This window comes from Nilaparvata lugens, chromosome 4 (assembly GCF_014356525.2).
Source record: "Nilaparvata lugens isolate BPH chromosome 4, ASM1435652v1, whole genome shotgun sequence".
Taxonomy (NCBI): Eukaryota; Metazoa; Arthropoda; class Insecta; order Hemiptera; family Delphacidae; genus Nilaparvata; species Nilaparvata lugens.
This window is the reverse complement of record NC_052507.1, coordinates 73,138,056-73,239,560: the sequence shown is the minus strand read 5'-3', so window position 1 is coordinate 73,239,560 and position 101,505 is coordinate 73,138,056. Positions and strand designations below refer to the sequence as shown.

General features: G+C 34.5%; 6 protein-coding genes across 9 annotated transcripts; 4 read left to right on the top strand and 2 right to left on the bottom strand.

The window, feature by feature from the left end:
- Window positions 1-18,634: 18,634 nt before the first annotated feature.
- Window positions 18,635-35,464, bottom strand: LOC120350954. The gene is made up of 7 exons (XM_039426408.1): window positions 35,271-35,464; window positions 31,639-32,026; window positions 30,226-30,344; window positions 29,270-29,468; window positions 24,703-24,862; window positions 21,659-21,815; window positions 18,635-19,050 (listed from the first exon to the last, which is right to left on the bottom strand). The coding sequence occupies exons 2-7, from the start codon at window positions 31,654-31,656 to the stop codon at window positions 18,900-18,902; spliced, it is 804 nt and encodes a 267-aa protein (XP_039282342.1). The 5' UTR covers window positions 31,657-32,026; window positions 35,271-35,464; the 3' UTR covers window positions 18,635-18,899.
- A 5,104-nt stretch (window positions 35,465-40,568) lies between these two features.
- LOC111049162 lies at window positions 40,569-44,254 on the top strand. Its single transcript, XM_039426414.1, has 3 exons — window positions 40,569-41,032; window positions 42,337-42,520; window positions 43,841-44,254. The coding sequence occupies exons 2-3, from the start codon at window positions 42,378-42,380 to the stop codon at window positions 44,001-44,003; spliced, it is 306 nt and encodes a 101-aa protein (XP_039282348.1). The 5' UTR covers window positions 40,569-41,032; window positions 42,337-42,377; the 3' UTR covers window positions 44,004-44,254.
- A 4,421-nt stretch (window positions 44,255-48,675) lies between these two features.
- On the bottom strand, window positions 48,676-65,223 carry LOC111049169 (protein salvador homolog 1). Its single transcript, XM_039426398.1, has 9 exons — window positions 64,989-65,223; window positions 60,706-60,779; window positions 59,098-59,225; window positions 57,644-57,800; window positions 55,626-55,748; window positions 55,038-55,122; window positions 53,253-53,603; window positions 50,580-50,745; window positions 48,676-49,020 (listed from the first exon to the last, which is right to left on the bottom strand). The coding sequence occupies exons 1-9, from the start codon at window positions 65,077-65,079 to the stop codon at window positions 48,828-48,830; spliced, it is 1,368 nt and encodes a 455-aa protein (XP_039282332.1). The 5' UTR covers window positions 65,080-65,223; the 3' UTR covers window positions 48,676-48,827.
- On the top strand, window positions 64,420-78,566 carry LOC111059532 (YTH domain-containing protein 1). Of its 4 annotated transcripts, none has more exons than XM_039426395.1 (5): window positions 64,420-64,579; window positions 67,477-68,269; window positions 70,332-70,442; window positions 75,466-75,609; window positions 77,917-78,566. In XM_039426395.1, the coding sequence occupies exons 1-5, from the start codon at window positions 64,573-64,575 to the stop codon at window positions 78,269-78,271; spliced, it is 1,410 nt and encodes a 469-aa protein (XP_039282329.1). In that variant the 5' UTR covers window positions 64,420-64,572; the 3' UTR covers window positions 78,272-78,566. The 4 variants fall into 4 exon arrangements, with proteins under 4 accessions (XP_039282329.1, XP_022202866.2, XP_039282330.1 ...); XM_022347174.2 differs by lacking the exon at window positions 64,420-64,579 and adding an exon at window positions 65,249-65,848; XM_039426396.1 differs by lacking the exon at window positions 64,420-64,579 and adding an exon at window positions 65,452-65,646.
- A 2,465-nt stretch (window positions 78,567-81,031) lies between these two features.
- LOC111049163 (TRAF3-interacting protein 1) lies at window positions 81,032-93,992 on the top strand. Its single transcript, XM_039427096.1, has 11 exons — window positions 81,032-81,411; window positions 81,975-82,092; window positions 83,795-83,907; window positions 84,252-84,332; window positions 84,458-84,651; window positions 85,563-85,984; window positions 88,694-88,865; window positions 90,512-90,640; window positions 91,954-92,080; window positions 93,242-93,376; window positions 93,705-93,992. Exons 1-11 carry the CDS (start codon window positions 81,277-81,279, stop codon window positions 93,990-93,992), a joined length of 1,914 nt encoding a protein of 637 aa, XP_039283030.1. The 5' UTR covers window positions 81,032-81,276.
- A 1,201-nt stretch (window positions 93,993-95,193) lies between these two features.
- LOC120351102 (TRAF3-interacting protein 1-like) lies at window positions 95,194-99,973 on the top strand. The gene is made up of 3 exons (XM_039427095.1): window positions 95,194-95,343; window positions 95,676-95,887; window positions 99,967-99,973. The coding sequence occupies exons 1-3, from the start codon at window positions 95,194-95,196 to the stop codon at window positions 99,971-99,973; spliced, it is 369 nt and encodes a 122-aa protein (XP_039283029.1).
- Window positions 99,974-101,505: the final 1,532 nt, after the last annotated feature.

Below are 101,505 nucleotides of genomic sequence, written 5' to 3'. Positions count from 1 at the left end.
TCTCTCATTTCTACTACTAAACATCTAGCCTGCCTTGGTCCCTTTTCAGGGCCACCAGCAACAAACTTGGCCCTTTTCAGGGCCACCAAAAGCCATTTTTTCAGACAGTGGTAACAAACTCCTTGCTCGACCCGAGTGACTAGCCCAATTGATGAACGATCCACACCTTCCGCCATATCAATTATTGGCACCTGCCAACGTGGGGCCACTCACTGTATGGAGATACAGTAACCCGTTCCACTGTCAAAACTTTTTTTTCAAACAAAATGTCAACCTAAATTTTCAACTAAATGTATGTCTTAATTTTTCATCTAAATGTATGTCTTGAATTTTCACACAAAAAATTCAAACTTATTTTCTTTCAACAAAATGTGTCTCTGAATCTTTCAATTCAGATACCTGTCTGGGAACAGGCAATTTCCCAGTGGCGCCCATACACCTGAACATGGTAGCACTAGAACCGGAGCCGGAGACAGTGGAGATACGACCACCGAAGATTCGATGCAGTCAACCAGCCAGCACACTGAGTCTACATTCGCCGGCTGGCCTGCACAGACCACCGGTCAAACGACAGCAGCACAACGCAGCCCCTGCCTTCACCAGCAAGCCCACTCGACCAACCACCCTGCAACCCAGCGCGCTGACCGTCAACCTGCCTGCTCCACCGTCACCTCTAGTCACGCCACTACCGCAACCAGCAACATGGCCAACTTACTGGCTCCAGCCATCAGCTACACCGGCAACCTCAGCCAGCTGACCAGCATAGCGACCCTGCTACCGTTCTTCCGCGGCAAGCTCCATGAAGACCCCATCACCTTCATGCGACAGTGCACCGAGCTGCTACAGGTCACCACATTCCCAGCTATACCTGGGTCATGCTTCTAAAAACGCAACTACAAGACGACGCCGCCGCCTGGTGGAGAGACTACGGAGAATTCATCACCACCTGGGAACAGTTCCATGACCGACTTCAGGCCCGTTTCTCGGAGCCCATAAAATCGCAGCCGCTCACACAGATTTTATGGCACCACCCACAAACCGAAACAGCCAGTGGAGCGATTCATCCGTCAGAAGCTCCAACTACAGCAGCGCTTAGGAACCAACCTGGCTGAAGACAAGGTGATCGCCCTGCTCATCGGTCAGCTGAGTTCCGAGCTTCGCACCCTAGTTTGAGCTGCTCATCCCACAAACTATGAAGAGCTGATCATGATCGCCAACGACCTGGAAACGACCTCAACAGTCAACCAAAATATAAGCCGCCTCAACCTACGGCACCCGCAGGGCCACCCCATCGAGAGCCGCCGCCGAGGTTCAACTACAACCAGCTTCCTCAGTGTCATTACTGCCCGGCCAAGCATTTGTCAGGGCAAGCAAATGCAGGGAAACGGCGATACTGGAGAGACTCGGACTCCACCCCTCCAGCACGGAAAGTAGGAGTCCACTACACTAACGATGAGGTGCAAGACCCGCAGCCCAGCCTCGCAGGTCACCACCCCAACTACAAGCGATAACCGTCACCGAACCGGCCAGCCAGTCATTCCTTGGTCATGCCACCGTGGATCCTGCCAGCGTCACCAAGCCTCCTTCCAACGTCACTGAAGACCCCTCGCTCTCTTGGCTGACGGAGACTCTCCACGGTAACTAGCAGCCGCACCTCCACGGGCTATCAAGAATGACCCAGTACCAGTCCTCACCCGGGTCACCGTCTCACAACAGCAACCGCGTTCTGCACACCTTTGCGCGTCAACCACCCAGCCGTCACTCATGACCGTCTCACTCACAACGGATCGATCGCCTACCCGTCACGCCATCGTAGACCCTGCTAGCGTCGCTAAGTCTCCTTCCAATGTCACTGAAGACCCCTTGCTCTTCCCGGCTGACAGAGACTCTCCACAGCACCCAGCAGCCGCGCCTCTACTGGCCCGCGAGAGGACAGCATCACCAGCCGACGATGAGTGCGTCATCGACCACCAGCCTGGGGAGGAACATGCAACTGTGACCCAAACGCACCCACCACCTACCGGGATCGCTGTCATGGACGGAGTCACCAACACTGCCCTCGCCGCAGTCGACGACCAGGTCACCAACGCTGACCCAGCCGCATTCAGCCACCAGGTCACCAACACTGCCCCAGCCGCAGTCAGCCACCAGGTCACCAACACTGACCCAGCCGCCGTCAACCAGCCGGTCACTAATACTGCCCCAGCCGCAGTCAGCCACCAGGTCACCAACACTGCCCTGGCCGCAGTCACCGACAAGGTCACCCACACTGCCGCCCCAGTAGTCAACAACCACATCACCAGCCCTCCGCCCAGCCAAGCACCGAACCTAGCCGTGATCCAGATAGACGAACAGACTCTACTCCGGATCCCTGTCATCCTCGTGGGTAAACAACTACACGCTCTACTCGATTCAGCCACAACGCAAAACTTCGTGAGAGCTGCCCACCTCGACCACGGTACACGGATCCAACCGCTGAAGCTACCTGTACTGCTGGCCAACCGTCCCACTAGCTGCAAAACGGCCATACAAGGACATCTGGAACTCCAGATCCAACAGCACATTCAAAATATTCCCTTCCCAGGTCTACCTGACCTACGCGAAGACATCATCTTGGGACGACCATGGTTTCGGGAGAATAAGGCAGTGCTTGACTTTGAGCAAGACAGGCTAATCTACGGCAAGACACAGCGAGATACGATCTTCTGGATAGCACAACCACCAGTCTCAGTAGAGATGGACACTCACCTGGTTGACAAGTTACTAGAAGACACGCCCAGCGACCAGCACCGAAGTTAACAGTATTACTGCAACAACACGCAAAATTGTTCATGGAGCAGATGCCACCCTCCATCACCACGGCCGCCACCATGACAATTCAACTCAACAGCTCAGAAATACGCAGCCATCGGCCTTACCGATACTCACGGGAGAAACTGCAAATTATCGAGTCCGAAGTTGCCGCCCTCGAGGAACGCAACCTGGTAGAAGCCAGTGATTCGCCTTACAACTCTCCAATCGTCGTTGTCCCCAAAAGGACGGCACATCACGGTTCTGCATCGATTACCGATGGCTGAATTCCATCACCGTTCCAGCCACGGCACCGCAGATGACCCTACAGGACGTCATTCGAAGCCTGAGAACTTCAAAAATATTCAGCTCACTCGACCTACGGATGGGATACTGGCAGGTACCACTCGCACCCCAGTCTCGACCTTACACGGCCTTCACCACTCCCTACGGCGAAAAGCTACAATTTAAGGTCATGCCTTTCGGCCTACAAAATGCACCCAGCTGCTTCCAATCCATGATGAACAAGGTACTGATTGGATACGTCGACAAGTTCTGCTACGCTTATCTCGACGACATCATTGTGTACTCGGATACCTGGGAAGAACACTTACTCCACTTAGCCAAAGTGTTTGAACGGTTAATCTATACAATCTCTCTGTCTCAGCAGCAAAATGCCAGATCGGCCGCAAGCAACTTAAATACCTCGGTCACACAATCACCTCCAGGGCAACCAAGCAAAACTGCAGGCTATCCTAGCTGTGACTTCTGCCCAACCACCCACCACCAGAAAGAAACTGCGAGAATTTCTCGGAGTAGTCGGCTGGCTACGAGAATTTTTACCCAACGCCGCTGACGTTTGTGTGCCTCTGTCTGAGCTACTTAGCACAAAGACGCGATGGAAATGGTCACCAACAGAAGAGACAGCTTTCCGCCGCCTACAAGCATTGACCGCCAACATCCAACCACTCTGTCGACCAGATTTCTCCAAGACCTTCATCCTACAGACAGACGCCAGCAAGGTCGGTATAGGGGCTGTCCTATACCAAGAAATCAACAATGACCGTAAGGTGATCGCATACGCCAGTGCCAAGCTGAACCACATGGAACAACAGTATCACAAGTAACGAACAAGAGTGCCTTGCGGTTGTCTGGGCAATAAAGTGATATCGCCCTTACCTGGAAGGCAGGCCATTCATACTCCGTACCGACAATAAGGTGATTACCTGGTTACAAACTGCAAAGGACAGCCGCACCAAACTCACTCAATGGGCCCTGCTCCTACAAGAATTTGACTTCACCCTAGAACACTGCCCGGGTAAAGAGAATCAGTTCTCTGACGCACTGTCACGGCAACCCGACAACAAGAAAGTGGAGGAGACAAGTCAACAACTAGAACGAACCATGCCTCCCGACATCCTGCCAGTCACCAGGAACCCGCTATGCTAGCAAGTATTGCAACCGAAACTGAACTGTTAGAAGAGATTTGGAAAGCACAGGCCACAGACGACCAGATCAACGCGCAGGTGCAACAATGGATGGAGATTGAACCCCGACCGTTGGAGGATCAACCGGGAACTGATCAAGTTCCTCACCAGTTACCGCCTACACAACCGACTCTGGGAGAAGAAGACACACAACGGTTGGCGAATAGTCATACCGCCCAACTTTCGCACCCAGCTACTGTTCCGCTATCACGACGATGATCTAATGGGACATCCAGGCTACACCGAAACTTACCGAAACATCGCTACATACTACACTTGGCCCCGTATGAAGGCGCAGATAACCGCATACGTACAAAATTGCCTGCTGTGTAGCTGCTCAAAAGCATACAACCGGAATCACGAACCTATGCAACGACCGCGACGGTCTACTAGACCATGGAAAACCATATGTCTCGATCTGATGGGCCCCTACCCACTCTCCAAGCGAAGAAATCGATTCATATTGGTCATCACTGATTCTTTCTCCAGGTGGACAGAAGCCTACCTGTTGCCTCACGGCGACGCCAACACGATTGGCCGCACGATGGATACGCACCTGTTTCCCAGATGGGGATACCCAAAAATCCTACTCTCCGACAATGGCACTCAGTTTACGGGGAAACTATGGAACGAACTCTGCCTCAAATGGGGAGTCTTACACTACACCACGCCAATTTATCACCCCCGAGCCAACCCTACCAAGAGAAGGAACCAGGAACTCAAGAAGGGACTACGGATCCGCCTACAAGAACAACACCAAGAATGGGAGACCAACTACCATCCGTGCTATTCACCCTGTGAAATCGACAGAACACGGCCACAAGATACAGCCCAGTCAAATCCTGTTTGGCCAAACCCTTCCACGGCCAGGGGAATGGAGCCACTGCCCGAAAATCAACTCAAACGCACAAAGACCATATTAACCAGCGTCCGCAATCCACGCGAAGCCGTGTTGAACCAAGAAAATTATCTCAATAGGAAGGGAGACCCGATAGCCGAGACACAGCCTCGTTACCAGATCGGCGACCAGGTGCTCACACGGAATCATCAACTCTCAAACAAGGCTCAGAAATCCACGGGCCTAGCACCCAGATGGAAGGGACCATATACGGTCGCCCACAACCAAGGAGCTGTCTACTGGATCACCCGTGACAACGAGACCATCAAGGTGTACGAGACTAACTACGCCCGGCTCCAACCACCGACCAGCAACATCTCTGGAATAACAACCACCTGTTGGGGGAGACCCTTCTGGTCTTATTTCTGTAATTATTGACCACACCCACCTGTGGGGGAGACCCTTCTGGTCTCACTTCTGTAAAATTATCGCCCAATGGCACTTTTTTATATTTTGTAAACATTGTATCTTGTTTTTTTGCAATCAATAAATTCTCGCCGTGGCTACCTCAAATGGGGGGGGGGGAATTGATACCTCCCTCGCATTCGCTACCTTTCAGCCTGCCGCTCTGCTCTGCTCCCCACGCCACGCATCAACCAAATGAGTGGTTGACCCACCTGCCACCAGGGTGCGCCTCAGTCGCCGCCACCAGTTCCTGCGTTTCTATTGGCCGAGCACCGCCGGCCAATAGCAGCGCAGGTGAACTCGGGGACTGTGAATAAAAGGGGGCTACTCAGCTACCCTCGATAGCACTTGTTCACTAGCAGCCTTCCACTGAAGAGCCAGAAGAGACCACCAGCCGAGACCACTACCAGAGACCACTACCAGCCGAGACCACTACCGAGACCAGGAGCAGAGCAGCGAGCAGGCCAATGAGGGAACCACGGTGAGACTAACCGCAACCTGAGGTGTCTTCCTTGTCTACTACCCAGCCGATGCCTAGGAGGAACCGAGCCGGCCGCCGAATCCAGAAGAGGAGGGCCCTACGTCGGCTTTGCCAGGTGGAGGAGAGGCTGAGGCTGTACACCGCCACGCCAGCTGCGCCCCAAGACTTAGCGCCCCAGCCTAACAACTGGCGCGCGGGTTCTGGATGCGCGGGTTGGGTGCCGAACCGACATCTGAGTGTGTGCAGCGGAAGCCTACGACCCTGCCTGCCCGGGGTTTGACCGAAGGCCCCTTCTAAACGAGGAAGTGGTCGAGGAGGTCCTCCCGGTGGAGATTCGGCACGACCTCTGGCTAGTAGATCACGGTCAGCCCTCTTCATAGCCGGGGTAAACAGAGTGGAGACTGCGAACCATTGACTGAGCCCCTGCCGGCCTGCTCTCGCCACACAGACGGACCTGCCCGGGACCCTCGCGTGACGTGGTATCACGCCAGTCGACGACTACTAAACATCTAGCCTGCCTTGGTCCCTTTTCAGGGCCACTAGCAACAAACTTGGCCCTTTTCAGGGCCACCAAAAGCCATTTTTTCAGACAGTGGTAACAAACCCCTCGCTCGACCCGACTGACTAGCCCAATTGATGAACGAGCCACACCTTCCGCCATATCAAGTTCTTATAAATATATATCCATAAACGCTTCATTAGCGAGCTATACAGGCTGAAAGATTTCGCCCGGAATTCAGTTCCTCTGGTGAAATACACCGATGCTGAATTGTTTGGGGACTAGTTTTTGAAAAACTTATGCTGGATTCATATGGAAAAATTGAATAAAACTAGTCTGGAAGCTGTAGTGTGAGTAGTTTTTGAGAAAAAATTTGTAATATGCAAAAAATTCAAGTAGAAAAACACAGACTTCTACGTTTGATGCCCAATAACTTTCTTTAATGACCAGTAAAAAAATAATTTTTCGCAATAAAAACTGTAGAGAATTTAATTCTGAAAAGAATTATGTAAGCTGTGTAAACTAAATTTAGATAAAAGTTGAATAAAAGGTATTCTTATGTAGTACATTACACCACAAAAATTTGCTGTTTTATGAGGAGAGAACTCATAAGTTGTAGCTGATTGCAAATAAAATATTCGGTTTTTTATGAAAAGTCTTATTCTAATATGAAAGTAACATATTATCTAAATGACATTCAACTTATACCAAATTACTAAAGATGATGTTCAAAGTGACCTCCGTTGTCCTGAATGCATATGTTCAGATGTCTTCTCATCGATTGTCGGACCATTCAAATATTCCAGGAGTCTGCTTTATCATCTCTATTCCGTTCAAAATCCTTAATCGGAGTTCTTCAATGGTATCAATCGGAGTATTGTATACAAAGGTTTTCAAGTGTCCCCAAAGATAAAAATCCAAAGGATTAAGTCTGGTGACCTAGCTGGCCATGTTACTGACCCACCTCGGCCTATCCATTGATTTGGAAAGCTGTGATTCAGGTGTTCACGAACAGCAACACTGAAGTGTGCTGGAGCTCCATCATGCATATAACCAAATGTTCTGGCGCAACTGAAGAGGTACATCTTCAAGTAAGATAAATAGCTCCTCTCTCAAAAAGTTTAAGTAGATTATGCCATTAGCCTGGGAGGAAGCTCGAACAGAAGTAGATGATCTCCTATGATTCCTACCCAAATGTTTACTGAAAATGATGTTGTGGACGATTAGGATTGATGGCATGAGGATTCTCATCTGCCCAAATATGTTGGTTGTGGACGTTAACGATAGCTGTTCTTGTCAAGTGTGCCTCGTCGGTAAATAAAACGGTTGTTAAAAAGTTTGGGTTAACACGTTTTACTAAAAACCATCGGCAAATACCAGCACGGGGAATACAGTCTCGTGTCAATAGAGTATGAACTTTCTGGAGGTAGTATGGATGTAATTGTTGCTCTTTTAGTATCCTCCAAATAATAGATTGATTGACATTAAACTGCACTGACAGTTCTCCGTGCTCTTCTCTGGATGTTCAAAATGTCATTAAGAACTTGTTCTTCTAACTCAACAGTCATAGTAGATAGGGGTCTGCCTGCATAAATGTGCTCTTTGGATATCAAAGAACCTGTTTCAGACAGACGTTGATGAATAGTGGCAAAAAACCTTGAACTTGGACATACTCGGTTAGGAAAGTTCTCTTGATGCAAACGTCTTGCTCAGCAGTACTATTACAGTAGTGTCCCATTCCATACATTAAATGCATGTCAGCTAATTCGGAGTATGAATAATGTCTAAAATTACATGCCATTTTTTAAAAAGTTAAAACTCAACTCAAAATCAAAGTGAAATGGTTACAAAAAATGGTTAATAGATTAAACATAAAACACAGTGCGGTTACAGTAGGCCTAACTTACAGTTTGTTGTTTTGTTCAACAGTGAGCTAAATGAAATATTTCTGAAAATAATTTTCAGCTGATAATTTCTTTTAAATATTTTCTCATTTAAAACAAATAAATCAGCTGTTTTGGAACAGCTGTTATTAAAATACATGTTTTATTGCAATCAGCTACAACCTATGAGTTATTACTTATTCTATCCTCATAAAACAGCAAATTTTTGTTGTGTATGTACTACATAAAGAGATTTATTTACATTTTATTCAACTTTTATTTCAATTTAGTTTACACAGCTTACATGATTATTTTCGGAATTGAATTCTCTACAATTTTTATTGCGAAAAATCATTTAGTTTACTGGTTATTGGGCAACAAACGTAGAAGTCTGTGTTTTTCTACTTAGATTTTTTGCAGATTTCAACTTTTTTCTCAAAAACTACTCACACTACAGCTTCCAGACTAGTTTTATTAAATTTTTCAGATATTTTTCCATATGAATCCAGCATAAGTTTTTCAAAAACCAGTCCCCAACAATTTAGCGTCGGTGTATTTCACAAGAGGAACTGAATCCGGACGAAATCTTCACTCTGTATAGCTCACTAATGAAGCGTCTATTGATATATGTTTATAAGAACTTTTTTCTTATTTTTACCTCTACTATCACGAATAAAATTATTTTACCATAATTATGAATCACTCTGTATATTAAGTAAGCTAAAATTATTCAATAATTTTCTTGATCAATATAAACTAAACCTATTCCGCAGAATGTAATAATTCACTGCTTGTAATACCTTACTAGGTTAGTGATTAGTTTTTCACTGCATTTTATTAATTGTTCTCAGTGACCATTAACCTTGTTAATTTCACTTTTCAGAACTCATTATGATTACAGATGTACCGTGTCATATTAGAATAGAATACAATAACGTATCATTTTCAACTTTGTTATAGTCAAGACGATTCATTTTTGCACACAATAGCCTACGGTATATTATAATATAATGGAATAATAATAATCCTGCAAATCATTTTATTTTCTACTATAATCATAGGTATAGTCTAGGACCTACAGCAGCATTTTTATTTCTGTCAACTTGAGAAAATTGATAATTTTTTATGTAATTATTGTTGTTTTGATAGGAATTAAACTGCTTATCATTGATCCGATTATTCAATAAATATCGGGGCACCGAGCTTCGCTCGTTATTTTTATTCATTGATAAACAGAACACAATTCTCTAAAATGATCGTGTTTATATTTTACAGCTGGCTATACGTCAGCTTATGAATTTTGGGGATGTGATATTTTGATTTTCCACACTTTTTACCATCCACAGACGACGAAAGTCTCAGCTTTTTTAGGCAAGGATGAATTATCCTTTTAATGTCGTTCAGCGAGTTCTCCCAAGGATGAGACCTAGTGCAATCGAATTTTTATATCATAAACCTACGATGATCCAAATTTCGTGAAAATTGTAAGATCCGTTTTCGATATCCGTTGGACATAAATAACCTAATATAAAAATAACCAGATAACTAGGTATTATAATATAAACAGACATATAGAAATTGTTCTGAAATTTTATTCTGTATAAGTATGAAGTATTTGTTTTATTTATTATTGTTATCTTTAAAATTGGCAAATAAATTATTTTGATTTTTTTTTTGCTCGCTTAATATAATAGGATATTGACGAGTCTCTCAATAATATTACTTTTTATACTCTCAATGATTCAATCCAATTATTCACCATATATTTACCATTTCACAAATTCAAACTTTACTATTCTAGGGAATGAATCTTAAATTTATCACAGATGTTCATTGAGAAATAATATTAGTATTTCTGTGTGAATTCTACATACCTTTCTCCTATGCATGACGAAATGATAACAGCAACGAAAATGGGCGGTGAAATCCAATTTACCATTTTTAGCTCATATGGCACAGATCCTATTAATTTGTGTTAGTCCTTGTCTCCTCAAGTCTAATAGATTTCTGAAAAATCAGTTTCAAAGATCAACTGGTATTGAAAATATTTTTGTTGAAATACTATTAAAATTATACCGAATTGTGTGTCCTCTACTCTACAAATATTCATTTTATAATGTAATTTCAGTGCCCTAAATAATTATTTATTTCTCTACAACATAGACATATTCATAGAGGAGGGTCATTTACAACACCAGAAAAGTCCAGAACAAATTCAAACAATTTCGCTTCTCATCTACAAATCAATATAACCTTCTTATAAACCCTTGTATTATTTCAAATCATTATTAAGTTTCTTCAGCCTCTTAAATTTCAGGTCACAATTTAGAAATTGTATTCTTCATTCAACCAAATATTAACTCTTCTTCGGCCCTTGTACTATTGTCTATTTTAATTGAATTTATTTATCCTTGAAGAGCTCCTTAAATTTCAGGAAGTCCAAAAACTGTTCAATCTAATTCATCAGTACAATTTCTCTCGTTCCATTAAACCCTTCTATATTTTGTCTACTGTTATTGCATGAATTTACCTCCAAAATCTCTCAAATTGCAACTGTACTGTAATAGCTGTGTATTATTCAGCTGAAATCGATGTGTCGGCGTATAAAATCTGTCTGTCTAACAGTCTGTGTGACAACTGCCAAATAATAGCATCAGTTTCTTTAAATGAATGGAAAATTACAGACATAGCCTGTTGATAAATGATATATCAAAACAAAATTCTTCTTATGCACTTTCAATGTTATTTTTATATCCTGAAAAAAGGTTTGTATGTTTTTCATGAACAAATAAATTGATTTTTATTATTATATCCTGAAGCAGGACGAAGGAGTGAGCCAATGTAGCTGTCCAACGAACTTTGACCTGTAAAAAGGTTTGAAGAATTTGTGTTCAAAATTTGAAGCTGATTGATCAATTCTCTCTAAAGTTCTTGTCGAACATACAAACAGACAGAAAATGAATTTGGCCTTCAGTAAAGACAAAAGTGAGAAATTCGCTAACGCTCGTTCAATAAATTGATAAGATACAGTTTTATCATAGAGAGGTAGACAGTAATGTTATTTTCCAATATTATTATTGGAACTCACCTAAAAGGCACTGATGTGCATTGAAGCTGTTTCCTTGTAAATCCTTTGGACAGAGCACAGTTACGTCGATAAAGCAGCCAAATGAATGACGGTTTAACGATGTTGGGCAATCTATTTAAGCTACGATTTGTGTCGTTGACTGAAAATACATTGTTCCAGTCACACATGCCTTGTCGAACCGTGTTTCCATTTTTCGGGCAAAGCCAGCCCGTAGCCATTGTTTCTCTCTCAATAGAATCGATTACTATTGCATACGGAGAAAGTATTTTTTCGCCGACTAAGAAAATGACCGTATTCCCGCCGCACCGTGAACCGAATAATAATAGGGTAGGCTCAGAATTTATCCCGTTAACAATAAAGATTCGTCAGTAGAATGATGAGATGCAACGAAGGCGCCGGCATACCCGGAAATTACTTCCAACCTGTAACTGGCTTGAGGATTGCAGAAGAGTATAAACTGCAGATTCATTGGTAGGCCTATTCCCTATACTGTCAAATTGTTAGACTTACATAAAATCTGAAGTGAGCACCTCAATATTGTAATTAGAATTTACATGATATTTCTTGATCTACAGCATTCAGAATCTATAATCTCTTGTCTTGTATAATATGATGATTCATAATATTATAATAACTACTCACATAAAAATTAAAAATCAAAGAAGGTAGCCTACTCTTTTTAATATATACAGTATATATATTTATAATTATTAAACGAAAAGCCAAATTAAATTATGTAAATCACCCCGAGGACTTCTGCTACTGCAAATATTGACAACACAGGGTAAAAAGCTAGATGGAAATTCGATGAGCGCTACCTACTATTCAAAAATTTATTGTCAGCCCGGGAATATATATATTTCCATTTTTCATAACATGTTTCGATAAGAAGTTATTGGTACGGTAGTACCGTATTTGTTTAACATTGTTTATTTTGCCCATTCACTTGAAAATTACTTTAGATGGCTAGAACAGTTTTGAAAAACAGCGAAATTGACTAATATAGCCCAGTCGTGAAGACAAGAAAACAGGGGTCAGCATAACAAATAGAAAATGACTTACTGGTCATTTAATAAGCACAGTGTTCGTTATTTTTCGCGCTATATGTCCATTCAAGTGTTAATAATTAAAATTACTATTTAAATTATTAATTTCGTTTAATATCTCTTCTCTGATGATTCCATTTTCTAATTATTGGTATATCCACAATAATTATAATGAACATTCACAATACAACAGTTCTTGAGTGAGTTTTCTAACCCAGGGGGTCACTAAGAGGGTGATGCCCACATAAGCTCTTAGGCTTGTGCGTGGGTATTGAGTGAGAAGGATGATTATTAGAGATGACTACTTTTAGGAAGTCGGAACCGACGGTTATCCGAAAGACGGGGTGGCCGTATCTATGTGATTGTGCTGTGGTCAAAAAATTTTGCCCCGGTCGAGATTCGAACTCGGGTTCTCTTGATTATTAGACCGGCGCGTTATCACTTACTCCAACGAGTCACCCTAGTGATACTATGATACTATGATACCACCAACACGAGGTTTCGGGAAAACTATTTTTGAATGTGACTTTTTCTGTTCTAAATGCCCTCCATCTCGGAAGCCCTTGATAATAAGGAATTGAATAAGGTCTCAAATCGTGGACCAGTATCCCTCCTTGCACTTGCATTAAATTTAATTGAAAATAAATAGTTTTGGGTTTTGTTATGTAAATTTTGAGAAGGCAAAGATTTCAAAAAATGTATCCTCTCTCCTCTATCTGTATTTTTCAATCAAACAGAGTGGTTGAAAACAACAGGGGTTATGAAGAATGAAATTACCTACAATTCTATACTATTCGGACTATGTGTAACCTTATCTAAACCCTATATGTAACCTTTGGGAGAGGAATAACACAAGGTTACCTACCTTATTTTTTCTCTCCCTGTTATTATTTTGATGATGTACTTATTGTATGAATCAATAAAGAATAAGAAAAGAACTACTCTTTTGCATTAATCTCTAGTTATTGGTTTTATAATTAACAGAAAAATAATTCAAAGAATGAGGAAATGAAAATCTCTTGTTGTTTCTAATTACGTTTAACTTTGTGATGGTAGAATATTGGAGCTTGAAGAGTAAAATTTTTTACAAATGACATGCTATATATACAAAAAATGTCATCCTTCATATATAGGCTATTCAAAATTGAATCCAAAGCTGTGCATAATCAAACATAGCCGCAATTATCCAATATTGGCACTTTTCAATGACGATTGGTATTATGCTTATTGAAATCAATAATCTAGAATAATGATGGTTATTATGATGATTTATCAATTGATTATACCCCAATCTAGATAAACTTCATTCACTAATGATACATATGAACACTGATTAATGTACTCTTAGATTTCATAAAGGAAAAATGCAAATACTTCTCAACTTTTCAAGTAACATAGAAGGTTTAGCAGAAATTTCTTTAATCAATCATTTTAATCAATTTATTTAGTCTGAAAATGTTGATCAAGGGTACAAAACCATCAATTCAAGTTCAAATGAATAATAGTTTTCATATTTCTCCAAATATAATACGACGTAATAATAAGACTTTTTTGTCATGTTTCCCATGAATCTTGGGTTATCTTTATTTATTGTAGCCTTTGATATTGTTCAGGGTTTTGTTACTTTTTCATAGGTAGTATTTTTTTTTATTTGCTTCAAGTTGTGAAGGAAATTAATATTCAATTAGTGTTTAGTAAATATAATATCTACTTATTAAATAAAGGTGAGCAATTCTTATGTTTTTACATGATCAAGTTTGCCCACTGTCATGTACCACCGTAGATCAGGATACCATCAAAAATTACTAATTCAATAAGATATTCATAAATTGCTAGTTTTTCTTTACAGCTGTTGCCTTCTCTTATTATATCCTAATTCCAATATTTATTATTTATTCCTTTCAGAGTAGGCCTACGATAATATATAATTATATTTCAACATACCTTTGGTCTAAATCACCACATATCAATATTATAGGCTACATTCACTTACTAGTAGTTCTGTGAACATTAGACCTCGCGCAGTTATAAACCACAGCCTCCTCGTCTTATACTGTCCATCAGAGTAAATCCAGTCTGTATGTCGTGTCGGCGAGATATCGGTGTGAAAACGGCTAATGGCTGTTGGGGTTGGTGTGTCAAAAATGCTAACATCAAAAGCTAATCTCCTTCAGGACATACTAGCAACAGGACAGCCCGAGTTCAAAGCAGAGAAAGGTTGTCGAGAGACAATACTATTTTATTTTAGTTATTAATTGCATACACGCTATTGCATGCAATCAATAGTTTATCTAATAGTGTATAACAATTGCATTCAATGAGGCATGCAATTAATAGTCCACACAGCAGCTGATTTTTTACCAAGTTACATTGAGATATTAATTGCATGCAATTAATAATCCACTCGACAGCTGATTTGATTTATGATGAATAATTCTATAGTCTGATTTTTACTGTAATATTGGCGTGTTAGAAGGAGACTCCTTTTCCTTTTGTATATTATCCTTAAAATGCAAAATTTCAAAAAAAACTATATATACGTCGACGAAAAATTCAAAAAGGAACATACATGTCAAATTTTATAAAAATCTATTGCTGCGTTTCGCCGTAAATGCGGAACATATAAACATAAACATAAAGAGAAATGCAGAATCGTCGACTTGAATCTAATCAATTATATTTCAGCATACCTTTGGTCTAAATTACCACCTATCAACTATATAGGCTACATTCACTTATAATTGCTGTTAAGTCACCCTCTTTTTCCAATTTATACAGAGTATAATTCTTGCCATCTCTGTCCAGAACATGTTTTGAATAATAAAGCAAAACACATTCAGCCAGAAATCTAGAAAATATGTATTCTTGGCGTAGGCCTAAATTACACCATTATATTATAAAAAGTGCATTCAATAACTATTTTGAATGTTACCTGCTATCGTATCTAAAGCTGCGTACACATATTCGCGCTTCCAATCCGCACCGAGCACGCTCCCTCCCTCGTACCGCCCTCGTACCACCATCGAACCACAGTCGCTCCGCCCACGCACCCATCATGAACGTTACGAAAGATTGATATGGCGGAAGGTGTGGCTCGTTCATCAATTGGGCTAGTCAGTCGGGTCGAGCGAGGGGTTTGTTACCACTGTCTGAAAAAAATGGCTTTTGGTGGCCCTGAAAAAGGCCAAGTTTGTTGCTGGTGGCCCTGAAAAGGGACCAAGATTGTTGCTGGTGGCCCTAAAAGGGACCAAGGCAGGCTAGATGTTTAGTAGTCGTCGACTGGCGCGATACCACGCCGCGCGAGGGTCCCGGGCAGGTCCGTCTGGTGCGAGAGCAGGCCGGCAGGGGCTCAAGTCAATGGTTCGCAGTCTCTCCACTCTGGTTTACCCAGGCTACGGAGAGGGCTGACCGGGTGATCTACTAGCCAGAGGTCGTGCCGAATCTCCGCCGGGAGGACCTCCTCGACCACTTCCTCGTTTAGGAGGGGCCTTCGGTCAAACCCCGGGCAGGCAGGGTCGTAGGCTTCCGCTGTACACACTCCGATGTCGGTTCGGCACCCAACCCGCGCATCCAGAACCGCGCGCCAGTTGTTAGGCTGGGGCGCTAAGTCTTGGGGCGCAGCTGGCGCGGCGGTGTACAGCCTCAGCCTCTCCTCCACCTAGCGAAGCCGACGTAGGGCCCTCCTCTTCTGGATTCGGCGGCCGGCTCGGTTCCTCCTAGGCATCGGCTGGGTAGTAGACAAGGAAGACACCTCAGGTTGCGGTTAGTCTCGCCGTGGTTCCCTCATTGGCCTGCTCGCTGCTCTGCTCCTGGTCTCGGTAGTGGTCTCGGCTGGTAGTGGTCTCTGGTAGTGGTCTCGGCTGGTGGTCTCTTCTGGCTCTTCAGTGGAAGGCTGCTAGTGAGCAAGTGCTATCGAGGGTATACTACTACTACGCTACTGGTGGAACATGTTAGGGTGAGTCATTGCACCCTAACTCGGCAGTGTCTTGAGCTATGGAGCTCTATGACTGCTCAAAGTAATAACAGTGCTGAAGTTGGGGGTTCCTGATATATAAGACCTTCAGTAGAGCTTGGCAATTTTATCTTTATTTATTTATTATTCTCTAATTTTTTTTTTTTTTTTTTTTTCTTTTCCTAATATAAATTTATATCTGTTATTCTAATTCTAGCTCAATTTTCATTTAATTTTCAAAGTTAAAATATGTATAAAATATGTATATATAGGTATATATATATATGTATGATTTTTTTTTTTTTTTTCAGCTATCGAGGGTAGCTGAGTAGCCCCCTTTTATTCACAGTCCCCGAGTTCCCTGCGCTGCTATTGTGTGCGGCGGTGCTCGGCCAATAGAAACGCAGAAGGGTGGCGGCGACTGAGGCGCACCCTGGTGGCGGGTGGGTCAACCACTCATTTGGTTGATGCGTGGCGTGGGGAGCAGAGCAGAGCGGCAGGCTGAAAGGTAGCGAACGCGAGGGAGGTATCAAGATGTTAGATCTTCTCGCGTTCCCCGGTCGAACCACTCTTGCTCGCCGGTCGATCATCAATCGCTCTGCTGGAGTGACGTTCGGTTGCGGAGCAGAGCGAAAGTCTGTACGCACCTTTAGTAAGATCAGTAGCCTATAATAGATATGATTAATATGATCTTCAAGCCAGATATAACTGAAAGAGCTGTTAAAAGCTGATTATAAATAACTGAGTTGGTGAGTGAGAATTCAAAGTTTTGTATTCTCGTTTTAGATTAGAGGGTAATAGAGGAAAGAGTAAATTATTTTAGACCATACCTCATCCCTTGAATCAATGCTCTTAAATTTTCCATAAAAAAGCTGGTAGAAGTCAGCACCGCCAATGGACTACGGCTAGGCCAGTATGTATTATAGGATCGATTGTCAATTTTTGTTCAGAATATCATTCACATTCTAGGTGATAGTCATACACTCATTCTACGATAATGTTACATATAATACATTTAGCATTTTTGTGGTATCCTATTATATATTAAGCGAGTAATTTCTGTATATCTGTTCATATTTTTATATCTGGTTATTTATGTTCAACGGATCTCGAAAACGGCTCCAACGATTTTTACGACATTTTGGAACATAGTAGGTTTATGATATAAAAATTCGATTACACTAGGTCTCATCCCTGGGAAAACTCGCTGAAGGACATGAAAAGGATAACAATTAATCATCCTTGGAGAAACAGATGATAATTTCGTCGTATGTCGAAACAGCTAGATGATGCGTGTGTGGGAGAGAGACATAATTATTTCCAGCTGTGTAATCAATCAGCAAGAAATTTTAATCGACTTGATCAAAATAATCTGATTTGTTGACATGACATGATAATCATTCTAAACTAGAGTATATCATAATTTTCAAAGTTATTCATTATTTGACAATTTTAAGTGATTAGTGAGTGTTATTTTGTTATTCAATTTGGTTTGTAAATAATCTAAATTAGAACTTTTTTGTTTTTAAATGTTATTTGGGAATGAAAATTGAACCTGAATTCAAGTGTATGGATCATAAGCTACTTTCTGGACTATTTATAGTGTATAAATGAAAAATCGAGGAAGAAACAGTTTTGGGCTGTGCCTGTTAGTCCTTATTCCCATTCTTTTTAAAGAATTGTGTTCTTTTTATCAATAGTTTATAAATAAATAACGAGCGAAGCTCGGTGCCCCGATATAATATTTATAATTATATTAAAAGTAGCCCTAAAGAAGAAAGACAATCCTCTCACAGCTATGATTTGTTGACAGACTGGATTGAACTTCAAACAAACGGTGGCTGAGAAGGTCTATATAAAACCAAAGAGTGGAATGCAAATGATGGTAATAAAAATATCCAATTGGTGAGATAATTCAAATAAAATAAAAATTCATTTCAAATTTCAATATTATTGGCAATTTTTCTAAATGTTGGGAAAATGATCTTATAAATGAAAGTAGACTACATTTTCCTTAGCATATCTTTTTATTTGATCACAACAATGAATATATTTGCTATTTGCTAAGATGACTTGATATTAAGATATATAGGCAGATATATGATCATATTGAATACGATTTAATATAAAACTGTATATATTCTACAGTTTTGACTTTTCATCATTTTGATTCCTAATGAACAGATCCCTCCTCAATTATAAAATTGTATTTTCAAATGGTATCAGAATTATTGAATTCTCAATAACCTACAAAATAATATTAATTTTTAATATTACAAATTTATATTTCAAAATTGTTTAGACAAACAAAAATAAATCCCATATACACAGTGAGGTATTATGGTTTTAAGGAATGATATTAACAAGATTTTAGGTAAGAAGGTTCTTTAGACTATTTGCTATTATTCGTTGGTTGAAAGGACATTTTGCTGCAAATTGTGAGCATCCTTCGAAACCTCTGGCAGACTCAACGGCTCCTCCAACCGTTGATCCTTTCACTAAGGATGAAACCAATGAATTCCTGGAAATCATAGAAAATATGGAATCATGAAATCATAATCATAAAAATAACCATCATGATAATATTTATAGTACCGTATTCCGTATTGAATATATTTTATATAGCAAAGTTTTCAACCATGTAAGACCTGCAATCTCCTCATTCCAACATGGTTTTATGCCATCGCGCTCAACTATAACTAATCTGTTGCAGTTCACCCAATCTGTCTCTTCGCAGCTAGACATGCATGGTCGTATGGATGTTATCTATTTAGATTACAAAAAAGCCTTTGATTCGGTGGATTTTGGATTCTGTTTGAAAAAATTGAAATGGTTTTGCCTGTCTGATAGTTTGATTGCATTTTTTGAGAGTTATCTAACCGATAGGATGTCTTATGTGGTTTTTAATAATCACAGATCTCTTTACTTACCAATTCTTCTGGGGTTCCACAGGGGTCAAACCTTGGTCCCTTGTTGTTCGTCTACTCATGAATGATCTGCCTGACCATATTAAAGAATCTAGTATTTTGCTTTTTGCAGACGATGTAAAACTTTTCAGACCTATTTCTAGTCTGGAGGATTGCTGTCTCTTGCAGCGGGATCTGAATGCGATTCATGACTGGTGTTTGAGAAATAGATTGGAAATAAATATATCAAAAACAAAATACATGATATTCACACGTCAGAAAAATCCTTTTCATTACAATTACAATATTAATAATGCAATCCTCGATTGTGTTGTTTAAGGAACACCTAACACATGTTATGAATGGTGCTAATAGGTCGCTAGGGTTTTTATTTCGAAATTGTAGGCCTTTTACAGCATGTGACGTTGTTTTGAAATTGTACTATGCTACAGTGAGGAGTAAACTTGAATATGCTGCTTTAGTTTGGGCTCCATTTCACAGCAGCGCTATTCTTGATTTAGAAAAAATTCAGAATAAATTTTTAAGGTATCTTTATTTTAAAAAGTTCAACTCATTCTGTCCGATAGCTTTTTCAACAGACAATCTGAGGTTGATATTAATGTTCAAAGATTGGAAGAAAGGAGATCTGTCAGTTCCCTCTTGCTATTATATAATATCCTAAACAATCAAGTATTCATGCCAGAATTTATAAGTATGTTGCAACTTCATGTCCCGTTTAATAGACCAAAACAAATATTCTGTTCCACATGCCATTTATCAGAACGACTCATCATTGCAATTCTTATATATACAGAACTTTACGTTTGTACAATAGAATAAGCCACTGCATTGATCCGTTTGCTGACCGTTTCAAACCTTTAAGAAATCCTGTGAACTAGCATATCGCTCTATAGCTACTCATGATTGATAAATAATTATACTAAACTCCCTCATTTTTTTTCTCTCTCTTCTAAAGCCCTATTTTTCCTCTATTCTCTATTTTATTCGTTATTTTATTTTTCTTATCATTTTTATTTAATTCTTCTTCATTTTCTATTATCATTGGTTTATTTTATTTTTTCATTTCGCCTCTTCTTATCTTATTAGTATTCAAAAATTGTGTTTACAATTTTATTTTATTTTTCATTCTTATTTTGCATCAAATATTATGTATCTAAACTAGTTGATGTCAATAAGGCTCTTCATGGATTTATTCTGTGAGCTTTTGTATGTAAATAAATAAATAAATAAATAAATTCCAAACCTTGAGAGTTTTTTAATTCCAGAACTTTTTGGTATTTTTATCTATCAATATTTAATCAAATCTAAGTTACAGTCTTTCCTCTTTAGGATAATAATATTCAAAGTTCTCTATCTTATGAATCAATAACATAATAATTACTAATTATTAGCCTTAGAGCACAAGATTAGTATTGAAGTGCGTTAGCATAGACTGGCTGCATTGAACATCTAAAAACCTGAACTATCATTTTTTTTCTTTCTAAAGTAACAGCAAACACTTCTCACGTCTACTCACGTCTACAATAAAAATTTGAACAGTAAAGTTTGTTCAGTAAAATTGTTAATGTATTTTTAACTCAATTATTTTATTTTTGTATGATCTATTAAAGTGAGGTCCTGTGATGGCAGTGCCTGTAAATGGCACTTAATGGCAGTGCTTGATTAGCAATGGTATTGCTATCCTTGTCTATCATTCAACAAAGCGGATAGCGCTATCTCTTTCTCACTTTGCTCTGTTGCCAGCTCGTCTATTAACAATGTAGAATTGATAATTAATTAACAAAATATTTCATCTTGATTATGAAATTATAATTTCTCGCTTAATAAAAAATAGAATTGGTTATTATAAACGAGAATGAACCGTTAATATTACATTAATAAACCTGTATCTGCTACCCTCTATAGAAGGCATTGACAAGACAGAGGTTCGGCAACGTTTTTCTCCTATATCTTTCTCCACTACCATTATAACGTGGACCTCACTATAGTATATTTGAATGGGAATATCTTATAGAGACGGTTTGAGGTATAGATGTGCGGTTTTCGCCATTAATTTGCTCTTGAAATTCTTCATAGAAATCATAATATATCACATGACCACCTTCACATTCACAAAAATGTCGTAAGAGTCATGTAACATTTATGGTGATTGAGAGGGAAGTTTAATGAGGAAATGAAAGGAAAATTTATAGGCCTACAAACCTAGCCAGTGTGTTGATGAATCCGTCAGAAGGAGAGGCTTTGACAGATTCGCAAATCGCTCTCTGAATGCAAGCTGACGAATCGATGTTCTCACGTTCCAGAGCAGCGTCCACGCGATTCAAAACAGAATTCAAGCCGGTTGTAACTTCTTCTACATCTGAAATCAAACGGGAGGAACAAAGAGCTGTAAATATGCATTTTTATTATTATTTACACTTGACACTACTGTATACGTTAGTAATTATACAGAGTGATTCATAATTCAACCATGCGCACATCAGTTGTTATGAAAACGTGGAGTTAGTCAAATTGGCCACTGAAACAGCTGGTGAAATATTCAGTTGGCATAGCAATTCAGCTCATTCTAGTGGTAAATCTTATAACTATAGAGTTAGTCAATTTGGCAAATGAAAAGTATTCATAAATGCAACACAGCCATGTGATTAACGCAATTTGAAAAAAAAAGTGGAGTTAGTCAGTTTGGCTTCTGAACGCCTCATATGGGAACCCTTTAATAAGTTGGAGACTGTTTTAGATATGACTGTAACTTTCAGGATAAGTTATTGGTCGAATACTCTACCTTTTGACGTACAACTGCTGGATTTCAACCCCTCATAAGGAGGTGACTTAGGGGCTGTAACTCAAATATTTTAAAAGTAAACACCTATTGTGTGGTACATACTCGTAATTTTGAAGGCCTCAAAACAAGAAAGATGACATCAATAGAAATGTTCTATGATCCTTGTATCCAAAAAAGGCGGGTGATTGAAGTTTCAAGTAAAAACTAAACCTTAAATTAGCCACCATTTTGGATTCAAGTATCATAGAACATTTTTATTGATGTCATCTTTCTCTTGTTTTTAAACGGCCTTCAAATGATGTACCACACAATGGGTGTTTACATTTGAAATATTTGAGTTACAACCCCCCATTTCTGTGAAAACTAAAACTTCAATCAGCCGCCATTTTGGATACAAATATAGAGCATTTTTATTGATGCCGTCTTTCTTGTTTTGAAAAGGGCTTTAAAATGATGTACCACATAATAGGTGCATTTGAAATATTCGAGTCATAACCCCTAGTCATCCCCTTACGAGGGGTTGAAGTTCAGTTGTATGTCAAAAGGTAGAGTATTCGACCAAGAACGTATCCTGAAAGTTACAGTATTACATCTACAACAGTCTCCATCTTATTGAAGGGTTCCCATACATATGACTCACTCTGTATATAGGTAGGTATTATCAGAGACAAACAATATAGGATACTTTCCAATGGTAATTTCTGGTTGCAAATTTTGCTAGCGAGATCTGTCAGAGCTTTATGGAAATTGAATTATTACTCAGGCTAGTTATAGTGGCGTTTGTAGCGGAAAAGTTGTGTACTTGGGAAATAGAAACTGGTTTTTAAGCGTAGTGAGGTTGGTCAGGGTACTGCTGAAGCAAGACAAGCAGCGCCATCAAGCTTAGGAAGTCAGGAACTACATGGAGCTTCGGCTTCGAGTAACAGCAAAATTAAGACCTATTATTTAATTCTAAAGGACTGGTTTGCAGCTAATAATCTGTCTCTTAATGATGACAAAACCTCTGATATAATTTTCAATTTCAGAAAGCAGAAGGATGCTACACCACTCAAGTTTCTAGTTGTTATGATTGATTCATGTCAGGGAGGTGCACATTGATTTTTTGTCAGTTAAACTCTCCAAAGGCCTGTATATGCTTCGCAGACTATGTGTAACTGTTGATAGGCCTGTGCTGATGAATATCTATTATGCACACATTCAGAGCCCCCTTACTTACTTTACTTTATCCGGCTCTACAGTCCTGGGTGGACTTTGGCCTCCTCAACATAGCGCCTCCGTTCGTCTGTATCCTGAGCACTCCGTCGCCAGTTTGCCACGCCCAGCACACGGGTCTCCAATCACGTCGTTCAGCCATCTTGTCCGACCTCTCTTTCTCGTCCCAAGCATTCTTTCTTCCAGTCTTGATGGTACCCACCCGTCACTCATTGTGGCTAAATGTCCAAGCCAGTCAATCCTTCTGGCCTTTATGAAACGCACCATTTTCCTGCTCCAATGGCCTGGTCTATCTCAATATTGAATCTGGCTCTCCACACTCCCCCGTCACATATTGGTCCCCAGATTCTCCTGTACATTTTTCTTTCAAATGGCCTTAATGCTTTTTCATCTTTGTTCAAGATAGTCCATGTTTCGGCCCCAAGGTGTGGTTCAGAGCCCCCTATCATATGGAATTATGCTTTGGGCTAATAGTGTTAAAGCCAATTCAATCTTTGTCCTTCAGAAGTAGGCTATTAGAATCATATGTAGTTTGCCTTTCAATGCTCATTGTAGACCACATTTCATAGAACTTGGATTGCTGACATTGCCATCACTGTATGTTTTTAATATTTTATGTTATGTACAAAAAAAATTGGATAATTGATACAAACCAACACCATAATTTAAATACACGATATATACATAAACTTAAAATTCCGCAATATAGCCATTCCAAATCTCAGAGAAACTGGCACTTCATGTCAATAAAATTATATAACTCCACACCACATAAATTAAAGTTACTAGCATTCACTCAATTTAAGAATAAAATTAAATATGTATTAGTTAATGAATGTTTGTACACAGTAAATGATTTCTTTTCTATAAACTGGGTTCCATTTCTCTTATGATATAATAAGTAACTTGTGATCTATGCTTTACATTACTTGTTAATTCTATTTTTGTATTTTTAAGACTGACTAATGAATAATAGCATATACAGGTGTATTATAGGTGGCTATGATAATAGTGATTTAAAAAGATGTATTTTGACGAAGTCGATGTATTTTTTAAATATTGAATGACTAATAAAATTCTATTCTATTCCCCCTATACCATGGGATATCTTCTTACGCTTATCCTTTCTCTATGGTATTATTATCTTTCACAATTTTGTCAAATACCTTTTATAGAAGAATATATTGATATAGCCTAAAAGGGTCCTTGGTAATTTTTGAGAATTTTGCGAAACATTTTGCAGTCAACTTACTTCGCCCATAAGGATGAGGAGAGCTTCCTACTGGAACCGTGAGCAAGTGCAGCAGTTTGGGTAGAATCAAGACAGCTCCAAAACCGACTATGGCTCCAAGCAGCACTCCACCCAGGTCGATTCTGGTTGGCGCATATACTCCTGACATTCCGTATGATCCCTGAAATCAATCTCATTTTTGTTAGTAATTTGATAAAATAATAACTTTGAACAATTAATTACGACATAGCAGTCAGGTATTTATATAAATAAAAGCTATTAGCTTCTACTTACATTAGTGAAGCGCTTTCGGACACTAGGCCCTTCATCAACACTCATGTGTGGTCTAGTGTCCGAAAGCGCTACACTAATGTAAGTAGAAGCTAATAGCTTTTATTTATATAAATACCTGATGATACCTATGTCGTAATTAATTGTTCAAAGTTATTATTTAACAAGCAGTTCGTAATGGAATCAAACATTGAAGAGTTGATAAAATAATAACAATTTTTGTATAATGTTATGTTGCAGATACAGAAAAGAAGTGGGTGTAAAGGATGGAGTGTCTATATAGTGAGGTCCACGTTATAATGGCAGTGTTTGATTAGCAATGGCCTTGTCTATCATTCATTTATTAATTAATCCAATCATTCAGAATTATACAACTTACAGAAAAGTACCACAGGCTAATCAATCAATCAATCAATCAATCATTTATTTCTTTCCAGAACATACATGAAAATGTACATGAAAAAGTCAAAAACTAAAAACTAACTTAAAGCTAAAGAGAAATTAGTGTGTGTACAAAAATTCATTTTTTTACAGTAAACTCGTTTATACTGTAGCATGCTAAATCCATCAAATATGCTCTCAGCAATTTCTTAAATTTTGATCTATCAGGTTCATGTCTTATGCAACCTGGGAGACAACCAATAAATTTTATTACCATGTACGTTGGACTTTGTTTATATTTTTCCTTATTGTGTTTCTTTATTGTAAAATTATTTTTATTTCTTGTGTTGTAATTATGTATATCTACTTGCCGTGGGAATCTAGATTCGTTGGTTTTTATATATAATATTGTCCTATAAATGTACAGGCTGTACACCGTCATAAACTTTAACTTACTGAAGAATGGCTTGCATGATTGCTCTCTATCAAGATTTAGAATTATTCTTATTGCTTCTTTTTGTAATAGGAGTATTTTATTTAAGTTTGAGATGCTTGTTCCTCCATATATTTCAATTCCATATGAAATGTGGGAGTGGATCATTGCAAAGTACACTGCTTTTAACGTTTCTAAGTTGGAAATTTTTGCTAGTCGTCTCAGCGCGAAAATTCCTGAGCTTAATTTTTTACATATTTTTTGAATGTGAACGGACCAACTAAGTGTGTTTTCGAGATATAGACCTAAAAATTTTATTTCTTCCGTATTATTTACGAAATTAAGTTGTTTTACCTCTGAATTTCTACAAGTAAAATGGAGGAACTTTGTTTTGTTATCATTAAGTAGCAGATGTCTATGATTTAGGTACTTTTTAGTAATGATATAGAATTGTTACATTTAATTTCTGTTGTGTTCCAGTCCTTATCAGCAATGCACAGACTTATATCGTCAGCGTATAAGCATAATTTACTATTTTCAACTAAATCGCACATATATTTAGGCAACCCCCCTAAGTAGCACAGAAACAAAAATGGACCTAACACCGATCCTTGTGGTACAGAATAGTTATTACATTTTAAGTTTGATCCAATATTGTACTGATTTTCATTGCTTGTATACTTTATATTACATACTGTTGCCGTCCTTCTAGATATGACTTGATCCAGCTAAGCTCTTTACCTCTAATTCCGTAATTTTGAAGTTTATTTAATAATAATTTATGATTCACACTGTCAAATGCTTTGGTTAAATCTAGGAATGCTCCTACAGTATTTAATCCCTCATCTAAGTTTTCTAAAATGTTTTCTATGAACTCTATCAAAGCAGTAATGGTTGACCTGTTTTTTCTATAGCCATGTTGTTCTTTGTCAAGTATACCATTAGTTTCAAAATAATCAATTAACTGAACTAGTACACACTTTTCAAATATTTTAGATAGGGCAGGTTGGATGGCCAAAGGTATGTAGTTGAGAGGATCAGATGGATCTCCTTTCTTATATGCTGGAATTACTTTTGATATTTTTAATTCGTTTGGGTACACTCCAGTTATAATTGAGGCATTGATTACGTGCAAAAGAGGTTTCATGAGTGATGACTTAGCATCCTTGATTATTTTTATTGGTATGTCATCATAGCCGGCTGACCACTTTGGTTTTATCGAATCTATTATTTTACTTAAGTCCTTCTCTTCAATTGTATTACATCTAAATGATAATTTTGTAACTTTTTCATTTTTCTCATCTGTTACGTCACTTTTGGTTAGATAAGGGATGACATGAGTGTCAACCATCCCTACAAAATCATTGTTTAGCATGTTTGAAATTTTATACGGATCATCTATGTCTATACCATTCTCTTTAAGTACAATATTTTTAATAACTTTCTTGTCCTTTTTGTTTGTTGTTTCATTGTTAACTATTTGCCATATTGTTCTGTTCATATTTGTTGATTTTTTTATTTTTGAGTCAATATAATTCTTTTTTTTGTAGAGGATAATTCTTTTTAGATGCTTTTTATGTGCTTTTATAGTTTTCTTTAAGTTATATTACTTTGGTCTTTCCTGTATCGCTGATGCATTTCAATTAGCCTTTTATGTTCGTCGACAATCTCATTATCAATCCACTTATTACTACATTGTTTCGCTCTTACTATTCTACCAAACGGAAAGTGAAGATCAAAATTATATTTGAGCACGTTGTGAAAATATGAAAACTTGTTTTCTACAGGACACTGATAAAGTTCAGTCCAATCCAATTTATCTAGATCATTTATAAAGCGCTGAATTTGGGACTTCCCAAACTTCCTACCCATTGTATTAGTCTTTAAACCTTCACACTTATTATTTGTGTTTAAAATATGGAAAATTTGTCCATCGTGGTCTGATAGAGCTGTTATCAAACATTCCACTTTACGCCCTAACTACGCCCTAACTATTCCTAACTTACGCCCTAAACGGTTTCAATTCTATAGTGAGGTCCACGTTATAATGACAGTATTTTTTCAACTTTGGTTTTGCTATCCTTGTCTATCATTCGACAAAGCCCGGTGGTACTACCCTTTTCTAGGTCCACAACGATGCCAATTATGTTTTTGACGGTGTGGAAATATAATTAATTAATGAAGAGAATCGGCATCGCTATTCTCCTATCTTTATTCACTGCCATTATAAAGTGGACCTCACTATAATTTTTACAACAGTCCAAATGTAGCTAAAGTTTATGTGTTACTTCAAAATTCTTCAATTACATTCTATTATTCAACAAAGCGGATAGCGCTATCTCTTTCTCGCTTTGCTCTGTTGCCAGATCGTTTTTAACAATGTAGAATTCATAATTAACAAAATATTTTATCTTAATTATGAATATTCATTATGGAATTATTGATAAATATAATATCTTGCTTAATAAAATGTAATTGATTATTTTTTAAACGAGAATGAAACTTTTTTAGGGCCGGTTTCCGAGCTCGGGATTTAGCTAAGTCCTCGACTTTAAACAGCTGGATTCAGAAAATTGGCTTTCCAAAACGGGGCGTAGTCGCAGTTTTTATTTTCTCATTCTATTTTTTCGTTTTTATTTCCTTGACGAAATTAGACATTCCTAAATAATTCAAAATAGCTGAAACTTTACACTATTTTCTCTTTATTTTCTTCTGTGTTCAATTTTCTAGTTTTTCGAAATGTAATTCAAACGTGTCTATGACAATGACTGCGGCTACGCCCCGTTTTGGAAAACCAATTTTATGACTCCAGCTGTTTAAAGTCTAGGACTTAGCTAAATCCCGAGCTCGGAAACCGGCCCTAATATTTTCATTAATAAACCTGTATCAGCTACCGTCTGTAGACAAGAGAGAGGATCGGCAACGTTTTTCTACTATGTTTCTTTCTCCACTGTAATTATAATGTGGACCTCGTCACTATATAGGAACTTCCAGTACTGATTGGCTCACACCTTAATTGAACGTGCGTAGCGAGTTCTCACTGATACTCCAAAATCTCTAGAGTCTAGAGCTAGACTTAGACTAGAGCCTCCAAAATCTCTAGAGTCTAGAGCTAGACTTGGACTATAGCCTCGTTGTCCGTTTCTGCCATGCTTTACAACGTGCTTGCGTTACATGAAGGTCGATATCGACCTACACTGAAAGCTGCATATCGACCTGACTTCTGTTCGTACCGGTACCCCAAGTTGACTTTAGATAGGATTAGACTGATAGCTTATATTATTGTGCTGGTCCGCTCTCTGTCTATAAATACGAGGGCTATCCAGAAAGTAGATTAAGTTTTCGTCTGTGTCTGCTAGGGACGGGGCTAGCGTGGCTATCTTTGGGTCAGAGCTCGTATATATGTAGGCCTGCCCTTGAATATTGAAATACAATATTTTAAAATAATATGGTAATAGAGCAGAAAATGGATTGCATAATTACGTCTCCTGATAATGGATATCCGAATCTCGCTTCCTGAGCCCTGGACGACGTGGAGGTAGCATTCAGGTCGTAGGGCGCATGCGCAGTGTTGCCAACCTCTTGAACATCAACCTGTGACTTCTCGGTGTCGCCCCCACCCCCCTCCTGCTGACCTTGGCTGAAGTATTTCACCGGACTTGGAAGGAATCCGTTCACCGTACTAGTGGAGAAAACAACAAAATCAAACACTGCTGTACCGGTATGTAATCAAAAATTTTTTACTGTATAATGAATGTATACTTTCATTATATTTATATTTAAGTTTAAAAGAATTATATGATGGACGAAGAAGAGGTGGAGGAGGAAGAGGAGGAGGAGGTAGGAAGAAGATGAAGAAGAAAAAAGAAGGAGATGGAGAAGAAGAAGAGGAGTAAGAAGAAGAAGAAGAAGAAGACAAGTATGAGGAGGAGGAAGAAGAAAAAAGAGTAGGAGACGAAGAAGAAGAATACAAAGGAGACAAGATGAAGAAGAGATAGACAAGATGATGATTAGGAAAAAGGAGAAGAATGATAAGAAAAAAGGAAAAGAGAGAAGAAAAGATAGAAGTTGAATTCCTGAAAAACTTTATTTCATGCGATTTGAATCATTTTTTTGAAATCTTGAGAACTTTTCCTCCTATAAAATATTTTAGTCACTCTTTCAATAATTTATTATTGTTATTCATGGGGCTTATGTTGTTGATATAATGGAAAATCATTATTTGTCATGCTTAAATTTTTTTTTGTTTTTCTTTTGTAAATTTTAATTGTTTTCATTTTTCACTTTTATTCTCAAAGGTTATTTGTTGTGATTAGTGTAAAATATGATTATTTTTCATTTTTATCTCTAGGCTACTGTTTTCAATTTTATAGACGAATAATTAAAAAATGAACAATAAGCTAGAATAACTAAAAGCCAAATAATGATTATTGTATTACCTGATCGAGTTTTGCACAGTAGCCGCCTCACCATTTCCAAGTAGCAAATGAACGACTGATATGAAATAAATCAGTGATAGTGCTTCCCATTTCTTTGTCCTTAGACAGCACATACTAATCTAGAATCAATTACAAGACAATTATTCAAAACATGTTTTGCATTATTTGTTGAGAGGTTATTTTTGATGATGATGTATTGATAAGATAAACCTTACTGATAATTATTAGAAACGATTACAATACAAGCCTACTATTAATGGGTGAACTATTGAATGCTATTGTTGTCTTTACTCATTTTTATTATTGATTTTATTATGTATTTTGACCTAATTATGATTTTATTGTGTATCGTAATTTTATGGAATATTTTGTGACGTAGCCTTATGTGCTACTGTATCGCCAGGCTAAATAAATTGATTGATTGATTGAAATATTGGTTTATAATATTAATACTTGAACATTCAAGATCCTTCCTTGAGGACTTTCAAGCTAATAATTGAATCAGAGTAATTGAACAGTTGGATAAATGATTTCTAGTCCATTACATTTCATTGATAGAAAATTATCACCAATACTATTATTCCCTAACAGATAACTCCATTTTAAGGCTATAAGGCTACAGTATATTATTAAGGTATCATATTCCAAGTTTCCAGCTTGTAGCCTACCTATTATATAATAAAACGTCTTGAATATGTTTTTGAAATAATCTGTCTCTCATTCAAATCAATATAATTTTGAAGTAAGAACAAGTAGGCTACGGTACAGTATGATCAATATTTTGCAATAAATTTAAAATTAAAAGTCCTAATTTAGCAAAATTTATTCTTCCATGATAATAATTTTAAAATTTACAAGATTCAATGTGTCATGAGATACGGTAGGTACTTGAAAAATATGTTGTATGTATGCAACAAATTATTATTTTTCAAATATCAAATTTTCAAATAGAAATAAAAAAAAGTCCAAGCAGGTACCATTTTTTAAATTATTCACTCACATGTTTCGGTTATGATATGACATTATTAAAGTGATTGAAAAAATGACATTAAAACAAAAATTAACGAAAAAAGACTATTTCAATTTTCAAATTCTATTCATCGATTTTATTCCATTCTATAATATTTCCATCGCAATTATAAGACTATTCGTCATTCTTCTCATATTACCGTATACATTAATTTTCAATCGGGAAGATTATTGCACTATGGAAAATTCAATTATTTTACAATCATCACCTACGATAATTTTCATCAGTGATATTGTAATGAGTGTCAAATTTATAAGAATCAATCACGGATTATAAATGCTTAATTCTCATTAATCAAATGAATACATAAAACATTGGGGGCTAATACAATAGTGTAATAGAGAAAATGTGGGAATTTTTTTGAAACAGTTTTCATTTCTTACCTGCTTTGAAGTACTCATATTCGCGGTTGATGAATGAACGAAGAATATGAAATGAAGAAGAGCACACACGTCAACATAGTTTTATAATATTGTCTCCAAAAATACTTTCCCTCTCGGGATTGTCTCTGAGCACTCACTGTAACCATCTCAGCCTCAACATTTTCCGGACACATCTCATTATATCATCGTCATCAACCTTCTTATCCAAATAACAACAATCACAACTCTAGCCATTATTCTTAATAATTTCTTATCAAATTCTGTCCGCACTTCCACTCTTTACAAACTTCATGACTGTTTGATCGAAAATTGCCTCAATTTGTGGAGCTACCTAGATTGATGTGTGGTAACGATTTCATAATTTCCATTCAATACCGCACATACAGACCTAGTGAAATATTGGCCAAATTATTGTCAGGAATTTCCATCTCACCTATTCTACATTGTATCTATATGTTTGACTTTTGTATATGATGCATTCTATTTGTCTGAATTGGTGTCAGAATTGCATCAGAATATTTGCATGAGTGATTCTCTGTAGATATATGGTTGTGACATAATATTGAAATTCAAATGGATGGTACTGTACTGATATGACAAAACATTGTTGAGTAATGGATAATTTCATTCGAATCCTCTAGAACGTTATTAGTTTTGTTGTTATTTTTGAATTGGTTAAAATTGTTATTCACAATTTAAATGTCTTTCTTAATTTCTTCATAATATTGTTACTAAGGCATTCTTGCTTAATAAATATGGATGATAATAAGTTTTAGGCTACAATAATTTGACATTGTTAATTATACAGCTTGAGAAAAACTGTGTATTTTAAAACTAGATATCGTAGTGTTCACTTCTCTTGTCTTTGAAGAAACATAAATATTTTTAAATCAAAAACTAGTATAATATTCATCCCATTATAGTGAAATGTATGCTTGGAGTTAAGAATTGTTTTTGTGAGGTTCGAAGTACTACAATAAAATTATTTCATGAGAAAATGGAATTCCAAAAACTTTAAATGTTTGAATTGAGGGATAATTATATTTATTTATAAAATAGAATTAAAGTACCCTTTTTCTGAAATTAATAAAATAATAGATTGAAAATACAAATTATAACAACTAGTTTCAGTAATCCACACCGTCTCCAGGTTTAAAAAATATTTTTTTTAAACTGAAACTAGTTGTTATAATATTTGTATTTCTAACATATTATCTTATTAATTTCAAAAAAGGGTAGGCCTACTATAATTTTATTTTATAAATTCATAAACTTATTATTTTTTATATAGTGTGAAAAAATTTCAAGGCCTAAAACGTGAATCAACTTGTATCAACAATGAACTTGTATGAGTTAAATTTTCAATAAAAATTTAGGAAATCGCCAAAACCTGGGATATCTCGAAATAATCGATATCATTTTTAAACAATTTATATTTCTTTTACATCTTTTATAGTTTATAAGCACTAGCGTCTCATATTAATTCATTGCTATTTTGGGATAAAATACATTTTTTTGCATTCGTCGTTAATATTACTTTCAAGATTTTGTATTAAAGTAGGGTATATAAATACAGTAGGCTTTTTGGAGGTTTGTCAGAAACAAAATAAGAACAAGGATAAGGAAACATTGTTTTTTTAACATTCAATAAATTGATGCACTTGCAGGGTACTCAAATATAGATCATTATCTTTTTTCTTTAGGGCTACTTTTATTATAGATAAAAATATAAATCTCAGTACCGGTACCCTTTTAAATTATTATTTTGTCACAACATTTTTAGAAATTAATGCCATACTGTCCAAAAAGTGCTGAATATGGCATTAATGTCCGAAACATCTTGTGACAAAATAATAATATAAAAGGGTACTGAGATTTATATTTTTATCTATAGATCATTATATACTCAATCTAGTAATGTGGAGAATTTTGAAAAAGCCTATTCGGAGAGCCATTATTGGCACTTCACTATTTCACTATGAAATCATTCGTACTGGTATATAAGTGAGTTCTGTATGATAAAATCACTGTTTCATGTTTCTTATCCAATTCAATAATCAGCAGTTACATTGAGTACAATCATAAGACATGCGGGAAGGAACAATATATCGTAGCCCTAAACTGTTCCTATACCAACTTATACAACACATTCCAAAAATTCTAAAATTTCAATTAAAAATAATATGAGGAATTCATCATTATACCAGCACTGCGATTCTCTCCAAAAATATTTTAATAATATGTCATGTAAATTTGTACAGCATGACAAAAATCTCTCCTACTTTTCTTGAAGCCAAAGCATCTGCATATTTTAATAATATGTCATTTAAATTTCTACAGCATGACGAAAATCTCTCCTACTTTCCTTGAAGCCAATACATCATCTGCTGTAATATTGAGCGTACTATTCTCAACAATAGAAAAATAATAAGTTTTATTAATAATATATAATAATATCTTATATATAATAATAATAATATAATAATAGTATGATATAATATAGATATTATATAATAATATCTGTAATACTAAGCTTACTATTCTCAACAATAGAAAAATAATATAAGTTTTCAAGATAAATCTAAACAGCAACACTACAGTACAGCTAATTGAGCCCAAACTTCTATCACCTAGAAATCTTTGAATTACTTTATTACATAGATACAATTAAATTATATCAAATTATGATAAAATCATGATAAATTGTGGACAGCAAAACGCAAATTTAGACAGCAACACCACCTCTAATTTGGCCAGTAATTGAGCTCAAATTTATCACCAACAAGTGTTTGAAATTAATTAATTACATAGATAAAACAAAATTACATCAAATTATGATAAAATAGCGGAATTAGACAATAGTGAGGAAGCACAGCAAGGAAGCTAGGAAGTGATTGAGGGCTAGGTGTCATCTCGACTACGTCACGCTTATTATTTTGTTGCAGAATGAAATTATCACCGGAAGACATCTCTAAAACAAAGCGCCACATTCTCTGTCTTGTCTCTCATTTCACTGTCACTCTACTCTACATTCTCCATCTCGTTTTGTTGTCATATCTTAACATCCACTTGAGAGGGTGAAACAATGGAAGTGAGCTACAATTAAAAAAATGTCCACCGGGAAAGTGACGATTTGAACCGTTCTCCAGAATTTAGATTGTCCATTTCTGCTCGTGATCGCTCAGCATCCACATACACGGACTTGCGTGCGGAATCTACTAAGTTACAGGTGGGCTAACTCATCATTTTATTCATTCAACTTGTAGATTTTATCTACCTTGCTACCTACCCTCCATCAATTACGGTACAATCACCACATTTAACTTGCGATGTTATCTATCATCCTAATATCCTGATATCATCCTCATTTGAATTATTTTTTATCAAAATTAAGGAGAAACAGTTTTGGGTTTACCCAGTTGATTCTCTCCCAATCATTAATTTGATATTGTGATTATGGAATGAAATAAATAAATAAACATAGACTACCGTACCAAAAAATACTAGGCTATATTTAATAGTGAAATCAGTTCATATTTGTAATATAAAGCCCTACCGGTACTTAGTAGTTTGCATATTATAGTAGCTTGCATATAGATATGTTATGGATAAGTACTATTAATTTTAATTACCGGTACTGAATCTTATTCTCAAACAATAAGCGACTCTTGTAGGACTTAGATACATAAATTCAATATTCTGAATTCACACAAATATTTTTAAAACGTTATTGAAGTGAAGTCCTAAATTTTTTTCGGAGTTGATAATTTTATTCAAGTTCGGGAGAGGAACGAGTTCATGACAATCATTTCCATGTGAAGAATGAAGAAATATAGTGTCCAAGACATAATAACCGTTCCAGCCGCTCTTTTAGGAATGCACCTACCGTATTGACCGTTATATGTGACGATACGAATTGAACTTCTCATAATAACCAAGGTACCTAGAATAATAGGTATTAACTAACTTGATAATAGATATACATGAGGATCTATTAGACTACCTATATGTGATTAAGGTAATTATAAGGCTGTTTGAAGTAATTGCCAAATTTTTCAATAATTAATTAGTCTCATTTTCAGAATGAAACAAGCGTCAAGAAAATCATTTCTTCTGATTGCTATGTTGGCTTGGTTACCGTTACAAGAACACTCATCAATTCAAAGGTGACTTTTCAATTAATTATTTAAAAAAATAGTAATTTCACTTATATTTATAATAACTGTTTCCAGTACAAAACAGAATGTAAGTCAGAGAATTCGAATAAATTTTTCACTAGACCTATAGATTATTAATTCACTTTTTTGTTATTAAAAAGAACGACTAGTAGTCAAATTTATTCGATATAATGAATTTATTTTATGTTGAATTTCTTCAAGTAGAAGAAGTGGATAAATTCATTTATTGCAGAAATTTGACTGCTAATCGTTCTTTCTAATAACAAAAAGTGATTAAAAAGTTAGCAGTTTGTGATGGAAAACAACATTGAAGAGAATAATAATTATCAAATATTTAAACCCTATTAATAAAGCAGATATAGTATAAATGAAAGGGATGCCATTATTTATTTATTAATACTTTTCATCGTTTTGCAGAACCTATACAGAGAAATCACATTGATTGTTGGCCCACACCAAGAATATTATATCATATCTAATAAGCGAACTCTCACCTATCAGTGCAGTACAGTGGAAATATTATTCCCATAATTATCCTATACTATTGAACGAGCAATTTCTGTTTATATGTTTATATATCTGTATGTGACCGGATCTCGAAACGATCTCTAACGATTCTCACGAAATTTGGAACAATGTAGGTTTATGATATGAAGCTTCAATTGCACTATAGGTCTCAACGCTGGGATAACTCGCTGAAGGACATAAAAAGGATAAATACGTCCTTGGAAAAACAGCTGGAAATTTTGTCGTCTGTTGATACCGTAATGGAAGTGAGTGAACGAGTGCAAGTGTGGGATCATTCAGCTGATCTCACTAAAAGAAAAATTCAGCAAGAAAAACTAATTTACGTTTATTTCTCTTTTTTTTTAGAAAACATGTTTACTTCAGAAAGTCCAAAATAGTAACTATAGATGCTGTTATTGTAGAATAGTACATTGTATATTAACAAATATTGTAGCAAACATAGTATATCATTCTAAATCGAATTCGTAGTATATCTATTTGTAATTGATTAAGTGTTTGTTTTTTGAATTGTGAATAAATTGTTATTTCGATGAGTTATAGTAGCGTAACCTAGATTTTGATTTGGACTGTAGTATACATTTGAAAAGGGACAGTTTTGGGCATAAGCCTGTTGAGCCTCCTCATATATATAACTGTAAAAATAATTGAACGACTGAGAAAATTAATAAATAAATATAAACTATAAATTCAATATTCGTTACAAATTTTCTATGCTTTAACACTCCAGAGCAAAGCTCGGTCCCCCGATATTTCTAATATGTGACTATTTACCTACTGCTCTCTCAGCTGGGCTGGGTGGGAAATAGTTTCATTAAAATTTATGGGAATAGTATATATAAAAGCGAAATGGCACTCACTCACTGACTGACTCACTCACTCACTCACTCGCAGAACTAAAAATCTACCGGACAAAAACGTTCAAATTTGGTAGGTATGTTCAGTTGGCCCTTTAGAGGCGCAATAAGAAATCTTTTGGCAATATTTTAACTCTAAGGGTTGTTTTTAAGGGTTTAAAGTTCGTCTTTTAGCATGTATATTCTTCTTCTCCCAATCTCTTAATTATGATTGAAATTTCCATATCATTATGTTACTATAGAACTATAATCTAGAGAGAGTACCTCTTCGAAACAGTTGTTAACTGGCAACTAAATTAATAATTTTGTCAGGTTGGCATTAAGTTGAGTTGACTTTGTTAGGTTGGCATTAAGTTGAGTTGACTTTGTTAGGTTGGCACCAAGTTGAAGATTTAAATGCATTTATCGCGGAAAAATTGATTGGGCACTGCTACTTCAATCCTGGGAATATCATATTACTAGCCGTCAGGCTCGCTTCGCTCGCCATATCCGTTTAGCCAGCCGTTCAGTCTGAACCCCCGACTGGATTGTCCTAACATATGATAAAAATGCTCAAATGAAAAATGCATGCGAGCGAAGCGAGCCTGCTGATCTCATTCTTTGACGATCCAGTCGGGGGTCCAGGGGGCGGAGCCCCCTTGCTAGACGGATATGGTGAGCGAAGCGAGCCTGACGGCTAGTTTCATAGATAAAATCGCGGAGTTAGACAATAGAGAGGAAGCACAGCAAGGAAGCTAGGAAGTGATTGAGGGCTAGGTGTCATCTCGACTACGTCACGCTTATTATTTTGTTGCAGAATATATTATTAGTAATAGTAATATAATTATAGTAATATATTACTGTACGGGACATTTACACTGATATGTGGGGAATCGCCAGCTTAATTTAGTAAGCCGACAGTAAATAGGTTCAATATTACTTAAAATGTATTGAAAGTAACCAACAGAAACAAAAAATAATATTATTATAGACAGAAAAGATTTAAGAGTTATAAAAGCTTTTAAAGAATGAACATGGATTGGGTTTGGATAATAAACAATGCTTATCAAAGTAGTAGGTACCTACTGGTGCCTATAGATAAATATATTGTGGTATACCGTACTGTAATTCACTAGTAATGTAATAATTTATATATTCCTGTACAGTAGGTATCAAGAATTGCTGAAAAATAATGTGGTTATTCATAGACCTGCATCATACTCAAATTGACAATCATTCAAAAAAAGTTCAATTGATATATTTTCAGTGTTTCAGGTATAAGAATCGATGAGTTTACTGATTATGGTGGCCGACAGTCCCCCGTTTACTTTCATTCAATAATGATGAAAGTACTATAAGAGTAAGTAAACAATTCTCATTCTACAACAATTTAGAGATATTTTGAAAGATTATTGATAGTGTACCGTATAGGTCCCTAATAAAGGAAAAATGGCTCATTTCCAAAGAAATATTTAGATTAGAGTAATCATGTGCTTCGCTCCACGGAAATCTTTATAGTAAAAGAGGCAAAAGATTTATTCGGCATTGAAGTGGAACCAGGGGGATTCCGATCTCACTAGGCTCGAGTCAACTCTGTAACAACAGTAGAAATTAATCTGAAAAACAATTGATAGCTTATTTAAGAATTCTACATGTTTGGATTGTCATTAATCTTGGATTTTAGCAAACTCAGGTATCAGATAGTAGGTATCATAAATGGTATAGGTTGCCACTTTATCAGGATACCCTAAGAGATTACTACATTATCTCTGTTGTTAATAATTTCTACAATAATTATTAATAATATAATAATAATAATAATAATAATAAATTTTGACTTTATTTCTGCGTGAAAAAAAAAATACAGAACATGTGAAAATTAAAAGTAATAGAAAACTAAGCATGCAGTATTATCATTCTGCTCCACTATAGAAATACAATGAAAAAAAACAAAACAAAGAAGCAAAAAAAAAACAATACAGTTAATTGCTTAGGTACTCTACTAGAGCTACACTGCGAACGAAAAATACATCAAAAAGACTAGGTACTCTACTAGAGATACAATAAAATAACAGTGGACAGCAATTCAAGATAGAGATTCACAAGTTACAAAGATTATAATACATATACAACATGCAGAAATAAGTCATTACTGTATGCAAATGACCTTAAGAGGAAGGTCACGTCCGCATACAGGAGGATTAATAATGTCCATCGTCAATTTCTCGGAAAATTTTATTATTTATAAAATTTAGGAGACATATTCAGGTTTAGCCTATTGTCCCTATCAATGTATATGGATTGAGACTGTATAATAAATAATTCAAGTAAAACTGGAACCTACTACTGAAATCATAGAAAAACTTTAAATTCCATGTTAAAACACGGATACAACAAACTTCTACCATGTCTGATTTCTGTTGGGTAGCTCAAATTTTTTGATTAAAATATAAAATTATTCTATGAAAATATAAAATAATTCGATGAAAATACGGTACGCAATAATTAATGAAGATTGTTTCATTTCTATTGGATGTTAATGTTAGAACTATAGAATAATTATATTGTGCATTTAACTGTATTTCTGTATTTGTATGGCTAGTCCGTGAGCAAATAGAATGAATATTTATTTATAATTGATGAAGATTGTTACATTTTGATTATTCAAATTTTTACAGATAGAATTGAATTTTGCCGTGCCTTTTCTTCAAATTCCTGTTGGCAGAGAGGCCCTGGATCATGGCAAAACTCATCCAGTTGTAGATGTGAATGCCAAGTCTCTGATAACGGCCAGTGCACTTCTATTCATGCTTTCTTTTCGTTGTGCCAAGATTGGTGCGTGTATTCATTCCTCAAGCCTCATCACGCATTTCTAGAGGTACCGTACCGTACTATTCGAAAATTATCCTTTTTAGTCTAGAAAAAACGAAAGATCTGGAAAATACTTATTTTAGTTTTAATTTAAGTGCTATGCTACTAATGTTGATGATTAATAAAAGCAATATAAAACTTGTAGTACCCTTTTATTAAAAACATTTTTAAATCTTTGAAACATTTCAAGTTTCGACCAACTTTGGCCATTTACAAGTTAAAATGTAAAAATAAACAAGTTGATACTAGATAATAATTATATGTTCAAATGTTTATTTTCATACTGTATGATTTATTTATTTCTTAATCATTATCTTTGTTTGAAGTTATTTAATTTTAATCATATTTACTTTTAATTTTATCAAAAATAGGATTATTCAAGTCAAATTGAATTATATTTATTAGATTATTCCTATTTAATTTTGCAGTTTTATAGTGTAACGATCAATTTTCATTAATATCAGCTTTGATTATGGATACGTTGAAGATATTACGTTATACGATTAAATAGTTTCAGATTGAAGATTTGGTGTTGAAATTGAAGTGAACATAACCTACATAATATTTGGACGATTTGTGACAAAATCAGGAAATTGAAGAAGTTTTGGGCAATAGCCTGTTTTTTCTTTTCCGACTATTGTATTGTTCGCTCTATCTAATAAATAAATATAAAAATATTGTCCAATTTTCTAAAACAAATTCATTCCAACTCTGCTATCTGCCAGCTATCGTAGCAGATAAGGCAGCTCTAGCCAAGCTCCAACACATAATAGCTGAAAAACAAACAACTTAGGCACCTCTATCCTCTTTCCCGTTCCTTACTGGCATGCATTATGATAAGCAGGACAGTGCAAGAAACAAATCGGCAGTGATGAGAAAGTGAACAGTGCGGTTACAAAGTTAGCAGTGAACGGTGCGATCCCAAAAGTTGCCGTGTCAAGCTGTGTCGAACGAGTGCGTGTAGGCAAATCATTATTAACAGCGGTGAGTACAAGAATCACATTCATTATTGTCATTTGCCAGTTTCAAATTATAGTCCCCGACCTAATATTTTTTTTATCCATCACCATCCTGAATACCATCAAGTTTCATAATTAGATTCTCCAATATTTTAAAGATAAACCCTATTCCGCTCACCATAATCTCCTTTTTGAAAAATTTTAAGAGTTATATTTTGATAAAAATAGAATCCGTTACAATAGATATAAAACTGGCAAAAGTAGGTTGAAACTAGTCGTTAAAATGTTTTAAAGTTTTAAAAATGTTTTAATAAAAAGGTAGTACGACAAGTTTTATATTGTTTTTTATTAATTTGAATAAAGTAGCCCATAAAAGTGAAGTGATTTTAATGTTGATGATCACCTGCATATATGATAATGTAGGTTTAATTTTCATGGTATGCTATCTTGCTGTGCCCTGTCCGTAATTATGTAGCCTACTATACATTACTTTTCAATTAAAAATCATTATCCAATAGTTTAGAAAATTATTGAACACTGGAAAAACTTTGAAATACTTCAAGTAGTTTTCATTTGTATATTTCTTTATACTTCTTATCAAGTCTTTCACGTCTATTTTTTCATTATATTTATTTCACAAGGAGAAATCCGTTTGGGTGGCATTTTTAATGGAGTTAGCTAGTATGCAACTTCTAGGGCTTGCTAGAATTGTACCCAGGTACATTCTAAGGTTATACTATGATATTCAAAAATATGAAAATTTCCAAGAATGTGTATATGTTTCCAAAAAATGTTTTGTTACGGTGAGGAATATGACAGAATATTTATTTAAATTGGGCCTATATAATAGAAAAAACAAGTTAGGCTAATCAGGAGAAAAATAATCAATCCAAAACTTTTTCTAGAACAATTTTGTTCCCAAAAAGTTATATTTTGAAATTTCAGGATGTGCTCTTGTGTTCAAATTAATATTCACACCAGAGTACATCAGTACCTTTTGGAAGAATTTTGAATTTGGAATGAAAGCCTAAACAAAAATAAAGAATATTGTACCTTTGCATTATTAATTCTACATTTTCATACATTATTTTTTGTTTATTTATTGATTTTGTTGAAAAATTATTGTAATTTGTTGATGTATACAATAAGATACAACTGGTGTATTGCTGTAACTCTGACAATTATTAATTTGATATTTCAATTTTATTTGAAAAAATCAATTGCAGAACCGCTACTTTCTCGAGCTGAAACCCATTTTTCAAAATTTGATGGAAATAACTTGAATTGATTATTCCACCGATTTTAACCAGTGCTTTTCAATTTTATCAGGATTCGAAGAGAGTGAGGAATTCAATAAAATAGTGAACATTATGGATGATGTCATAAATAAAATGCAAATAGACAGAGCAGCCTGCCTACAACAAGCAATCTGTACAGCGGTACAGTCTGCTTCCAAAAAAGTTACAGAAAGGAAAGCATCAAGCTGGGACAAAATTATTGAGGGCTTAGCCAGGTAAGATTGACTGATAAACTTCAATAATTCATTCCCGTATTTTATGAGGTACAAATATTTTTTAATACTAGATCATAAAAAGTAGGCTACCGGTAAAGATGGAAATATCGAAATAACCGTGTTATTTTTTCAAGCCGTTCTAATTTCATCGGATTATTTTTGTGCAGTTGACTATAATAACAAGACTTGCAAAAAATATCAGTGTTGCCAAATTAATAATAGTGCGAAATTTCAATGCGAGCTCAATATTCAAATTTAAAAATCTGCATCGACTGTGTTGTCAAATTGAATGTATCCAGTCTTAGGGGCTTACAAGAAAATATTGAAATGTCACACAGCTTGGCAACACGGATATGTTCAAGTAGGTATCAACTTGTTTTATTCAGAGTTCTAATTTTTTAAGACCCCCGAGCTCACCAAAGTTGCAAGACGTAGCCAACTAACTAACGGTAAACCGTAAAATTAAATAGGTACCGTACCTATAGGCCTACCGTACCTATCTTACACAAAAATATTTAATTAACTCATTTGTTAATAATTAACACAAAATATTAATTTACAGAACTTGTAGAAAACTTCATGACGAAGAGAAAGATGTATAATAAGTCTATAATCGATAAACGCAACCTTTAAAAAATAAACCTAATTACATACAAAACGCATGAAAAGAGAGCTTTTAAACAGTTATTGTCTTTTTTCATGCGTTTTGTATGTAATTAAGGTTTTTTTTAAATGTTGCGATTGTCTATTAAAGATTTATTTTACATCTTTCTCTTCAAAATTAAATTTTCTACAAGTTCTGTAAATAATAAATATTCTATGTTTATTGTACATTTAACATAGCAAATCTGCTTCAAACCTTAAAGGAACATGTTTTTGGGACCAAGTTTCGCGTATTTTGCCACATATCTTGAAAATTACTGTAGCTACAGGTCTGGAAACTGTTTTATTCAATTTTTCAACTCATTTTACATGAAGCACGCTAAATTTTACATAGTCTTAATTAACTGCCAACAAATACCCGTAGGGCTTCGTTTCAGCAGGGGAACTGAAATTCAGACGAAATCTTTCATCCTGTATAACTTTGTAACTAACCATTTTCGGACCTATGTTAATTAGAACTTTTTTCTTCTTTTAATGTGAGGAATCACTCCCTAACTTATGGGCACCTTTTTTTCAGAACACTCTGTATACTGTACATTTCAATTATAAATTTTGTTTTAAATACCTTTAATAGCCCAAGAGAACTATAAAACAAAGCTTCACCTATCATTTATGACTAATTAAATAAATGAATAAAATGAATTGTTTTATTTGCAGCAATAAATTGTTGCAACAGTACACATATGGATCATCAACGTATGATGCAGCAATGTATGGACTGATGGTGGATAGCAATTGTAGCACCAAATATGAAGGCTGCAATTCTGGCATTCAAAAAATCATCAACATTGCCCACATATTTCTTTCAAGGCTTCAATAGCATAGATAATATTATAAGGCTTGATACCTAATTTTATTGGGATTGTAAGCAGAAATCGCTTGATACTAGTCTGAAATTATTTGATGAATTAAGTGCCTACACCATACAAGATAAGGTTTTTGTAAGGACAATCATAGAAGATAAGGTTAATGTAAGGAAAATGTGGGAGGACCTCTTATTTTTCTATTGATCTAATAGTGAACTTGTATGTTATACTATTGCAATGTGTAGTATTTGTAACTTAATTCTAGTAAATTTTGTCCTGTCCTGTCGTGTCGGCGAGATATCGGTGTATCAACGACTAATGGCTGTTTGGGTTGTTGTATCTACAATGCTAATAATTTGATGTAAACAGCTATACTACTATCATCAAAAGCTTACCGAGTTGAAAGCAGAGAAAAGTCGGGAGAAAATACTATGCTACTTCAAGTTATCAATTGCATGCCTCACTGCATGCAATTAATATTCGATAAAACAGCTGTTTTCTCACGTCGACGCGCAATTTAAAAAGGAGCATACCTGTAAAATTTCATGAAAATCTATTACCTCGTTCCGCCGTAAATGCGCAACATATGAACATTAAGAGAAATACGAAACCGTCGACTTGAATCTTAGACCTCACTTCGCTCGGTAAATAAGTTATAATAACATTGGATTGCAAGAAAAGTGTGTTGAAGCGATTCTATAACTTTAGTTTTAACATTCCATTGTAATTGGCTACAAAAAAATATTGCTTCATTGTAATCGGTCAAATTTAGTAAACGTTATGGTTTCAATTTCGGAGCGTGAGAGGTGAAAAATCCGGGTTGTGATCTTACTAGTGGTTCAACATTGTTGGTTCTCTAGCCAGATAATATAGTGAATGTCCTACTTTAGATAACCAAGGTTTTTAATTATATATCTTATTATATTAAGCGAGCAATTTCTGTATGTATTTTTATATTCATCTGGTTATTTTTATATCTGGTTATTTATGTCCAACGGATCTCTAAAACGGCTCTAACGATTTTCACGAAATTTGAAACATAGTAGGTTTATGATATAAAAATTCGATTGCACTAGGTCTCATCCCTGGGAAAACTCGCTGAAGGACATTAGAAGGATAATAATTATTCATCCTTTAAAAAACATATGATAATTTCGTCCTCTATCAATAACAGAAGATGCGAGTACCTGTGTGGAAGAGAGACAGAATTATGTTCAGCTGTTAAACTATTTGCAATTAATCAGCTTATTTCACGAGAAAAATTATCTAGAAATTTTAATCGAATTGATCAAAATAATCTGATTTGTTGACATGACATGGTATATAATCTAAATTAGAGTATATCATAATTTTCAAAGTTAATCATTATTTTACAGTTTTAAGTGATTGGTGAGTGTTATTTTGTTATTAAATTTGGTTTGTAAACAATCTAAATTAGAACTTTTCTGTTTTCAAATGTTTGGACTGAAAATTGGACCTGAATTCAAGTCTATGGAACATGACCTACTTTTTGAAATATTTATAGTGTATAAATCAAAATTCGGGGAAGAAAGAGTTTTGAGCTGTGCCTGTTAGTCCTTCCCCAATCATTTTAAGGAATTGTGTTCTATTATCAATAAATAAATAACGAGCGAAGCTCGGTGTCCCGATATTTTAATATTATTACCTATAAATCATTTGTTGAAATATAGTATTGTGGAAACTATGAATGTAGAAAGAAATAGATATATAAGAAGAGAAATACAAGGATTAAAAAAACAGGACTGAAGTTTAACAACTACAAAACTTAACCTATTTCGGACTATGTGTAACCTTATCTAAATTTTGAAGAGTAATAGCACAAGGTTACCTTATTTTTTTCTCTCCCTATCATTTTGATGATGTACTTATTGTATGAATCAATAAAAGAATTAATCAATATCCAAGAAGAATTCGTTCAATTCTATAAAAATCATTTGTTTATTGCATAACAACAGTTTTGAAAGCCTAATATCACATAGTTGAATTTATAGTGTTCAGTAAATACAATATTTTCTAAATATAACGCATTAAAATATTTCAAACTAATGAGCTACCTTTATAAACTAATGGGCTACCATTTTCAAGATTATTCTAAATTTGTGATGTAGCACAATTATTTTATATAATAACAGTTGACGGCTTGTAAAGGCACTCAGTATGGATGTAGTCATCAGTAGATCAATATACAATCTGCTACATAATAAAGTAATGTAATTTTTTATTGGTAATAAAGAAACCATCAGCAGTATAAACACTAAAAAACAGTTTTCTAAAAACATTTTTAAGCAAAATAATAAAAAATAGTTCCACTAATGGCACGTGAAAAAATAATAGGTATTTACCTAATAATAATAATAATAATTAGTTTAACTATCATTGCTTGAAAGCACTTTCATAAAAGTCAAAAACTATTTGTTACTTTAAAAGAGTAAATTTTAGAAGAATAAAATAATTTTTAAGTGAAATATTAAATATAATTATATTTGTCATTTTTTTGTTGTTTTTAAGTAATAAAACTAATTTTGTTCCAGGTTATCAAATCTACTTTCTAATTTAAAATTACCTTCGAATACATTAATAAACTTTAAAAATGTTGTGATTTTAATGCACAGAGAGGAACTAATTATCTTTATTTTCAATTTATTACATTTTCAACTAATTTACACTTTTTAACATTTTAATTACGAGAGTTTAATTTACATATTCGAATTAAATAGAAGTTTATCGATAAAGATTTATTAGGCTAGCCAAGATAATAGCTTATTAAATCAAACCTTAAAGAACCTTAAAAATCTTAAAGAATTTTTTCAAAACAGATTTTAATAAGTTTTTAAACTTGAATTTACCCTACTAAAGATCAAAAGTAAAGATTTTAAATAATAGCTTATTAAATTAAACCTTAAAATTCTTAAAGAATTTTTTCAAGACAGATTTTAATAAGTTTTTAACTTGAATTTACCCTACTAAAGATCAAAAGTAAAGATTTTCAAAGTATATTGAAAGTCAACATATTCAACAAACAAATAAAGTACTTTACAAGAAAAATAACACGTAAACGTTAAAATTGGACATAAAAAGGAACATGCATTTTGAAATAAATATAAGAATAAATTATAAAAAAAATAGAAATCCATTGTTGAAATCTTTCTGTTTTCAACTATTACAAGATTGAATAAAACATATAGCTTACCGGTATATTCGTCACTAATTATTATTCAAATAATTATGAAGGAAATATTCTAGTCTACATAAATTAATAAAAACCGACAACGCAATAAACTCAATATTAACAAACCAATTTGTTCAGTCCTAGTTGGAATTCAAAGTTTCTTCAAAAACTAAAATATACTGGCAGCAGAAATGTACATAAATAACGCATCTAGCTTTACAAACTATCCTACTCGTGCTATTCTCCCCAATAGTTGGGACATATTATATAATAAAGTGTGAAGTTTCACTTGATCTACAAGTACGTCTTTTATTTGAAATTATATGTTTGTCAAAACATAATGAATGGAGGCAGTCAACCGACCGAATTTTGAAAATGCAACACAATCATTTGTTATTACACACTGCCTTGAAAATCATTTCACTAAAATAATGTCTTCCTTAGAATCAAATCTATAAACAGAAATAAAGCTTTCGATACAAACGTTAATCAAGGTTTGATCTTTCATCAACCATAATCTGATACAGCACCAATTAAGTTCAGATTGAAGCCAAGTCTAAAGGTAGGCGCACACAGATCGTCATCAGACGGACGGCACGCATCGGACGATTAGATTTGATACATTGTTTTCAATTGGAGTACGCATACCTATACGATGCGGATAGGTATGCGCACTCCAATTGAAAACCGCATCGAATCTAATCATCCGATCAGTGCCGTCCGTCCGATGACGATCTGTGTGCGCCTACCTTTAACCGCCGTAAAAAGATGTAACAATATGAAGAGAACCAATAAACGTAACATACCTCAATGACCTCATGATAATGCAATGACTTCATTTTATGTATAGTTGAATATAATTGACTTGAATGAAACAGACACTAAAACATGATAACATGTAAGTAGAAATGGATACAATTTGTATGAAACCGGTCTCAATAGCATGTTTTTATAAGATATTAATATTTTAAACAAATCTTACGCATAATTTTCTAATGAATGATTGAAACTCAACTATGAAACTAGAGGTTCGCTGGTGGAGAGGACTCAAAGTGCCAGTTGCACAAAAACCGGTAAAATTTGATCGTGATTAATTTCACTAGTACCAATCAGAAAAGTATTTTTTTCGAAAAAGCCTTCTCTGATTGGTTCTCGTGAAATTAATCATGATTAACCGGGTTTTGTTCAACTGTGCCTCAATCTCTAAGGCCCGGTTGCACAACAGCCGGTTGAATTTAACCGTGATTAACTTTAAGAGAACCAATCAGAGAAGGCGTTTTTCAAATGACGGCTTCTCTGATTGGTTCTCGTGGAAATAATCACGGTTAAAATTTAACCGGCTGTTGTGCAACCGGCACCAAGTCTGATAAAAGAAACACTCATTTAATTTCAAACTCATCTATTGTCAGATTCATTTCAAACTGTCAACATTCCTTGTAAATGAAATCAAGGCTTCCCATTGAATAAGGCTGACAGTTTTAAGTGAATCTGACTAACTGTAGCCTCAAACCTGCAGCCTCGAATCTTCTTGTAAATCCCTTTAAACCAATGAAGTGAAAGTTTGTTTTTCTGTAGCCTCGAGTCTGTTTAATCTACTAAAAAATAAATTAAGCTATAGAAATCACAGCCGTCGTATGTTGAGGAAGTGTCAAACCTTCGTCTCGGACTGATGCGACAGGGCGGTCTCCTTGAGGGCTTCCGAACTCAACTCGATCACTTTGATGCCGCCGCCTCCGCTTGCACCGCCCCCATCCAGCTCCGGGGGCGGCGGGGCGGCCATTAGCATCCTCGCGTGTTGTGAGGCCGACAGCCGCTGATCCATTTCACACAGGAGAGCCGATCTGTGAATTCAAATAAATCAATATTTTGTCCTGAAACGTGTTTCAAGCTTTTAACATTCATCAAGAATCATGTACAGTATTTGGACTCAGGGGATCTTGAAACGTATAAAAAACATGAAATTGAGGTACCTTGAATTTTTGGAAAGCAATACTTTCCATTTCTATGGTAGTAGGTAGGGCAAGGAAAGTAAAAACATAAACAGGACTCACAAAAATCTGGTGTGGCGCACTCACACAACTTTCCTTGCCGTTATGAAAATTGATCACCTGACGCTAGTGTTCCTGTGGAGTCATCCGTGGTCTAGTGGATAGAGTGCTTGCGTAGCAGCATAGAGATCCCGGGTTCGAACCCCCCTCATTACCAAAAGTTTTTTAACCAGATCACTCCCGTGTTATCGGATGGGCACGTTAAACTGTCGGTCCCGGCTGAAGTATGACAGTCGTAAGGCCCATTGACGGCTTAAATTATATATTCAGGCGGTGGGACCTTCCCGAAAGGGATTCCCCACCAACAAAAGCCATACGATTTTTTTTTAGTGTTCCCGCGCATCTCAAGTCTACTACTATTCAAAGATCTGAGCCAGCTGGTGACAGGACAATTACGCTGGAAACACACGAGGTCTGCTATCTCTTCATAGTGAATGATTTAATAGAATCAACAGTTGTCAACAGTTTGCAATTGAAATAATCACATTTTCTCGAATTTCGAGCTTATTTTCAATTTCAGGTGAAAATGTTACTGAACATTAATTGTAGAGATTTTCATGCTCAATCTTTTCCACTTGGACGTTTTTTGTTTAATGATTAACGTTAAATTGTTTTGTTTAAATTGTATCTGAAGCCTGATAATTGGGAATATAAAATCAAACTTTGCATAGATGGGGCGGAGCTCCTGAAATTTTTACAGATATGGGACTTATGGCAGTTGATAGAGCTTATCAATGACTAGTTTAGGTATGAATTTGATCAAAATCGTTGGAGCCGTTTTCGAGAAAATCGCGAAAACCCTGTTTTTGACATCATTTTCGCCATTTTAGCCGCCATCTTTAATTGAATTTGATCGAAATTGTTCGTGTCCGATCCTTATATTGTAAGGAACTTAAGTTCGAAATTTCAAGTCATTCCGTTGATTGGGAGATGAGATATCGTGTACACAGACGCGCGCGCGAACATGTGCACACACACACACACATACACACACACAAACACGCACACATACACATACAGACCAATGCCCAAAAACCACTTTTTTGGACTCAGGGGAACTTGAAACGTATAGAAATTTACAAATTGGGGTACCTTAATTTTTTTCGGAAAGCAATAGGCTACCTTAATACCTCTTAATACCTTCAGCTTCATCCATTACCCACAATTGTGGGATCGATGGCGTCAAAGATTTGGAAGACCAAATTAATACAGAGTCGCGCAACAAAAAGAAATCCGATTTTTCAGGGAAGCTGGTCAAGAGCAACGCTAGAAGTAATGTGAACTAAATACCAACAGTTTGAAACAGACGTTGGATATTATCATTAAGATTGTTATAATCTAAGTTGGCTTACCTGTATGCTTCATATCTCATGACAATTTCTTCCAGCTCTTGCTTGTACAGCCTTGTTAGCATAGCATTGAAACAGTCTAATTCTGGTAACCTGAACATTTCCCAACGCAGCTTGTGATCCAAATTTTGGGATGCCTTTGAGTAGACATTCAGCCAATGAGGTATTTCTAAAACATTGCACGAAAATAAATTAGAACAGAATGTTATAAATAATAATTATTATTCAACGAAAATCACAATTAAATTCTGCAATTTCTATTTCTAATTTATTTCCATCTGCAAAATGTTATACAAGAAAATAAAAGTAATACTATATGAAGTGTTATTGTACTAAAATAAAATTAATAAATTAAATACTAAAGAGAAGTTGGGAGCTCTCGCAAAACCAATAGTTATGGGTTATAATAGTTATTAAATCGAACAAATAAAATGTTTAAACTAATTAATTGTTAATAGGCTTATGATGAGGATAGAGGAGTTTCATCTCTAAACACTTGATTCAATGAGACTGTTTGTCTAAAATTTGAAGAAAAGTCCAAAACAGGGTATTTTTTGCTAAGTTAATACTAATGTATTTTGTACTAATGTACAGCCGGGTTTAGACGCTCACGCCATTTGCGCAAACTGGCTTGCGCAAGCCAAATTTGCGCAAACGAGCGAAATAAAATTCTTCTGTTCACACGCTCAGTTCAGTTAAAATAAATAAATAAATATTTTTATTGCATAAAAACTGTACATTACAGATATGGCAAATGTCAATTATTATAAAAACAAATAAAATACATGAAAATGATCAATGTCACAAAGTACAATTTGGCTTGTGAATTTCACTGATACTAACCTAAAAACCAGCTAATAAACTGCTATCAGTAGCAGTTATCTATGGAAGCAGTAGCTATCCAAATCAGTTTTGATCTATATTAGATTGTTATCCAGATCACTCATAGTATCCATATATCACTCCACAGTCTGCCTGTCAGCTTCTTGGTCAACTGATCGCATTTTTTCTATTAGGGCATCATAAGCATGAGATTTAGCCTAGCGATCACTGAATTCTTTGGACTAAATTTGCCATAGACAAGGAAAAGATTTATAAACTTCTATTAAATCACTCAGGAAATCTTTTTAATTTGCCATATTTATTAATTATTATGATATACTAATATTATAGACACTATTAATTATGAAACACTTGAGAACTAAACACTAATATATTTAGCATGAAAACTTGAATAGGTAATAATAAATAAAAATCACGAGACAGTCAAACTAGAGGTTCAGTTGTGGTCAGGATTCGCGTGCGCATGCGCGAAAACGTACTTTTGGCCTGCCAGTTTGCGCAAATGGCTTGAGCAGTGTTTGAACGCTCATTCCAATACTCCAACCGCAAGCCGATTTTCTGTCAGATCAGAATTTGCTCAAGCCAGATTTTTTGGCTTGCGCAAGCCAGTTTGCACAAATGGCTTGAGCGTCTAAACCCGGCTTACTAAGAACGAGTTCATGAATTAAATAAAACAAAAAACAGAACAGCTATATCCAGGAAAATCACACAAATAGAATAATTACTGTACTGTGTACATTCATTGGATGCATTATCACTATAATCTGTAGGTTTGTATATTTTTGGACTCAAAATTTGACTCGAAAAATGAAGGAACATAACCTACTTTTTGGTGGTTATCTAATCATGCATATATGATTATGTTAGTATATCATGGAATGTAAATAAATAAACTATGTAATGAATGAGAATTTAGTCTTGGGAATTTATTTATTTATCACATTGTGTACAAATACTTGAGATGAGGAAAGGCACAACAGGCTCATACCTAAAACTGTCCCATTTCCAATTTATACTATACTGTCCAAATCAAAATGTTGGTTATGTCACTTTCACTTTTCAAAATAAAATTTATGCTCTTCAATACTCAGACTTCAAACGAGCAAATTTTGAACCAAATAGATACTATTAGAGCCTAGAATCAAAAAATCTAGAACAGTAACTTAATAATTATTCAAAAAGTCTAAATTTTGATTGAAACTAAAAATTTTCGAACTAAAAACCTCACACTTTACAGAAATTCACAGATATGGAGAAACAAGGCAAAAAATACTCATTATTACCTATACTGAGGTCAACGTTATAATGGCAGTGGATAAAGATAGGAGAATAGCGTTGCCGATTCTCTGCCTTCTATACAGAATATAGCTGATACCGGTTTATCAGATCTAATATCAACTGTCCATTCTCGTTTTAAATGACCAATTTTATTCGTCAAAAAATGTTTTTTCGATGACTGAATCAATAGATTTTATAATTGAGATTAAAAAATATTGTATTCATTAATTATATTTCTACATGAACCATCTGGCAGCGTTGCGAAGATAGAGAAAGATAGCGCTATCTGCTTTATGATAGACAAGGATAGCAACATCAATGTTAATCAAATACTGTCATTATAACGTTGACACAACATAATAATAACCTAACCTATAGTGAAACCATAACCCTTTCTCGGACTTTTAAAATGTTATCTAAATTTAGGAGAAAAATGGTACAAGGAGTATCCTTAGTTTTTCTCTCCCAATCAGTGCTACTTTGTAAAAATTATAAATAAATAAAATTGAATAAGAATATGAATTGAAAAATAGGTACATTAAAGTGATTGGTTACCTTGGTTGAGATAGGGGTTGGCAGGGACTAGCACGCTGTGGGGATGAAAGTGTGTGTGGCGGGGGATGGGAGGGGGCGCCATCTCCAGCTGAAAGCGCACTTCCGGCTGGTAGATGAAGTGGGGGGCGCAGGGGTGCTCGTACTGCGCCGCCTTTGTGATGTGGTTGACATAGTAGACGCCATACTCGGGTGACTCGATGCGCTCCCAGCCGGTGGGCAGGCCTTCCTTCTCCAGCGGGTGCGACCAGTGTGTCGTCTTGGTGTTGTGGTCGATGTAGTACTTGCGGCCCCGCAGTGTGTAGTCCACTGACCAGCCCGGTGGAAGGGGCAGCTCGTCGCCCGAATCGACACCTGAACAACATTACATACCAAATTCAGTTCAAATTGAATTTAGTATTGGGATAGGGGCAGGGAATTCTTATTACCTGTACAGAACCTACAGAAAATTCAATTCAAAGTTAATTCAACACATGACAGTAAAAAATAAATAATCCAGATTCACGCGTGTGACATTAACATAAAGTTGAGTCACAAATATCGTGAAAAGTACAGCAGTACAAAAAATATCGTAATAGAATATTCGAAATTAATTAATTTCCTAAAAATACACACTGCATAATAAATATATATATAATTTTTATTTTTTTTATTGTCAATACTATAGCTATCTAGTCTGGAGACTAATGAGCTATTTTTTTCCACCCTAACATACTACTTGAAAATTTTAACAGCGAATATCTCATTGGAAATTCTTACTGATATTGTTTATTCAATTAATATGTACACTTGTTGACTGTACTATAGAAGCTAGCTAGATTCACTCAATCACTGCTCTGCTCTTTCACTGGACACTAATTGAACAAGCACTACACTAGTTCATACGGTTTCCTCCTTTTGAGCCTCCGCACCAAACCTCCATTGTCCAGCAGCTGGATCGCCTCAACGTTGTTGATAAATAAATATATTTGTTCAATCAGTTAATAGTTTCAAATTATAAAAGCGGCATTCAATTAAAGCATAATAAAATAGTTTAATATAAAATTGAGTAACAAATATCGTGAAAAGTACAGCAGTACAAAAAATACCGTAATAGATGATTTGAAATTTATTTATTTCCTAAAAATACACACTACATAATAGAGATATTTGTTCAATCAGTTAATAGTTCCAAATTATAAAAGCGGCATTCAATTAAAGCATAATGAAATAGCTTAAACTGTTTTGTTAAAGCAAATGTTGCCTGACTTTTTTACTTTCGATGAAATTTTATTCTACTTGCTCTACCTACACTACCTAATATAAGAAAAGTATTGTTTTTCAAAAAAAAAAACAAAGGTAGCCCAATTTTAGGTTTTCTATATCTTTCAAGGTCCCCTTGAAACGTTTGATGTTCTAGTTTCTAGTCTTACAGTAAAAGGTCTAGAGAATATACTTGATGTAATTCAAGTTGAATCTTCAATTTTTGACCAAATTATTTTTATAATTTTTTTTCAAAACATAAATAAAACTTGCACATAAAGAATCGCGAACTGTTATTTTGGTACAAACAGATTGTGAATTGGTCTGTAAAACGGACAGGAACGTTATCATTAATCAAATTCATTAATGATTGAGTATTGATTTTCTTTCAATATTAGTACGAATGCTATGAAAAAGATTCTAAAGCATAGGTTATTGGAAAATCGTCAAAACACAGAAATTACACCCTTATTAGCATAGAAATGATAAATTAGAAAACTTAATAAGAGTTATCACAAATAATGAAGAAAAACTATTAAATATTACCTGGAGGCTGACCTCGGCTCTGAGACAGAGAGTGTCTCGGATGATTGAAGGAATGTGCTGAGACAATCTGCTGATTGTAAGGAACCTAAAACAAATACAAACAATTTAAATTATACTTACCACTAATATTCCCATTCTTCACAATTTTCTCATATTCTGAGACGTTCATGTTTCAAAATAATTTATCTCCAGTGGCATATATTGAATATATTTTTAGGGGGGCCAAGGTTAATGTTAGGTTTAGTAATTTTAAGTAACACCCCTTGATAATTAATATCAGTTTTGCTGCTCATATTCAGAGGGTGATTTGTACTGAACACCCTTTACCGTCAGGACGTCAAAAAATTCAGATTACTGTACTTTTATCTGTAATTACTGTACTGATTTTTCTTCATATTCATTATTTTGGGGGGGGGTCCCCCCTTATATACGCCTCTGGGTTTCACAAATATATTTCTCTATTCCAACTATAGATCAACAATTTTTATTTTCAACTGAACTTATAAATGAACACAAAACAATAGCCAATAATACCATAATACCAAAATTATAACATTTCATATATTTTTACACATTCGGAGAACTTACCTGTTGATAGGGCTGTAGCCTATAATCGGTGTAGGCGGGTGATTCGTTGTACCTGAGACAAGGATCTGTGATGTCACCGGCGCTGTGCACAGATATATAATTTGGACTCAGCTGTGATCCACCCTACAAATACAAAATGAAGATTTGAAGATTATAAACAGAAACCAGCCAATTTTTAATAAATTTTGCCAGTTATATAAAGCCATCGTAGCAATTCATCACAGAATATCTTGTGAAACAATAATAACAACTTCTATTTATAAAAATGTTTCGTTAATTTTGAAATGTGAAAAGTAGTTTTCAATTAATCTTCTTCAAATGGTTTCACTTTCTTCTTCTACTTGGATTAACTGAGGACTGCAGTTATTGTATAAGTGAGTTACTTTATAGTAAATGTAATGAGCACTAGTATTTAGTATTAAGGCTGTTCGATACACCTTTTTATTTTTATTTAAATTTCATTTCATTTATTCATAGACAATAAATACAATGCAGGCAAAAACAATAGGCATTCGCCAAAAACTGCTTTAAACCTTAATTTGGAATACACAGTCTAGAGGTTATATAAATGATTTATTTTTTGGGTTGTTGAAGTGCTGAACTCCGTTTTCTTCCCAGATCATAAACGGTTTCGAAATTTCCATTAGTTTTTTTTTTAATACATTCAGTATATCATTGGCTTTGTTCTAAGATGCGTTTTTTCGCGATTAATGCCAAAATAAACAAATTATCGAATTTACAAAAAATGTTACTTTTTTATTTATGAACGATATGGGGAATAAAATGTTTTAGTTTGGAAAGATACATTTTTTTGAATTTTCAAGAGAAGTTCTAATAATAATGTCGAAACCGTTTATGATCTGGGAAGAAAACGGAATCTGGAAAGTTGGCACTTCAACAGCCAATAACTCGCTTATTAGACCACTTAAAAATCTAAGTTGCCGCTTTTTCTTACTCTTATAATTACAATGATCTTAACAATTATATAGAAAAAGATTATCCAATTTAAATAATAAAAAGTGTACCGAACAGCTGTCAACCGAAGGGTTTGAAGATGGTAGCGAATGGTGGGGCACTATGTGTGCCAGTATTTAAATGAATTCATTCAATATCCTCAAGCTTGAAGATAAAAAATTATGCTGCTCAATTGATGAATAAATTATAATTTTTGAGCTCCACTAACTCTCCCTTTTTCAACTGTTTCTTCTTTCTTTGTATAATTATACATATCTTTCTTCCTATACCCCTTTACTAACTTCCCGGAATCTAACCCAAATATCGTTCTCTTCTAATCTTATTAGTTAATCGTGAATATTTTTAACAAGTGCAATATAGTTTCTTTTGTTTTCTTTTTTGTATGTTAATTGTAATGTTATACTACCACATGAGGGCTCGTACTAGAGTTTGTCTGTGAGCCTTTCTATGTTTTCATGGAATAAATAAATACCTTAGACTAAAGCAAAGATTGTTGCTGTTTAAGTAGCAGCCGTCAAGCTAAGCCATCTAAATCAAGCTTGGTAGATGTTTCTTAGTCATAAATCATAGTCAGAATATTCCAAACTTTCTAAATTGGTCGGTTGAGTTTTTAGACGGGACATTTTTGCTACAACCATCTCTATGTTTAGCTAGGTTTACCGGATGACTCAAACTCTTACACACTCATATCTACACATCTACGCAGGTATGAATAATTGAATCTCAATTATTCTCCAGTCACCTGTATCAGCCGCTAAGCATGCACAGGCAGACGCACTCGCTTTGGTTCCACCTGACCAGGCAGGTTAGATAGATAATTAGATAGATTTTCAATTTCTCACACTGAAGATGACACCATTGGTGTTGAAACATGTTTGTGATTTTTTTTTAATAAATAAGCGATATTTTGACAACAACCCAGTGTTTTAATTATAGATAGATAAAATATTAGCCACTGAACTCCGTATGAATGGGGTATATGGAAGTGACATAAACCTGTTTGGTAAAACGTAACATGTATGTCTGTGTAATAAGTAACATACCTGTTGCTTGTCTATGTTGTACTCGGATCCAGTATACTGGTTAATGTAGGTATGACCAACCGCTGTTAACAGGCCGCTTGCGTAGACTGAATGTGGAGGGGGAAGCCTCATCGCGTTTTGCTGTTCTGAACCACTTGCTACTGTCATGCCAGCAAACCTGCACAGAATGAATGAATAAATAAATTCAATAACAAAGAAATAAATAAAGAGTAAGCACATTCACACTATGTCGGCCTGGCCACAAAACACTTCAACTGTTTGAACTGCAGGCCTGCACGGTAGTACACCATCGTGTTGTCAGTAGAAAAACTACAGTACTATAGTGAGGTCCACTTTATAATGACAGTATTTGATCAACTTTGGTTTTGCTATCCTTGTCTATCATTCGACAAAGCCCGTGGTACTATCCATTTCTAGGTCCACAACGATGCCAATTATGTTTTTGACAGTGTAGAAATATAATTAATTAATGCAGAGAATCGGCATCGCTATTCTTCTATCTTTATCCACTGCCATTATAACGTGGACCTCACTATAGATACTTCCATATTTATGTGCATATGACAAAGTTGCAAGTAAATTCCCAATCAATTCTGCTAAATTGTTCTTGTTCCATTTATTTTTTTACAACTGGTAAGCGCGACATTTTTTTTAGTTTGTAATGTTATTGTGTATAATGTAATATTGTTAGTATTTTTATAATGTTCAACTGATACTGAAGTTCTCTTTCCTTTTTTCTTGTCTTTTCAGTTTTTTCTCTTTCTCAATTTGCTTTGTGTTAACAGCAACACTTCCTTTCTTCTGCCCAAACAGGTTTTTGTAACCTTTGGGATTATTTTGCATAATAATGATTTTCTGTAATGTTCTTTAGGGTATGATTGTAATTTTTAGTTATCTTGTAATTATTTCCGTAACTATGGTAATTTCATGCTCTGTATATACTGTAAAAAATGGAAATAAATTGATTTGATTTGATTGTCAGATTTTTTTATGTTCAATTTATCTACCTTCCGTAAGTAACTCGATATCTGAAATCCAAAAATAGCTTATACTTCACAACACGGATACTAGAGCACTGTATTCTAGTATTCGTGCTTCACACTGTAAATTCATCTTAATCCATTACACACACACGTAGCATCGATAGTGTAACAAGTATTTGCCGATAAATCAGAGAAGCTAATCAGAATATTGTAACTGCAGTGGTTATTGAGATGTTAAAAATATTCTGATTCATTCATTCATTCATTGATTTCAATATATTCCTTAGTTCGATATTTTCTTTTTTTTTATTTCTCTTTCTTTCTTGGAGGAAAGTTCTTCCTCAATCCTGTTTGTGTAGAATTTTATTGTTTCCGAGTCATTATTATTTTTTGTACGTCAAGTGTAAAATATTATAAATAAAAGTTAATACCTTTTTCCTCCCTCACATTATTTAAATTATATTAATTTACCTATGAGCAAGGTCAGGAACCGATGTGCTGGGAGTATATTTCCCCTCATGGCCAACAAGAGTGGTGGGCGATGGACTCACTCGACTATTGCCAAACTTCTGTGTGATACTTGAAGATTGAGAAGATCCCTGGATGAAATAAATGATTAAGAAAATAATATAAAAATACTACAAATACTACATTACATATAACATTTCTTATAAAGGTAAATCTAAGGAAAGGAGGAAATCTTGATAGAATTTCTTTATATTTTCTTATAAAGAAAATATGTAAAGGAGGTTACGAAAAAATTAGTATGAAATTACAAAAAATCAATTTGATAACTTTTCTTATAAAGGAAAATCTATAATTTTCATAGAATATGAAAAGGAGATCCTAATCTTTTTGTCGTAAGTTGTCCTAATCTTAAGTTTCAGACTGGTCTCCATTGTCCCTATATTTGATAAGGTGATGGATGAGCCAGTAATGAATGAGCAGCAGGTGAACCATTTCGAGAAGGATGACAAATTTGTAAAGAGCCAGCATTTTCGAAGAGGTAGATCTACTTCTACAGCTACCTTGTCTCTGGTTGAGAGAGGGTCTTGGCTGCTTCTGAGACTGGAGATTCCTCGCGATTGGTGATTAGTGATCTGAGTAAAGCCTTTGATTGTGTCTCACGTGAATTTTTGCTGAGGAAGTTGGTGTCGTTTGACATTTCCGGTGAGGCATTCAACACTCTTCAGTCCTACCTCATAATAAAAGCAAGTTATTGAGGTGGAGAGAACTCTATCGGCCGGTTAGATTTTGCTCTCATGCTCTTTTCTCACGCTCTTCTTGTTGTCTTCAAGGGATAACCATTACTTGCTGACAAGAAGAGTTGATAAACACTCTTACAACACGAGAGGTAAAGTGAAATTAGCAATCCATTCTGCAGGCTGAGCAAGAAGAGGGATTGTTTTCCGGTGCTAGCGCTGAGGATGTACAACGCCCTACCGGATGAGGTGAGGAGTCTCGACGTCAGGAGCTTCAGGACACGAATCAAGAATCAGTTAATGGAGTCACCATTTTACCTCTGTGGAGGAATATTTTGAGGCCAACAGAAACACCATCTGAACGTGTGACGCTTTATTGTAAAATTATATTTTCTGAACGTTTTATATATTAATTTGACTGAGTGAAAAACGTAAATAAGATTCTAACATAACGTATAAGGCAATTCTATGACAAGGACCAAGTCAGGTCCACTTCCAAACACGACACAGTCAATCCAGATTTCTGGTCATGACTAATGAGAGAAGTATGAGGTAAGTAAGTAACTGGTCAACGGCATTACAACGGTAATAAGTCATTCCATAAAATTGGAATAGGTAAAGTATCTATGTTTTCTCTATGATACTATTGAGAAACACTATGTGTGATGGAAAATATAAATTTATCAGAATTTTATAGAATAAAAGTTGAAGCAAAAAATTACATCTTTTCTAGTCATCTACAGTATTGTATCTATAGAACAACAATCTATTATTATAATTGAACTAAAATAAGCAGAGCCGAATTAACTTTTTTCTTTATTCAGTTTATATAATCACAATGATTAATAGCGATAAATCATTAAAAAAATGTACTCACACCAATAGGAGATTCTGGTCGTTGTCCTCTTCTATTATTTTTCCAAACAGGCTCAGTACTCCACACATTTATGACTGTAAAAAAATGATTAGTTAATCACCATATTAATATCAATAATCAGAGCCAGCCAGGTCACTCGATATTATCACTATTATATCATACTAATAATATAGTAACTAAGGATTATATAAGGATTAAGCATTATGGGCATTTTAACAGTTACGGTACATAATTATTATAAAAAACTCTCATAAGATTTCTCACTGTATAAGATTTTCAAGCTGGACAATCACAATAAATTACACTTAGGATTGGCCTATTCACTTGAAAGATCTGTTTTACAAAAATGATGACGGTGTAAGTGCACGTCCAGTGCCAACATACCTATTATCAAATTTTTGGTTGGGATCGATTTAGTATGTTATTTTGAGCACGAAATCACAAAAATTAAACGGCGCTCACTATTGTTTTTTAAATAAACTAAGTTCAAAGTAGCACAATTTTACATGCATTTAACCTATGAGTAGCAGCCATTTTGATTATTGAAATCATCAAATTATGATATTCCTAATCTGAGTTTTCCTAACCCAAAGCTTTTCCTAACCTAAGCTTTCCTAACATAAAGCTTTTCCTAACCTACAGCTTTTCGTAACCTTAGCTACTTATGGTTGCTACTTAACACGTGAGTACACGCCCCTACTTTGTGACGTGAGAGCACGCCCCGACGGCAATTTGCTCACGCAAGTTCAAGGTGCTAATAATTACAGTATTCTCACATCAATACAATTGAATTATTTATTAGTGAGAGCCTCAAGACTTCCAATTTCATGTAGATACATTCAATCTTCAGAAAAAGTAAACTTAAATTTGTTTCTATGATATTTGATTTTGTCTGCATTTTCTTCAAATTTTACAGTACTCAAGGGCACGCCATGTTAGCAAGTTGCCGCACTTTCCAGTACTTCAGAGCACGCACCGTTAGCAAACTGCCGCCTCAGCTTTCAAGGTGTTGAAAGAAAAATCATTTAGTTGAAAAACTGAACTGTATATTATTTGAATATTAAAAATATTGTCAAATTATTATGATAATAAGCCTCTAAAAAAATTGTAATGAGAAATGATCTTCATGGAAATAAGATTACTACTTCTACTGATAGAAAAAATACTGTTATTAGAACAAAACAAAAAATCAGCTTAGTCATCTCCATTATTTTCTGCCTGTTCATGGTCTTGATTTGCACAGTTCACACATGATGATCTAGTATGCTCCTTGCAGATCAGAATGTTGCAGTTGATACACTTGATGGTGGTTTTTCTGTTTTTCCGTCGTGGACAGATGCTGCAAACACTATATTTGCCTTGCTGAACATTCGGTTTTGCTTGATCTCCTATATCTGGCTGGAACTTTAAGATTTCAACAAGCCTGTCTTTTATAGTTCTTGCTACTGGATAAGTAGCTGAAACTTTTCTTTGTGCATGGTCCACGATAAGTTGAAAGCCAAGCTTTTCTAAAAAATCTTTCCTTGGAGGCAATTTATCAGCATCTTTCATGTTGTTGGCTTTCCATATAATATAGGAATTTATACCTCCAACGTTCAGCTCGAAGAAGAACATGGTCAATGGCCATCTATTTGACATTCTAGCAACACTATACTCCTTTTGCATGGCGTCACTGATATCAACACCACATTTATTTTTATTGTAAAAGGTGATTATTGATGGTTTGCAAGCTTCGCCAGTGGTTTCATCAATTTCATCACTCTCATGAAGGGTTGAAAGCAACAACACAAACTTCTTATTGGTTGCTTTGTATGAGACAAGCGTTTCATTCCAAGTGAAGGCAAACATTGAGCTATATACCGGACGTTTCTGTTCCTTGTTATCAGCTATGAGTTCAATTGGAATTTCACTCTTATTTTTTCGAATAGTTCCTACCAAAGTCAAGTTTTTCTTCAGAAGATCTTGGGCTACAGGAATTGAAGTGAAATAATTATCTCATGTAATGTTTCGGCCAGTGTTTTCAATGTGAGACACCATTCTGTTCACCAAGTCTCTTGTAGTGGTACTAACATGGTATGGTCCAATCCTTTGGTTGGGTATGAAAACTTCCAGTTTGGAAGTGTAGAATGTTTTTGAGTCTGTTAGTGCCCAAACCTTAATGCCAAACTTTCCTGGTTTTTTTTTGGCATGTAGACACGAAAGCTACATTTCCCTCGAAAGTTTGGTAGCATTTCATCGATGGTCACATAGGCACTGTGACTGTAGTTTTCTTCACAACGCCGAGCAAAGTCTTCAAAGAACTCCCTAAAACAGTACAGCCTGTCCTCTTCTTTTCTCTGCTGCCTATCTGCACTGGTAACATCATCAAATCTCAAATTCTGCATTAAAAATCTAAAACGATTCACTCCCATAGTCAGTCTAAAAATCTCCACTCCAAGGCCGTTTTGTTTCCACAAGTCGAGTGCATTTTGCTTAGAAGAAATACATACCCCTGCTAAATAAAGCAATCCAATGAGAGCTTTCATCTCACAGACATCAGTTTCTCTAGCATCCCGTACACGAACATAATTCCCTTGCATTTGCCTTATTTTTATATTAGTATAGTAAACAAGTTTTTCAATGACAGTGTCTGGAAAAAATAAACTCCAGCATTCAGCTTCACTCTTTGCTTGTTTGGCTTGTCCTATTGGTCCAGGGAGCTGCGTGATGAGGTTCTTCTTTCTTGGCTTTCCAGCTGTAGATTGAGGAGTATTTGACCAAATGGTTGGATTAGGCTTATTCCTTCCTTTGTAGGTGGGGTTGGTTAGTGCCTTGGGCTGTTTGGGTTGACTCTTCTTTTTCCTCTTTCTGCTGTGTTGTTCAACAACATCTGGTTGATTCATTGAGAGATCCATGGGTTCTGGACTAGCATGGTGGCTGGGGCCAGGAATATTGGGTGAAAGTTCTTCATTTGCATTGATTTCTGGTGGATCGACTTCTACAGGTGAGTTATCCTCAAATATTTCTTCAGAAACACGAATTTCAGCAGCATTTATAATCAATTGATCATCTTCTATGTCACTGAAATCTGACAATGGATCACCAAGTTCGCTTGAAGGTGTATCAAACATCACTCTAATTCTTTCTTCTTCCACTTCATAAGGATCGATTGTAACACTGTAATGAAACGCACAATGTAAGGTAACTGCATAATCATATTATTTTCCATGAGTTATCACAACCATCAACATTTTTCCCTATATTTATTACAGTCGTTTTAAACAAAGCAACAGTGTGCTGCCAATAAGCAATTTTCCCGTGAAAGCACAGTGATTTATAACTTGAAATTCAATTGATGAACATGCTTTCTCTGATAATCGTAAATTGACACAAAACATCAGTGGCTCTGTATAATAGGCTACAACTTGTAGGAGTAAATAATAATACGAGTAGAATACAATTATGCATTTACCTTACAAAACAAAACACTAGAACACGCCCGTTAGCAGGCTGCTCACTGTTGCACAAACCAAACAGTACGAGATTACACGCCTGTTAGCAAACAGCTCACAGCCTCTATAAAACGTGCATCTATGCATAAACAACTCGGGTGACTGACTCGAAACCAGTTGTCCTTTGTTTTGCATGATGGGATAGAGGCAAACTCATCCCCTCCCCGCTTATTTCCATAGATAGGAAAAGCACAGCTGATTTAGTAAAGATGCGGCAATTTGCCGCGGGGGCGTGTACTCACGTGTATAGGTTTAATGCATGTAAAGTTCTGCTACTTTGAACTTAGTTTATTTTTAAAAAAATAGTGAGCGCCGTTAAATTTTTATGATTTTGTGCTCAAAATAACATACTAAATCGATCCCAACCAAAAATTTGATGACAGGTATGTTGGCACTGGACGTGCACTTTAGCCATGATGGTGACAATGAAATTACAACCGGTCTCTAATTGACGACGCTAATAAATCAGTTCTTATGGTAAATTTGATGTAAAAATATAAGACTAATATTTAAAGCTTGTGAATCTTTAGGCTATCATTGATAGTATTAAAGTGAATGTCAATCAAAAATGTCAATACAGCAAAACAATGATAAGGTAGTACCTAAAGCTAGTCTAACCTAAGCCAAACCATTAATAAGCTATCTACTTAATTCTATAAAAACAGAAACTAAAAAAAATGTTATTATGATGATTTAATGCAACTAAGTACGAGCATGTATATTACTGACATCAAAAATGTACTTGGAATAACTAGCTATTAATGTAAAATACCAATTATGTTTGCTACCTACTTGGCATTTCAGGAGGCGTCTCTTTCTTGACATATTTACCAACAACTCCTTCTTTGATTGTTCTCAAATCTTTATTTTTCCTAGACAACATTTTTTTTAGTTAATTAGATCTATATTTATTTGAAACATTGAATGGTGAAGGCAAAAAATAATTAAATACACAATATTATTACTGAAATCTGACATACAAATTAACCTAAAACAAAGTTCACTTTACAGTTCACACGTCACTATTTCAAGTTCAACCCAGCCATCAGTTCAGATTACCACGAATACCAACCAAAACTTCAATTCGACTTCCTTTCAAATAAACGCTTTTATGGCTATTTTTAATGAACTTTTGTAACTTTGAATAATTATTTAATATGAATGAAATTATATTCCATGCTATCATCATTGTGAACAAGGTAATATCATTGAAAAATATTTATTTTATCATCGTTGACATGAAAATTCTTGTTCAAAATCGAATATTCCAGTGGTCAAATCATAAATTTTAATGTCACCTGAAATTAATCCAGTTTGAAGAATTATTTTCAAAGTTTTAATGATAATTTGAAATTTAACCTCTAAAAATATAATTAACCTTTCCCGCCAAGAAGCGTCTGTAGGAGGGAAAACATCCCAGAAAAAACGAGTGGACGAGTGGATGGAGTAGGTTTGTGTTGTAAACTTGTGAATTGTTGTACTCCATTGTTTAGTTAGAAGAGTGAAAGAACCAATAAACCAAGATAAAAACTATTTCAAGTACATGTTTCCTTCAATTATTTTGTTTGGTTCATATTTTGTTCTTTGATAAGTTTTAACTATTATGACTACTGCAAGTTCTCAATACTAATAGAAATTGAACGATTTTAATGGTAAGTTTCTTTTGCCTATCATAGCTTATTTACAATTTGTTTAAACTTAATTATTTTTATTTTCTCCCTTTACAATAGATATCTCAATCATCGTTGCATTTTTTTGAGTAGATTAATGTCACAACGTTTTCAAGCAATCTTGGTTCTGTTGAAAAATTTAGGTTATTGGTATTGTAATTTTTTGGCCGTAATAGAATTAAAACATAAATTTGCGTTATTTTCTTTTAATAGTTCGTATATTTGATTTCGTTGCTTAGTTGCAAATGAGGATTTAAATTATTCTGGGCTTCTCTATGAAATTCATTAAATTGACAGGCTATGTGACTATAAGCTGCACAGGCCTACTACTTCATTTTTATGTTGATATTCTTCGTTTATTTTTATTTTCTTTCTAGACATGTATACGTTATTATATTACAGTTTTACTCTATGTTTGCTAATATGTAGCCTGAAATACTTTGTCACTATAATAGAATAAAAAGTTAGTTCAATAGCCTAGATTAAACATAGGCCTAGCTCAAACTTGAACATAGTTATTGCAAATCATAACTTGGCACTGGTATCAGACGTTTGTCTATTGTAATGCCATTATCTTTTTAGAAGTATTTATGCAAATTAGAACCTGCATCAATAAGATATGATTATCCTATCATTTTGCTTGTTGAAAAGTGTATCAGATACAGTATCCAATAGTGAGTTATCCAACTAAAATAATAAGAAGTAAGTTATCCAACTAAATAATCTTGTGTACTTTATTTTTTAATTTTAGCAATTTATCAATGAAAAATTATATCTAGGATACCGTACTAATAATTTGGGATATTGTACTGATATAGCCTAGGCCTATATTATGTTGGAAAACTAAATTAAATGATCTAGTAGGTAATGTATTTAAATAGATACTGCTACTTATATCAGTTGTATAAGTTCCTTTTACTTTAGCTAAAAATCAATTCAAAATTTTTCTTGTTTTTGTTCCTGATATTTATTTTTATTTTCAGACACATTGACAGTTGAAATCAAGATGTTATCCCTCTGGAATGCTTTGATATTGATCTATGATAATTTGAGCTACCTACTAAATTACTGGTTACCCTGTCACACTGGTTACTGGTTATCCTGTTCCTTGTTCCTTTTCTTTCTATGTATGAAAACAATATTAGATTACATTAGCCTTCTATCATGTTTGCCAATATGTAGATTGGTTGAAAACCAAATAAAATTTTAAAATTTGCTGGCTTAGGTACTCATAATTGATTAAAATGATATATATTAGAGCATAACCAACTGTTGAACTGCTTTTCGCTGACTTAAGTGTAACTTATATCCTTAATATTGTTTTATCATAGTAGTGTAAAAGTCAACTACAGACAATTTATATGATACTTACTGTACAGCATACGTAGATAAATTGGACTATCTAATCCTAATCTAAGTTAGTAAAAGTTTATGTTATTTCAGTGGAAAATCAATTTATTGCTTATAGAAGCCTATTGCTTACATTTTTGTAATGTTGTTTTATGTACAGTAAAATTCTTGATTGATCTTGATCTTTATCAATTCAAACTGGTAGTTTTGTTGCGTAATATTTTCTTGGCTTTTTCCTAACTTGAATTTTTCTTTTTCAGACAAATTGACAATCCGAATCAAGATGGAAACTTTAAACGATAGAAGTTGGGTGGATGAAATGGAAGATGAAGAAAGTCATTATCGTATAGTTACCCTCAAAACGCCCGAAAAAGAGAAGGAACCAGTAGAAACACAGAGCAGCAGTTCAAGAAGAAAGATATTTATTGTGAAAGATGAGAATGCGTGTGACAATAGTTTGCAAAGCACTGATCGTGGTACAGATTCAATCTCTCCGAAAACTAACACTTCCTACGCCAAAATTCTCAAATCGTCGTCGCCAGAGGCAAACAGCTGTAAACTTCCCGTGAGTGACGCCACTCCCAAAAAAGATTTCCTCCAAGAGGACATCAGTTTGTCCAGTCATTTGGATGTTTTCCACGTTGCAAGTCCTTGCAAAGGAAAGGAGAAGAAGGCATCGACAGAAGGTTCAGTAGTTGATAAAGACGAATTCCCAGAGTTGAGTCCGTGGTCGCGGAAGATGAAGAATCCGACTAAAAAATCGCATGCTGAAAGTAATGATATTAAGGATGTAACTCTGAAACAAACTGTGAAAAGCGAGAGTAATGTTGATGATCAGAACTCTGATCCGGCTGCTAGACGACGTATGCTCGATGACTCGAAAGCCAGGCGTCTTCCTCCCGATGACGTCCTCATGCCTAGTCCGAGTAAAATCACGCGGCAGAGCACCCGTAACACGGAGAACTCGCCGGCCGCCAGTCGGACTCCCAGAACGCCGCGAAACGAGCACCGCAAACGACAGAGAGACTATTCGTCCCCATCTAGTACAGGAGGGTGAGTTATCATCAATAACTGTATTCAATAGATTTTCTTTTAAAAGATATTCATCTTCCAATATGAACTTTCAAATAAACTATTCCTGATGAGGGTGGGTTATCCTCAATATCTGTATTCAAAAAATTTTCTTTTAAAAGATGAACTTCCAATATGAACTTTCAAATAAACTCTTCCAGATGAGCTATTTTGATGAGAAGCTCTAAGAAACTTTCACTGAACACTTCTGTACTGAGTCTGACAGGAATATATTACGATTTTAATTGCATATTGAACAACATTCATTAGAATTCTGGTAGAAGTCAAAGAAGAAGAAAATATTATAAGTTCAAAATTAAAATTAGGCTTTGGTAATTTAGTACTGGCATACATTGTAATGAGGAACTCACTGTAAATAGAATGTACCTGGAACCTAGATGAAATTCAGTCTCAAACATATCTTGAAGCTGTATTCCGACACAACAGTGCCAGTGAACAATAACAATATAATTCCCATAAGTTTTAATTGTATTATTCAGACTGGGTCGACTGGGAATAGTGCAATTAGAACTTATGGGAATTATATTTTTATTGTCGCTGTTGTTTGGGAATCCAGCTTGAAGCGACTTAACCATTACTGAAGGTGGTGCATTGCACACCAAAACTTGAGTTAAATATTAATTTAGCTCAATTTTTTGAGTTACCAGTGACACGGTCAACTGAAGGTTTAGCTCAGTCTAGATAATAATAATTAATATTCACGTTTTAATGTTAATTGAAGTGATAGGCAGGCGTTGTTGACGCTTTTCCATTTTTATCACTTTCTAAAATAAATAGATAGCTGTGAATTAATCTATCCCAATATATCTTATCTAGTATTACATCACTGTTTCGCCACTCAATTTAGTCTTGATATTTAATTTTTTAATTAATATTTAATTTTTTAATTAATTTTATCCTAAAATTAATATTTATAGGATTATTGTTATTATTTATTCTATTAAATAAATAGATAGCTGTGAATTAATTTATCCTAATATATCTTATCTAATATTAATTATTGGTTATTGTTAATAATGATGATAGATTGCATCACAAATATATTTTATTTGTCAAGAAAATATATTTTCCATTATTCCTTTTCTATGATTGGGATTGCATATTTAGGTAGTTTATTATATGTCTACATATTCTTCAAACAAATTGGAGATGGTGTAGAGTTGTAAAAGAATAGAGCTGCTTGCTTTGTCCAATCTTTGACAAGTATAGCAAACCAATGTTGATCAGATGCTGACTGAGTCTCTATAGATACCTATGAACAACCATTGATATCTATTTACATTGTTCAAGATTAAAATTAATATGCCTAAATTATTTTCAATGAGTATTGTCTTATCTCTTAGTGTTGTGTCAACATTTTAGTTTGATGTTATTTCACAGTTAGACATTAGTGTTCACTATTAATAATTGGAATAGATTATTTTGGACTTTGCTGCGAATGATTTGTGGAACGAAAATGTAATCATAACCTTAATTTTGAGTAATTTGTTTATATCTTATTTGGGAGACAGATTTCATATCATTAATGTTATTGTATTGGTAATTTGTGAAATATTTCTTCTATGTTTGGTTTTGGTGAAAATAGTTGAGTACTAGAAATTTTGTGAAGTGAACAACCACAAGACTTAACCTATTTCAGACGATGTGTAACCTTATCTAGATTTGTGAGAGGAATAGCACATGGTTACCTTATTTTTTCTCTCCCTATCATTTTGATGATGTACTTATTGTATCAATCAATAAAGAATAAAAACGAATAATGCAGTATTAATGAATAAATATATTAATATAATTGGTAAACAGTATAGCCTATATTAATGTTGGTAATTAATATGAATAACCCAACCACACCTTCGATTTTCTGAGTGTTGTTTTCGTCTCTCATCCCTCTCAACTTTGTGTTTTTTGCAAATATTTATCTGCCCTCTGCAATAAGCTACGTACTTGAATGTTACTGAACTTAATATACTTTCACTAATACTTCATGTATTTACACTCATACTTTATTTTAATGAATTTACAGGAGCAGCCGCAAGTATGAGACTGATCCTCTAGTATTGTCTAGAAGGCAAAAGCAAATTGATTATGGAAAAAATACAGTTGGCTACGATAGATACATTGCATCAGTACCAAAGTAAGTATCTCCCATTGAATATCAATTTTAATTATAGATTTTCAAGCAGAGAAAAATTCCTAAACAAATGAATAGATATCGGGGGACCGAGCTTCGCTCTAGATGTGTAAAAGCATAGAAAATTTTTAAGAAAAGATTGAATTTATAGTTTTTTTTTCAGTCGTACAATTATTTTTAGGCACAAAATGCTTATGCCCAAAACTGTCCCTTTTCAATTTATACTACAGTCCAAATAAAAATCTAGATTAAGCTACTATCACTCATCAAAATAACAATTTATTTACACTTCAAAAAACAAACACATCATCAATTACAAATAGATATAACCTACTATGAATTCGATTTATAATGATTTACCATGTTACAATATTTGTTAATAGATGTACTATTCTAACAGCATCTATTTACCAGCATGTATTCACTAACAACATCTACTTTTTTGGACTTTCTGAAGTAGACATGTTTTCTAAAAAAGAACGAAAATAAGTTTTTCTTGCTGATTTTTCTTCTCGTGAGATCAGCTGAATGCACTCGTTCACTCACTTCCATTACAGTATCGACTGATGACAAAATTTCCAGCTGTTTTCCAAGGACGTGTTTACCCTTTTAATGTCCTTCAGCGAGTTATCCCAGGGTTGAGACCTAGTTCAATCGAATTTTCATATCATAAACCTACTTTGTTCCAAATTTCGTGAGAATCTTTAGAGCCGTTTTCTAGATTCGGTCAAATACTGATATACTAGTAGTTCTGTGAACATTAGACCTCACGCAGTATTCTCATCTACAAGTACCTGATTGAAACTGTAGACCTTATGGAAATACTGCAATAGACTGGCTTCTCCACACATCTGTGTAATCACTTGTCAGCTGATTTATGATGAATAATTCTATAGTCTGATTTTTACTTTAATATTGGCGTATGGAGGAGGCTCATTTTTCCTTTTATATTATCCTTGAAATGCAAAATTTCCAAAAACCTTGTATATACCTCGACGCGCAATTAAAAAAGGAACATACCTGTCAAATTTCATGAAAATATATTACCGCGTTTCGCCGTAAATGCGCAACATTTAAACATTAGAGAAATGCCAAACCGTCGACTAGAATCTTAGACCTCACTTCCCTCGGTCAATGGCAATCTCTTCATTATTTCTAATACGCCACACGTCTTCCGTTCTGACAGATCTCATGATACGCCTTATGATTTTTGATTTTGTATTGAAATTTTTCAAATAAGTGCACTATTTCTTGAGTTTTTAATTTATAATGATACATTCTGTGATTCATTTAGAGTATAAAATCAACATTGAAAATTCAAAATTTCCAAATCATTATTCCTGGACAGAAAATCAAGTGACGAAGCAGTGTATGATTACATAACCTTGACTTTTGGACAACATGAACATCTTATCTAAATTTTTGAGAGAAATAGTACAGGCTCAGCCTAGTTTTTCCTCCAATGTCATAATTGTATTATGATTATAGTGTTTCATACAATAAATAAATGAATGAATTCTCTTACAAACATGCAAGGTTTGCTCTTCTCTACTGCAGTGAGATCCAAGTTATAATCGCAGTGTTTGTTTAGCAATTGTATTGCTATCCTTGTCTATCATTCAACAAAGCTGATAGCCATATCTCTTTCTCGCTTTGCTCGGTTGCCAGATCATCTTTTAAGAATGTAGAATTAATAACTAATTTGCTATCATTCAACAAAGCGGATAGCACTATCTCTTTCTTGCTTTGCTCTGTTGCCAGATCGTCTTTTAACTATGTAGAATCAATAATTAGTTAACAAAGTATGTAATCTTAATTTTAAAAATTCATTATAAAACTATTGAAAAATATAATTTCTTGTTTAATGAAATATAATTGATTATTTTAAACGAGAATGAACAATTCAATTCAATTTATTTTTTCCTTCTGAATACAATTCAAAGCAGTTACATAGAATCTTGAGCAATAAAGTTTATACAATTCAAGAAATGATATAATATACTTACTAAAAACAAACAACAAAATATAGAACTATACTAAACAATAGAACTCTTGAGCTATCACAATTTTATTCTTGTATAAAATTCTTGTATCAGATAGGAAAGAGCTTACATAGGCAACAAAGGTCTGTGCGTAAGCTAAATATTACATGAATAAACCTGTATCAGCTACCGTCTATAGAAGACATTGACAAGACAGAGGATCGGCAACGTTTTTCTCCTATCTTTCTTCACTGCCATTATAACGTGGACCTCGTCTAGTCAGCGTCCACGTCTCAACACCATAATTGGCCACTGGTCTGATTAGTGTTCTGTATAACCATAGCTTAGACATGCGTGACCAGAGTTTTAACTTCATCAAACTCATATTGCCAAAGTATTCCTTATTTGAAGCTAAAATCGTGCTTTCCACGTTCTCTCGTATCCTGTTCTCACTATTTAGCAGCGAACCCAAGTACTTGGAATCCCTCACATTTTGAAGCTGAACTCCTTCCCCACATTCCAGATCACCAGTATGACTTCTTCTCTCGTTCGCTGACATCATGAGATACTTTGATTTATCTACTTTTTTTACATATGCATAATAAAGTCTATTAAAAATAAAGTTTTTAAAAATACAAATGAAGCATATTAATAATTACAGTCTATTGGATTTATACCTTGTCCTGTTGACCTGTTTAATTTTGAAATATTAACTGTTTACTTTGAAACCTAATGTTCAATGTAGGCTACTTGAACAAAAATTGAGCCCCTTCTGGGTACATAGAATGTGAAAAGTTCCGCGTCCCATGGGAAGAATTTGACAGATTCTGTACCAGAAACCAGTTCCAAGTTCCTGCCCCACAGTCGAAGCCTGGTAAATTGTTACAGTTCAAACTATCAGAGTTCTCATTGGTCGATTGAATTGTAGTCTAGATGCTTCTCTGCGGCTTCGCATGCGCTGATAGTTTGTTTACCATAACATAGCCATAGAATACAAAACCAACAAAATGATGTTTGATAACCATTCGTTAAATGATTTTTTCTCTGTAGAAAATCTGAGTGAGAGTAATGGAATTAAAGAAATGCACACTTTTCTAGACGGTAAGTTTGTAAAACAGCCTTAAAATGTGATTCAACCTTCAAAATTCAAAATCTTTGAATATTATTCCTGGATCAAAAATCAAGTGAAGAAGCAGTGTATGATATCATAACCTCAAACTTTGGACAACATTAACTTTTTATCAAAATTTTTTGAGAGAAATAGTACAGGCTCAGCCTTCCTCCAATGTCATAATTATATTATGATTGTAGTATTTTGCACAATAAAAAAATAAGCCTTTTTTTATTCACGCAGCTAGTAAACGACACATTTTGGTGTAAATCAAGTGCGCGCCAAAATCTTGAACAAACGATTTTGAAATGGCGTTCCATGGGAACATTTTGCATTAGTCACGTGATTGAACAATTTACCACTGGAATTAGAACAATTTACCACTTTTTTTTGTTCCCAGAACGTACACATTGATTTAAATATTTATTATTACTATAGTGTGGTCCACGTTATAATGGCAGTAGTTAAAGATAGAAGAATAGCGATGCCGATTAATTAATTATATTTCTACACTGTCAAGAACATAATTGTCATTGTTGTGTACCTAGAAAAGGATAGTATCACCGGCTTTGTCGAATGATAGACAAGGATAGCAAAACCAAATTTGATCAAATACTGTCATTATAACGTGGAACTCACTATAGAATGTGTTGACGTTGTCTTGTGCTTTTTAGGCTGACTGACGGTAATATATCATTCAGTCAAAACTGACTACAAAAATGAATACACCATTAAAGTTTGTAATTTGGTAACTCTTTCTCTTTAGTCAATAATCATTATTATTCCATACACATTTATTATTCCTTGTAAAGATAGAGACAAGAATCTTACTTACCTACTTCCGGTGTCTTCACCACGGTCGAGTAATTTAATTGTCAATATAATATTCTTACAATAATATTTAAATCAGTAAGCTTCTGTATAATTGTGTACTAATATAATAGATCATAGATTGTCAAAGTTGTTGATTTGTTGGTTCAGCTATTAGAAAGAGATAGGCTGCCCTAATGACGCTGCAATTTCAACCTTTCGCTTGTGACTGAACGATCTTTAGTCTGTTCTATAGCCTACAAACCTATCATCTTCTTCTTCTTCTTTGGCTGTGCCTTACCCCATTTAAATGGGATCGGCATTCCTTCCTCTAAGTCTGCCTCTCCACAAAGCCCTATCCAATGCTTCCTCTCTCCTCCAACCACTCTCCCGCAAGTCAGCCGCTATTCTATCTCCCCACCTCATCCTAGGTCTACCTCGTCCTCTCACACCATCCAAAACCAAATCCTGCACTCCTCGTCCAACATAATCCTCCTCCCGTCGCTGTACATGCCCAAACCACCTCATCCTTGTCTCCTGCATTTTCTCTCCCAGTAGTCCAACTTTTACAGAGCCTCTGATCAATTCATTTCTTATTTTATCTCATCTTGTAACCCCACACATCCATCTTAACATTCTCATCTCAGTCACTTCCATCTTTCGTTCCTGTTTCTTTGAAATGGGCCATGTTTCTGTTCCATACAGCATAGCTGACCTCACAACTGATCTATACACTTTTCCCTTCATTTGACAATTATTCACTCTTTTATCATAAAGAACACCACTCATTTTTCTCCAGTTCATCCATCCACAATTTATTCTATGCTGTATTTCTATATCAAGCCCTCCATCTCTTTGTACACTTGAACCTAGGTACTTAAAACTTGCAATTGGTTGGAGTTGGTTTCCTTCAAGCTGTAAAGGTAGCCCGTCATTGTTTCCCAATACCATGTACTCTGTTTTTGATCGGCTAATTTTCAGTCCCCTTTCCTCCAAAGTCTTCCTCCAGCCTACAAGCCTATATTGCTATACAAAAGGTATATTTCTTAATTTTATTATTTGTTTGAAGCTTCATAAAATACAAGATTCTTCAATTCACGTTTTGGTTATTTTCGATTTTCAGGAGAGAACGCGACAAGAATCACCCGCAGACCCCGCCAATGCACTTGCAGTACAGTCGCCGGGCGTGGGACGGCCTCATCAAGATTTGGCGCAAGCGACTTCATTTCTGGGATCCACCTAGTGAGGGTGGTGGTGATCCTGCTCTGTACGTATTTTTATACATGTATTTCTTCATTTTTTTTACAGAATTACTCGATAGTTTAACCACAGAATACATACAGAATGGAAAGTCGGCTGGTGGTATCCTGACGCAAAAATCCGCCATCTTGAAAGAAAGTTCAGCATTGTAACAGTAGCGGTAATTTTGATTCCTAACGAGATAGCGCAGTCACGTGACGTGGTATTGGTGCACTCTAGTCTTGGCGTCATGTAAAATGCATTGGTTGGATTGGTACTCTCCATTCTGTGGCTTTACTATATAGAATCAAAGTACCCTTTCATTTTATCTGATAACACAGTGATTTTTCTCTGTCAAGTGACAGTAAAAATGAACTGTACAGTGAGAATATTATTCCTAAAAGTACCTTTTTATTTTATCTGATAACATAGTGATTTTCTCTGTCAAGTGACAGTAAAAATGAACTTTACAGTGAGAATATTAATCCCATCAATTCAAATGGGTTTATTCATACCCGCTTGACCTGCTGAGTGTGAACAATCCAATCAGAACTTATGGAATAGTTATTTGTGTAACAAGTGCGCCAAGTGACACTTTTCTTGAGTGCAGCAAAGAAACTTTGCGCACGTATTACACATTAAATTTTATAGGTTGAAGAAGAAGAAAGAGATAGGAGCAATAAAAATAAAGAATAAATAGTTACTAACGAAAGTATTAGTGCTCATCCTCCCAGCAAGGCGTCCCTGTGGAAGAACCAGGCAGAGATGGTGACATCAGGTTGAGACCGATAAGGAAACACATGGAACTACAGAAGAAGATGCTCAAAATCTATTTTGAGTTTTTTTATTGGTGCAGCCAAGTATCAACTTCTATATAAACTCGTTTATTTTACAGAAGTTATTGTGTATAATTGAATCAATACTGAATACTTGTGATTTATTTAATTCAATAAGAAGTATTTTTTTAATTTCTTCAATTTGATTTTTGTGTGTTTGACATAAATAATTGAGTGTGCAATTGAAGTGACACATAACCTAGCTACATTTTGGACTGTTGTATAAATTAGAATTTGAACCGTTTTGGGCGGAAGCCTGTGGTACTTTTCTGTAAGTTGTGTAATTCTGAATGATTAAATAAATACGGATGAGTATGAATATGTGAGATTATATAGATGGTCCTGGGATTTAGTGAGTAGTTTGTAGTACATTGAGTTGTTGACTGTTGATCGTTTAGGCTAGGCGCACACCAGTTGGTCAAGACGAGACACGTTTAGTCACAATACTTCACATTGCTGCTTATGACGCAACTCACACTGATAAGTCATTGCAATTAGACATGTCTTCCTAAGGCTAGGCACACACCAGTTGGTCAAGACGAGACACGTTTAGTCACAATACTTCACATTGCTGCTTATGACGCAACTCACACTGATAAGTCATTGCAATTAGACATGTCTTTCCAAGGCTAGGCACACACCAGTTAGTCAAGACGAGACAAGACACGTTTCGTCACAATACTTCACATAGTTGCTTATGAAGACATGTCTAATTGCATTGAATAATCGGTGTGTGCTGCTTCATGAGCAACTATGTGAAGTATTGTGACTAAACGTGTCTTGTCTCGTCTTGACTAACTGGTGTGTGCCCAACCTAAGGCGCACATCAGTTAGTCAAGACAACAAGACATGGTCAGACACGTTTAGTCACAATACTTCACATAGCTACTTGTGACGCAACTTACACTGATTAGTCATTGCAATTAGGCATGTCTTCCTAAGGCTAGGCACACACCAGTTAGTCAAGACGAGACAAGTCACGTTTAGTCACAATACTTCACATAGTTGCTTATGGTCTTCATGTCTCATTGCAATGACTAATCGGTGTGTGTTGCTTCATAAGCAACTATGTGAAGTATTGTGACTAGTCTTGTTTTGACTAACTGGTGTGTGCCTACCCTAAGCAACTACGTGAAGTTTTGTGACTAAACGTGACTAGTCTTGTCTTGACTAACCGGTGTGTGTCTAGCCTTAGGAAGACACGTCTAATTGCAATGACTAATCAGTGAGAGTTGCGTCACAAGCAGCTATGTGAAGTAATACGACTAAACGTGTCTGATCATGTCTTGTCGTCTCGACTAACTGATGTGCGCCTTAGGTTGGGCACACACCAGTTAGTCAAGATAAGACAAGACATGACCAGACACGTTTAGTCACAATACTTCACATAGTTGCTTATGAAGCAGCACCCAGACTAAGTCACTAAACTCTTCCTATGCTATTTTGCAGATTTTTGATCTGTTAGTCACAAATTAATGTGTTCTTTCATTTTGTTGCAGACTTGAAGACGACGAATCGATCGGTGACATGTCACTGGACACCAGCTCCGTGGTGTCCACACCACAACAGGAGTCGAAGAGAAGGAGAGGCATGGAGCACCACGGCGGAGAGACAAAGAGAGCCATCAACAATGGCGTCTCAATGGACGATGATGACGATGAGGACGGATGCAAGCCACTCCCCATCGAGGACTGGATACTCATGGGAGAAGGAGATGTCAAACAAGAAGAAGACGAAGACAAACCAGTTAAAATAAAACAGGAAATAAAGGAGGAGGAGGAGGAAGAAGAAGACGATGATATTGATGACGTTGAAGACGATGCCGAGAAGAAAATCAAGATAGAGTGTCCCTAGACACCCACCAAAAGTTTTTTATCATGTGTGAATATCTAGCTCGAATTGAGCTTTATTTTTCTAGATTAATGTTTTTTTTTCATTTTTAGTACGGTACTGTATACAATTTGACAGTTGTGTAAGCAATATAGATAATGTAAGTTTGATAAAAAATAACTATACTGACATATTATCCAGTATTGATTAATAAAGAAAGATTTTTCTAAGAAAGTTCTCCCAGTTCTATGTTATGTAAATGATCTCTTTATTGGTAGCGAAGGTATTAAAAGGTTCATTTCTTACTAACCATTCATTAGTTGTATGTTTTTATTATTTTACTTTCCGAGTAAATCTGTGGAAATGATCCCTTCAATGTTGTTTTCCATTAAGAACTGCTTATTAATCACTTTTTTGTTATTAGGTAAAACGATTAGCAGTCGGATTTTTTACAATAAATGAATTAATCACTCACTTTGACAACGAGATCTTTCGGCAGGTCCGCCATCTTCTTCGAAATAGTTCTCCGTTTATTTTTATACAGTTGTATGTATGGTTGGAGGTATCAATGAGCCAACAGGTCAGGTGAGTTCCGATACACCAGGAAACGATTTTAGTACATAAAGATATTGCTGCTGTTCAACATGCTGTACCGTATACCAAGAGTACTCATCACTCTATCTCTTGAATTATAAAAGAGTTGGTGATTCACCATTTTGAGAATTGGAACTCAAGGCTATTCGTAAATCTGATATCGCACCGATCTAGCATATTTTGGAAGACGTAGCGGACGTAGTGTTGATTAATCTGTCCATTTCAAACCGGGGTTGCGAAGATTTATCATTCAGAGATATGCGGATTTCGACTTCAGACGGCAACATATTTCAAGCTACGCTATAGTGGTGTGAGATGGTCTTAAGGATCTTCTCACCATTATTAGGTATTAGGGTATAGACCAATTATTTTAAACTTCTATAATATCCACTTTTAGCAAAAAAACCAGCAGTCTGCTTTAATTACTGCAATGACATTAGGGTAAAGTACTAGTGTGACAAAACAAAGTAAATTAACAAACGTTTTTAGACAAGCAGTGTAAATTGTTGTTATTTTTATAGAATGCATCGTTGAAACGCCAAAATCCATTGGAAAATCATGAGGTTCTGATAAAAGTTATTTCATAAGTTATATCGCTCCAACAGCCACTAAAGGCATCATTTTTAAAAGCGAATGATTTCTGTGTCAATAAATTAATAATTACTAAGTAACAATACTGAGCAGTGAAACATTTTGTAGTAAAAACCATACATTTAAGCCAATGTATCATTATTCATACATTTATAGTCTATTAAATACCTCATCAAAATTTACATCAATTGATGAAGACTACTATTATTAAAAAAAGCAAGTACCATTTTTCAGCTCTAGTTTATTTTTTACTGAAAATTACATTTTTTAATTTTACATATTTTTGACTTACAAAATTACATTCATTTTTTACTGAAAGTAGAATACAACTTTCCTTGCTGTTATGAAAATTGATCACCTGACGCTAGTGTTCACGCGCATCTCAAGTCTGCTATTCAAAGATCTGAGCCAGCTGGTGACAGGACAATAACGCTGGAGACAAACGAGGTCTGCTATATCTCTTCATAGTAAATGGAATCAACAGTTTGAATAATCACATTTTCTCGAATTTCGAGCTTATTTTCAATTTTAGGTGAAAATGTTACTGAACATTATTTGTAGAGATTTTCATGCTCAATCTTTTCCACTTAATTTTTTTTGTTTAAATTCTATCTGAAGCCTGATAATTGGAAATCTATAATTAAACTTTGCATATATGGCGCGGAGTTCCTGAAATTTTTACAGATATGGGACTCGTGGCAGTTGATAGAGCTTATCAATGACTATTTTAGGTATAAATTTAATCAAAATCGTTGGAGCCGTTTTCGAGAAAATCGCAAAACCCCTGATTTTGACAAAATTTTGCCATTTTAGCCGCCATCTTGAAATGCATTTGATAAAAATTGTTCATGTCGGATCCTTATTCATCAATTGTACAAAATACTACATAAAATAATTATGACTTTGAAGGAAAAACTAGGCTGAGCCTGTACTATTTCTCTCCAAAAATTTTGATAAAAAGTTAATGTTGTCCAAAGGTTGAGGTTATGATATCACACACTGCTTCGTCACTTGATTTTTGTTTTTGGTCAAGGAATAATAATTTGAAGATTTAGTGCCGGTTGCACAACAGCCGGTTAAATTTTAACCGTGATTAATTCCACGAGAACCAATCAGAGAAGCCGTCTTTTCAAAAACGCCTTCTCTGATTGGTTCTCAAGAAATTAATCACGGTAAAAATTTAACCGGCTGTTGTGCAACCGGGCCTTAGAATTTAGAAGGTTGACATGATACTACAAATTTATCACAATGAATAAAAAAATTATGTAAGATTGCACTTATTTGAAAAAAATTGAATGCAAAATCACAAACCTACTCACTATTATATTATAAGGACCGTAAGTTCCAAATTTCAAGTCATTTTATTAATTATTGGGAGATGAAATATCTTTTACACATACAGACCGGCCAATACCCAAAAACCACTTTTTTGGACTCAGGGGCCCTTGAAACGTTTAGAAATTGGGGTACCTTAATTTTTTTTCGTAAAGCAATAATTTCCTTACCTATGGTAAAAGGGCAAAGAAAGTAAAATTAGGTTTTTAATTTGCAAGTACCGGATATGATAAGTGCGCTTCAACGTGATACAAAACTCAAAGACCTTGTTTTACACCTGTCTTTCCGTTCGGTGAGCACGCCCATCGGCCCTTGACGATGTAAACCGGCCTTACCCCTATCAGATGACATATAAACAGAAAATGGAGCGTTGTCATGGCAACCAAGTACGTGCTTCGTACACACAATACAACACATGAGTTATTGTCATTCAGTCGACGTCAGCTAGGCACAAATCTCACAGTTTTTTGACATCCAAGTGACAGCTTCTTGACAACGATGTTGTAGATATGTCAGAGGATATAAAGCCAGAAGTTATAAAGCGAACTCAAGATTCTCTTAAGAAATTTGTGAAAAAACCACCGTTAACTGAAAAGCTACTGAAGAAGCCTCCGTTTCGTTTCTTGCATGATTTGATATCTTCGGTAAGTTGCATATTATTACAATATTGTTTTATTTATATTATTATCATGCATATATACCCTACTAATATATTCTGCTTATTTTAGAATAAAGATGAAATTATAATCCATCTTCGTCACACGTTGAATTACTTTTCAATTAAAAGTTTCTAATAAATATAATTATTCAATTTAGCAAGCAGTACATGCATTTGTATTGAGGCTGCAAAAAGTGATCTATCATTCCAGGATTAGGTAGAAATAGCATTTAAATTTTATTATTATTCTATTTTTAACATAGAAAGAGAATAGAAATGAATATTTTATTTGTGTTTGTTCCCATGAAACATACTACCGTATAGAAAGAGCCCTACAAAATTTACCATAGAAAGAACACTACAATAAAGTAGTATCAATGTACCGTAATCATTGTTTCATCAAAATTTACTGGTATCACAAAAATACCTGTTTAGCATTTTAATATTTTGATTACTGAAAGGCTTTCTCTTAGCATGAAGTACAGTAAGGAAATAATTTACATTCCCTACATATAGGCTAATATATTTTACCTTTAATGTTACTTTCAGATAATGAAAGAAACAGGGTTCCTACAGGGACTGTACACTGCTGAAGAGATGATTTCTGAAAATATCAAAGATCGAGATGCTAAAGTTGCCTATTTGGAAAAGTTGATTTTGGCAGTCAGTAAGTATTCTTTATAATTTTATAATCAATGAATAAATTAATTATACAATTATCATGTAGTCTTAAAATTACAAGAAATAACAATAAAACCATTAGTAGCATTGTTTAGTTTTAAAGAATAATGTTTTCATCGCTGTTCTTATTTCATAAACTCAGAGTATTGTGACGTGTGAAATTGAAGTTATCATCTCCAAAAAAAAGATTCAAGAAGAGCAGGCTTAATAGTAATAATTAGGTAATTAAAATTTTGAAATTCAGACTAAAGATCCACGGTACAAACCCGCTTATCACCAGAAGTTTTTGAACAGGTCACTCCCGTGTTATTGGATGGGCACGTTTATTTGTCGGTTCCGGCTAAAGTATGACAGTCGTAAAGATACATTTTTTTAATATAACTTTTACTAGTACTAAGACTAACGAAAAGTTTTTTCTCTATCCTAAATTAATACTTTAATTAATTTTACAAGATGAATCTTATTGTAATAGCTTCGTCTCCTTGTTTTAAATTAGAAAATTTATTAATCACTGCACTAAGTTGATATTTTTTCCACTTTCACTAAGCACTCCTGGAGGTTTACACCAGATCTGTTAGCTTCTTCCTTTTCAATCTCCTCGTCAATGTTGAGTTGTCCAAAAGGTGGATTGCCTCTGGATCTGCCTCAGTCCAAAAGCTGGATGGTCATGTAGAGCCTCTTCATAGGTTCTTGCTGTTTTTACAATCATCTCCTTGACTGTCTCCACCTGAAGGTCTCCATGAAGGTTGGCGTTCCTGATGAAATATAGAGCATTGACAGCATTACGCAGAAACTTGTTTTGGAAACGTTGGATGATGTCAATATTACTCTCTGCTGTACAGCCCCACAGTTGCGCACCATACAACCAGACAGGCCTCAGTATTTGTTTGTAGAGTTGAATTTTATTGTGGATTGATAAGCTTGAATTCCTTCCTATCAGCCAGTACATCCTACTATACTTGTAGTTGAGCTCATCCATCTTTTTCTTGACATGGCTTTTCCACCGAAGTTTGGCATCCAGAGTAATTTTACAAGATATTTTGCCTCGTTTGCATATAGTATCACGTGGTTGTTGAGTTGTAAGATACATTGACAGCTTATAATGATATATTCAGGCGAGGTGGAACTTCCCACCAATATAAAATCCATATGAATATTATTATTATACATAAAATTCAATTTTCACTCAACTTAAAATAGGCAGGCCTACCAGTATTGTAAATATTGCACAGATTTTCAATATTATGCATCTATGATCAACCTGAAACAATAACTCTCCACTGAAAACTATAGTGAGGTCCACGTTATAATGACAGTATTTGATCAACTTTGGTTTTGCTATCCTTGTCTATCATTCGACAAAGCCGGTGGTACTATCCATTTCTAGGTCCACAACGGTGCCAATTATGTTTTTGACAGTGTAGAAATATAATTAATTAATGCAGAGAATCGGTATCGCTATTCTTCTATCTTAATCCACTGCCATTATAACGTGGACCACACTATAGTGCAAAATGTTCCCATGGAACGCCATTTCAAAATCGTTGGTTCAAGCTTTTGGCGCGCACATATAAAGTTGATTTACACTAAAATGTGTCGTTTACTAGCTGCGTGAATGAAGAAAGGCAGTAAGATAGTAAGATATTATATCATGTTCGATCTCAAGTAAAAATTTAACGATTTTTCAGAACTAGCAACTGGAGCAAATCTTACTGCCAGGCCGACAAAAATAGTAGCTGGTCTAGAAGTTGATCGCACCAATGAACTTCTTCAGGCAATTGGAAAAGCTTTGGAGAAAAAGGTACAGAATTTCCATCATTTTCATTAATTACAAAAAATAGAAACAAATTTTCAAGATAAAAATATGTAATACAACTTGAGGGTTACTAATAACACTAGTGTTGAACTTTGAATTTTATTAAGTTGAATGTTCCATCACTTTGTTATAGCTGCTCTATGTTAAATTCACAAATAAATTTTTGCCATCCAATTAAATCTGTAATCATATAATTTAAATTTCATTGTATTTTTTAAACATTAAAATAAATTCATTTGGATATTTGTACTTCACCTTATATATTTTACATGTTCTATCATATGTATGTAAATTTTTCATAATTTAGTCATGTGCGTTTTCTTTTTCAGATCGACAGCAGAAGTGCTGTAGAGCAAGTTATCAACAAAGGGACAAAGAAAGCCACTGGAAGCAATAAATCTCAAAATAAGGTACCGTACGCTGAATATTTCCTCTATGAAAAGTGTTGGGTAAAGTAAGAGTAGATTATATAGGTAGTTGAGAGTAACCAATGTTTTAAAAATATATAATAAATTATTACATTGTATTCCAACAGGCAACAAGTAAAAGCAAACAAACTAAGGAAACAGCTAATGAAGAAAGCAAAACTGAAAAACTCAAGAAAAGTCCGACAAAACCCAGCAAAGAAGCTAGTTTAAAACCTGCCAAGGAAAGCAAAAAGACAAAAAAGAGTGAGAGTAATGCCACGCCGAAAAAGAAAGAAAGAAAAGATTCTGAATCGCCAGCTAGGTGAGTGAGAGGAAAAATTAATTATTGATGGTAGAATAAATATATAATTTCTATTCAATTACAATAATTTTTCTAAACAATATGCTTCTCATATGAATGTGGAATGATGAAAATTAACGTTCATTTTCTCAACATGTAAACAAATCGAACTAATCATTTTATGCAAAAAGTGTAGGCGCGGCGCTACTCCTTTGCAAGACTTCCTACTAAAGAAATGAGATAAAGCAAACATGTTTTCAGTTATTGCTTTGTTCTACTAGAAAATATACATACGTAATTCAAATAAATACATATTTAATATACGATCATTTAAAAATAGGACAATAATAATTGAAATATGACAAAAATACGTATCATCTATGAAATAGAATTACAGTACCCTTTGAAATTAATAAAATAATACAAATTATAACTACTAGTTTCGGTGATCACACCATCGTCAGGTTATTAAATAAATTTCAAATATAAATATTCTTATTCTATTATTCTATTAATTTTAAAGGGTACTATAATTATATTTTATAAATACAAGAAAGTAGCCCTGAGTTCATACATTTTAGGAAGATACGTATATCATCATATACCATCGTTATGTGTTTTCTGTTCTGTATGATAAGAATTCATACTGACATAATATTAAAGTATCAGGATTATATCAATTCCCTACTCTAGAAAGATATATTTCTTTCAATTTAAAGAAAACTCAATGCTCTAATATAATAATGCTTTGATGTAGATGAAAAAATTATATGAATGCAATACGTGTGATGTAGATAGTTGAGTCAATAGAAAAAGCTCTGCTTTCTGGATTTCAAGCTTCATCTCTTCATATCTCTTCATCCATCCATAATAAGAAAATGTCTAAGAAGCCGATTTTTTGTTACTAACTGACTTGGTTTTCATCTATTTAGGAGAACTGAGCCTTCACCGGTCAAATCAAAAAGCATACTCAAAAACGCCACGATAAAAGAAGTGAACGAGAAACAGAACTCTTTTGATAGCATCAGAAGCAGGGAGGAAGAACAATTAAACAATGCGCCGGAATCACTCGAAGCACCAAAGGAGAGAAGAAACTCCAACGCTGATCCGAATAAAACGGAAGAGAATTCGAAGATTCAAAAAGCAACCGAAAATGTTGACGTTAAGAATGGACCGAGTTCCATAGAAGCTGAACAGTCCCTGAGTAGTGTTGTGGAGACTTCTCCTAGTAAGGCTGTCAATGAGAAGGAGGAATTGAAAGGAAATGCATTAAAAGAAGTGGAAGGTAGGCCAGAATCAAGGAGACCCGGATCAGCTCATCCTGGACATAGAAGATCTGATTCATTCACCAAAGGTGAGCAAAAGACAGTAAATTACTTCACCGAAATTAATTTATGAAAACACAAATTGAAATCGTCAACCACTTTTATTTCATAAAACTTTTATTTAAATAAAAGTGGTTGACAACTTCAATATTATTTTGTTTTCATTTGAAAAGTATCATATCACTCACCAACACAACTGTAAGGAAATCAATTTACTTTTCTTCAAGAATAATAATGTTTTATGTGTTTTGAATTGTTTTTAAAGTCTATGGGTAATGTATGTGGGTAATGAGGCAAGGAATTATACCACGCACAAGCCTTATATAGGAATAATCATTAGAAAAGTTGGAACGATCATAGATTAATATTTTTATCTCTCCAGTTTATCTCTTTAATGAGATTATGGCATGAGAGTACAGACGACACTGACTTGGTGTTGAGGGAGCAACTTCCAACAGGAGCAGAGCTGTCATATGGACAAATGGAAAACTCTGAACCGCCTTAGAGCAGAGTTAGAAAATCGCACAACTTGGAGGCAGATAGAGGACCCGTACTGCGACTGTGGCGATATCCAGTCAGATGATCACCTCCTAAAATGCTGTCCTCTTTGTATTCAATGACGAAGCTGTTAGAGCAGTTGATTTTATCTCTTTCCTGTATAGGGCTACTTGTAATATAAATATAAAGAAAATAATTAAAAATCTCAGTACCCTTTTTTTAAAATATTTTTCCTCCACCTACTGTCTAAAGTACTTACTTTACTCCCTGAAACCTAATACTAAAGTGTCACTTTTTCGCTCTCGGTAGTAAAAAACAGAAAAACTCCCTAGGGAGTAAAAGTGACTCCATTTAAATAACATGGGGAGCATCTCTATTTTGAAACTTACATTGTAAGAGGTTAGAAGGTCTAAGCTCAGATGAGAAAGCATAATAGAGGTGTCTGTCATTGAGTCAACTGAATTCAATACCACAACCAGAAATTTGATCAACTCATGAAATATATGTTTGTATGATAATTATTATATTCTTAATATTATTAGTAGACGATAAAACTTTATACAATTTTTAAAATATTTTATTCTATTCAAAATACCAGCCAACAAATATTTTTGATCTGCAATTCAAATCTGAACCGCGTGATCTGGAGTCAGCCATTTTTGGTAGCTGCTCAGCTGATATAATTGTTACAACTTTTGCCGATAGATAGCGCAATCGGCAGTGCCTATCAGACGACCGGTTTTTAGGTTTTAGATTTAGGTTATGTTCTTAGGAATCATTGTCACCAATACGTAAGTTATTAGAATTATTTTATTTGCAGTTTCTATGAAAAAATGTAGATGGAGGAAAAATGTTGTGTACATCACGAGCGAAAAATACTTTTTCTCCCTCAGGAAAATTGCTGCCCTTGGCTTCGCCTCGGGCTTCAAACTTTTTCCCACAGGGAGAAAAAGTCGTAGCTACTTTTCACTCTAGATATACAAATAACTATTATCAAGACATGTTTCGGTCATTTATGCCATTTTCAAGTCTTGAAAATGGCATAAATGACCGAAACATGTCGCGATAAAATATTTTAAAAAAAGGGTACTGAGATTTTTAATTATTTTCAGTTGATTTTATTTCAATTTATGCATCATTATTTATCACCTGACACGCACGAACGAAAAAAATTATCTCTAATTTATTTCTACACCTTTTTTACTCTCCTTGCCCTATTACCATAGGTAAGGAAAGTATTGCTTTCCAAAAAAAATTAAGGTACCCCAATTTCCATTTTGTGTGTGTGTGTGTGTGTGTGTGTGTGTGTGTGTGTGTGTGTGTGTGTGTGTGTGTGTGTTTAAATTCATACCTGGAATAGCCATTGATAAGCTCTATCAACTGCCACAAGTCCCATATCTGTAAAAATTTCAGGAGCTCCGCCCCATCTATGCAAAGTTGGATTTCAGATTCCCAATTATCAGGCTTCAGATACAATTCAAACAAAAAAAATCGAGTGGAGAAGATTGAGCATAAAAATCTCTACAATTAATGTTGATTAACATTTTCACTTAAAATTGAAATTAAGCTTGAAATTCGAGAAAATGTGATTATCTAATTGCAAACTATTGGCAACTGTTGATTCTATTAAATAATTCACTATGAAGAGATATCAGACCTCGTATGTCTCCAGCGTTTTGTCCTGTCACCAGCTGGCTTGGATCTTTGTTTATAAGTAGACTTGTGATGCGCGTGAACACTAGCGTCAGGTGATCAATATTCTAATAACGGCAAGGAAAGTTGTGTGAGTGCGCCACACCAGATTTTTATGTTTTCTGTTAGTTCTACTTTTGTATCTAAGATGAAGCAAATATTCCTCAACCAAGGAATATAAAAGGATATGTGATATAAAAAAATATTAGGCTAGAAATTCCAATTTAAGGATTATCAAACATAGTTGGTGAGAATTATGGGAACTTAATATTTCTTTTACAAGGATAATTTTTTAGTATGCTTCATTGGGGATCCTATTCAAATTAAAAAAAAAACTACTTTCTGTCGCTTCAAAATTACAGTTATTATTCCAAACTCCTCTTTTATTCTTGAAAAATGTACAATAATATTCTAAATTTGGGAAAGGAACAGTTTTGGGCTTCAAGCCTGTTGTTCCTTTCCCTATCATTCATAGTTGAGAATTATATTGTAACCTATGTATCAATGTATAAATAAATATAATATTTCTCCTACTGTGTCTTATCCAGGGACATCGTTGGACAGTCAAGCAGATGATCAGAGTGAAAGCAACTCACTGGCAATTCAAAATAAAGCTCAAACTCAGGCCAAAGTTGAGCCCTCCACTTCCACTTCATCCAGTGAGAAAGAGAAGAATGCCCTAACTAAACAAGCAACCGTCCTTGGTGGTCAGTCGACAAGGTATTTTCTATTTTTCTACTCTGATAGACTGATAAATGCCTTTATTTCTACAGTTTAAAACCTAACAAGTGTTGTGAGTGAAGGCACTACCTCTGTAAACAAAGCCGTAGTGCACTCGTGTGACGTCAGCACAGGTAGGGCGCCTACACCAATAAAAACACTAGCTGATATAGATCAGTTGAAATCAATGAATTTTTATTGGTGGAGGAGCCCTACCTGTGCTGACGTCACACGAGTGCACTACGGCTTTGTTTACGGAGGTAGTGGTGAAGGTGAGGCAATAAGAGCTCCCTCTTCCACTTCAAGTATTATAGTGTGAGGTCCACGTTATAATGGCAGTGTTTGATTAGCAATGTATTGCTATCCTTGTCTATCATTCAACAAAGCGAATAGTGCTATCTCTTTCTGGCTTTGCTCTGTTGCCAGATCGTCTTTTAACAATGTAAAATTAGTAATTAATTAACAAAATATTTCATCTCAATTATGTAAATTCATGATGAAATTATTGAAAAATATTGATTATAATTATATTTCATCACAATTATAAAAAATAATTATGAAATTATTGAAAAATATTATTTCTTGATTAATAAATTATGATTGATTATATTGATTATATATTACTTCAATAAACCTGTATCAGCTACCGTCTATAGAAGTCATTGACTAGATGGAGGATCGGCAACGTTGATCTCCTATCTTTCTCCACTTATAACGTGGACCTCAATTTAGATTTGAAAAGAATAGGTAGGTAGTTTTCTACTATGACAAAAATCCAAGTTGAGGGCTAATTCGAAGAGCATCATTCAAATTATACACGAGAAGAAGTAAATAATATTAATATTCAGATCTGAAATAATAAAAAAATCTATTATTTATCGATGACTGGAAAACCTTATTATGAATCCTAGTATACACATTGACGCGGGACGATTTTAAGCCGATTTCATAGTTGAATTCGTCCAGATCCTGTTTCTCTCGCACTCATATCGTCAAGTTTTTGAACGTACAAATTTTAAGTTTAAATCAATGGACCAACACTAAACTCAACTTAAACATCAATATTTTTTTGTGTAGTTGAGAAGTTGATATTGTGGTAATTATTCATATTGGATGAAAAAGACTAAGAAATTGTCAAAAACCACAGATCTATTGATACTTATAGAAAGACCGGTTTCGGTTATTACACCATTGCCAATCTTATTTTTGACAATTTCTTAGTCTTTCTCATTCAACATCAATAAATTGATGAGGACACATGGGCACATCAAGATAAAGATGACTGACTGGAGGTAGGCCAAATTCCTAGTTTTAAATTTAAAGGTACATCTTATTAATTTAAATTGTAAGTTATAATTAATTATGTATAAATATTTCCTTGTGTCGGTGTTTTCCAATGAATTCCTGCTGTACTAGGTAGAAAATAAAACTATTGACTCTTATGAAATGTGTTCACTCATTGGCCGAATAAAATTCCAAAACTTGATCAACGTGTAAACACTTCCATAGAAACCAATGATATTCTTTTCCTGGCCAGCACAACAGGAATTCATTGGAAAGCTCGGCTCAAGTGCAGCTAACCGAGAATATAAATAATTTTCTGAATATTAATTCAATTCTTATGGTGGACTTTTATTTTTGGATAGACAAAGTACAGCGAAAGTGATGAATGGCCCAGTAGCGCGACCCAGAACAGCGACGAGACCCCCGAGTGCCCGCCCTGGAGCGCCCCGGGTTAGGGACAGGGGACATGTGCAGGTAGCTGAGGAAGTTGCGTGAGTTCACAAAATAACTATAATACAAATAACAAATAATAAATAAACAAAATATACAAATAATGATTTTTTTTAATCGAAAATATGCCGAGGATATGTTTGTACTGATAATTGTTATCAGACAAGTCACCAATCAAATGAGAATATGATGTACTGTGACAATGAATAAAAAATAATTAATTGATTGCCACTTTTTGAACAGTGTATCAAATCCAGGGCGCCAAATCTTTGAGGGCGCAAATAAGAGATGATGAAAATAATTTTGAGAATCAAAATACCCACTAAAAATATCTGACACAATTATTTTAAAAAATACATAGAACAGCAGAACATGTAAATATAATACAGGCTACCGGAAATGTAAAATGTAAATAGTAAGAAACATGAGATTTGTAAGCTGATATCTCTTTTGAAAATTTAGCTGATAAGATTTAAATAACATACTCTCTGCTTTTGTTCAAGAAGAATCACAGAAAGAGGCCATACCACAAGTTGCGATCAAACTTTATGCCTCCTACCCTAATTATTATTATTGGACTTTTATACAATTAATAACGGAAAATTAAGGCTCTAAAATGCGTGTAGACGCTAGTTATAAATTATATAATGACATATATAAGAAGTGAATTTGAAAATGAATGTCTGCACTTCAAAATGTATGGTTAACAGGGAGAGCTTGGTGGAATCCATGAAGTGTTTGAATAAATTATAGAACATGAATTGAAGTTTACTTTCTCAAATCTTGAAGTAGCTGTTAGAATATTTTTCTAAGCAGATTAGTCACCATCTGCTCTGCAGAGAGAGGATTTTCCGCTTTGAATCGTCTGAAGAATGTTAAGAGGTCTACAGTTTTGTGTTTGAAAGACGTGATCTTGTTATCTCCTGTTATTCATTTCATAAGATATAAGTGACATAAATTATTTGCTTTTACATTATAGTAATAAGGGCGGTTCCATTAATAGTATTTATTATAATTATTTATCACATTGTGTACGAATACTTAACATGAGGAAAGGCACAACAGGCTCATGCCCAAAACTGTCCCATTTCCAATTAATGTTCAGTAATAGAACATTTGCCCAGGGCGCCATTCGCCAAAGCCCGGGGCCTGGACGTATATTATATAGTTTGATTAATAATACTTGTACATTAGATTATCATTTTCTAGCCTCCCTTACAAGATGAAGTGAAATTACATCTATTCAATAATACTACTGAAGAAAAACAAAAAATAAATGTTTTATTTCTCCTTTTGATATATTATGCCTTGTATTTCAGTATGCTTTCATTATTTATTTTGGTTTTTTTTGCAGCCGTACTTCGTCAGCTGTTGTGAATGTGATTGTCGATTCAGGCGCAACAAATGAGGACGACAACGATGAAGGAAGTATGGTTGTTGTCGAACCTCAGCAGTCTATTCTAGACTCAGACCTATCCAAGGTAAGCCAGGTCATCAACCTCAACTGAGATTTGATATAAGCAGTTTGGCTGAATTGAATTGAATCAGAATTTTCGTTTTATCAATTAATCACAGATTGATAAAGAACAGGTATAATGAAATAATTAACATTTAAAATAAATTAGCAAACTCCAAACATTTGAAAGTGAAGCAATAACCTTCTAAACTACAATGGAACTTTTATATTTGAGCTTTCTTAAACTGTTTTAATACAAAAGATTGATTACCGTTTATTTCGAATACAGAAAAAATCATATAATAATAGTAATTATTATTCAACATAAATCCAAATTAAATGCTCTAAATCGTCCCGCATATTATAATACACAAATAGTTGAACTACCAAATGATTAGAATAACCAAATAACTTTTAAAAATATGAATGAATGAACTAGGCTAACTAATTTAAGTGATGCACTGTAACTCACTCTCCATGTCTAGCACCATCATAATCATCAACCAGCTCATACTAGACTTATTAGATTACTTATGTTAAATTTCATTAGTGATATAAGTGTTGCAATGTAACTCACTCCTCATCTCTAGCACCATCATCATTAACATCCAGCTCAAACTAGACTTGAATTACTTTTGTTAAATAAGTTGTCTGGAATAAATTTGAAATTGATATTAATTTTCAAAATGAAAAGTATAGTACGGTAATAAATCAATACAGAGTACTCAATATTTACTGTTAATAATTTTCTATACCTAAATAATTATTATCCAGGTTTCATTGAACTTGAAATTTACAAACATGATTGACTTATCTCATTTTTGGTAAGGGCTACTCTTATTTATCTTGAAATTAAAAATCTAAGTAGGTACCCTTTTCTTTAAAAACTTTTATGCTTCAACATACTAATGCCATTTTCAAAAAGATTTTCAATTTTAAGATGATTGCCTTAAGCTGCGTTTGCACCAAAGTTGATAACAAAATGTTATTAACTCAATCCTTATAGATTCTATTAGATTGAGCATATCTTATCATACACATGGTGAACATATGTGTTTATCAAGTTACGTTCAATATAATAGAATCTATAAGGATTAAGTTATTAACACTTTGTTAATAATTACTTTGGTAATAAAACCTAGATTTATTATGCATTATGAAAAATGAAAAAATGTTTGTTTTACAGGAACAAGTGGGCGATGTGAAATCTGAAGACAATGAAAATCTGCAAAATGAAGAACAGGGACAACTAGTTGCTCAAATATTGGAAACACAGAGGGAACTGGAGATTTCTGGACCATCAGCATCAAAAACAGAAATAGTAAGTTTTTTAAGATAGTCTAGGTACGAGTAGGCATAGTAGGTATGAGTAGGTAGGCATAGTAGGTACGAGTAGGCATAGTAGCTGCGAGAAGGTAGGCATAGTAGGTACGAGTACGCATATACTCCAACTCGAAGATTTAGTAGGAAGATTCAACTCTTAATTAAATTCCTGTTTTACGAGTGTAAATATATTTTTGAAGATTCAATTTCACTTCATTCCTATTTTTCGTTTAGGCATTAATAGATATCATGATAGATCAAATTTTCAAATAAAATAGAATTTTAAAAATTTGTTTTATTGAAAGATGATTTTGATATTTTTCAAGGACTGGGAAGGCGGTAGAAAACGCGAGCGAGAATCAACTTTGAAAGAAGTGGAGAGACTACGAACGGCAATTCAGACTTTGACTCGAGCTGCGAATCCACTAGGAAAGCTGATCGATTTCTTGCAAGAGGATGTCGATTCCATGCAACGGGAGTACTCCAATTGGAGTGAAGCTTACGCAAGTCTATGGCTGATCTACAGAGTGAACAAAGGTATATTGAGTTTGAGAAAATATATTCTAACATTTATATGCTTCAATAATGTGGAGACCCTATTGGTGAACGGTTAATGTACTTTTAGTTGGACATAGTGTTCAAGTTGTTGTGAATCTTGTAAATTTTTGAATATGCTACCTCAGTGTTTTTAAAACACTATAGTTTGTGTAAAAATTATCCGGACACCAATAGAAAGGAGACATTCTCCTCGTTAATTTGATATAAAACTATCACGCATTACGACGCCCCATGATTTTGAGAGAAGTGATATTCAAAAGAGAAACAAATCGTCGCGATGTTTCCAATTTTATCAAAAAAGTTAAATTTCCTTTTAATCCATCAACCCTGAAGCTTTTTTAGTACTACTAGGATATCGGGGATGATATTCTGCATCCAATTCTGACGTTGAATTGGAAACTTGAGAAAGTTGCAGTTCTACACGATTTGGCAACCCTGTAATTTCTTCGGATGGAGGGATCAACTTATTTTACACAAACTACCTATAGATAAAAATTCGGCACCATCTACATTATGGAGCATTCCAATTCATACCTCACTAGAGAAAACACTATCGGCTTCCTAAGAGACTGAAAGATTTATTTCGAGCTGAAATATGTACAACTGTTCAAATAATTTACATAAGGGATATTTACATCTGAAGGAATACGTCACGAATTTACAGAGTTTACAGAAGGAAGCTCCAAAGTATAAGTAGGAGACCAAATATTACGATCAGAAGAATATAAATATTGGAGATAAATCATTATCATTGCTTGAGATCTCCAATTAAGCTGTAATATGGGGGACCGAGCTTCGCTCTGGAGTACAAAAGCATAAAAAATTATTACGAAAGAAGAAATGATAATAGCATTCATACAGAAATGTTCTATCTAATCACAGTAAATTGAGATTGATCCCCAGAGGAATACAAAAATTTCCCTCACAAAAGCCCAGTTACACAAAAGCCGGTTAAATTTTAATCCTGATTAACTTTACGTGAACCAAATCAAAGAAGACCATTTCAAAAAGATTTTCAATTTTAAGATGATTGCCTTAAGCTGCGTTTGCACCAAAGTTGATAACAAAATGTTATTAACTCAATCCTTATAGATTCTATTAGATTGAGCATATCTTATCATACACATGGTGAACATATGTGTTTATCAAGTTACGTTCAATATAATAGAATCTATAAGGATTAAGTTATTAACACTTTGTTAATAATTACTTTGGTAATAAAACCTAGATTTATTATGCATTATGAAAAATGAAAAAATGTTTGTTTTACAGGAACAAGTGGGCGATGTGAAATCTGAAGACAATGAAAATCTGCAAAATGAAGAACAGGGACAACTAGTTGCTCAAATATTGGAAACACAGAGGGAACTGGAGATTTCTGGACAATCAGCATCAAAAACAGAAATAGTAAGTTTTTTAAGATAGTCTAGGTACGAGTAGGTAGGCATAGTAGGTATGAGTAGGTAGGCATAGTAGGTACGAGTAGGCATAGTAGCTGCGAGAAGGTAGGCATAGTAGGTACGAGTACGCATATACTCCAACTCGAAGATTTAGTAGGAAGATTCAACTCTTAATTAAATTCCTGTTTTACGAGTGTAAATATATTTTTGAAGATTCAATTTCACTTCATTCCTATTTTTCGTTTAGGCATTAATAGATATCATGATAGATCAAATTTTCAAATAAAATAGAATTTTAAAAATTTGTTTTATTGAAAGATGATTTTGATATTTTTCAAGGACTGGGAAGGCGGTAGAAAACGCGAGCGAGAATCAACTTTGAAAGAAGTGGAGAGACTACGAACGGCAATTCAGACTTTGACTCGAGCTGCGAATCCACTAGGAAAGCTGATCGATTTCTTGCAAGAGGATGTCGATTCCATGCAACGGGAGTACTCCAATTGGAGTGAAGCTTACGCCAAGTCTATGGCTGATCTACAGAGTGAACAAAGGTATATTGAGTTTGAGAAAATATATTCTAACATTTATATGCTTCAATAATGTGGAGACCCTATTGGTGAACGGTTAATGTACTTTTAGTTGGACATAGTGTTCAAGTTGTTGTGAATCTTGTAAATTTTTGAATATGCTACCTCAGTGTTTTTAAAACACTATAGTTTGTGTAAAAATTATCCGGACACCAATAGAAAGGAGACATTCTCCTCGTTAATTTGATATAAAACTATCACGCATTACGACGCCCCATGATTTTGAGAGAAGTGATATTCAAAAGAGAAACAAATCGTCGCGATGTTTCCAATTTTATCAAAAAAGTTAAATTTCCTTTTAATCCATCAACCCTGAAGCTTTTTTAGTACTACTAGGATATCGGGGATGATATTCTGCATCCAATTCTGACGTTGAATTGGAAACTTGAGAAAGTTGCAGTTCTACACGATTTGGCAACCCTGTAATTTCTTCGGATGGAGGGATCAACTTATTTTACACAAACTACCTATAGATAAAAATTCGGCACCATCTACATTATGGAGCATTCCAATTCATACCTCACTAGAGAAAACACTATCGGCTTCCTAAGAGACTGAAAGATTTATTTCGAGCTGAAATATGTACAACTGTTCAAATAATTTACATAAGGGATATTTACATCTGAAGGAATACGTCACGAATTTACAGAGTTTACAGAAGGAAGCTCCAAAGTATAAGTAGGAGACCAAATATTACGATCAGAAGAATATAAATATTGGAGATAAATCATTATCATTGCTTGAGATCTCCAATTAAGCTGTAATATGGGGGACCGAGCTTCGCTCTGGAGTACAAAAGCATAAAAAATTATTACGAAAGAAGAAATGATAATAGCATTCATACAGAAATGTTCTATCTAATCACAGTAAATTGAGATTGATCCCCAGAGGAATACAAAAATTTCCCTCACAAAAGCCCAGTTACACAAAAGCCGGTTAAATTTTAATCCTGATTAACTTTACGTGAACCAAATCAAAGAAGACCATTTCAAAAAGATGGATCTACTGGAATTAATCAGGATTGAAAATAACCCGGCTTTTTTGCAACCGGCACTAAGTAGGTACCTGATGATTGAAAGATTACAAAAGTTCAATAGCTGAGTCATAATTTTGACACACACAGTCCCACACACATGAACTCGCTCACTCACTTCCATATCAACAGACGACGAAATAATTATTATCAGCTGTTTTTCCAAGGATGAATAATAATTATCCTTTTAATGTCCTTCAGCGATGAGACCTAGTTCAATCGAATCTTTATATTATAAACCTACTATGTTCTGAATTTCGTGAGAATCGTTAGAGCCGTTTTCGAGATCCTGTGAAATACAAAAATATAAACCGAAGTTGCTCGTTTAATAGTATAGGATTTAGAGTTTAGACACTTGGGCTATACCGTATTAGACGCCTCTATGAAAGTTTAATAAGAGAATTTATCTGAATTATTCAATTTGATAACTCACGGTACGGAAAACATATAGGCCTACTGTATTTATTTAGGCTATTTTCTGGTATTATGTAATATTCCGTTCGCTATGATATAACACTCATTTAGGCTTTTATATCTTAATTGAGAAGACGAGAAGTTTAGGATTGCCTATTTCTTATTTCCGATTATTGTACTGATAATAAAATGGATGAAAAACAGGGTAAAACAGCTAGATGGAAATTCGATGAGCGCTACTATTCAAAAATTATTTGTCAGCCCGGGAATCGAACCCAGTACCTCCTAATAATTACCGGTCAGGAATGCTTACAACAAACTGACAATCTTTGAATAGCAGCGCTCATTTTATACGAAGCCATAGCGGCTAGCCAGTTTATAAATGGAAATTACTGAGATATTGCAATTATTAAAATGCTCATCGAATTTCCATCTAGCTGTTTACCCTGTTGTCAATATTTGCAGTAGCAGAAGTCTTCGGGTTGAATTACAGCATTTAATTTAGATATTCATTTAATAATAATTAATTGATAATGAATCTGTTGGCCTTTGCATTTTGAAAAATGATGAATATAAATATATTTTGAAAATTGGTTATTACACAAAATTTGTGAGCAGCATAAATGCTCTTACTTGAATATTATAATCTAATTGGGATTGAAAATTTTATAACTGTTGATATTTCTAAATTTTAGGATTGAAAATGCGACTCAATCCGTTGCCAAAAATTTATTCCAAATTGATCAACAATTTTTCCAGATTACCAAAAGATCAACAAAAATTTGGGTCAACAATTCTTTCAACTGTCAACAACTGATTTCATTGGCAACTTGAGTTGTTGAACTTCATCAGTTCAATCAGTCAGTTGTTTATTGAAAGCTCAGCTTTATTTTAGGCCTACTTGTTACAATACAGTATCTATTAGCTTACAGTCAATTAATTTACTTAAAAAAAGAATTTCTAATATTTTTTTCTCATTGGAAAAATGCTTCATATTTTTCAATTTGACTTCATGTGCAATAAACTATTATTTCCTCCACAAACTATTTCAACAAGAATAATATCAATTTCATAAGCATTTAATAGAATTTGAGAAACTGATAGAGTTATTTGGAAGTTAGTGTTAGCTTGGAATCATTAAACATTTTATAATCAGCCATTGTCTCAGACAATACTCGTAGTATCAATTTTACATCAATTTAGACTTAAAAATAGTAGCCTACTATAATCACCAATGATTAGAAGTAGAATATTTAAATACAGTAGCTTTGAATATTTCAAGCATTTCATCATAATAATTATTATATGATGTCATTGAATGAAATGAAAAATGAATTAATGTTATTGTTTGGAATAGTGGTTTGAACAAAGTTTTTATTGATTAGATTAAAATCAATAAAATAGCTTAGAATCCATTATGCTGTTTTTAATATAGAAAACTCGAAATGTTAGAACTGGAAAAGAAACAGTTTTATTTAGATGAAATATCGAGTAAGCAAACAGATTTATGAAATGACCTATTAATGACATGAATGAATTATGAGATTCATGGAGTAGCTTTTTCAATTTATGAATAAGGTTTTTTACAATATAATCTTGAATTCTTAAATTTCAATGAGGTTTATAGGTGAAGAATAATGATATACTGTAATAATAGATTTAGTGAAATATTCAGGTACAACAAATAATGTATTACCAATTCAAACATCAATTTGTAAGAAATATTTGTTTTAAACCAATTTCAAACATTTTGTGCCATATTATGTTTTCTTCTTGGGTGATTATACTTTGCTCTGATTCAACAAGTCTTTTAGAATACAGTATTAATTCGAATTGTTATGTTTGCAAAATAATCATTTACCTATTATAACAATGGTTTGGACATACTGTATATTATTCTTGAAAGAGAAGGAAATTTTGTTATGGTGATGAGAGAAATTTTTTTCAATAATTTTCTGATCTGCTCAGTTTTGTATTAAAAGTGTAATTGAATGATGAATAAAAAGCAATATTGAACAGTATGCAAGTCGATTGAGTTCTCAAACCTCGAACATTTTCCAAAAACCATAATTGAAATAAATTCAAATTATTGTACATCATCAATCAATATTAATAATGATAACAGAAAAACATGACTCAAATCGGAGTTGGTCAAGGAATTCAAATGAAAAAATCTCAAGTTTTTTAAAAAACTTTATTCAATTATGATTAGAATTTCTTAATAAATTTGCCACTTATGAAAATAAAACGCTTACTTCTAAGAATAAATTCTCGACAAGACTCATATTAATTATTACTATCTAATTAAGCAGGTTCATAAGCAAATAACAATGAACATTTGAAAAATATGAGTTCTGAAATATTTCATACATAATTCACTAAAAATCTCAGAGAGCTACCAAATCAGGATACCAATGTAAATATATATTAATACGTATTTTTCAAAATATTTTCATCTGTTGATATGAACATTCATTTTGATTTTTATCGTCTATTTTCAAGTGCAGTCAAATTAATGAATAATCAAAAATCTTGAAATTTATAAACAAATCAAAAATGTATCAATAATAATAATGATTATCATTATTACTAACAGATACTAGACTTTCATACTGAATGAAAGATGTCTTCCAAGAATGTATAGTCGTTTCATACATACTTAGTGTATCTCTATCATGGGTATTCATGGGTATCCCATTTTCATATGTTTTACAAGCACAATTTTGTCCAGTAATAAGATTGAAAATTAATAATTATCAATGACTAACGTTAATTAATAACGAAATATTATCCGATAAAAAGAATGAGACCAGTTATGCGTTTCTATTGGGGCTAGTTCTTAATAAATATTCAGTTTTCCATGACATCATGTTTCATAATAATATTTTAAATATTCTCAAACAGAATTATTTTGAAAATAGCTTACAGCAGAAAATATGTGAATAACATTATTTTTTATTGAAATTTGTGAGGTTTCAAAATTATGTTATCTATTATTAAATAAATTAATAAATCAGATTGAGCAAAATAAAATAGATTGGATGAGCCTTTTTAATTTGAAGTCTTGTGTTCTATTGATATAATGATTTCTAACTTCTACAAAAATAATCTACAGGTAATACTTCAAACTAGATATTACAAGGAATCTATAATGACATCTATCTGGTATCAGAATAAACCTTTCTGTATGAATAAAATATGTAGGTAATATAATAGAAAAATATAATTTTATTTTACATTTGTTTCGGGGATGGTTAGAAAAAATGTGCGCTACTTAGTACTACTGCATAATTTGGTATTTACATGGAATCCACTATTAGGCAGGCTAATCAATTTTTTACAAAAAACCTAACAGTTTTTGATAGTTTGCAAGTGTAATCAATAATATTAGATAGCAGGGATCTAAAAAAAGTTTACTTGGAAACTTAAATGTTCAAAGTTAGTCTATTCTTGACTCATTCAAAGCAGTTGGGGTAAAGAAGCAGGGTATTAAAAAATATCTTATTGAATGTTTTTGAAAGAAATATGAAAAAACCGAAACCCTTTTCCAACTGGGTGTTTATTTCTAAATTCAACATAGTTTAATCACATCTAATATTGAATTCCTGCAATTAATTTACGAGTTGCTAATGAAGATTAGTTAAAATAATTTGAGACGAAAGAAAGTACTTAAAAATTAAATAACAATATGAAATACTATAATTATCTACAAAGATCAATCACTCGATTGATTAATAAATTAATGTTTGTTGTACAAAGAATAGAACAATTTACGAAGTAATTCTTGAACAAAGAATGGAAAATATTTCGTAAATCATAACATGAAGCAACATTTTCAGATATTCATTATGACTTTTTATGAAAAGAAAATGTATTGATCTCCCACATTAATTTTAAAATAATTTAAGTAATTATAACTGTATCAATCGATTGAACAAGTTAAGAGTTATTCACCAACTTATACAAATTTTCACGGTTCAAATTTTTGAGACTATTATTGTCTAGTGTTAGAATATTATTCCTTCCCCACTTTTAGATATTATTTATTAGTATTCATCAATACTGAATATATTGGCAAGCAGGATAACTGTTTGATATGATTATTCTTCTTCAAAACTAGTCTTTATATCTATAA

What these genes read in the sequence shown, in the direction of transcription:
- LOC111049169 (XM_039426398.1), bottom strand. Translation starts at nt 65,079, where the DNA reads ATGTTGTCTAGGAAAAATAAAGATTTGAGAACAATCAAAGAAGGAGTT. An exon ending in ACAACATAGACAAGCAACAG is followed by an intron (nt 55,749 to 57,643) that starts GTATGTTACTTA and finishes TTGTATTTGTAG; the next exon opens with GGTGGATCACAGCTGAGTCC. An exon ending in GGCTACAGCCCTATCAACAG is followed by an intron (nt 55,123 to 55,625) that starts GTAAGTTCTCCG and finishes TATTTGTTTTAG; the next exon opens with GTTCCTTACAATCAGCAGAT.
- LOC120351102 (XM_039427095.1), top strand. Translation starts at nt 95,194, where the DNA reads ATGTTTGTTTTACAGGAACAAGTGGGCGATGTGAAATCTGAAGACAAT. An exon ending in CAGCATCAAAAACAGAAATA is followed by an intron (nt 95,344 to 95,675) that starts GTAAGTTTTTTA and finishes ATATTTTTCAAG; the next exon opens with GACTGGGAAGGCGGTAGAAA.
- LOC111049163 (XM_039427096.1), top strand. Translation starts at nt 81,277, where the DNA reads ATGTCAGAGGATATAAAGCCAGAAGTTATAAAGCGAACTCAAGATTCT. An exon ending in CTTGGTGGTCAGTCGACAAG is followed by an intron (nt 88,866 to 90,511) that starts GTATTTTCTATT and finishes ATTTTTGGATAG; the next exon opens with ACAAAGTACAGCGAAAGTGA. An exon ending in CAGCATCAAAAACAGAAATA is followed by an intron (nt 93,377 to 93,704) that starts GTAAGTTTTTTA and finishes ATATTTTTCAAG; the next exon opens with GACTGGGAAGGCGGTAGAAA.
- LOC120350954 (XM_039426408.1), bottom strand. An exon ending in ACTGTGCAAAACTCGATCAG is followed by an intron (nt 29,469 to 30,225) that starts GTAATACAATAA and finishes TTTCTCCACTAG; the next exon opens with TACGGTGAACGGATTCCTTC. An exon ending in TCCTCATCCTTATGGGCGAA is followed by an intron (nt 21,816 to 24,702) that starts GTAAGTTGACTG and finishes GTTTGATTTCAG; the next exon opens with ATGTAGAAGAAGTTACAACC.
- LOC111059532 (XM_022347173.2), top strand. Translation starts at nt 66,873, where the DNA reads ATGTTATCCCTCTGGAATGCTTTGATATTGATCTATGATAATTTGAGC. An exon ending in CTTGTTCCTTTTCTTTCTAT is followed by an intron (nt 66,994 to 67,476) that starts GTATGAAAACAA and finishes TTTCTTTTTCAG; the next exon opens with ACAAATTGACAATCCGAATC. An exon ending in TACATTGCATCAGTACCAAA is followed by an intron (nt 70,443 to 75,465) that starts GTAAGTATCTCC and finishes TTCGATTTTCAG; the next exon opens with GAGAGAACGCGACAAGAATC.
- LOC111049162 (XM_039426414.1), top strand. Translation starts at nt 42,378, where the DNA reads ATGGATGATGTCATAAATAAAATGCAAATAGACAGAGCAGCCTGCCTA. An exon ending in ATTATTGAGGGCTTAGCCAG is followed by an intron (nt 42,521 to 43,840) that starts GTAAGATTGACT and finishes TTTTATTTGCAG; the next exon opens with CAATAAATTGTTGCAACAGT.